The sequence below is a fragment of the Gorilla gorilla genome, chromosome X (genome assembly GCF_029281585.2).
Source record: "Gorilla gorilla gorilla isolate KB3781 chromosome X, NHGRI_mGorGor1-v2.1_pri, whole genome shotgun sequence".
In the NCBI taxonomy this organism is placed as follows: Eukaryota; Metazoa; Chordata; class Mammalia; order Primates; family Hominidae; genus Gorilla; species Gorilla gorilla.
In genome coordinates, this window is record NC_073247.2 from 41,329,987 (window position 1) to 41,474,165 (window position 144,179).

The window sequence follows — 144,179 nt, forward strand, 5'->3', positions numbered from 1 at the left end:
AAATAATCTGATAAATATTTCAGAAATTTTCCTTCAAACGTATTCATTATTCATTTAATTCAACATTCTTTCAGTAGATATTTATTGAATGCTTAGAATATGCCAAGCACTGTTTTAAACTCTTGGGACTCATCAGTGCAGGGTGGACATCCTGATTGTAAAAGGCTCTCAGCCTCCCCTCACACACCGCAGCAACTGTCTTTTAATTACTCTAGATTTTATTGTTCCTTTTGCCTCTGCATAAAGATCCATGTGACACTGAAATGGTAAACATCTACTGTCCCTAATGAGACTCCAATATCCAAGACTAAATCCTCCTTTTTAAAAAAGCAGAGCGTTTTCCTTTAGCTGCTGTGAGAAGGATTTTATAGCTCACCGTGGCGTTTTTGGTAGGAAGAGAGCACTTGTAGAATGATTATGACTTGGAACGCATCTTCCTTGTACTCTATGATTTTTTTTTCCTGAATCCCACCATCAAATATTCTCTGAGCTACGGCAATCTTAGTTAAAACTTTTCCTCTTCACCAAAAAACACAAACTGTATATCAAGTTAAAAGTGAGCAAAACTGATTGGTGATAAAGCAATGGTTACAGAACCAACTCAGATGGGTAACAAAAGAGCCTTCTGAGATGCCTGAAATATCCCATATCTTGATCTGGTTGAGTATATGGGTGTCTATATATGTAAAAATTTTCACGCTGTACATTGAAGATGTGTGTACTTTTATATATCAGTAACTTAAATAAGAAAATAGATTTTTTAAAATTTATTTATTTTTATTGATCATTCTTCGGTGTTTCTCACAGAGGGGGATTTGGCAGGGTCATAGGACAATAGTGGAGGGAAGGTCAGCAGATAAACAAGTGAACAAAGGTCTCTGGTTTTCCTAGGCGGAGGACCCTGCGGCCTTCCGCAGTGTTTGTGTCCCTGGGTACTTGAGATGAGGGAGTGGTGATGACTCTTAACGAGCCTGCTGCCTTCAAGCATCTGTTTAACAAAGCACATCTTGCACCGCCCTTAATCCATTTAACCCTGAGTGGACACAGCACATGTTTCAGAGAGCACAGGGTTGGGGGTAAGGTCACAGATCAACAGGATCCCAAGGCAGAAGAATTTTTCTTAGTACAGAACAAAATGAAGTCTCCCATGTCTACCTCTTTCCACACAGACACAGCAACAATTTGATTTCTCAATCTTTTCCCCACCTTTCCCCCCACTCTATTCCACAAAACCGCCATCTTCATCATGGCCCGTTCTCAATGAGCTGTTGGTTACACCTCCCAGACGGGGTGGTGGCCGGGCAGAGGGGCTCCTCACTTCCCAGAAGGGGCGGCTGGGCGGAGGCGCCCCCCACCTCCCTCCCGAACGGGGCGGCTGGCCGGGCGGGGACTGACTCCCCCACCTCCCTCCCGGACGGGGCGGCTGGCCGGGCAGGGGGCTGACCCCCCCACCTCCCTCCCGGACGGGGCGGCTGGCCGGGCAGGGGGCTGACCCCCCACCTCCCTCCCGGACGGGGTGGCTGCCGGACGGGGTGGCTGCCGGGCGGAGACGCTCCTCACTTCCCAGACAGGGTGGCTGGTGGGCGGAGGGGATCCTCACTTCTCAGACAGGGCGGCTGCCGGGCGGAGGGGCTCCTCACTTCTCAGACGGGGCAGCTGTCGGGCGGAGGGGCTCCTCACTTCTCAGACGGGGCGGCTGCCGGGCGGAGGGGCTCCTCACTTCTCAGACGGGGCGGCTGCCGGGTGGAGGGGCTCCTCACTTCTCAGACGGGGTGGCCGGGCAGAGACGCTCCTCACCTCCCAGACGGGGTGGCGGTCGGGCAGAGACACTCCTCAGTTCCCAGACGGGGTCGCAGCCGGGCAGAGGTGCTCCTCACATCCCAGACGGGGCGGCGGGGCAGAGGCACTCCCCACATCTCAGACGATGGGTGGCCGGGCACAGACGCTCCTCACTTCCTAGATGGGATGGCGGCCGGGAAGAGGCGCTCCTCACTTCCCGGACTGGGCAGCCGGGCAGAGGGGCTCCTCACATCCCGGACGATGGGCGGCCAGGCAGAGACGCTTCTCACTTCCCAGACGGGGTGGCGGCCGGGCAGAGACTGCAATCTCGGCACTTTGGGAGGCCAAGGCAGGCGGCTGGGAGGTGGAGGTTGTAGCGAGATGAGTTCACACCACTGCACTCCAGCCTGGGCAGCACTGAGCACTGAGTGACCGAGACTCCGCCTGCAATCCCGGCACCTCGGGAGGCCGAGGCTGGTGGATCACTCGCGGTTAGGAGCTGGAGACCAGCCCGGCCAACATAGCAAAACCCCATCTCCACCAAAAAAACACGAAAACCAGTCAGGCGTGGTGGCGCACGCCCGCAATCGCAGGCACTCGGCAGGCTGAGGCAGGAGAATCAGGCAGGGAGGTTGCAGTGAGCAGAGATGGCGGCAGTACAGTCCAGCTTCGGCTTGGCATCGGAGGGAGACCGTGGAAATAGAGGGAGAGGGAGACCGTGGGGAGAGGGAGGAGAGGGAGAGGGAGAGGGCAAGAAAATAGATTCTTATCCTCTCTCATTAAAATAACTCATCTGTTGCACTCTCTCCAGTTTTTCCATTTAATTTTTTCATTTTAATTTACATGTTTATTTTCAAATATCTCTTGAATATTAAACTCTTTAGTTTTGCAGCATAAATTATTAGTAATTAAAGTCCCTGGCATGAGAAAATGGTAGGGATTCTGGTCTAAGTTGTAATTATGTGGAGAATAAAATAACAGAAACTCACATATAGATCACAAACAGAAGCCATACTCTTATGTTCCGTAAACTAGAACTCAGAGGTTTCTAGTACTAAAACGAAGATATGGAAAATGAATCCTGAAGGACAATTAAGGGCTATACTAGACCAAGTATTTCTGGGAATTCTCAAGATCCTTTACCTGGGTCCACAGTTCTGGTGGATAAAGGGCTACCATGGCCAGATAAGCTGGGATCCCACTGCCGAACCTCTCTGTCCCCCAAGCTGAAGTTCGCAGCTGTGCCTTCATGTCCATCTGCGATGATTTCAAAGTTTCTTCACCATTTACACACACACCTTTAAAAATAAGAGAGCACTAGGCACTCCCTCCGTCTTTCTCAGTAGTATTAATAGAGTGATCCTAGAATGGGGTACTTGGGCCTGGGAAGACTGCAGAATGGGGTTCCTGCATGCAGGCTTCGCCCTAAGGGCGTAGCACACTTCCTTAGTGGCCCGGGCCAGGGCTGCTCTGGCACTGTTGGACAACCTGTGTTGTCCTCATACTGGGGTCAGAACCATCACTGCGTCTCAATCCTCCACTGAGACTGGCTGGCTGTATTAAGCTTCTCTTTCCTTTGTGACAAAATATCTCAGTGGTACTACCATTCATTCATGAAATAGGACTATTGTCAGCTCCCCATCCCCACCCCCAACAATCTTCTTGACTTATTGACCCAAGTATACCAGACATTCTTTCAATCGAGTCTTTTTTTTTTTTTTTTCTTTTGAGACAAGGTCTGGCTCTGTCACCCAGGCTGGAATGCAGTGGCACAATCTCGGTTCACTGCAACGTCTGCCTCCTGGGCTCAAGCCATCCTCTCATCTCAGCCTCCCACGTAGCTGAGACCACAGGTGTATACCACCATGCCCGGCTAAATTTTGTAGACATAGGGTTTCGCTTTGCTACCCAGGCTGGTCTCAAATTTGTGAGCTCAAGTTATCTACCTGCCTCGTCCTCCCAAACTGCTGGGATTACAGGTGTGAGCCACTGCACCCAGCCTCAATCAAGTCTTTATGAAGCTCCCATTATTTGCCAGGCAGTATGTATGACTGTATATGTGTATAGAAAAAAACCTCATTTGGAGACATGAGTTTTTCTTTTGTCTTAAATTGCTCCTCAGCACTGTGTAAAACAAGGGCTAGCATTAGGTAGAAAGATGTGGCTTAAATCTACTTGCCAGAATATTCAAGTCCCAGCTCCATGTCAGCAAAAAAAATGCTCAACCACTTTTTTTTTTTTTGAGATGGAGTCTCGCTCTTGTTGCCCAGGCTAGAGTGCAGTGGCGCAATCTCGGCTCACTGCAACCTCAGCCTCCTGGGTTCAAGCTCAGCCACTTAATTTTTATGAGAGATAAACGTAGAATGTGCCAAGTGGAAAGCCTATCCGTTGACCAAAGGTAATATGTTTATACTAGTCCAAATAACTGGTTATGAAAAAGCCAGAGTTCTAAAGTTAAGATGGAAAAGTGAGCCTGTGTATGTGAATTTTTTTATTTTTTTATTTTTTGAGACGGAGTCTCGCTGTCGCCCAGGCTGGAGTGCAGTGGCGCGATCTCAGCTCACTGCAGGCTCCACCCCCTGGGGTTCACGCCATTCTCCTGCCTCAGCCTCCCGAGTAGCTGGGACTACATGCGCCCGCCACCACGCCCGTCTAATTTTTTGTATTTTTAGTAGAGACGGGGTTTCACTGTGTTAGCCAGGATGGTCTCGATCTCCTGACCTTGTGATCCGCCTGCCTCGGCCTCCCAGAGTGCTGGGATTACAGGCGTGAGCCACCGCGCCCGGCCATGAATTTTTTTTCATTTGATCTCTTGTGTCAAAAGCACAAACAGCACAAAAGCTATCAAAATTTAAAGGGTTAATGATGTAAGAGTACTTTAAGCCAAGTATATTTTGATGACCATGTGACTCAACCAAATCTACGACTCACTTTCAATGCAGATACACTTAAAAATCTCAGAAAGAGCCCCACTTTAGCGAAGTCAAATTTTCATGACAAGTGCTTCACATCCATAGGCTCTCAGGTATTTCACCAAAGTAGATGGTGTATGGCTGGTCATGGTGGCTCATGCCTGTAATCCCAGCACTTTGGAAGGCCGAGGCAGAGGGATCTTTTGAGCCCAGGAGTTTGAGACCAGCCTGGGCAACATGGCGAAACCCTGTCTCTACCAAAAATACAAAAAATTAGTTAGGTCTGGTGGTGCGTGCCTGTGGTCCCAGCTACTCGGGAGGCTGAGATGGGAGGATCCCTTGAGCCCGGGAGGCGGAGGTTTCAGTAAGCCGAGATTGCACCACTGCACTCCAGCCTGGGCGACAGAGTGAGACCCCCCCTATCATAAATAAATAAATAAATAATAAAGTAGGTGGTGTTATCAGGAGGTCAAAATCCTAGTCCTCAGACATTTTAAAGTAAAAACTTTTGCTCCTCTAGTCCAGTGGTTCTAATTCCTGGCTGGAGATCAGAATTATTAGGGAGTTTTTAAAACATTGATTCCTGGGTCCCAACAGCTATTAACTTCTGAGTTAGGTGGCCTAGGGTGAGGTCTGAACAAGATCTAGTCATGTAAAGCGTGACTGTACCTTAGATTGGGGAATAAAAATCTGCAGCTCACATTGGCTTAAAGATAATACAGGACATAAAACAACAATCCATCCATCAACTGAAATTGTATAACTCTAGCAATTTTAGGGGGCCCAATCATCAGGCAAACATCCTTCAAGATCAAACTAAAGACAAAGGGCACCTGCTCAAAATGGGTATAAAATCTCAAGTTTCTGTGGCAGAGATAGGCATCTTCCATTCCATTGCTGGAGATATGTGGGGCTCCCTCAGAGAAGACTTAGAGACCAGAAATGAAATCAGTATGTCCTTTTGTCAGAATACCCATTTGTAAGAGTTGCGTAGAGCTCAGGAGCATAAAAAAGCACTACAGGGTGGGCCCAGTGGCTCACACCTGTAATTTCAGCCCCTTGGGAGGCCGAGGCAGGCAGATCACTTGAGCTCAGGAGTTCAGAACCAGCCTGGGCAACATAGTGAGACCTTGTCCTTACAAAAAATTTAAAAATTAGCTGAATGTGGTAGCATGTGCCTGTAGTCTCAGCTACTCAGGAGGCTGAGGTGCCTGACTTCATAGAGTTATGAAACTCACCTGCTGCCAAAACCTGCCTCATCCTTCTTTTGTAAACAATCATAATCATTTTTAGTGTGGTTTTAAAACCATGGACTTCTTCCATAGTTTAAAATTCTAAACCTATGTTTTTGGTGAAACAGCTCAAAAGACCCTAAAAAGCTGACACATTTTAATTAGTATTTCATTACTTCCTTCTGAATCATAAGAGTTTTTCAAAACTGTGGCATTAAAACCAGGGTATGGTGGCTTCTGCCTATAATCCCAGCTACTCAGGAGGCTGGGGTAGGAAGATTGCTTGAGCCCAGGAAGTTGAAGTTGCAGTGAGCTGAGATGGCAGCACTGCACTCCAGCCTGAAGGACAGAGTGAGACCCCATCTCTTAAAAGAAAAAACTAAAAACAAAGTGATGGAGTTCAAGTTTATGGTTAAACTTCACCAGCATGGCCAACATGGTGAAACCCCGTCTATACTAAAAATACAAAAATGAGCTGGGCATGGTAGCAGGCGCCTGTAATCCCAGCTACTTGTGAGGCTGAGGAACAAGAATCTCTTGAACCTGGGAGGCAGAGGTTGTAATGAGCCGAGACCACACCACTGTACTACAGCCTGTACAACAGAGTAAGATTCCATCTCAAAAAAAAAAAAAAAAATCTGCCCTGTTAACAAATGTTAAGTATATAATACAGCATTGTTAGCACTATGCTCTATAGACCTCCAAAACTTAGTTTGCATAACTGAAACTTTGTACCCTTTAACCATCACTTCCCCATTTCCTTGTTCCCCTAGCCCCTGGCAACTGCTATTCTACTCTGTGCTCTATGAGTTGACTCTTAGATTCTGCATGTAAATGAAATCATGTAGTATTTGTCTTTCTGTGCCTGGCTTATTTCTCTTAACCTAATACCCTCCAGGTTCATCTATATTGTTGCAAACGGCAGGATTTCCTTTGTTGTTAAAGTAGAATAATATTCTGTTGCATGTACATGCCATAATTTCTTTGTAACATTAGAAAGCTACATTTCTTAATAGCATTTGCTATATGTGTGTCTATACACACAGTTTTACATCTTCAATATACATTGCTTCATTCATTTGAGCTCCCTGGGAGAGGGTATGTAGAAGAATTAATTTCCAATTGGGGAAGTGAGGCATTGTCTATAAGAATTTTTATCAGGGCACACGTAATTCTGGGAAAAGTGGAAGTCTTAGCAGACAGGGTCCATCTGCCTTGTGCTCTATGTTTCTCTAAGAATGAGCAAAGATTCATATTCCTAACAGCACAAATACATGCAAACTTGAACTCCATCGTTTTATTTTTAGTTTTTTTTTTTTTTAGAGATGGGGTCTCACTCTGTTGCTCAGGCTGGAGTGCAGTGGTGCAATCTCAGCTCACTGCAGGTTCAACCTCCTGGGCTCAAGCAATCCTCCCACCTCAGCCTCCCGCGTAGCTGGGATTCTAGGCAGAAGCCACCACACCCAGGTTTTAATGCCATAGTTTTTAAAAACTCCTATGATTTAGAAAGGAGTAATGAAAGAGTTACTTTTGATATGATGTTGAGGAAATCTCTATAATTGGGTTTCGAAATCAAAGTGGAAATTAGATTATGATTCCATTGTATTAACATAAGTTTCACTTAGGTCTAATTTAGATTGTTGAGAGTCAGCATTACAGAGCGTGTATATATATATATATATATATATATAAAGGTTTGTAGCAGCAACATTGTGAAAACTAGAAGGCCTAGTCTGGATGCAACATTCAACATACCACTTTTGAGAACAGGGTTAATGGTTTGGGCTAAGATAACTTGATGTCCTTACAAACTTTTGATATTTAAACTTTCCTTTTAAAATAATTGTAGATTCACAGAATGTAGCAAACATAGTACATAGAGTCTCATGAACCCTTCTCCCAGTGGTAACATCTTTTATGACTTTAGCATAACACCATGATACTTGATATTAAAAATGGTTTCAGTTCATTCGAGGTTTGTAGCAAAGGAAACAAACAGGCCAAGTAATTTCATCTGAGATGTAATTTTATCTAGCTTCCACTGTGGAAGATTGCATAGAAAAAGAATAGTGGTATGCTCTTTTGAGATAAATAACCCTTAGTCATGTAAAAGGTGGTAATTCGTTTATGCAAGAGAACTATTCATTAGTTAGAATATGGTTTAAGGCTCATCTGCCTGACATTTAACAAAGCGCATAATGGTTAGCTGATCAATCTGGAGTCCCCACAACTTCATATATCCTCAATTTTAATTGAAAGTCTTCTATATTCAGTTGCCTGTAATTAATGTGACAATGCTTAAGTCACATAATATATTCAATTCTATAGAATAAATTGCACTATTCTAAGAGATTATGTGGCAGTTTAAAATCTAATGAGACTCTCACGCATTAATATTTCAATATAAATAATCATTAGATTCACTATTTGATATCTGCGTAATTGAAATGCATATGAATATTTTGACAAAGCAGCTTATCCGTATGGATGGATTTAAAAGAGCTAAGATTTCCAGCATCTTTTTTTTTGACCACTTTATTAAGGTATGATTGACATCTAAAAAGCTACACATATTTAATCTTGATGAGTTTGGGGATAAATATATACCTGTGAAAGCATCACTGTCAGGTCATCAATATATCCAAAAGTTTCTTCCTGTGTATGTGTGTGTGTGTGTGTGTGTGTGTGTATGTTTTATGAGATGCCGCGTAGGCCGGAGTGCAGTGGCGGAAACCATAGTTCACTGCAACCTCAAACTCCCTAGGCTCAAGCAATTCTCCCGCCTCACCCTTCCGAGTCCCTGGGACTACAGGCACACACTACCACACCTAGCTAGTTTAAATTTTTTTTTGTAGAGACAGGATCTTATTATGTTGCCCAGGCTGGTCTTGAACTTCTAGCCTCAAGCTATTCTCCTGCCTCAGCCTCCCAAAGTGCTGGGATTACAGGTGTGAGCCACCATTTCTGGTTGTTTGTTTTGTGGTAAGAACAAAACATAAGATCTGTCTTACAGATCACTTGAAGTCAGGAGTTTGAGACCAGCCTGGCCAAGATGGTGAAACCCCCTCTCTACTAAAAATACAAAAATTAGCTGGGCATGGTGGCAGGCGCCTGTAATCGCAGCTACTTGGGAGGCTGAGGCATGAGCATCTCCTGAACGTGGGAGGCAGAGGTTGTAATGAGCTGAGATCGTGCCACTGTACTCCAGCCTGCGGGACACAGTGAGACTCCATCTCAAAAAGAAAAAAAATACAAAACTGCCGTTAACAAATGTTAAATATGCAATACAGTAGCACTATGCTCTATAGACTTCCGAAACTTGGTTTTGTATAAGTGAAACTTTGTACCCTTTAACCATCACTTCCCTATTTCCTTGTTCCCCTAGCCCCTGGCAACTACTGATCTACTCTCTGTTTCTATGAGCTTGACTCTTTTAGATTCCACATATAAATGAAATCATATAGTATTTGTCTTTCTGTATCTGGCTTATTTCTCTTAACGTAATACCCTCCAGGTCCATCTACATTGTTGCAAAGAGCAGGGTTTTTGTTTTTGTTTTTTCTTTTTTTCTTGAGACAGAGTTTCACTCTTGTCACCCAGGCTAGAGCAATATGGCAGGATCTCAGCTGGCTGCAACCTCCGCCTCCCAGGTTCAAGTTATCCTCCTGCCTCAGCCTCCTGAGTAGCTGGGATTACAAGCGCCCACCACCATGCCTATTTTTTGTATTTTTAGTAGAGACAGGGTTTCACCATGTTGGCCAGGCAGGTCTCAAAGTCCTGACCTCAGGTGATCCTCCCACCTTGGCCTCCCAAAGTGCTGGGATTACAGGCATGAGCCACTGCGCCTGGCCCCAGATGTGGATATGCTGGTTTCCAATAGTAAACATGAATTGCTTTCAGGATTCACATTTAGGTACAAAGAAAAAATATTTACCTTCTGAATGAGCACAATGAATGAAACATTATATTAACTCCTCCATATGTGTTAAGCTCATTTTTTAAAAACACCCATATTTCTGCAAGGATAAGCATACACATATGCTACATCTTTTTATGCCATATGAATTCCTATGATGGTGTTTTATTTTTGTTTTAGGGTATAGCCTGGACTATTAATGTTAAGGATTCTATCTATGAAATCCTTGTTCCACCTACCACCTACTTGCTTTGTCGTCTTCTACAAATTGCTTTATTTCTCTCAAATTCAGGCACCTCATTTTAAAAATGTAAATGATAATAGCACTCTGCCTCATTGAGTTGTTGTGAAAATTAAATGAGTTATTACAGTCAAGGCACAAAGAATAGTGCCTAGCATGTTCTAACTGCTAAAAAGCTGTTAGCTATTATTATCATTATGCTATAATTACTATTTTAAAACTATCATTATTACAAAACATATGATGCAAACTGACAGAATTGATGGGCGAAATAGACAGTTACGCAATAATAGTTGGAAGCTTCAGTACAGCACTTTAAATCTTGGATAAAACATCTAGACAAAAGACCAATAAAGAAATAGAGGCTTGAAACATTAAACCATCTAAGCCTAACAGACATATATAGAACATTCCATTCAACAACAGCAGAAGGCACATTCTTATCCATTGCACGTGGAACATTCTTCAGGCTAGAACATATATCAGGCTTTACAAGTCTCAGTAGATTTAAAAAGAGTGAAATCATACAAAGTATCTTCTCTGACCATAATAGAATAAAATTAGAAATCAATAAAAGAAGGAAAACTGGAAAATTCCCAAATATGTGGAAATCAAACAACAAGAACCACCAAAGGGTCAAAAAAAGAAATCAAAAGAAAAATTAGAAAATACTTAGAGATGAATGAAAAGTAAATCACAACATATCAAAACTTATGGGATGCAGTGAAGGCACCCTCAGAGGGAAATTTATAGCTGTAAATGCCACTACTTGGCCTGGTGTAGTTGCTCATGCCTGTAATCCCAGCACTTTGGGAGGCCAAGGTGGGTGGATCACTTGAGGTCAGGAGTTCAAGACCAGCCTGGCCAACATGATGAAACCCCGTCTCTACTAAAAATACAAAACTTAGCCAGATGTGGTGGTGCATGTCTGTAATCCCAGCTGCTCAAGAGGCAGAGGCATGAGAATCGCTTGAACCCAGGAGGCAGAGGTTGCAGTGAGAGCCAACATGGTGCCACTGCACTCTAGCCCGGGAGACAGTGAGATTCTGTCTCAAGAAACAATAACAAAAACAAAAACAACAACAACAACAACAACAAAAAACAAAAAAAAAACCACATAAGAAAATCTTAATAGCCTAACTTTACACCTTGAGGAACTAGAAAAAATAGTGAATTAAACCAAAAGCTGGCAGAAGGAAGGAAATAATAATGGTTAGAGCAGAGATAACTAAAATAGAGTTTAGAAAAACAAGAGAGAGACAATGAAAACAAAAGTTGGTTCTTTGATAAGGAAAAGAAAATGGACAAACCTTAAGCTAGACTGACAATGAAAAGAGATAATATCTAAAATCAGAAATGGAGACATTATTACTAATATTACAGAAATAAAAAAGATTGTGAGAGAATACTATGGACAATTGCACACCAAGAAATTAGATAACCTAAATGAAATGGACAAATTCCTAGAAACACACAGGTTACCTAAGGGACTCAAGAAGAAATGTAATTTCTTAGACTTACAACAGATTGAATGAGTAATCAAAAACCTTCCAAAAAGGAAACATCCAGGACTACATGGCTTTAGTGGTCAGTTCTACCAAACATTTAAAGACGAATTAACACCAACTCTTCTCAAATTCTTCCAAAAAATAGAAGTGAAGGGAACACTTCCTGTCTTATTCTGTTAGGCTAGCATTACCTTGATACCAAGCCAGACAAAGACATCACGAGGAAATTACCAGTATCCTTACGAATATAGATGCAAGAATCCTCAACAAAATACTAGCAAATTGAGTCCAAGAGTATATTTAAAATATTGTACACCATGACCAAGTGGGATTTATCCCAGGAATGTAAGGGTGGTTCGACATAAGAAAAGTCAACAATGTAATACATCACATTAACAGAACAAAAGAAAAAAATCATCTCAATTGATGCAGAAATAACATTTGAGAAAATCTAATACCCTTTCGTGATTTAAAAAAAAAAAACACTCAAAACTATGCATAGAAGGAAACTTCCTCAACATGGTAAAGGGCATTTATAAAAATTTCACAGCTAACATCATATCCAAATCTCATGCTTAGTTGTAATCCCCAATGTTGTGGGTGGGTTGGGGGGGTGGTGGGAGATAATTTGATCATGGGGGCAGATTTCCCCCTTGGTACTTTGGTCCTGTTGTCATTATAGTGAGTGAGTGTGTTATCGTGAGATGTGGTTGTTTACAAGTTATGTAGCACTACCTCCCCCTCTCTCTAACTCCTGTTCCAGCCATGTGAAGTGCTGGCTTTCCCCTTTGCCTTCCACCATGAGTAAAAGCTTCCTGAGGCATCCCCAGAAACGGATGTTGCCATGCCTGTACAGCCTACCGAACTGTGAGCCAATTAAACATCTTTTCTTTATGAATTACCCAGTCTCAGGTATTTCTCTTTTTTTTTTCTTTTCCTAAGTTGGGGGACTTATTCACTAGAATCTCTCTCTGTGTGTGTGTGTGTGTGTGTGTGTGTATGTTTTAAATTTTTATTTCAATAGGTTTTAGGGGAACAGGTAGTATTTAGTTACATAGATAAGTTCTTTAGTGGTGATTTCTGAGATTTTGGTGCACCCATCACGTGAGCAGTGTACACTGTACCCAGTGTGTAGTCACCCCTCACAGCCTTTCCCCTGAGTCCCCAAAGTCCATTGTTTCATTCTTATGCCTTTGCATCCTCATAGCTTAGCTCCCACTTATGAGTGAGAACATACGGAGTTTGGTTTTCCATTCCTGAGTTACTTCATTTAGGATAATGGTCTCCAATTCCATCCAGGTTGCTGTGAATACCATTATTTTGTTCCTTTTTTTGGCTGAGTAGTATTCCATGGTGTGTGTGTGTGTGTGTGTGTGTGTGTGTGTGTGTGTGTCCCACAGTTTCTTTATCCACTCATTCATTGATGGGCATTTGGGCTGGTTCCATATTTTTGCAATTGCAAATTGTGCTGCTATAAACATGCGTGTGCAAGTATCTTTTTCATATAATGACTTCTTTTCCTCTGGGTAGATACCCGCTAGTTGGGTTGCTGAGTCAAATGGTAGATCTATTTTTAGTTCTTTAAGGAATCTACACATTGTTTTCCATCGTGGTTATACTAGTTGACACTCCCACCGGCAGTGTAAAAGTGTTCCCTTTTCACCACATCCACGCTTGCATCTATTATTTGATTTTTAAAATTATGGTCATTCTTGCAGGAGTAGAGTGGTATTGCATTGTGGTTTTGATTTGCATTTCCCTGTTAGTGATGTTGAGCATTTTTTCATGTTTGTTGGCCATTTGCTTGTCTTCTTTTGAGAACTATCTATTCATGTCCTTATCCCACTTTTTGATGTGATTGTTTTTTTCTTGCTGTTTTGTTTCAGTTCCTTGTAGGTTCTGGATATTAGTCCTTTGTTGGGTGCATAGTTTGTGAAGATTTTCTCCCACTATGTGGGTTGTCTGTTTACTCTGCTGATTATTTCTTCTGCTGTGCAGAAGCTTTTTAGTTTAAGTCCCATGTATTTTTCTTTGTTATGTTGCATTTGCTTTTGGGTTCTTGGTCATGAAATCTTTGCCTAGGCCAATGTATAGAAGGGTTTTTCTGATGTTATCTTCTAGAATTTTTATGGTTTCAGGTCTTAGATTTAAGTATTTGATCCATCTTGGGTTGATTTTTGTATAAGGTGAGAGATGAGGATCCAGTTTCATTCTCCTACATGTGACTTGCCAATTATCCCAGCACCATTTGTTGAATAGCATGTCCTTTCTCAGGTATTTCTTTTTAGCAATGTGAGAACGGGCTAACACTAGGCCAGTTGAACAAAGAGCCCAGAAATAAATCCTCATATTTACAGTCAGTTGCTTTTTGACAAAGGTGCCAAGGACATATGGGGAAAGGGCAGTTTCTTCAATAAATGGTGGCGGGAAAACTGAATATCCACATACAGAAGAATGAAATTAGCTCATTATCTCACTCTATATAAAAATCAACTCAATGAATTAAAGATTTAAACATAAAATCTGAAAATGTGAAACTACCAGAAGAAAATATAGGGAAAAAGCTCCATGACATTGGTCTGGGCAATGATTTGTTTTGAATATCTTCCCCCAAACACAGGCAACAAAAGTGAAAATAGACCAAGGGATTATATCTAATTAAAAACCTTCTGCATAGCCCAGGAGACAATCAGAATGAAGAGATAACCTATGGATGGGAGAAAATATTTTCAAACCATACATCTGATCAGGGGTTAATATTCAAAATACATAAGGAATTCAGGCAACTCAATAGCAAGAAAACAACCCAATTAAAAATGGGCAAAGGAACTGAATAGACCTTTCTTTCTCTTTTTTTTTTCTTTTGAGACAGAGTCTCACTGTGTTGCCCAGGCTGGAGTTGGAGTGCAGTGGCGTGATCTCAGCTCACTGCAACCTCTACCTCCCAGGTTCAAGCGATTCTCCTGCCTCAGCCTCCCAAGTATTTGGGATTACATGCATGTGCCACCACACCCGGCTGATTTTTGTATAGAGACAGGGTTTTGCCATGTTGTCCAGGCTGGTCTCGAGCTCCTGGGCTCAAGTGATCCACCTGCCTCGGCCTCCCAAAGTGCTGGGATTACAGGCGTGAGCCACCGCACTCGTCCTCAAAAAGATGAACGATAAATGTTGGTAAAGATGTGGAGGAAAGGAAACACTTGTACACCATTTGTGGAAATGTAAATTGGTACAGCCACTATGGAAAACAGCATGAAGGTTCCTTAAAGAATCAAATATAGAACTACCTTGTGATCCAGCAATACTACTATTGGTTATATCTGAAAATATGAAATCAGTATGTCAAAGAGATATCTGCACTCCCATGTTAATTGCAGCACTATTTACAGTAGCCAAGATATGGAATCAACCTAAGTCTCCATCAATGGATAAATGAATAAAGAAAATGTGCTATATATACACAATGGAATACTATTTAACCTTAAAAAATAAGGAAATCCTGTCATTTGTGACGTGGATGAACCTGGAGGATATTATGTTACGTGAAATAAGCCAGGCACAGAAAGACAAATACCACATAATCTCCCTCATATGTAGAAGCTAAAAAGGCAAATTCACAGAAGCAAAGAGAAGAACGTTGGTTACCAGAAGCTGGGGAGTGGGAAGATTGGGGAGATGTTGGTCAAAGGATGCAAAATTTCAGTTAGGAGAAATAAGTTCAAGAGATGTATTGCACCACCTGGTGACCATAGGTAACAATATATTGTATTCTTGGCCAGGCCCAGTGGCTCATGGCTGTAATCCCAGCACTTTGGGAGGCAGAGGTGGGAGGATCACTTGAGGCCAAGAGTTCAAGACCAGCCTGGTCAGCATAGTGAGACCCCCCCCCCCAATCTCAAAACAAAACAAAGCAATATATTGTGTTCTTGAAAAATGCTGGGAGAGTGGATGTAAAGTGTTCTCACCATAAAAATGATAACTATGTGAGGGTAATGCATATGTTAATTAGCTCAATTTAGCCGTTCCACAATGTATACATATTTCCAGGCATCATGTACATAAGACAATTTTTATCAATTTAATAATAAATTAAGGGAAATAGGATGTGGTATGAGGTGCTTTTACTTCAGTGAATGAAATTTTTACAAGAGATATTTATGTCTACTAACAGATATTTTAGTCATTTCATACTCCCCATAAAGTCAGTATAAGTTGTTGTAAAAAAAAAAAAAATCATCTCTAGTTCCCAGCTAGTCACAAGAAGGATCTATTGTAAAAGCCTGATTATTGATAACAGGTCCTTAGTCCCAAGAGGGAGAGTCAGTGTTAAAGCCATTTCAGAAACTTTCAGATCCATAGTTTCTGATCAGGACTTTTCTGTATGGAATCTTATTCACTCCAAGCATGATATGATCCTCTGTACTGAAGTCTATAGAGTTTTGTCTGTTCCAGAATGAACTTTTGTTTTGTTTTTTACATTTTTTAATATCTTTGTAAGAATTTTTGCATCATCAATGGTCTGTCTTATTGATGGGATTCAAAGTGTTTGACTTCTGAAGAAACAGAAGTTTTCCCACAAATGCTTTGTATAGTTTTTCACCTGTTTGTTTCAAGTATGCTTGAAAAGAGGATTAGGGGCAGTAAATACCATCTTCTGGGTGTGACACATGTAAGGCTTCCTTTAATATGCATGCAAATCTGACAGGTCAGTTTGCTGCTGGATTAGGCAAATCTCTGTCCACTCCTCTTTCTTAGACATACGGCTTCTCTCCAATAGGTGTCTGTATTAGTCTGTTTTCACACTGCTATGAAGAACTACCTCAGACTGGGCAATTTATGAAGGAAAGGGGTTTAATTGACTCACAGTTCCACAGGCTTAACAGGAAGCATGGCTGGGAGGCCTCAGGAAACTTACAATCATGGCGGAAGGCAAAGGGAAAGCAAGCACCTTCTTGGTGGCAGGAGAGAGAAGAGAGTAAATGGGGAAGTGCTACACACTTTTGAAACTCACATCAGATCTCTAAGAACTCACTATCATGAGAACAGCAAGGGGGAAATCCGCCCTCATGATCTAATCACCTCCCACCAGGCCCCTCCTTCAACACATGGGGATTACAGTTTGACATGAGATTTGGATGTGGATATAGAGCCAAACCATATCAGTGTGCTCGCGTGAGTATTGAGACTGCTAGAAGTTGCAAATTGTGAATCACATATATCACATTTACAGGTTTTTTTTCCTTACCGTGATACATGTGACTATGGGTGATTACCCGGCATGTTTGAGCTAAGCCTTTATCACATAATTCACATTTGTAAGGCTCCTCACCCATATGAGTTCTTACGTGAGTTTTCAGCTGGTTACAATGGGTACATACTTTTCCATAGACGTGGCCGATACAGAGTTTGACTCCTTTATGTATACTCACATGCATTTTTAAGCTGCTGGCTTCTAAGAACACTTTCTAACACATGTTACACATCAGCTTGGCCTTGGAATACTTCTGATCCAACTCTTTCCCCAGAGCTCTCCAGCTCATAAGGATTCTTGACACTGGCCATATTAGACAGAGTATTCTCTCAGACTATAGCTGGGCTACAAATTTTGACATTTCCATTTCACTGTTAGAGTTTGCATAGAGACATCTTGTGTTGGAAACGTATTTCCCACAAGTGACGTCGACTACAGTTCTGAATTCTTTCTTTGTGCAACATCTTCTATTATGAGTGTGGACAATTCATTTACATCTAGAAATAATTCAACATTTGCACAGTATAAAACATTACTGGGATATGGCACTATTTTCTCCTGTTCTTTGGGAGCTGAAAATCTTTTTAGTTTGAGATAATGTCTTTGCCACAGGCTCTTGTTGAGGAGTCACCTGAACTAAATCTGACATTGTTTTTTATTCCATTTTTTAATTATTTAGAAGAGCTTTTTCTTTTAATTTTCAGGTGGCTTGATTTTAGTTATTTTTAGATTTGATGCCTTACAGTCAGAAAAGTGTGGCCTGTTTAATTCTGTTTTAGAAATTGAGGTTTTCTCGATTTTTTGGGGGGTAAATGTTTGGACATTTGAAAGAACAGTTGGTTATTGGGAGGTATAAAGTTTTATTATAGTAGATTTAACCAAACTGATAATATTCACTATTTGTCTATTTTGCATGTGAAAATCAGACAGTTGTGTTCCTTTATTTGACCTTCATAGGTAAGATTTTTTCAGTCGTCCTGTCCCATGTTTCTTAGATCTTCGTTGCTTCTCTCCTATCTGCTGTGTTTGTTTTTTCTGGTATTCCTTATTGCATCTCCTGAGTCTAGATTCACATTTATTTCTTCTATATGTCAGCTCTTCATCTCAATATCCCTTTCCTCTGAATTCTACAATCTCTGTTGACTCAGTTCTCTGAACTTCACTACCTGTATTTGTATTTTAGAGTTTTAGTAAAAATTAGTTTTCCTTTGAAGGAAACCTTTTTTGATCTGATTGTTCCTTTTTGAGAGATACAACATTGTTATAAATTTTGTTTGGAATTCAATTTAGAAATTAAGGTTTTCTCTTTCCCTTCTGTAGAATGAGATTCTTTTTTCAGAATGCTACATCTTCATGTACATTTGATTTTTAAACAATTTTAAATACCATGTGGGTCACATTGTTTAAATCTTTTAATAACTTAAGCAAAAATTGTTCTACTTCTGTAGTCTTATTTTTCTTGGTTGGAAATTACTAAAAATATTAGGAAGATCGGGAAGTTCAGTGCTTTGCTAAGCATTTCTTTTCAGCCAGTCAGTAACAGGCATCAATGGGTGCTGTTTTAAATATTTATGGTGGGGTTGAAAACTGCTCCCTGGAATTCTCAGCTGGGCCAAGCAAGCTTTTCCTCTAGGTTCACTGTGGCAGCTTGAAGTTACTTGGTGCCTTATGCTGCTTAACTAGGTGGCCAAACCACTCCCATTAAATGCTTTCTGTGGTGAACTGTGGTGTCAAGTGAGCCAGAAGGCAAGTGCTGTCATCTACATGCTTCCTGTCCAGCACATATATCCCTTCCCATTTGCCCACGGCTCAGAGTTTGGAGGTCTTCATGGGTTCTTTTGAGGAGTCCCATAGACTTGGTTTTCAGGTTGACTTTCACTGATGGCTGGAATTGTGTGCTGGCTGACACTGGTTGCTACTGCCCTCCATACATCCCCATCTGCTTCCTGTAATTTCTGACCCTGAGAGCCTATTCTCCAGTCCTTAAAAATGCTTTTGTTAGTTACACCAGTGGAATCTGGGAAGAGAAACTCAAATCGTAATCTTAAAATCAGAGTCTTCCTGCCACATGTGACCATTTGATTCACTGTCAAAGTGTATAGAGAATGCAAGCTATTTCCATATGCTAACCCAATTTTCTCCTCCCCCAACCCCAAATACCTTCCATAAACCTTTTTTTGAATCTTGCACACCCAAATCAGACCAAATGATTTGAAACAAAACAGAATTGGGGGATAGCATTTAGAAATCGCTGTAAATGTTAGCAGTTCTTGATCAAGGGAATGGAATTGCCTGAAAACTACCTCAGTCCCCAGGAATAAATGCACAAATAAGTCAAAAGAAAACAAATTAATATAGAATGTAGTAACTGGCATTTTCTTCCCACCACAGTGCAAAACTCTAGAAAGCTAGGCGGCACCCCTTTTCTTGCACGATATATTATCACTGTGATGTCATGAAAGGGTGGTCAAAAGCACACCCGCCAATATGTTCAAGAGGCAGGACAAGTGAGATGATTTGACTGCTCTAAGAATAAGGAACTTGCAAAACAAAATCTCACTCACATATTCTATTAATATCTTTGAAATCTCCATGATAAAACATTACCTGGTCAACATTCTAGAAAAAAGGTCAAGAGGACAAAGTCAAGTCAGGAAGTCTTTGGAGGAATGCAGATGGGAGACACACTGTGCGTCTCCTACACAACAGTCCTCCAGTCTTCTGTGTGGAAAACTGAGCTGGGTAATACCTGAAATCAATATACTGATAGTGGGATTAAAGACTAATTATGGGCCAGGTGCAGTGACCTATAATCCCAGCACTTTGGGAGGCTGAGGCGAGCAGATGGCTTGAGCTCATGAGTTCGAGACCAGCCTGGGCAATATGGCAAACCCCTCTGTCTACTAAAAATACAAAAGTTAACCGGGCATGGTGCCGCACATGTGTAATCCCAGCTACATGGGAGGATCATTTGAGCTTTGGAGTTTGAGGCTGCAGTGAGCCAAGATCGTGCCACTCACTGCACTCTAGCCTAGGTGACAGAGTAAAACCCTGTATCAAAAAAAAAAAAAAAAAAATTCAGGTATGTCTCTGAAAATGAGCACCACAGTGAACCATTGTTGTGGTAACCAAACAGATTTTAAAAGGGACAACCCAGGATGTGGGAAACAAGGGGAAGGGAAAAAATACTGCACATACTATTTAAAAAGTTGTCTTAAAAATTATCTTTGACATTCTATGCATAATTGAACTATAAGATATGGTGGAGGATAACTCAATAGTAGATGAGGGAATTCCCCTATAAAAATATTCCAAGACTGGGCAACATAGCAAGGCCCCATCTCTACAAAAAAAAATAAGCTGGGCATGGTGGTGTGTGCCTGTGGTCCCAGCCACTGAGGAGGCTGAGGCAGGAGGATCACTTGAGCCCAGGAGTTGGAGGCTGCAGTGAGCTGTGATCATGCCACTGCACTCCAGCCTGGGTGACACAGTGAGATCTTGTCTCAAAAAATCAGTTAATACATGACTGGGTTTCTGACAGAGACTATGAGAATGCATATAAAGACTTAAGAGACATAATCAATTTCATGTACTCTATTTAGACCCTAATTTGGATAAGCTTGTTAAAAAATCCATGAAACTATTAGAGAAACTTGCCACTGGATATTCAATGTTTAAATTATTAATTTTGATAAGTCTACTTTGCTTATGTTGAAAGTTTATTTACCAGTGAATTGATATGTCTGGGATTTGTTTCAACATAATCTAGGGGGAGGTGGGATGAAAATACAGATGAAATAAGAATGCTTATACATAGATAATTTTGGAAGCTGGGTAATAAATGGGGGATCATTATATCTCTACTTGCGTATGCTTGCAATTTTTCATGTATTAAAACAATGTAGTGGAAACGACTTTTTTTTTTTTTTTGAGACAGTTTCGCTCTGTTGCCCAGGCTGAAGTGCAGTGGCACAACCATGGCTTACTGTGACCTTGACCTCTTGGGCTCAAGGAATCCTCCCACCTCAGCCTCCCGAGTAGCTGGGACTACAGGCCTACGCCACCATGACCAGCTAATTTGTGTATTTTTGAACAGACGAGAGTCTCACTATGTTGCCCAGACTGGTCTTGAACCCTGGGCTTAAGCCTTCCTCCCACCTCGACCTCCCAAAGTGTTGGGATTACAAGCATAAGCCACCGTGCCCAGCCTGGAAATGATTTTGAATTTAAATATGCTTAATCACTGAAAATGTTACCTACTATAATTCATTTGTGGTAATTTCTGTGTAAAAGCTGTAAAGGTTTACTACAGACCCTAACAAAGTATCAGAACATTATTTGCCTCTGAAATGACAAAGATTTTTTAAAAAAGAAAACTATGTATTCTTTTGTAAATAACATTCTAAAGTGGAATGAAAAGAAGTTCCTAACATATTCCAACTTTTATGTAAAACCTGCTTATGTATAATTTTACTAAATTTTCCAATTGGAGTAATGTGCACTTAATACCCCAAATCTAACATTACATGTTCTAATAAAGGAAGACAAATGTGATGATTACGTTTGAGACAGCATATTTCAGTCCAGAAATATGAGTGCTGACACTAGAACTACTTTGATACTGTAAATTTCTACGCAGAAAAGATGCAGAATGTAGTGTTTGCTTTTAGTTTATTTATTTTGCAGGAATCTTTGACTTTCCGAATATGTACTGTTTGGAGGTACGATGCATGCAGAGCCTTTTAAAATGCCTTTGTACAATTTCATCTCAAAATGATTTCATTCACAGCATACACAGAAATCTAAAAGAGACATGGTATTTACAAGATTTAATAAGTTTTTGCTGCTTTAATGAAGAAACTGATCAATTCTTTTACAGTAGGGAAAGAAACATGGACATTGGGTATCATAAATAATTCAGAATTGTTCAGTCTCAAAGTAACTTTTCATGGCTTTAGAATTAAAATTGAGTCATCATTCTATTAATCTCTGAATGCCCAAGCCATGCAGAATCTACTTGTATTAAATATTTGGGGATGCAAATAATACAGGAAAAAAAGTCTGGTGAATGTGAAAATGTCATCAGAATTAACTTTTACAATAGGCAAATACTGTTAATTCTTTCGAAAAGATAGAGTAGTGGTGCAACACAGACAGTGCCCAATTTATTCTGATTTTTAAAAGTAACATTTCAGTTGTCATTTTTCTTTCTCTACAGATAGATATACAGACACACACGGTAACATGGACTCATTCAAGGTCTAACAATGGTACAATATTAAAATAATTCAATTTTTAACTATAAAGGGACATCTTCACATTTCAGGATACATCATTGATATTTTTAGAGAACAATTCTATGCCTTATATTCTTTTTGTTTATACTGTCAGAAATACATTACAATTACCTCTTAAAAGACTATATAAAATTGAATTGCCACAGAAGGTTGGATATGAACCCTAGACAACTGTGACAAAGCAATGACAAAATTTAAGGAAACATTGATTTATTTGCATAATTAAAAAGTACTAAAATTGAGACCAGCTCCTTAAAAATTAAACTGCTTATCACACTTCCCATTTCTTCCAGGGAAATAAACAAATTAGCAACACTTTCCCCACCATCATTATTAATTTGCTCTAAAACTACATTTTTACAATGCATTTCTTTGTTTCTTTAAAGCCCCCTGCCTCTACTCTCTTCCAAACAAAGTCAATATCAATTCAAAACATTTTACAATGCTTAAAAAGTTTCTGGCTCCTCTATTACCATTTTAAACTTTTAAAAACTACTCCAAAATTTAAGGGGCAATGTACTTTAACAAAATGGCAAACGTGCTTTCTAAAATCCCAGTTTACAAAATAGCGAAATAATGTAAAATGTATAGTCAGGCCTATATGTTACCAGATACATCAAACTAGTCATTTTAAAGAAACCTCTTACAAGAAACAAGAAGTGCACCAGCTGATCCAGCTGGCACCTCAGCAGCCAGGCGTCATCCGATTTATATCCTGCCACTTCCATGCCAATTGTCTGTACATACCAACTGACTACAAGATCCTTTTGAAAAGGCACCTTGAAAGTTGGGTGAATTCTTGTTCAAACTGGTCATAGGCAAAAAGCAGTCTACATATGGGACACAGTTAAACATACCAGATTTATCAGTATCAAGTCATTTTGCCTATTTTAAAACTGAATACAGCCTATGTTGGCATATGAAACTTGTGCACAATTAAAAATTAACATGTACAAAACTTCCTTAAAATCAATCTGATACCGCATACCCCACCCTTTACACCTATCCAATAGACTGTTTTCTCTCTTTTCCTGGCAGGTGAAAACAATGATTGACTAGATATATCACCAAAGGATTGAAACCATGCATCTACTGTATAACAGCTTATTAACCTTGATGTATTTTCATGCAATAGTTTTAAAGTCATCTACATGGTTTTATAAAGCATCAGACTGTTTTCAGACATGCTACTTTCATTCTCAACTGACAACTGCCAAGTTAATTGCCTCCACTTCAGCATATCACTATGAATACTGGTAAATCTTTTAGCTAGGACACCAAGCAGTATATATATATATTTTCCCCTAAATTGTAACTTAAAACCAAGTGGGGTTGACCATCACTAAAGAGATATGAAACCATACAAAGGCAAAGGCATATTACAGAACAGTAGGACGGCTAGACTGTTATTGGAGACAGAGACCAGTGTTACAAAAACCTTTGAAGAACGTTGTTTTGGGGACCATGCTTTTAAGCCCATCTGCTTTCTCACCGTTATTTTCACAGTTTTGCCACAGTTGTTGTGTGAGAGATGTTTTTATCAGTGTTAATTACCATGCTTCCTTTGGGAGACTAGTGGATATATTTTGGGGAATTTTTCACATATGAAAAAATGTTTTCAAAGCTGTAGGCAGAGTGTGAAATGATTCTGATGGAAAACTATGATGAGTTATTACGCCTTTGGTTTCATTATGCTATTAAGAGCAGCTTGTTTTTCCAGGTCTGCCAGAGATTACTGCTAAATTAGAAGTCGGGGGTGGGGGGGTGTATGGGGGTTGGGGGAGAAACCTGATGGGAGCGTCTACGGATATTCCTAAGACGATATCCTCAGGTAAAATCCTTTAGGATGGGAGAACCTACTAACTTTATTGCTGTTTATACTCACCAAAATGAGGGGAAGATTCCAAAACTCCAATTCTGAGCTAAGAAGGAACTCCAACAATGGCAGAGACCTTAATGAAATGTGCTATTAAGTTTCCAGCGATGCACCCTAGTGAGTCACATGACTTTATATCTCTTATCCGCACCCTGAAGTTCTATTTCATAAATAAGGAGTGCTTTAAAATGACCTGAACTGCCTGTAGAAACTCAATTGACCTCTAGATACAGTTATGTTAAATTTTAAAAGTTGTTTCAAAGTCCTCTATATTCACCTTTCTCTTAATAATTTTTGACAATCCCTCCTTTCCTAAATAATGCAGTGTGCAACTTTGTCGTTGGCCAACTGTAATTCCCCTCACACTGGTTTATTAACATATGCAAGTAAGTTTTTATTGAACAGTTAATATTGATTTCAGCTAAATTAGGATTATGGCACAAAGTTTTATCTGTGCTGTAAACATCATGAATTTATCACAAAATTGGAAGGAGAAAAAAAAAGGCCCTATGGACTGCAAAAGTTTAAGAATCACAGCTGAGCTCAAGATTTCCAAATGGATTTTGGAATGGACTTGCATTTGGCATACATTCACTGTGCTACTGGCAAAGCGCAGTTTTACGAGAATATCATTTATAAAATCATAATTTGTAAGGACTTGTTATTTTGAAAACCAATGGCCTTAATAAAAACATGCAGTAACTTAAAAAATGCATCTCTTATGTGGCATAAGTAGGTCTTAGTTACCAGTGTTGATAGAGCTTGATGAATCACACTGTACAAGCCAAAGGCATCTTACCACCTCTGATTGTACTTTTAAACAAAGGCATGATATGCCTAGTTCCTGACTGCTACAAATCACATTTTAAAACATTTTGTTTCTGTGCATGTATGTGTGTTGGAAATTACCCCTGAAAAAAGCAGCAATTACAAATACCCTTAATTAATTTGCCCCACCCCCCAAAATATTCTAGGTGCTTTTTCCTGTTGTCCTCTTTAGTAGGAAGCAACGGGAAGAAGCACGGGGAGCCTTGGTTTTCCAGAGAGCGGTGACCAGGTAAGTCTGCTCTGGGAATTCACAGTTTGCATAAACTGTAACATTTCATACTATGATTCAAAGTACTACTTTAAAAAATAAGGGCCACTCAGCAGTAACTTTAACAATTGGGATTCCACCACAGAAGAGCTCTTGACTTCTGTGTGTACATTCTTTCACAGAGTGAATCCTTTCCCAGTTTCAAGTATCCCTTTCTATCTCTCACTCCGTAGTGAGTTAAGAAAGGAGAAAAAAAGACCTCCCCATTTTTCCTTTCGTGAGCACAACGACGACCACAAAGCCATTCCTCCTCCCCGCTGTGCAATCGAAAATGAAAAGGCTGGGTGGATGAATAGAGTCCCGAGGTTTCCTTTTCTTCTGGTAGTGCTCAAAGTTTCACTTTCAACCTGGCGCAGACTTTTCTGAATTCAGGTGTACCGTGGCATCTCGCACTGCTCACAGCGATTTAGTGCTGGGTGGTTAAGAAAGGTGCAGCTATCACAATTCCATGGAGCCCCTTCGTAGTCTTCATCTTGAGGTTGTGTCCGAGGACTTTGTGTGGAGCCAGTTTGATGCTCTGAGGGAGGTTAGGATTAAGGGGGAGGGGGAAGGTAAATAGATTAACCTTTTTCCAAGTATAATCCAAACTGAAAAGAAAAATACCACAAAAATCAAGGGAGGTAATTGCCTACTTTAATATGTAAGCCAATTAGTAAATATATCTACTGGAAATGCATAGTTGAACAGAAAATTGATCTTTTACTTTGTTCTAATTACTTTTTTTCTGCTATAAGAAGATGGATATATGTCCAGAATAGATTGCCTTCCTAGGTCATTAGCTGTAAATAGCGGAGAGTTATGCTTTATTCCAGCCAAATGAAAAAAAAGAGAAATGTTTTATAGCATGTTAAATTCTGTCGCCTCTAAGTTTTCCCTGACTTCAGCCCACCTTGACTTTTCCTCTCTATAGTATAATACTATCCACACTATATTAAACATCTGACTAAATGTGTGCCTTCTTCCATGACAACTTAAGCTTTACAATATGCATATGTTTTATATTAATGGTTCATAAATAGCAGTGGCAGTTCATACCAAAGTTTTCCTCAGAATAGTGAAAAGAGAAAGATTCTACAGTTCATTTTTCATAAAGCTAAATTCATTCAGTATAAAAGACTTTTATTCTCATATTCTTTCCTACATTTTTGGCATTAAAAATCCTTCATATATCAGTTTTTAAAAATGCCCATACCTGGCAACTTTATGTTGGTCCCCAGGATTTGAAAAAGATATCCAAACTTACATTCCTCTTAGGTCCTCATTCCCTCTGGCTTTGTGCTCAAAAAAGCTCTTTGCATCTAGAGTTAACCTGTAATTTCTGTCTTTTAGGTCCCTATTGAGACTGAGGTCAATAAATAGGAGACTAAAGATCTCCAGATGGAATTCACCCTGGAATCTGGGGTAACTGGAAATGAGATTAAGATCTGAGGTAAGCAACACCTTTTTAAATAGGTAACAAAAGAAACAGATCTAGGGAAGCTTTGTCAGTTACTATTTTGGGCTAGGCATATCTTCCACTGGAAATTAACAAGCTGACTTCTAGTTTATCAATTTGCCTTATATGACAAATGTTATAACATTCCCCAAGAGGTAAAGAGAACTGAATTTTAGACCCTGAACCTTACCCTCAAGGTATGATAATGCTCAGCCTCAAACAGGAAGGTGATCTTAGCCTTAGGATATAACAGAAAATTACTGGGTTCTTCAGCTGCTTCCTATGACTATAAATAGGAGATGGGCTTGTTTCTCTTGCTTCAACTATTGCTTTTTAACTGCCATTATCACCCACCTTGTGTCTTTTGGCTCATGACTCCAAAACATGTAGATTTAATACAGTTTTCTTTTTTGTCTCATATGGAGGAATAAAGCCTTCGGTTGGAGGAAACATGTTTACTATGCCATTTTCTTTATTTCTTTTTTTTTTTTTTTGAGACGGAGTCTCGCTCTGTTGCCCAGGCTGGAGTGCAGTGGCGTGATCTCAGCTCACTGCAAGCTCCGCCTCCTGGGTTCACGCCATTCTCCTGCCTCAGCCTCCTGTGTAGCTGGGACTACAGGCGCCCGCCACCGCACCCGGCTAATTTTTTGTGGTTTTAGTAGAGACGGGGTTTCACTGTGTTAGCCAGGATGGTCTCGATCTCCTGACCTCGTGATCCGCCCGCCTCGGCCTCCCAAAGTGCTGGGATTACAGGTGTGAGCCACCGCGCCTGGCCTACTATGCCATTTTCAGAAAAGGACCTCTTTTGTCTTTACCTTTTAAAAGAACAATATGCCCAAAAACGTAACACTTAAAAAAAAATTCGTATCTTACTGTTACTGGTTTTTAATAGACATGCTCTAAAAACTCAATGTTGCTGTAAGTGTAAAATATACACCACATTTCAAAGACTTAGTATAAAAAGGATGTAAAACATCTCACTGATAATTTTATATTGATTTCATATTGAAATAATATTTTGTATATACTGAATTATATAAAAATATATTAAAATTTGGCCGGGCACGGTGGCTCACGCCTGTAATCCCAGCACTTTGGGAGGCCGAGGCGGGTGGATCACGAGGTCAGGAGATCGAGACCATCCTGGCTAACACAGTGAAACCCCGTCTCTACTAAAAACACAAAAAATTAGCCAGGCGTGGTGGTAGGCGCCTGTAGTCCCAGCTACTTGGGAGGCTGAGGCAGGAAAATGGTGTGAACCCAGGAGGCGGAGCTTGCAGTGAGCCAGGATAGCGCCACTGCACTCCAGCCTGGCCTAAAGAGCAAGACTCCGTCTCAAAAAAAAAAAAAAAAAAAATATTTAATTTCATCTTTGCTACTAGAAAATTTTAAATTGTATATGTGGCTTGCATTATATTTCTACTGGACAGCACAGCCTTAGAAACTCGGTAATGTTTTTAAAGCAAAAAATAAAGGTATGGTTTTACTTATAACTCTACATGGATTAACATGTGTCTTTGGACATTCTGCACAAACTCTGGACACACAAGTACAAACCATCTGCAGCTGCTGCCTGGGTGTCATGGATGTCTGCCTGTACTTTGGAGGTCACGCTAATTCTTCGGGCTTTTCTCTCAATTGTGCAGGGGTCTGAGGAGTCTGCATAAAAATAAACAATGCCAGAAAGAAGTGATCCAGTCTTTCAACTGCAAGAGTGAACAGGCTCACAAGATCTTTCAAGCAACCCACACAGCTGAGTGCATTTACCCTACCTATTCCTTCATGTTACCTTTAGCAAGGGCAGGCACCATATTTAATACTGCTTTTACAACCTATACAGAGCAGTGGTTCTCACAACTTTTTCCATCTTCTCCAATTACATCTTCTCCCATTACTTAGAACAAATGCCCTATTTCACTGTTTTCTACTTTTTAATGGATTAGGGGTACAAACTCAGTGATAGCAAATAAATGTCAATGTGAAAGCAAAATTTGGGAAATTTTACTTTAGCAATTATCTGATTAAGCAATAATTATTTAAAAATTATTTTAAAATTATGGGCACTATCCATACAGTAAGGCTATTATAATGATGAAATGTGATGAAAATGACAGGATTTTTTTTGTTTTGTTTTTGTTTTTTTGAGACAGGGTCTTGTTCTGCTGTCCAGGCTGGAGTACAGTGGCACAATAATGGCTCACTGCAGCCTTGATCTCCTGGGCTCAAGTGATCCTCCTGCCTCAGCCTCCCAAGTATCCAAGACTACAGGTGCATGCCACTACCACGCCCAGCTAATTTTTTTAATTTTATTTTTTGTAGAGACAGGGTCTCTCGCTATGTTGCCCAGGCTGGTCTCAAACTCCTGGCCTCAAGTGATCCTCCCACCTCAGCCTCCCAAAGTGTTGGTATTACAGGCAGGAGCCACTGTGTCTGGTGGATTTTTTAAAAATAGCAGTACTTGAAAAATCAGAACCAACTCGATATAATAGTATATACTGACAACCACGTGCTCCCAAATCATTTCCTGAATTCCAATTACCTATGTGTGCAGAAGCCCAGCAGACACTTTGCAACACAGACAAGAACTGTAGGCATCCTGATATCTTGCTAGAAAATTGTTTCTATAAATTTATAGTTTATTAGTAAGCAACCCTTTGGATTAAAAATGAAAAATGGCAGGCTTTATATTATTTGCCCTTAGGAACCAAAGAAAGATCTTGCATTTTCTAATGAATTCTGAGCCCACAGTACAACTCATCTTTGGAAATCACTGCTCCAGAATCCAAAGCATGGTGCTCAGGTACTTAAATACTCCATTGTCTGAGTAAACAAAAGCAGAGTGAATGTCTCCTTAAGGCTCCAAAGAATAAGGTAAAGTTCTGTTTCTTAGATTTGCAAAGTACTTCTATCGAGTCACATACCTTATCTCACTAACTCTTACAACCTTTGGAGTATTTGGCTGGATTGTCCCTCTATGGTGCTCAGATTGAGTTTGAACAAGGTCAGGTGGCCAAGATGACCAGGACCAGTGCTCAGATCGTGGGACACCAAGGTCAGTGTGCTTGCTTGCTTACTGATGAAGGTTGGGGAAGCTTTCTAAGCCCACTGAAGAGCACACATACACACTGTATTGTTTAACTACAAAGTCCAATCTACCACTGTTATGAGTTACTAATAAGGGTTGGGAGACATTCTAAGCCTGCTGAAGAGCACGTACACACTGTATTGCTTAACTACAAAGTCCAATCCAAAAAGGCTTGTTTCTCTGTCTCTTTCTCTCTCTTTCCTTCTGTCTCCCTCACATTCTTTAATTATCACACTTACAATTCAGATAAACTATATTAATTACACTTGGATTTCTGGTATATATCTGTAATAACTCCAAGACATTTATTTATTCGAACCAGTAAACCTATTCTACCAGTAATTTGTGTTTTACTGGTTTATCTTTTTTCTTTTTGTATTTGAGTGGTATTGCAGGCCAATCTGTGCTAAACTATATGTACTTTTAGAAAACGCCGATTTAGTTTCAAATACAAAATGAGAATCTGCAAGTGCTTAATGGAAAACAAACTTGATTTTATGGAGAAAACTGAATAGCTTTTATAAATTTGTGATGAAAGGCTTACCAAAAAATTATAGAATTTAATCAAGTTCTACTGTTTCTAAGTTTTAACAGAAGAAGATAAAAAATGGGTTAAAGACAATTTGGCATATAATAGAACCATTTATACTTTCACCAATAATATATATTATTATAGAATTACAACTACTAAATTTCTAAAATAGAAATTCATTTATAGTGAAGATGACTGAGATGGCTTCCTAGTCTATTTTTTATTAGAAGTGTACATATGTAGAATATTAAACTGCTTGGGGTAGGAGTCATGTTTTCCCTGTGTAACATCAAGCATCTATCTACATAATTGAGCTACGCATTGAGCATTCAATACATATTTAAGAAATTTTAACCGAAATCCCATTATAACTAACTCTAAGGGACTATCAGTTTTTGCAAATTGTGTTTGAGTTAAATGAGTCATAGAAGAGAGTCTTTCAGACCAGGAACAGTGACTTATGCCTGTAATCGCAGCACTTTGGGAGGCCGAGGCAGCAGGATCGCTTCAGCCCAGGAGTTTGAGACCAGCCTGGGCAACATGGCGAAACCCTGTCTCCACAAAAAATACAAAAATTAGCCGGGTGTGGTGGTGTGCGTCTGTAGTCCCAGCTACTCGGGTGGCTGAGGCAGGAGGATGGCTTGAGCCTGGGAGGTCGAGGCTGCAATGAGCTATGATCATGCCACTGCACTCCAGCCTGGGCGACAGAGCGGGACCCTGTCTCAAAACAAAAACAAACAAACAAAGTCTTTTTAGTGTAAAGGTACTTGTAGAGTGCTAGATGAAGCTTGATATTAATGGGACCACATAATGGAATATTAATGCAAGCCTTATTCAATGCCCAGCCAAGGAGGATACCAAACAGGAACCTCCCACCTCGAATACATGGTGTTGGTCCCAAAGACAGAAGGCAAAATGACATTTTTTTTTTTTTTTTTTTTGCAGATTTTTTTTTGGAGACAGCATCTTTCTCTGTCACCCACGTTGGAGTGCAGTGGTGCGATCTCGGCTCACTGCAACCTCCACCTCCCAGGTTCAAGTGATTCTTCTGCCGCAGCCTCCCAAGTAGCTAGGATTACAGGTGCACGCCACCATGCCCAGCTAATTTTGGTATCTTTAGTAGACACGGAGTTTCACCCTGTTGGACAGGCTGGTCTCAAACTCCAGACCTCAAGTGATCCTCCCTCCCTCCCAGGCCTCCCAAAGTGCTGAGATTATAAGCATGAGCCACAACGCTGGCCTCAGAATGACATATTAACACGAACATCACCACTGCTAGAAAACCACAATCTGACTATACAGGATCCTGGCAGCAGATCCATCTCATTACCCCAGGAAAATTTCTTGATATTTCTTTTTTCATGGTCTTTCATATATATATTCCTTTGTCAAGTGTCTGTTCAAGTGTTTTACCCTTTTTTATTGAGTTGTCTTTTTATTACTGTGTTGTAGAAATTCTTTATATACTCTGGATACCATCCTTCATCAGATACATATTTTACAAATATTTTCTCCTGGTCTGTGGTTTGCCTTTTCATTTTCTTAATAGTGTCACTTGATGAGCAGAAGTGTAAAACTTTAATGAAGATTAATTTATCAATTGTTTTTCTTTTTATTGCTTCCTGTGACCTGTCCAAAAACTTTTATACCTAAATTGCAAAGATATTCTGTTCTGGAAGCTTTATAGTTTAACTTTTATACTTAGGTGTATGAGCTATCTCAAATTTTTGTGTATGATGTGAGGTAGAGATCAGACGGTGTGTTTCTTCCACATGGATATCCAGTTCGTCCAGCTCTGCCTGTTGAAAAAAATGTTCCTTTGTCTATTGGTTGCTTTGGTGCTTTTGCCAAATATCAAATGACAGTGTGACTGGGGGGTATAAACCTGGGCTCCCTATTCTGTTCCAGTGATCTATTTGTTTATTCCTATACCAATATCACACTGTGGTTATTGTAGCTTTATAGTAAGTCCTGAAGTTGGTTAGTCTAAGACTTTTTTTTTCTTTTTGGAGACAGCCTGTCACCCAGGCTGGAGTATAGTGCTGCAATCACGGCTCACTGCAGCCTCAACCTCCTGGGCTCCAGCAATCCTACTGCCTCAGCCACCAGAATAGCTGGGACTATAGGTGAGGCTGCAATGAGCTATTTTTAAATTAGCTCTACACTAACACACTTTTCATACACTTTTAATTACACCATGTCTGGCTAATTTTTAAATTTTTTTTTGTAGATGAGGTCTATGTTGCCCAGGCTAGTCTCAAACTCCTGAGCTCAAGTGATCCTCCTGCCTTGGTCTCCCAAAATGCTAGGTTTACAGGTGTGAGCCATTGCACCGAGCCAGTCTAAGACTTCTGGATGCTCTTTTTCAAGATTGTTTTGGATGTTCTAGGACTTTCTGTATTTCCATATGAATTTTATAATCAGTTTGTTAATTAAAAATGCACTACCACCTAATGGGGTTATAATTGGTATTACACTGTATCTATATATCAACCTTGTAAGAACAGGTATCTCAAAAATATTGATTCAGTCAGTTAATGAACATGGTATATCACTCCATTTACTTAGGTCTTCTTAAATATCTTTTGACAATGTTTTATAGTTTTCAATGTATACATCTCTGGATAAATTTATTCCTAATTGTTACATGGTTTTTGATGGTATTGTAAATGAAATTCTCTTGAATTTTATTTTCCAAGTGTTTACTGATACTGTAAAAACATGTTTATATATTGACTTTGCATCCTGAGGCCTTGTTAAATTCACTTATTAGTTCTAATAGTTGTTTTCCAGTATCCTTAGGATTTTAAAAATAATTATGTCATCTGTAGTATATATAGTTTTATTTCTTCTTTTCCAATATTTATGCTTTTTTTTTTTTCTCTTAGTGCATGGGCTAGGAACTCCAGGTACAACGTTGAATAAAGGTGGTGAGAATAGACATCCTTGCCTTGTTCCCAATGTTGGTAAGTTCAGAATTGCATTATTCAAGTAATAATGGTAGCTAAAGGTTTTTGAAAGATGCCCTTTATGAGACTGAAAGAGTTCTTTTCTATTCTTAATTTGTTAAAAGTTTTTGTCTGTCAGGAATGGCTGTTGAATTTTGTCAAATGTTTTTCCTGTATCTGGTGAAACGATCACATGCTTTTCCTCCCTTTGTTTAATATGGTAAATTACACTGGTTGGTTTTTTAATGCCTATACCAAGATTATATTCCTAAGCTAAACTCAACTTGGTCATAATGTATTATCTTTTTTTATATAGTGACTATAAGTCAATGAGATAGAAAACAGAATTATGGATTTTTTGTTTCTATGTTCATGAAGTTTATTGATCTGAAATTTTGTTTTCTTTTTGTGAGGGGCAGATACATAATGTCTTTACCAGGTTTTAGAATCAGAGTTCTGCTAGCGCCATAAAAAAAGATGGGGTACAACACCAACAGTGAACCCTAATGTAAACTATGGACTCTGAGTGATTATGAGGTCTCAATATAAGTTCATCAATTGTAACAAACGTACCACTCTGGTGTAGGATGCTGATAATGGGGCAGGAGGTATATGGAAAATCTCTGCAACTTCCTCTCAGTAACATGAAAAGGAAATGAAAAAACAAAAAAGAAATACGGGAAGCATTCCCTCCTGTATTTTCTCAAAGAGTTTAAGATTGGTATTTTTACTTTCTTACATATTTGGTGGAATTTACCCACCAGTGAATCTATCTGGATCTGGAGTTTTCTTTGTGGGGGAAAATTCTGATAGCGGATTCAGTTTCTTTATACATATATATATTTTATATGGAGTTTTCTTTGTGGGGGAAAATTCTGATAGCGGATTCAGTTTCTTTATACATATATATATTTTATATATATATATATATTAAAAAAACACACTAATATTTACTGTTTTGTCTTGTTTTCAGTTTGGGTAGATTATATTGTTTAGGAAATTTGTCCACTTTATCTAAGGTGTCAAGCTTACTGCATAAAGATGTCCATCACTTTCCCTTATTATCATTATCATTGTAATAGATAACCCATCTTTCACTTTTGATTGTGGTAATTTGTGTTCTCTTTTTTTACAGATCAGTCTACCTTGAAGTTTATTGATTTTGTTTATCTTTTCAAAGATCAAACTTGCTTTGTTAACTTTTTCTGTTTTCTATCTCATTGACTTATCTTTCCTTTCTTCTACTTTGTTTTTACTTTGTTCTTGTCTTGTTTCTTAAGGTAGAATTTTAGATATTCCTGTCTTACATGAGCATTTAAAGCTATAAATTTCCTTCTAAGCACTGCTTTAACTATTGCATGGGAAAGAATTTTGCCTTGCCCAAACAGAGGTCTGGCTTTGTCCCTGGCTCAAAACCTTGAAATTTCCTGAGTAACGGCAGTGTCTTTGTTATTTATGGTGGGTCCCTCAGACCGCATGATATGGTTTGGCTGTGTCCCCACCCAAATCTCATCTTGAATTCCCACATATTGTGGGAGGGGCCTGGTGGGAGGTAATTGAATCATGGGGGCAGGTCTTGTGATAGTAAGTCTCACGAGATCTGATGGTTATTATAAGAGAGAGTTGAGAGAGTTTTCCTGCACAAGCTCTCTTTAAGATGTGACCTGCTCCTCCTTGCCTTCTGTGATGATTGTGAGGCCCGCCCAGTCTTGGGTATGTCTTTATCAGCAGCGTGAAAACGGACTAATACACCACACCTATAGGGAGTTTATGCTGAGGGATGGCTCATGATGCACGTGTTTTCCACCATTTCTAATCAACTTGGTCCTGTTTCCAGGGTAAAAACTTTCCAATGCACTCCCTTAGACAGGGCAATTCCTCTAAGACAGCTCCTTGAATCAATGAACTAAAGTTTATCTGGCGATACTTCTTTAGGAATCAATCAATGAACTAAAGTTTGTCTGGCGATACTTCTTTAGTAGACATTCAGGCAAAATCGAGTTTAAAGACTGATTTTATGAACCCAAAAGACTAAATTGATCAATGCTAACTATACACCTCAGTGACTTTCGGCAAGAAACTGCATATAATGCTGCCAAAGTGCCAAATCTGGTACTCGGCAGTCATCCACTAAGATGATTCTTTGTGCCATTTTTAGACATCAATAGACTATTTTTTGTCCAGGTGCGGTAGCTCATGCCTGTAATCCCAGCACTTTGGGAGGCTGAGTCACTTGAGGTCAAGAGTTCAAGACCAGCCTCGCTACCATGGTGAAACGCCGTCTCTACTAAAAATACAAAAATTAGCCGGGCATGGTGGTGGGTAATCCCAGCTACTTGGGAGGCTGAGACAGGAGAATCACTTGAACCCGGGAGGTGGAGGTTGCAGTGAGCTGAGATAGTGCCACTGCATTCCAGCCTGGGTGACAGAGAGAGTCTCCATCTCAAAAAAAAAAAAAAAAAAAAGAAATCAATAGGCTGTTTTTAAATGTAGATCAGATGAAACATCCATGGTAATATTAAACAATAAAAAGAAGAACAGATACTATGTTGCAACTTATAAATAAAAAAAACACTCTGTAATGAGCTTAATATACATAGAAAACTATTCAACCAAAATTTAAGTAATTAGGTCAGGTAGTATTATTTAGATATAATTTATACATTCTTTTAATTAAGTCTGATGAGATGTTAAATGTTATACTCTCTGGTAATTTTTTTCAAAAATAAGGCATTCTCCACTATTCTATGTGTCTTCATGATCAATCTACCTTGAGTTGCTTAAGGCAAAAAGGATTAAAATATTAAGAATGAGGCAGAAAGTTAATCTACATTCAATGACTACTTATTTATGAATGAATGAGTTAATCTACATTCAATGACTACTTATTTATGAATGAATGAATAAATGACAGGGTCTCTGTCGCCTAGGCTGGAGTACAGTGGTGCGATCTCGGCTCACTGCAACCTCCACCTCCTGGGTTCAAGTGATTCTCATGCCTTAGCCACCTGAGTAGCTGGGATTACAGGCGCGCGCCATCAGGCCTGGCTAATTTTTGTATTTTTAGTAGAGACGGGGTTTTGCCATGTTGGCCAGGCTAGTCTTGAACTCCTGGCCTCATGTGATCCATCCGTCTCGGCCTCCCAAAGTGCTGGGATTGCAGGCATGAGCCACTGCGTCTGGCTTAAATGACTGAACGTGTAAATTCAATTAAAATTAATTTTTTAAGATACAGAAATGCCAATTAAACATTTGGTACATAAAAATAAGAACATGTTTGATATCTTTAATTTTAAATCATTTTTATGTAACAACTATCCAAAAACGATTCCTTCAAACCTTGGTTATATAGGATTTCTTTTGTTCTTGATGGGAAAATACCTAGTCGCTACTAATTGCTATGCTCCCCTTTTGAGTACACAAGTATTCTTTTGTTGTCTGAAAAATAATCTTAAGTCTATTGCAAATCTAACTTTCTATTCTCACATTAGACCTTTAAAATCCTCATTATTTTATGAGAATTATCTTTTAGGGTTATAGTTTTTACAATGCTAAGTAAATTTATAATGTTAACTATGTAATATAGTGTTTCAGCTTCTGTTTGTAAAAATTATATAGTCCATCAAATTACCTCTGACAGTAATTCTAAGAGTTACTAATTTCAGTACTTTTTAAAAACTAAAGTTTGGGGACATTTCATTATTGCCACATTATAACACCAATATGGTAAATTTGTTGAGACCAGTGAGCAACATGGTGAGATCCCATCTCTACAAAAAAGAAAAAAAAATTAGCCGGGCATGGTGGTGTGTGCCTACCATGCCACACACCAGCTACTTGGGAGGCTGAGGCAGAAAGATCGCTGGAGCCCAGAAGGTCGAGGCTGCAATGAGCCATGATCACACCACTGCACTCTAGCTGGGGCAGCAGAATGAGACCCTGTCTCAAAAAAATAAAAATAATAAAAATATGGTAACTTTATGCTGAACAACTTAACCTCTAGTGGAAATTTCTTCAGATAAATGTGAAATCCCAAATTATTTTGATATTTATTTCTATCGTATTTGTGACATTTTTCATACTCACCTTTTTTAGATGGCTTGGGTGGTACAACTGGGCCAGGTTCTATGTTGTCATAAAAATTATTCATGGCTTTTGGATCAAAGTTTCCTATAAAGAAAGTAAATTCATCAGGCATTTAAGAACTCTTTTTTCCTGTTATTTGATTTTTTTTAAAGAAAATATGTAAATAAAACACATAAGAAGGGAAAAAATGTTTTCCAGGATTTCAAAATTCATTACATAATTCTATCCTCCCAATGAAATTGTGTTTTCATTGCTATGAGAAAAGACCCAAGAAAACCACTACACAGATGTATGTCTACAATGTATTACACTTAAAGGAATATTTTTCTAATTGTAAGGCTAGTCTCCTTAGGCAGGATTAGGCATGTGGGGCATTTGGGGAGATAAATGAAGAAGAGAAATGAAAGGATGGTTGAACTGTTTTCTCTTTCTGCTTGTTTTGATTTTTAATGAACAAACTGTGAGAAAGAATACTTAAATAATGAAAGCTTACTTTCATATTTTTCATAATTTACCTTAAAAATTCATTATAAATTGAACTACAGAAAAAGCCAAATATAAACATTTACAAGGATTAATCAAGTTATATTTTGAGACTACTAAGCAACCTCAATAAATGTGAAATAACATCAGCAGTTTATGTATTCTTATTTTCAAGAAAAGGAGAATCTTATACTAAGTGTTAAATGTTTCCTACAGATTTATCAATGATAAAAGGTGCCAATTTCAGAATAGATAGAACAATACCTGAGAATTTTGTCTTGCCACAAAATTTTCACCTGTCTTCAAATGTTCATTCCCTGGTCTAGTGTCTGTATTTCAGCCACATCTCCTGCTGTGTCTCCTCCAAGGTTGGTTTTGGGTCCTGCCTTCACTTCTGTGAACCTATCACTGTGCTCTGCTTGTTCTAAACGATTACGGTTAACTGTAGCCATACTTATTTATAGAAGATGCTCTATGGTACTAATACTGATAGTTTAAATATATTAAATCTCTTCATTTCCAGATCTACTTTTTTTTTCCCAACAAGTTTTCCTTACCAAAAATCACAAAAAAAGCTGGTTTTCATCAAATCATGCACTGATTTGCATCTATTCTAAATGCTTATTCCCCTGCCTCCCCCCGTCACCACCGAAAAAGGTTTAGATTCCTTCCCTAGCTTAAAAGTTTAGACTGGAAACTCAGTATAAAAAGTTTTCTGCAGTGTGGAAGAGTAGAATTTAGTATAAAATGGATACATTTAGATTCGTTATGAAAAGAGATTTAGAAATGCCTAAGTATCCCAAAGAGCTCATTGTCCAATGCAGACAAAAAACACAGCTCTTTGCTTATAAAACCTTAATAGTGGTTTCCCTTGCAGGCCCTTTCACAAATGTTTTATCCACTTGAATATGCTGTTTTAAGATAATTTTCTGAAAATAATTGCTGTGATAGCTCATAAAAGCCACAGTGCTATTTGATGTATTAATTGAATCTTTTTATGCTTTAAGAAGCTGCATATGTATTTCTTCAATTACTTGTTACAGCTCATGTTCTAATTTCTAGATCACAAAAGGCTTACTATAAGTATCCTAACCAAATGTTTTACTGTTTGTTTTGCTCCAAAGACCACACAAGTAAAAAAAATTGATGCAATCTTCTAAAATATAGTAGCAATAGTTTATGTAACCCCTACATCATGCATAGTAATTCTTTGATTGCTTCAAGTTAGTGGGCTATAAGAGTGACTAGGCTTCTGAAAATAACTTTAAGGGTACCTGACTAGATTGCTCAATTCTCACATTCAAATTTGCTTCTGTCTGTTGTTCAGATAATGCCGTGTCTTTTGGGTTCACCTGCCACTAATCTTTAATCTCTCGCTCTTTGTTTTTTAGACCAAGTCTCTTTCTGTTGCCTAGGCTAGAGTGCAGTGGTGCGATCACGGCTCACTGCAGCCTTGACCTCCTGGGCTCAGGTGATCCTCCTGCCTTAGCCTCCCACGTAGCTGGGATCACAGGCACACACCACCACACCTAGCTAATTTTTAAAAAATTATTTGTAGGGATGGGGTCTCCCTATGTTGCCCAGGCTGGTCTCTAACTCTTAGGCTCAAGTGATCCTCTCACCTTGGCCTCCCAAACTGCTGGGAATACAGGCATGAGCCATTGTGCCCAGCCTACTGTTTGTTTAATCTTGCCTAAAAATGGCAGTGAGATATTTTATTATATACTCTTAAAACACTGTAGAAAGTCTTAGCTGCCATAATCAAGAAGAGTTAAGTGTGGGGGACGGGGGGCAGGAAAGCTGATTAATACACAGAATTAAGAAAAATTACACGTCAACTTTAACGTAACAAAACACTTGTATATAGCTATATTTTAAAGTTAGTTAGATAAAGACCTAATTTTTACGTGTCTGTTGGCTGGGGTTCCATATTGTATTTCTTACATAAACCACACCCATGATGACCTACAGCAGAGGTTGGCAAACCTTTTCTGTCAAGGGCCAGATAATATTTTAGACTTCGTGGACCTGTGATAGAGTCTCTGTTGCAAGTAGTCAACTGTGCTGTTGAAGCACAAAGGCAACCATAGGCAGTATGTAAACAAATGGGCATGGCTATCGCTCCACTAAAACTTTTATTCACAGAAACAGGCAACAGGCCCTAGTTTGCTGAACCCTCATCTATAATTTTGATTGCTTTAGAATGGAGCAAGAAAGATATTAAGAACACTTATAATGCAATTTGAGTACAGAATCCTTTTAGACTTTTTTCAGTTGTTTTCACCCATATCTAATTCACAATCCCTATTTTTTGAGTGATTTGCCTTTGGCTTTCATAGAAAGAGCAGCTTTCTCCTTCATGTCAGTTTATGAAACATTAAATTGCAGAAATACAATAATTGGCATAAACAGGTTTGGGGACAGAATCAACTCTTGGTAAGCAGACAATTCAACCGATGGGAGCAATATTCATGGGCCTACCAGAATGCAGCCTACTAGTCAAAAGTATGCAGCAGCTGTGGACATCAGTCAGTATATTTTCCACAGAAAATGAAGACCATCTCTAATCTGGTGAGTTGGGTAAATGAAAGTTTAAGAGAGCTTCTGCTGTAGTATACTTCTGTAAAAAAATCCAAAAAACTAAAACTATGATTATAGTTGAATGTTTTCACATAACATAACATGAAAAATAACATATATAGAGTTTATTTTAAAACTGAGAAATCTGATACTCTGATTTGGGATCCCTTTTTACAGATATTTTAGATGTCTATCACATAATATGAACTCTACTAAGTTTTAGAATTAAAACCCATCAATTTATAAAATATTCACAGTAAATGACAAAAAGAGGATAAATGCAAAGTAACAACATAGAACAGTCTAAATGATAAGAACTTGATGAAACTGCCGAAGTAAAACTATTTTTTCATCCCCAAATCTGATCCATGACCATGGGACAGGGGGATCTCTTTACCAGGATTGTAATCTTACGGATAAAAACTGTCTCTTAAATCTACAAAACCAAAGTTATTGCTATTTAAGCAGCTTAAAATACCACACTGTTACTTATGGTTTACCAAATAATCAAGTCTATACCTCTAGATTGAAGGAGGTCAACTTCTTTCAGTGTACAGTCAACATTTATCTGGAGTTGTCTGTTCATGCTTCTCAATCTTGTCATTTCCTCAGGCTAGTAAGAAAGGACCCAAAATAGCAATTGTGGGAAAGTCATTATCAAGCCCAACATTTAAGAACTGCGTTTCATGTTAATTGTAATGATTGGGTATTACCAAGAATACGGCCTTAGTCCATAAGAGGGCATGTTTAAGAAGTCCTATGTATATGTTTTTAAAGGAATAGTCGGGTAAAATGGGGACATCAAAATGGCCACATATAAACAAAATCTGCATATAAAGTGGCGAGCTTGCAGTAGTGGACTGTGTTCTACCATACAAGATACCATTTTAATCATAGAGCACTGAGAATATTTTGTGTCTATGTTTTCATGGTAAGGGAAACTGTAAGAATCAACCTTTTAAATGAGTCATGTCCATGATCTTAGTCTTGTCCAGCCTGGTAAAAATTACAACAGTACGGTGTTTACCAGAATTCTCTCATTCCTTCTTCTTAACAATCCTTTAAGGTAGGTACTAATATTGGGCCCAGTTTATAGATGAGGAAACTGAGGCACAGAGAGGTTATATAATTTCTTAAAGTTATAAAGCTAGTAATTGGTAGAGCCAGGATTTATATAAAAGACTCCTATATAAATTCATATATAAATATTTTTGTCATATTTTTTCTAGATTGAAGGAGGCAGTTACTCTAGCACATGAAAACTTCAGAAACAAATGAATTCCATTTGCTCCCCAACTTTGTTTTCTTCTGCCTCTACCTCTTCAGGCCAGCCCACTCCTTAGGCTTTCAGGGGCACATATGAGGCACTGAAATGTGAAGAGAGTCCTAATCTTCCATTCAGTAAAGCTTTTTGGAAGACTTTACTTCCCATGTCATCCTTAATTTCTTTATTTTTATATATATGTATATATATAAATATACATATATATGTATAGTAAAAAAGTCAAAGTTTAGAATCTAGAGGCTGAAATACTGAAGCTTTCAGCACAGCCCAGGTATTTAATACTAGGGTGATTTTAACCATAACATATAAAGTGAAAAATTAAATATCTGCTACTATAGGAAGACAGAACAAAATCCTATTCTGTTAAAAACATGTACTTTGCTAAACGCTAAATATGTTAATATGCCAGTGAAAGAAAAATGAGCAGAAAGGATATCTTAATTCATATGGTGTTAGGAGGTATTATCAGAGTAAATGAGAATGCCCATTAAATAAGCAGGTATCAAAGTTTAAAATAAGTGATAAAAGGCAGAATAGCTACAATTCCACAGAATGCTAGAGGAACAAAAAAAGTCATTTAGAAATATTTATTATGGACTGCCTTTTCTAATTCTTATGGGCTAAAACTATGTGACATTAATGTGTAAAATGCTTTGCGCTTTGCCTATCAAGCAATATTCAAATAGTTGAAAATATATACTTGAACATTTAAATTAAAGATAATGTAAGGGCTCCAAACAGTGATGCTATCTTCCTAGGAACACATAGAAGAACCTGTCGGGAAAGTCAAGCACCTGAAAAGGATTATCTACTCCATAGGTTTTAGGGAGTTGGGGGCAAGAGAGATGTTTCAGCCACAGTGGCCCAAAACAGTGAAGCAGCCACCACACAGTTGCTCGTAACGAAAACATACTTTCATCAGGCCGGGTGCAGTGGCTCACTCCTGTAATCCCGGCACTTTGGGAGGCCAAGGCAAGTGGATCACTTGAGGTCAGGAGTTTGAGATCAGCCTGGCCAACATGGCAAAACCGTCTCTATCAAAATACAAAAATTAGCTGGGCGTGGTGGTGCATGCCTGTAGTCCCAGCTACTCGAGAGGCTGAGGCACGAGAATTGCTTGAACTGGGGAGGTGGAGGTTGCAGTGAGCCCAGATTGCACCACTGCACTCCAGCCTGAGCAACAGAGTGAGACTCTGTCTCAGAAATAACAAACATACTCTCATCAACAGGCTCATTTCCAAAGATAGTAGAACCACTCGATCTTACTAAGGGTTTATCAGTAAGATTCCTATGTCCTTTTTCATATGGCTTCTGATTAAACTGAGGGGGAAAAAAAGTAGTTTCTGAGAAATTACTGCCATTTGTCAAAAGTAGTTTTCGTGCAGGAGGAATTTCAAAATTGGGTATGTATAATTCAAAGTTGTCTGTAAGATAACAGGATGTTTGTAGCCAACATTTCAAAATAAAAAATGGTAAGCTTTTTTTCCAAAGCTGGCATAGACCAGCGTCAAAGACCACTGATGTTCTTTGGTGGCTGGGACTCAGTTATGCCTCTGGGACTCAAAGCTGTGGGATAGTCCAAAAATGTAATTAGAACAGGAAGAATGGGGGGGAATAACTTGAGGGAGGGGATAATTGGCAGCTTTCTGCATATTAAAATCTTATCCTTCAAGGTAAAACTTAAATTTCCCCCTCCTCCTTGAAACTGTTTCATCTATAAACTCTATAGGTAAAAAGCTAACATTTCTATCTCAAAACTCTGAAAGTACTTATATTGTTACCATTTAGCTGGTCAACACTTCTGAGTTACTGCCTTATATTTTCTCTCACACACAAATACATATAGACTCACAGATATACCTATCTCATTTCACATACAGATCTAAGAGATGACATCTTCATCAGCATTTAATATAATGCTTTGCAAATAACAGATTAAGGGAAATGACACCATCATGCATCTTATATCTTGCACTTCTGCTCTCCTTAGAAAAAGATTATTTCACTGCTATTCTAAGTTTCTACAACCTCCCTCCCCCACATAGCTGGTCACAAATGTGCACTGCAGTATCATTAGGCAAGCAGCTTTCTAATCAATTTTGTATATACTGCCTGATAAGCAGTTTGTTTGAAAACTTGAAGGTAGCAATGTGTGCTTTTACTGCAAAAATGTCAATTCTCCACTGGGTATTCCTATACACAAGTGGGACAATGATAAGGCTAGCCATCTACTGTTCACATACTTCATGCCAGGCTTATTACATACACTGTCTCTTTATCTTGACAATTATTATAATGTACTTGCTATAATTCTCTTTTACAGCTAGGGAAAATCAGATGCAGAGAAATCAGATATAGCCAGTGAGCGCCTGAGCAATTCTGACTCCCAAGCCTATGTGGGCTCTCTTTCCACTATATCATGGTTCCTCAAATGAGCCTTGATGAGCAAAATGGGAAATCTGACTAAATGATTTATTTCTTGATTAATTCCTACATAAGTATAATCTTATATATGTTCAAGTTCAAAGGAAGTCAAAGTATAAAATGCTTCAGATTTATGTGTCTAAACCTCAAGCAAAGTTTTCTAGTATTTTGCAACCAACACATATTTTATAAGAACACTTACTATTTGTTGGGCATTGTGTAAACTGCTTCACATATATTACCTCATATAATCCTAAGAAAAATCCCATAAGATGAGTACTATACCACACATTTTATAGATAAGAAAACAAGCATAGAGAAAGTTACTTATCCAAGGATACATGAGTGACAAATAGAAGTAGGATTCAAACTGGCACCTGACTTGAGAGCCTACTCACGGTCTCAACCACCACGTACTGTCCCTCTGCTGTGTACTACAATTGTCCTCCATTTTACACTAGGCTTGGCAATGGAAACACATGGGAAACACTTAAATGTCTTCTCTCTCAGATGTTAGCACCCACATGAACTACCAATTTCTCAATCTGGGGGATGGCTACATGGGGGTTCATTATACTATTTTATGTATCTTTGAAATTATAATAAAAGTTAAAACTAAATTACAGCCCAGGGCAGCAGTTTCACCAACTTCTCTTTTTCCTTTCTCAAGAAGATAGATCGGGGGCCAGGTGCGGTGGCTCATGCCTGGAATCCCAGCACTTTGGGAGGCCGAGGCGGGCAGATCACAAGGTCAGGAGTTCGAGACTAGCCTGGCCAACATGGTGAAACCCCGTCTCTACTAAAGATACAAAAAATTAGCCAGGCGTGGTGGCACACTCCTGTAATCGCAGCTACTCGGGAGGCTGAGGCAGGAGACTCGCTTGAACCTGGGAGGCGGAGGTTGCCGTGAGCCGAGATCGCGCCATTGCACTACAGCCTGGGTGACAGGGTGAGACTCTCCGTCTCAAAAAAAAAAAAAAAAAAAAAAAAAAAAAAAAGAAAAAAGATACATCAATAAGAGCTCTGATATAAAATCTGGGGCTTTTTTCTTTTTTTTTTTTAGTACTAACCTATGCTACATTAGACAGTTCTCCACTTCCAATGAAAAACAAAAAAACCAATATTTTATTTAGCAGGGATTATCACACAGCAAGTAGTTGCTAAATAAAATGTATATGATTAAAGAAAATTACTATGCTAAGAAAATTTGTTTATGCTCTACAGGTACCTAAAGGTTTCCAAAGTACCCAACTACCACGGGTGGATTCCCATATGGGTTATGTCCTTCAATATCTTCCGCAATCAGAGGATTCAATTAAGATTTCAAATGGGGAAAATGAGGCAGAAATTTGATTGATATTAACATCACCTTTCCATTAAAGATAACTTTGTTATTTTCCAGTGCTTTAAGTAGTTAAAATCTTCCTCCTCACTTCTAATATTGACTACACACGATATTACAAAAAAGTCACTAAATTAGTGAATATGCCTATTTCTCAAGACTCTGTCTCTCAAAAACTCCCACTTGTTCCCTGTTACCAGCAGAATAAAGTTCAAGCACCTTGACCTAGCATTCAAGGTCAAAGCCCCAGTTAACCTCTGTTAACTCTTCAGAAATCTCATGCTTATGCCAGGGAATTGTAGTTACTGTCTCCTAAAAGTCACTCTCCACCTTGACTTCAAGCCTTCATTACCTTACTGTTCTTTTCTCTTCTAAAATGCCTTCCCCTTTTCTCTCTGCCTATTGTTTAAGGCAATGGTTCCTCACTCCTTTTTTCCTCCAATGTAATAATCTTATGAAAATCTGATGAAAGCTATAGACCCACTTCCCATATTAAACACACTTATGAAACTCTGCATATAATTTCAGAGAATTCACAGATCCCCTTTGAAGCCAAGAACCTCAAGTAGAAACTTCTCTATGAGGGAGTGGCTGCAGACATGTTGACTGCAAGAGGCCTGACATATGCCCACTTCTCTAAACCTGTAAACTCAGAGATTGCCCTAAGCTTAGAGAGGGTAGGAAAATGAGGAAAGGCTTCATGGAAAAAGTAGAGGTTAAGTTGAGCCTTGAAGAACAGAACAGACAAGATTTACACGTGCAGAGCTTTTTAGAAGGGCATTCCAGCAGGAGGATAATGTAAGAGCAGAGAAGTGCAATGAATCTGCACAGAAACGAGTTGATGTATAAATTCTCTCATTACCCGTGAACATATACAGCACTTACCACACTGTATTATAATTATCTGTTGATGTATCTATTTTTCCCACCGGTAGGTATGTACTAAGCATCTAGCATAGTACCACATTGCATAAACTATATGCACAAAACTGCTAAATGTTGAAAGGTGAAATGATAGGTTGGATCATCGCTTGTGAAGTCACAAGATTTTAAACATGCTTCAAAATTCTCAGTTGTTTGGGATCGTTAGAACTCATATATATTAACCAACATGTTAAAACTATATTATCCGAATCTTTTCATTAGAGCAGTTCCCTTTAAGACTGCTATCAATCAATACTGTTATCTCAGTTTCTATAATTATTTATACTTAACAAAACTGCTCTGCCTTAAAATATTCTACAGTTAACACTTCTCCAAAATTCATATTGATCTAACTCATCTGAATTAATGTACTTACAAAAATAATTAATTTTAAATGTTTAAAAAATATATATATCATATGCTTAGAAGAATAAATGAATACACAAAGAATAATTCATCAAATTTTTGGGCAGGGTGCACTTTTCATTTCTATTTTGACAGCAATTTACAAATAAATGAGATGCTATACCTTGATTATAATCGTCAGTGTTTGAAAATACTGATGAGCCTATGGAATCTGCATACATGAATTATTTTGATGAGAACTACTAAAGGCAAAAGTCCTTCATCTGTTGTTTTAAAAAAAAAAGCAACAATAACAACAACAACAAAAAACCAGAACTCTGCCAGGAATAAAACCTAAAGAAAAATAAATGACCTGACAGCCAATATCCCGACCCTCCTATTAACACATCCTAACGGATCACTTACCGTAGGGATCGCAGTGGTGCAGCTGACTCTTCTGAGCCGTCTCTGCATCAGGTCATGCTCCATACCGTTAACTTCAGACTTCAACCGCTCTAGCTCCTCTTTCTCAAGTTTCAGTTGCTTTGCTAACCTCTCCATCCTTGCTCGTTGATGTAACAGCAAGGCTACAGTATTATAGATAATGTCATTGCAGAGAACAACATTGAACAAGCGACTGGAAAATTTCGATATGCACTGCTAATGTATAAAAGACTCATTCAACTTGGGGGTTGGCATTTACTCTCATGTCTTTCTAATGCTATGCTGCCTCCATATCTGCTTCAATTTAGCCCTCTGAATGCAACCAAAGTGACATCACCTGAACATCCCTCTTGTTCTATTGTCCTAAGATTCTCTTTATACTTATGTGTGTTTTGAACAGGCTGACTACCAGGCATACTGAATAATTACTTCCCTTCTTATATACTGAAAGAAAACTAAATTCTCCGGTTATCTTGAAACAATCTGAATAGACTTTTTAAAAACTCTGTATCTAATTTAGGTCTACTATTAGCTAATCCAGTAATTCCACTTTTATATATTATTACTTTTTAGCTAATCCAATAATTCCACTTCTTATATATTATTTATATGTAAATATCATTATGCCCTCTGGGCCATCCTCTTTAGAAAAGATTCAAATTCTTTCATTTGATGAACTTTAGTCCATTCTCCATGAATCTCTTTTTCCTACTCTGTAGTTTGTACTTTTGACAATTTCCATGTCACTTGTATTTTTCGCTCTATGAATATTCTTTCTAAACTAAGCCTTATTAGGCCTACATTTTCATGTTTTAAAGTCTATAGATGACTCTGAAGCACTAACTTTATTCTTTTTGTTTGTTTGTTTTGGACACAGTCTCCCTCTGTTGCCCAGGCTGGAGTGCAGTGGCGTGATCTCAGCTCACTGCAACCTCTGCCTCCTGGATTCAAGCGATTATCTTGCCTTAGCCTCCCGAGTAGCTGGGATTACAGACATGCACCACCACACCCAGCTAGTTTTTGTATTTTTAGCAGAGCTGGGGTTTCTCCATGTTGGCCAGCCTGGTCTCAAACTCCTGACCTCAGGTGATCCACCCGCCTCAGCCTCCCAAAGTGCTGGGATTACAGGCGTGAGCCACCGCACCCGGCCACTAACTTTATTCTTAATAGCAATGCTACTGCCCAACATTTAATACTAAACATTTAATTAAAACTAAACAGCTAATATATTTGAATGGGAGACTGCTGCCTCACCACAGAAATTAAATTTCATAAAAGGGTTAAAATTTACCTTGTGTGTAGGCATAGTCATCTGATCCAGAACTAGAACTTCTCTGATATTTATGGCTTCCCTTTTCTCCCCCAGAGCCTGGTATCACTGAAATGGGCTGAATAGGTTCTGGTGCTGCAGAGCGCTCTTCTTGGTCCACTAAATTTAAAAGATTTTCAGTCGTTGCTCGGCCTACGGTAATTTTAAAAACTGTAGTTGGGTTTGGTATCACTCGAGGAGATGGTGATGGAGTACAAGAAGGTCCAGTTGGCTGTGTATATGTAATATACACAGGATTAACACTAAATGGAGGTTTTGGTTGACTAGATATCCCTCTTGAAGGAGAACTTGAAGGTGGCGTAGTGGCTGTGTACAGTGAGTGTTGATTCCGTGGAGATGGTTGATTACTGATGGGTGAAGGACTCCTATTAATTGCTGTCCCAGGTCTTTGAGAAGGTTCAACTGTAATTTCTATCTTCTTCATGGAACCTTTGGATAAACTAGATGCTGTGTATGGAAGATAGGCTACTGAATGGCTTCCCTGTTTCTGATAGCTAGGAGGTCCTTGTTGATATGGATGGGGTGGAGTAGTTGAAGGACTAGGTGGCATAAAGATGTGGCCCAACTGGGAAGGTTGCACTTGATGCTGTGGAGAGCTAAAGGGTGAAGGACATTGAGAAGGAGGTGGTGAATGGTAAGCAGACTGAGGGATCTGCTGCTGTTTGGGAGAATACTGAGAAGGTTGATAGTTCTGTTGGTGTGGATAAACAGGTAAAGGACGCTGGCTATAGTGAGGCACTGGGCCCTGTGGTGAGGACTGCCACGGCGTACTCTGAGGAGTTTGTCTTCCTGATGAACTCTGAGATGTCTGTCTAATATAAATAGAACCAGGAGACCCATAGAGATTGCTTGGAATTTGTGGAAGAATTTGTAAAGCTCTTGGTACAGTCTGTCCAGAAGGGAGGTTCTGGGATACTGTAACAGTAATTGGATTTGTACTATACCGAGGTATGTGCATGTATGAAGGAGGTGGCGGTGGTGGTGAAGGCCCTTGCATAGCAGACGGATTCATTCCTGTTTGCATGGAAGATGGCTGTTGAGGTGGTTGGGAAGGAGGAGTAGCTGCACTTCTGTTCTGTTCATTCATAAAAAATGGATTGTAGTTGGGAGTAGCAGCAACAACAGCTGGAGCTGAGTGTGGTTCTTGAACTAAACATATCAGCTGTTTACCTGCTGCATGCTGAGGATCAATATGTCCATCACTTGAGCTATGTACCAGTGTTCGACCACCATTAAGTTGGGCTCCATCTCCTGGGTGATAGCTACTAGGAGAATGGATACCCAGGTTAATATGTAAAAGGCGATTTCTATTCATCCTATTGTCATCTGGACTATGGTATTCCATATATAAGTATTTGCTACTCTCCTGGGAAAGGGCTCGGCAACAGGCTTCAAGATTGTTGTTATTCTAGGGGAGAAAAATGGTAAAAGTAACATTGGCAACATTAACAAATTCTAATAGTGGAAGTCAGGCTTTGCCAGAGAGTTATGCAAATACTACTGTCACAGAATAAATAGAGAGCAGTATTTTAACCACAAAAAACTTCATGGTCATCTATCCTGAAAAGGAGACCCAAACGATTCATATTATTTTACAAACATTTAGCTCACATTACTAGTACTACCACTACTGCTACTGCTACAGAAATGTAAAGTACCTACTAATGAACACTGTGACTCAACCCCAAGTTTTCTGACTCCAAATCCAGGACTCATTTTATACTTGTTGCATCTCAACAAATTAAAATGTTGGGCTTATCTCGGATTCACCACAATTGCTGCAATATAAGTATAAGTAATATCCATTATTAATATTTAAATTGATAAACATAAAAATAACCATGCTTTAGTTTTTAAAAGGCACTAAAACCACAAAAGGAGAAAAAGAATTACAATAAAATTCCTCAAGAGTTAAAACAATAAAAATTCTAAAGCAGCCCTCATTTTTCTTTTACCTAAATTTATCCTTGAATAACTTCAACTGTCTGAACCATTATGTAAGATTTAAGCAAAACGAATCAGTATAAAAAAAGTCCATAACTTGAACTATGGCTCCATGACTTTGCCCGAGTTAGGGTAATTTAATTAAAAACCTGGTGTCGACTGCCTTAATTAAATTCATTCATACTCTCACAGTCTCAAAAGTTTTTACCCGCTGAAAGGTGTCTTGGTATACTTTCAAAATCACTGTAAGATTTGAATTGTTTAATTCTACACTCACAAAGAAGGTAATAGCAAACTGACACTTTTGAAGTTCCAACTGACAGTAATCAGACTAATAAAAGGTTCCCTCTTTGTAAAATGTTAATTTATCATAAAGCAGTTTTCTATGGAAATACAGAATTCCAAACTATTTTACTAGTGTAAAGCACATATTATCCACTACTTTTGAAGTAATCCATAAAAGTTTCCCAATTATTGTGACCTTCTCTGTAGTTCATAAATATACACACAGATATGTACATGCATAGATATTACTCTATATTTATTTTAGGAAAAGTACATTTTATATAAAAATGAAAGGAAATAATTCATTTCTGCTGAGAACCAAATGAAGTTAAACCTAAAACAGGACCCATAATGTTGTAATTTTAGAGTTGGGAGAACTCCTATTAGAGTTCATCTGCTCCAATTCAACGCACATTTACAGATGAGGAAAAAGATGCCTGGGAAGTTACATGGCTTGACAATAGGCACTTAACTAGTTAACAGAAAAGCCAATTCTAGATTCTTATTCTCCTGAGTCCCAGTGCTCTTTCCACATGGTAATTTCAAGGGAAAGGATGTCTGGCCAAAAGGACATTATTAAACTGGAGCTTTAGGAAGTTTAAAAAAAAGTCAAGCAAATATTTGCAAAATGAATTCTTAGAAATTTAATGAATTGGCTGTATTAAAACTCTATAGATCATTTTAACCTTTTCTTTATATAAAGTTTTTGATACTAAAATTCAAATACTTTAAAAAATGAGATCATGCGTGTAAAACATTAACATTCTACCCAGATGATAGTAACAAATGATAATTATAATCAATATAGAAAATTTAAAATTCAAATACTTCAAAAAATACTTTGAGTGACAGAAAGATGTATTAATTGAAGAAAATCATTACAACTCAAAGATTTGAATTACTTTTACCTTGCTTGAAAATCGTATTGAGCAAGGAAGGGAAGATATTAAAAGCAAATTTGGAGCCAAAGGATTCAAACTGATTGCCAACTAGAATGTGTCACTGACAGACATCTGAAGGAAAAAAATATGGAAGGTGAAATAAAGTATTCTTTTTTTTTTTTTTATAGACCTATGGATTAGGGGAAAACAAAAACTAGAGAGTTTCGTTTGAAACATAAGGTAGTCATGGATACTTTACCATCTGATATTTTTATTAATAACCCTGAAATTCCATGTTCTCTACACTGAGTTAGCCTACTTAGTATTGTCACAAAAAGGACCCAAATTCAAAATGATATAAAGTTGGAATTGTCAGCATGTCTATAGTAACAAGTTGAGTAAATTTTCCTATGAAGAAAAATTAAAAACCACAAAACCAAGATATTAAAGTATTATTTTTACAGAAGTACTGTACAAAGAAAACTACCAGAATAGATTCTAATGTCACATTTGACTGTTAAATGTCTTTAAAGAAAAATAAGGATAAAAAATGTATCAAACAGTAAACATGAAGAAGAAATCAAAATCATTTCAGAGGTAAGAATTTTTAAGACATGTAATGAACACTTTTGAAAGGAATGAGGCAAAAAAGCATCATATTCCTAAAAAGTGATCCTAAATTGAGGATGATACACCCCAGAGTGAGGCTCTAAGGCTTGCACATTAAATGCAAACTGCTGAGCTTCATACATTTTAATGTGAATAAAGCAGTTTTCCAGAGCCAGTAGGTGGTAAATCTCCATACCAATATATTTTATTAATCCCAAAGGAAGAAAAAAGTGAAAGACTTAGGACAGTGTAATTATCAACAAATGTTCACTGAGCTGAATTTGAAGTTCTATTTCTTCAGTTTAGTTAAATGGTAATGAAAAATGCAGGTAATAAAGGGCTAAGTGAAATAAAACAAGGTCAGGGCTAGGTTGGGCCCTAAGATAGGTGAGGAAGGTGATTGCTAGGAAGTGGTTTAAACTAAAAGCTTCATCCTTATTTGGTTTCACTCCGGTGGGAAGTGTCTTTGCTCTACCAGAAACCAAAATGGGGCTAAAGTAAAGAGCTGAGATTCAGGCTGGGAATGTGTGTGAGAAAAAGCAAAGGCAAGCCATAACACAAAAACCATAAGCCCAAAGCTCTAGACTAGTAAAGGGCTTGCAAACAAAGGAAGCACCTCTGTTACCATCATTGTTCTCTGAGTCTCTATTTATAATTAACCACACCTGTGTATATAGGTTTAGGTTATATCCTGAGCTGCTCACACTGCCATAAGGTAGAGTTTGAACATGAGTACCGACTGTGTGTGAGGAAGACCGGTGAGCATGGTAGAAGTACTGCTGCCCAAAGTTAAGCAAATAGGTAAGTGCCATAACCCAAAACACTAAGATCCTGTGAAGGATTATATAAAACACAACAAGGGGATAGTGGGACAGGGAGATGGGGTACAGGGAAAGTGGTAGGCCAACTTCTCTGTTTGTTGTCCCCTGAGTGGGAAAGACACATTCTATCTTCGAGATGAGATTTAATTCAATGTAAGACACACAGCAAGACAAAGGTAAGGTGAGTGAAAATGGGCTTACATTTAAAATTAGATATTGGTAAGGATTTAGCATTAGAAAAACAGGGAGTGGATTATCTAAAGACTTTTAAAAAAAGACTCAAAAGTGTGTAGTCTAAGAAGTTAAAATGATAAATTTGAGATTCAAAATTCAACTCTAAGGACTTAGGGACTGACAGTACAACCCAAAAACTTCAAAAAGTGAAACATAAGGAGAATCTGTTTTTCTTGTTGCTACATGCTTTTATTTTCTTCTCCAATCTGTGGTTCTCAATGGTGGGAGATTTTGCCTCCCATGAGACATCTGGCAATGTCTAAAGACATTTTCAGTTGTCACAACTGCGGGGATGCTATTGTTATTTACTGGGTAGAGTCCTCGGATGCCTAGAACGTTTAGTAATTCTACAATGCACAAGGCTGACTCCCACAACAGAGAATTATCCAGGCTAGACTGTCAACAGTGCCAAGGTTGAGGGAAATCCTGCTCTAAATGTTCCCCCCAACCACACACACACACACACACACACACACACACACACACACACACACACACACAAAGAAAACATACCTGGGTTCTAATTACATCACACATCACCAGCTCTAATAGGAAAAACTAGAACTTAATATCACTATCACTGGTAGGTAACTTACCTGTAACATGCACTGAGACACCACGCCCTCTGGAATTTCAGGGAAACGTTGTCGAAGATCATGGAGAACCTGCATATCAAGCTGTGGGCTGCTTTGCGCCATGCCAGAGCAAATGGTGGCCAAGTTTCTCTTAGGAAATGGATGTTAACCAGCTTTCCAAAAGTAATGATCTTCTAGCACCACAGTCATTTTCTATTTAAAAAAAAAAAAAGTATGGTTAAGTCTAGTTACATATTTTACTTTATTCCTATTGATCCTATACATCTCAGTAGTGGTGGCATCTCCTCTAAGGAGGCTTCCACTGACACTCCTTCTTAGTCCTGCTGCCTTGCCTCTCCCCTCCACAATGCTGCCAAAGCAGGCTGTGCTTACCCTCACAGAAACACTAAACACGCTATACTGAAACCATCTATGCACCTAAAGGTCTCACCTATTTAAAAAAAAAAACAAAAAAGAAAAACCTGAAGCCTTCCTGGAATATAGCTCATTATTAAAGACAGTGAGGAAGTACTCAAGAAGTGATGGGAACATATAAGGACCTGGAAGTCAACTTGAAGAGGTGCACTCACTGGCCACATTTGCAACAATTTGGATACCAAAATAATAAAAGACAGTAATGAGTTATAAACCTGTAGAAAAGAGGGAGCCGTGTGTCCGTATCAATGAAGATAGCTAAATACATACCTACAAAAATTGGGGAGAAGGGAAGTCCCTGCTTACAGTAAAATCCAATTGGTAAACATGCAGGAGTGCTGGCGCTGGAAAAATCATCATTTTGCAGCCATCATAGTATAGACTACTTCAAGCAAGTATCATCAATGGATGCTAAATCTAGGGGAAAATCTGGATGAAGAGTAGGAAATACACACAGTTTTAAAAGTGTGTACCCAAAGCTTATTAGTTGCAAAGGGGAAAAATTTAATTATACAGTGGACAAATTGAACAACATCTTGACTGGGTGATCAAAATGATGAACATCACCAATGAGGGCCAGATGGACTGCACAGGCCTCCAGATGTGACACCATGAGAAAAACACATCATTTTATAGTATTACAGTCAGAAATGCATAACCTGAAACTAATCATGAGGAAATAGAACATTTCTCATTTTGGGCTTTTCTATTAAAAAGCGAAGGGGAAAGGAAATGTCATTTTAAGACAAAGGTTTGAAAAATGTCCCAGGTTAAAAAAGAGAGAGCCATGACAACTAAATCTTTTACCTGATCCTGATCCTATACTAAAAGGGAAAACTGTTATAAAATAAATGAGTGGATCCACTGACCAAAGTGAAATGTTGATCGTAGATTAGAAGTATTCTATCAATGTTAAATGTATTGAATTTCCTGTTTTCTGAATTGATAACTGTGCTGTGGTTACATAAGAGAATATTCCTATTTTTCAGTATTAGACAATGAAGCATTCAGTGGTAAAGGGCATGCAACTTACTCTCAAATAGTTCAGAAAAAAATATATGTACGTGTGTACATACAAACATGTGTACATGCACACATGTATGTGTGCACAGACAACTATAAAGCAAACAGGAAAATGTTAATAGGTAAATTTAAGTAAAGGGTATGCGGTAAAGGGTTAAGTAAAGGGTTCTTTCTCCTATTTTTAGTCAGTTTAAAATTATTTCCAAATAAAAAGTAAAAATGACAACAAAAACCAGCTAACCAAACAAAAGCCTGTAGCTCTACTGAAGGTCTGTGCCTTGTTCACCGCTGTATTTACAGAGCCCAACTACTCAAGTATCTGTTAAATGATGAATCAATTTCACTATACTAAACCAGTCTACCTAATAAGATAGATTTGGATAAAACACTATTCATATTCAAAGAAAAATATATAGACAAGCCTTTTAGATGACTCTTGTCCCCCCATCTCCTGCCATCCCCCCACCCAGCAAATGTCAGGGGAGTGGAGTCACCTATATAGGGCAATTTGTGAACACTTAGGAAAAAAAATTGGTTTACGCTTCTAAATCAATGGGTATATTTTTCCAGTTTGTCCCTTTTGAAAACTCCAAATCTGAAATACTAAGAGATGCTACCAGATTAACAATCCAGGATTTAATTTAAAATGTAAATTATTTCAAAGTCCTTAGTGTTAATTTAACTTTTTTCTGAATGGGGTTTGAATTATCTATCTTCCATTTTCACAGTAAAGCAATTTATAATTTCCACTGGCCAAAGGAGTCCTAGCTAGATGTATAATCCTACCAAGTCACTGAAGCTCTAAGGCAGCATTGTCCAGTAAAAATATGTGAGTCATATGTATAATTTTAAATGTTCTAGTGGCCAACTTAAAAAGAAACAGGTGAAATTAATTGTAACATTTAACCCATGTCAAAAGTATTGTTTTAAATGTAATCTACATAAAATCAGTTATTTTATATATATTTTTCAAATGATATCTTTGAAATCCAGTGTATATTTTATACTTACAGCACATCTTAATTCACACTCGTCCCATTTCCAGTGCTCAGTAGCCACCTGTAGTTAGTGGCTACTTTACTGGACAGTACAGCTCTAAGTCTTTAGGATCTTCATTTAAATAATAGGCGACAATCTACAACTCTTAGATTCCTTAATTCAACATCTCCTTTGAGGGTATACAATCGAGTAGGCACATGGCCTAGCACAGGCTAGCTGTTCAATAAGTATTTATTAGGAGAAATGGGGAGAAAAAAGGAATTCACTGAATTTAATGGTAGGGATGACCTTAACTAATCAAATCGGCTTGTATTTACAGAAATAACAGTTTTCCTAACAGGAAGTGATCCCAGTATTTTAGGTGCTAAACCACATTCAGAACACTTCATGGCTATTTAATCAAACCTTCAATAAAGAGCTTCTGAAGCAGCCAAAGGCCTAACTCCAGCTTTCCCAATGGCTCCCAAAAACGGTTTTATTCATTTTCCAACCTTAATTACAAGCCTTTAAAATACAAGGGCAATACCATTGTCTTTTTTATGAGCTAGAAGAAAAGGCAAGAAGAATCAAAACAAGGACAGACAGGCTTCAGGTGTCAAAAGCATAGGCTCCATATACTTCAGAGATCTTGAGAGCGGCCAGTTCTCACCTAGCTTTGTCAGAGCCTTCAGAAACCTCAGATGCTACTGAATCCAAGGTTACCATTATTTTTATCACTATAATTAGCTACCATTTACTGGTAGCTAATAATATGCCCTCAAAGGTAGTTATGATTTTTTTTTTTTTTTGAGAGATAAAGCTTTTTTATTATGGAGATTTTTGAAAATACACAAACTAGATTATTATAATATATTACACATCCACTCAAGCTAAGCCTAACCAATCCACACCCCATCTTCTTCCTCCCTCACATTGCTTTTTTCCCCATAAGTTATTGGGGGTACAGGTGGTATTTGCTTACATAAGTTCTTTAGCGGTGATTTGTGAGATTTTGGTGTACCCATCACCAAAGTATACACTGCACTATATTTGTAGTCTTTTATCCCTCGACTCCCTCCCACTCTTCCCAAGTCCCCAAAGTCCACTGTATCATTTTTATGCCTATGTGTCCTCATAGCTTAGCTCCCACATATCAGTGAGAACATACAATGTTTGGCTTTCCATTCCTGAGTTACTTCACTTAGAATGATAGTCTCTAATCTCATCCAGGTCATTGAAAATGCTGTTAATTCATTCCTTTATATGGCTGAGTAGTATTCCATCATATGTATTTTTCATAGTTTCTTTATCCACTCACTGATTGATGGGCATTTGGGTTGGTTCCACAATTTTGCAATTGTGAATTGCCTCTCATTGCTTTTTCTTTTTATTTTTTTGAAATAGGGTCTCACTCTGTCACCCAGGCTGGAGTGCAGTGGCACAATCGCAGCTCACTGCAGCCTCTAAAAGGTAGTTATGATTATCTCCATTTTACAAATAAGAAAATGAACTCAAAGAATGAACGTATGGCAGAATCATGACTCAAATCCACGCCTGCCTGCTCCAAAGTCTGTGTTCTTTCCACTGTGTCACTAGTAGGTATCAGAGACATTTCTAATGATGAGTGCCTTTCTTTGACTGGCTAAGGAGCAAACCCTCATTAAGTTTATCATTCACATAGGGAGCTAAAGGTGTGTGGTGAGGTGGAAGACTGAGAGGGAAGGAAAAAATAATTCTTGTACAAATAAGTTAGCTGTTTAAACACACAAGAAGAAAATGCCTTTTTAAAAAATGGTTATAAATACTTTCCTTTGAAGAAACATGTTAAAGCATCTTTCAAATGGAAGCCAACAGCTTACAAAAATGGCTACCATCTGAAAAGATGATTAATAGTAGACTGACTTTTCACAACAAATAGGAATCTAAACTGGTAAACACATATCCTTCTTAAGGGATTATGTATGTAATCTTAATAGTGGTTAGCACTCTGCCCTGTACAAACATTCACTCACATCAGCGCTAACTGACATGAATAATCATTTAGTATTTCACAGTAATATATAACACTCTCAAACTTAATTTTTTGATAACTATATCATGTTAAAATACTTTAAAAAAGCAATTTCCATTTTGTTCACTGGGAGGCTTTCTGTTTACAAACAGAAAATATTCCAGCCAATAAATTAAGTCAATGATACAGTTTGGATGTTTGTCCCCTCCAAATCTCATGTTGAAATGTGATTCCCAATGTTGGAGTTGGGGCCTGATGGGAGGTGACTGGATGATAGGGGCAGATCCCTTGTGAATGGTTAAGCACCATCCTAGGTGAGTCCTTGTTCCATTCACTCAAGATCTGATTGTTTAAAACTCTAGGACCTCTCCCTCACCCGCCTTGCTCCCGCTTTTGCCATATTACATGCCTGCTCTTGCTTCACCATCTGCCATGATTGTAAGCTTCCTGAGGCTCTCACCAGAAGCTGGGCAGATATTGGTGCCATGCTTATGCAGCCTGTAGAATCCTGAGCCAATTAAACCTCTTTTCTTTATAAATTACCCTGCCTCAGGTGTTTCTTTACAGTGACATAAGAATGGCCTAATATAGTCATTTCCTTTAAAAACACAAAGTTTTACAGTAAAGTATTATGCTGTACTTTTGTATTTAATCCAATAGAAACAAAATGAAAACACTGTCATATAGTGTCATATTATAGATGTGGCTACCGTGCAGATCAAAGCATATAATCTATTCTTGTCCAAATATATCAATGTAGGCAACAACTACTAAGCAAAATACACATTGAGTTTGTTTCTTAACATTATAATGGGCTATTTTTTATACAATAAGTGCTGAATGATGATTTGTCACTTTAAAACCAGACAGAGGACTCAAGCAGTATCTAAGCTGTACAGGCTAGGCTCAGGCATGACCAAACTCCTGGGACACCCTTGAAACACCCCCACTAAAGTCCAGATGGCCACAGCTGTGGATTGTGGAGCTGTGTAGGCGGTAACCCTAGATCAAGAAAGAAGAAATACTAAAGACATAAACCCTATGATCATCACACAGTTCAGGGGCCACATGAACCAAGAGATTCTGCAGAGTTTTAAGCCTTTATTGCATGTCAGCTTTGTGAGGATTCTTTTCTTAAAGGCGAGACAGACTATGCGGCCCAGATGCTATGCTTAGCAGTGGAATCAGAGGCTTCCTTCAGTGGTGCAGCTACCTCCCTAATTCAAGACTGCTGGTAACACAAGGCACAGTGGTTTCTGTTCCTGAAAAAGCAATTGCTATGATGTCTCCCAACAGAATTGCTCCTCCCAATCAGAGAGGAAGCTCCCCCAGAGTTCTGCTCTAATGCCACAATTCCCCACACTCTAGAAAATGATGTCGACATCTAGTGCTTTGTTTCCACAGTTTTTCCTGAGCTCAGCAAATAAACAGGGTGGTGCCATTATGGCCCAGAGTGTTTTACCTCTGTCAGAATTTTAGGTCACTTCCTGAAACAGTTGTATCAGAGGTTGCAAACCAATAGGGTCTGTGGAATGAATTCAGCCCACAGATCTGCCTGGTTTGGCCGCCACAGTGTGTGTGTGTTTTTTTTTTTTTTTAAGTTGAGCTACATTTAAAACTGGAAGACATCACATAAAAATGTACATATCTAGCTTTTCTCTGAAAAATCACGTGATCTAGCAACTGCAGGCAACAACTGGCTGAAACTAAGGTACCACTCCCCTTTTAGAAAGGACAGTTTGCCTAGTTCCTATACTCCGTAGCTGATTCCAAACACTGCAGCCTGGCCTTGCTTCACTCATCTAGATACCTGCTGGGTTTGTGACACCTGAAATGTGTTCTGCAGAAAGGTTTAAAGATACAATGGTAAGTATCAGTGTACTCTAGTGTGTCTCAACGGCATACTATTGATGCAATAATTTGGGGCACAAGAATTCCTCGTCATGCAAGACTATCCCAGGCAATGAAAGGTATTTAGCATTCTGGCCCCGCCCATAAAATCTCAGTAGCACCCCCAAGTGGCCTCTAGAGAGGCAATACTTTCTTGGGCTGACAGCCACTGCTAGCATATTAAGGTAATGAGGTGATTGAGCATTTCCCAGGTTTGAAGAAAAGTTAGCCTTGTCTTGAGAGAACTTTTAGGATTGCAAAATAAAAGAATCATTAATTTTTCTGGTTGGTCTGGTCCAGTAATAATTGTTGAACAAAACACAGTATGTATATGAGTATAAAGCTTTCAAGCTTTCATCTATTTTTTTGCTGCTTTGGAGGTTTTGATTTTAGATCATATTTACTGAGCCGTATCTGTGTATCAAGTACTGTGCTAAGTGCTTTACCTCATTTAATCCCTAAAATACTTCCATGAGAGAGGTAATATTATCATCCACGTTTTACAAAAAGGAAACTTGAAGTTCAGAGAGGGCAAATAAATTGCCTGTGGTTACACAGTCAACCAGTAGCAAAGCTAGGATACAAATTTAAGGTTATGCTCTTAACCATTATTCTTCTGTACTACTGGCTACCTGGTAAGACGCTGATGATGTCATAACTCTTAACAACAGTTTAAAGCAAACCTTGCTTTTAAAACAGAAGAGGTTTTGTACTAGAGTGTGAATTCTTCAAGTTAAACAGTAACAAAAAGTGGCTGATATTGAGGCACAACAAATGGTCTTTTACTGGCAGAGATAAGAGTTCCATTTTCAGGATTTTTCATGCATATATGTAAAGGTGCTACCAAATAACAAGGGAGAGAGGAATACGATAGTTATTATTTCCCCTAAATAAGCCTTCTAAATAATTTATGAAACAGTCATCCTATAGGATTTTTATTACAGTAGAGACCATTTTGAAATAGTCACATATTCACTGCATCTATCTCATATTCTGTAAGTCTCAAGAGATATACTATGAGACTGAAATAATATTAAAATAATCCTCAAAAACATTTTCAATTTAAATATGGCCTCCAGATAGATTCATATTTAATTTAAACTTAACACCCCCACAAAGAATATGTTAGCTGCCACATTAAAATTATACATAAAAATATTTATAAATATGCATAAATATATAGACTATATACACGGAAATTTCAGCTGAGAGGACATAGAGGCAACAATACCCCAGTAGCAATGAGCACACCCAGCACCCAGTTCTTGATTTCTAATTGCATTCTCTCTTTAATAAAGGGAACCAAGGCACTGTGGAGAAATGGATGATTCTAAAATTGGGGCAGGGAATATATAGGATGAGCCTGGAGCATCTTGTAGTACCAGAAAGTAAGGAAGTACTAAAAAATCAAAATCCCATGATGATGAGGGCATGTCGAAATGACACAGGAGCCAACTGAAGGAGCTCCCAATGGTCAAAGCTGGAAAAATTTGAACACCAAAATAAATAAAGTAGTATTATATTATGATCCAACGTATAAAATAAATAGCCATGAGCCCATACTGAGATAAAGAAATGACTGAATAAATGAATGAATGATAAATGAGGGGTGGGGGGAGCCTCCCATGCAGAAAATCCCAAACAATTTACATAGATGATTCACCTCAAGGAGGTGGAGCATAACCTCCCACCTCTTAAGTGTGGAATGCACATGGTGACTGCTTTCCAAAGAGCACAATACAGGAAAGGGGTGTTTAAAAAAAAAAAAAAAAAAGATTACAGTGAAGAAACCTGACAAACACGTTCTCAGCCAGGTGATCAAGGTCAACATCAACAGTGATAAGTCACGTTGATAGTATGGACTGTTTGTATGATGTGATGAGAATGTGAGAATGGCACTTTACCTTTGTGGTCTTCCTCCTTAAAACCCATAACCCCATTCTACCCATGAGAAAACCATCTGACACATCCCAATTGAGTGATAGTCTACAAAATACCTGATCAGTACTCCTCAAAAACAAAAGTCTGAGAAACTGTCACAGCCAAGAGGAGTCTAAGGAGACATAACAACCAACTGTGATGGGGTTTCCTGGATGGAATCCTGAAAGAGGAAAAAAAACATGTTCAGTAAAAGTTAAGGAAATCTGAATATAGACTTCAGTTAATAATAATGTTTCAATATTGGTTCACTAATTGTAACAAACGTACCATGCTAATGTAAGCTGTTAATAATAGGGAAAACTGAGTGCAGGGTATATGGGGACTCCCTGTACCATCTTCTCAATTTTTCTGTAAAACTAAAACTGTTTTAAAAAATAGAGTTATTTAAAATTAGAAAAAAAAATACCTCAAGATGGTTTATCAACCCTGGCACAGAAATTTTATTCACATCTCCAGCTCTGAAAGCAACTTCTTTTCAGTAGTCTAGAAATCTGAGAAAACGAAAAGATGGTTATCTTTTTGCTAACTTCCCAACTCAATATGGAAAATAACAAAAAACTAGTAGACTTGTGCCTCTACTCTGGTGCCTCAAAGTAACAGCAGACAGGATGCTAGACCACACTTTCAGGGCAGGTTGGCTCTTTCCCAAGTATCCTTACAAGCTGAATCTTCTTTTCTTTTAGGTCAGAAATATCTTCTACAGCAACTAAATTCTACATTATCCCACAGAAGAGAGCAGAAGTTCAAAAAGAAAAACAAGTCCACTGCTTATTTTCTTAAGTCAACACCTGGTTCTGACTTAGCATCCTGAGCCTCTATTCTATTTAGAAAAGAGAGGATTAAGCCCAGGCCTATGAAGCATGCATATAATTTTTTTTTTTTTTTTTTTTTGAGACAGGCTAGAGTATAGTGGCAAACTCATGGCTCACTGCAGCCTCAACCTCCCAGGCTCAAGTGATCCTCCCATCTCAGCTGCCCAAGTAGCTGGGACTATAGGTGTGCACCACCATACCTGGCTAATTTTTTTATTTTTCATAGAGACGGGGTTTCACCATATTGCCCAAGCTGGTCTCAAACTCCTGGGCTCAAGTGATCCACCCACCTGGGCCTCCCAAAGTGTTGGGATTACAGGTGTGAGCCTGTAATCTTGCCTATATGATTTTCAATTGCATAGCACAAAGTGTGTATAACTTTTTGAAAAATGCTACCTCTATTATAAACCCTGTTTTCTGTTTAGTTCTGTTTAGTGAAAAGCTATATATATATATAGCTTTTATATATAGCTTATATATATATATATATATAGCTTTTATATATATATATATAGAGAGAGAGAGAGAGAAAGCGTGGGGGGGGAGAGACAGAGAGAGAGAGAATAGTAACCTTATTCACTTATTTTGACAGATGAGCACTCTCTCTCCCCATTTAGAGATTATCCGCATTCTCAGTAAACCTAGTAATTCAATGTTAATATTATCATTTTAGGGCATATATTGGCTTTTATCAGAGCTATCATACATACAAGTTTCTAATTGATCTCCTGAGTCAACTTCATTTTACAACCACAGTAGAGCTAAAATAACATACCCTGTGTTTATATCATACATTTAATTTTGCAGTTTACCAAACTTTCTTATTTTTTAATTTCTCAGTTACTTTGATTATCCAAAAAAAAAACTAACTTCAAGTATGAGCAAGAAGCACTGTGCACTGACATAAATGCTATTTCTACCATGTGTAATACTTTTTTCTACTTTCTGATACAACAATGCGAAATCCACCCCACATTTTTTTTTTTTTTTTTTGAGATGGAGTTTTGCTCTGTCACCCAGGCTGGAGTGCAATGGCACGATCTCAGCTTACTGCAACCTCCGCCTCCTGGGTTCAAGCAATTCTCCTGCCTCAGCCTCCCGAGTGGCTGGGATTACAGGCACCCTCCATCATGCCTGGCTAATTTTTGTATTTTTGTAGAGATGGGGTTTCACCATTTTGGCCAGGCTGGTCTTAAACTCCTGACCTCAGGAGATCTGCCCACCTTGGCCTCCCAAAGTGCTGGGATTACAGGTGTGAGCCACTGCGCCCAGCCTTTTGTTTGTTTTTTGCCATCCCACATTTATGTTAACCCCCTCCTAAATGCCTACAAAGTTTTCTCCCTTTCCTAAATGCCTATAAAAGTCACTGTGTGTTGATTATCACTTTCAGCACTTAGTATATTAACTTTTTATTCTCCTCTAGGATTTTTCACTATAAATCTTGAGAACAAGAACCAAACATGCTCTTTTGGCTACAGTGCCTTGTACACACTAAATATCCAATATAAATGACAAAACATAGGCCTTGAAAATAACTGGAAATCTAATTTGCTCTGGTCAAGGTGTTTTAAGGTCTTGGTTGCATCAATTCCTAAATGACGTTATTTTAAAAGAAAGATAGAACAACCTATTGGTGACATATGCCAGAGGCAGATCATCTGCACATTTTGTTACTTAAAGAGATTACTTAGAACAGTGTTTTTCAAATGGTGGGTTTTGACTTATTAATGTATTGTATAACAAATGTACTAGGTGATGACTATAAGGGGAAAAGAAAAAGAAATAACAGAAAATATCGAAGTGTTTCACACACAGTAATGGCAAATACTAATTCAAAAAACTTGTTTCAGGTATGTGCGTATGTACTAGATTACGATTAAAATGTATTTCTTACTGTGGGTTTGAGAAATAGTGACTTCAAATATGGTGATATATTTTAAGTTATACAAGGAAAACTATTACTACTTTCCTTGTTACCTTCTTCTAAATAGATGGAAGCTTGCTGATTAAGAAGCAAAATGGAAGTACTGGAGAAACCCTCTGGATATGACAGTTGAAATGACTTAACTCTTCACGTTATGAATTTCTGTGTGATTTCTCTCAAGTGCAGCCTAGATGTGTTCATGTAGCATCCTCACATACCTATAGGAGGCTCCTGCCTTCTAATATATTTAAAAGATTTTTTTTTAAAATGAATAATCAGTCTCATTAACCCTGAAATCCAAGATCACAACTATGGGAATTTCCTAGTGGAAGAGTTTGAAAGATTAACAGAAATGCTATTTATAATCATTAACTAAACAATTTCTAATCCATTGCCCATTCATTTAATAAAATCTAAGCTTCGCGATACAGAAGACCCATGTCCTCGTAGTGAGAGAAACACACTGGCAGTTATAATAGAGTGGGGTTGAGTTCTATAATAAGTAGTCAGAAAAAGAAACAATGAAGGTAGAACAAAGAGAAGGAGAGCTGAGGAAAGCTTCAGGGAAGAGATGACATTTAAGCTGGATTACAAAAAATAGGTTTTTTGTTTAAAATAAAAACAACAGAATTATAAAGCTGGAAGAAACTCCACATCATCTAACCCAGTAGTTCCCAACCAGGGGTGACTTTTCCCTGCAAGGGACATTTGGCAACATCTGAAGATATTTTTGGTTGTCATACTGAGGAAAGGTGCCACTGACATCTGACAGGCAGAGTCCAGAGATGCTGCTAAACATCCTACACTGCACAGGACAGCCCCTGACAACAGAAAATTATCCAGCCCAAGATGCCAATAGTGCCAAATCTGAGAAACCCTGAACTCAACCCAAATACAAACATTTCACACAAGAAGATAACTAAAGGCTGGAGGGATTTTAAAACTTGTTAAAAGCCAAGATTATTAAACGGGTGTCACAACATCTTGCCTAAGTATTTAATTCACAGCACATACCCATGCTGGATACTAGGAAACAGATGTTATAAAAAGTGGGAACATTTTCATAAGGTAGAAAGATGAACTATGTAGAAATCACGGCTGATATTGTTATGTAGTCTTTCCTGATACAGATCTACCAATGGTTCAAAGCAAGAATTATGGTTACAATACCACTAACAAAATTATACCCTTATTTGTTCATAATACTGTATTTACCATCTGCTTCAGTTATTTAACATGGATTTGAGAATAAGAAAAATTACAAAAACTAGGAAGTTGGAAGATTCGTATATCCCACACACATCTAGTTATTTCCTGGGGGCAGATCTTTCAATCTCCACCAGCTCCAATGCTGGGGATCTGGCACCTGAGTAGGATTAGCCCCTTTTATTCAAAATAAACTGCTAAATTACCCTTCTATTTTCTGGTGAGGTTTCTAATAGCAAATGAATTGTCCAAAGAACTTGTAACTCCCACTAGCAGTAGTGGTAGTACTAGTACTAGTAGTAGCAGTAGCAGCTGCTGCTCTTAGGGCCTAAATCTAAACACATGAAATCACTTGGACATCTTTTATTTTGTCATCCTTGCTCTTAAATGCACAAAGGACACGGAATATAAATGGAGGGGAGGGTGTAAACATGTTAACAGTAATATAGATTCATTTTCAAAAAAGAAATATACTCCTTACCTCCAATTTTTCAACTGGTGAAAATTCAACTAAGATAATTTGTCCAGTTTGACACAACACAATCCACGGTCAAAAACTTGAAGAAAAGGCTGAAGACAGTGTCCTGAAAAATAAAAGGCTAATGAGGTAAGATTCAAACTGTGAAAGCTTTAAATACAACAGTATGAGCAAGTGATATAGTGTATGAATAAAAGGTCATGAAAAAGCAGGCAGCCATTTTACTACATGAAATTTCAGTGAATGAAATTTATGTTTAATTGATACTAAGAGAAAGTTTTCTGACTGCCTGAGCCAGCCTGCTCCTCTCTCATCACCTCGAGTGCCTAAGATAGAGCTTTACAACAGCAGAGGGGACAAATGAAGCTTTCCTGAGATTTTAGCTTCAGAGAAAGCTAGCAAGAGGAGCTTTAGCTGCATCCCTGGAAAACCATCAGGAGTCCCTGCAGCTTCCCAAGATGTACTAGTCATTAAAATTTAATGAATTTGATTGCAAAACTGTGCTGAGGCCCTTTTAGGACCATAGGTCTTTAAAATTTAAAGGACTCCGTGGTGAGTCTGATTTAGTCTCTGGTAAAGTAGAGGAACTTCTTAAAATTCCCATACCCCAAGTAAGCACCACACCCGCACTGCAAGCCCACAATAATGAAGAGAGTATACAATCTTTTCTTCTGTTTTTTTTGTTTGTTTTTCCCTGCTACCCTACCTTTTCTCAATAGGATTAGAACTGTTCGCTCAGGATTGGAAGACCTTCCCCATGACCCAACCCACAAAAATTACTAATCTAACATTCAGGAATAGCTTTAACTTCTTCAAGAATCACTTTATCATAAGCCTTAGTAAAATAATAGAGTTATACATTTAACAATTCAATAAATGACTACATATTTCAGGTTAACCAAATAGCTCTTGTGAATGAGAAAGCAGTTTGTCCATATATAAATATTTCAGCTAATAATAGCAGAAGTGACCAAATTGAACAATCACAATTTTGCAACCTTTAATTACATAACTAATTCATGCACCAGTAATCAATGGATGCTAAAAGCATTAAGTAAAAGGTTGGGCTTCACAAAGGGATCAAGCTGTCACCACTTGAACCCTCTGATGAATCTTCACAACACTTAAGGTGAAATGACCAGATGATATGTGCCTCCAGATGTGATGTAATATGAAGTGACCACAAGCACTCTTGCCCACCCCTCCAAGAAAATATATTCTGAACCTAATTAAGCATATAGATCTAATTTCTGGTCCATACGAAGTAAGAGGATAAAGAAACAAGTTAAACAATACCTCACCAGAATGGCATAGTCTGAAGATGAAAAAAAGCAGACAGGATTGTTATACATTATAAGAGAATTAAGAGACTTAAGGGGTATAACCAAATACAATGAGTAGATCCTGTTGCAAACAAATCAACTATCAAAAAACGAATTTTTTTTAGACAATTAGGGAAATTTAAGGATGGACTAAGTACAGGTGACCCTTGAACAGCACAGGTTTGAATTATGTGGGTCTACTTATATGTGGATTTTTTTCAATAAAATAAAAAGTTACATCAAGTGTGCCTGCCTCTCCTTCCACCTCCTCCCCTTTTTCTGCCTCTGCCATGCCTGAGACAGCAAGACCAACCCCACCTCTTCCTCCACCTCCTCAGCCTCTTCAACATGAAGATGACAACGATGAAGACCTTTATGATGATCTACTTCCACTTAATGAGTAGTAAATATATTTTTCTATGATTTTAACATTTTCTTTTCTCTAGCTTACTTTATTGTAAGAATATAGTAATATATGTAACATACAAAATATGTGTTAATTGTTTATATTACTGATAAGGCTTCTGTTCAACAGTAGGCTATTAGTAGTTAAGTTCTGGGGGAATCAAAAGTGGCACATTGGCTGGGCACAGTAGCTCACGCCTGTAATCCTAGTACTTTGGGAAGGCAAGGCGGGAGGATCCCTTGATCCCAGGAGTTCAAGACTGGCCTGGGCAACATGAGGAGACCCTATCTCCACAAAACAATATAAAAAAGTAGGTGTGGTGGTGCATGCTCATGGTCCCAGCTACTCAGGAAGCTGAGGTGGAAGGATCACTTGAGCCCAGGGGATTGAGGCTGCAGTGAACCATGATCATGCCACTGCACTCTAGCCTGGGGGACAGAGTGAGAGACCCTGTCTCAAAACAACAACAACAACAACAACAACAACAAAAGTTCAGGTGCATTTTTGACTCTGCAGGCAGTCAGCACTCCTAACTTCGGCTTTGTTCATGGGTCAACTGTATTATATGTGCTATTAAGAACTGTATTGTATGTGCTGTATAAGATAATAACATTGTAGCTATGTAAGAAAATGTGTTGTTTTAGAAATGTTAAATTATTGGGGAGTGAAATTATGTCTTGGCTATGCCTTAATTCTTGGAAAAAAGAGGAGTAAGGAGATGAAACTAGTATGGTAAAACGTATGTAACTGTAGCATCAGAGGTTCATTGGACCTTTCATTTGTGTACATTTAGAAATGTTCAAATAAAACGTTCAAATGTCAAGTACCTACAAATAAACAAGGGTATTTGACATTCACAGGCCTAACGTAAAATAATTGTTCAAGGCTATCATTACAAGTGAGTAGCAAGGATGTTGCTGGATGCTGAAAACAATGATTTGAAAATGAGATATGAGGGCGGTTCAGAAGCAGAATCACTAGAAGTATAGGAGCATTGACTCTATTGCTGGGAAAGAAGTACAAGGCAGATAAGCTTTTTGCCCTTCTTAAGATTCAGAAGTATAAGGCAAACAAGACTGGCTAGGATTTCATCAAGAGTGACTGGAGAAGCAACACCAAGAAAGACGGTAAATGAACTGGAAAGCAAAGACGCATCTCTTTTAGAACTGGAAAAATTGAGACATGTCTAAAAAGAGAGAAAGGGACTGTATGTGTAGGGATGAGAAAGGACTAGTGACACAGCAAGCTTTCTAACAGGGCAGAGAGGTTGGCAAATTCCAGAGCTGGTGGTACCATGTTCTAGAAATGGGGTGGGAGGCGGTGAGGATGAGATATGAAGGAGTAATCTCCCAATTGTCTCAATCTTCAGGACATGAGTCATGGGGTCAGGATATTATATGACTTACAGAAAGAAGAAAGCATAATATGATAAAACTGGGAAGTCAGTGAGCATCTGCAGGCAAGAGTTACCTGGCCATTATAGCTGAAACACAATGTTGTAATACTAACAGACAAAGAACATATGCCATTCACCAGGTGTGGGACGACAGACGAGTTACTTAACCTCTTAGGCCCGGTTTCCTAATCCTTTGCTTAATATCACACCTATCATATACTTACCTCACAAGGCTGCTGTGGGTTATTAATTTACATAGAAGGAAAAAAGTTTGTAAAGCACAATGTTCATTGATTAGGTTGTTTGAGGGTTCTCATATGGCAGAAATCTAGGAATCTCAGCAGAACTGCCTTTTTTTTTCCTATTTCACAAGGGCAGATATATATTATACCTACATATAAGTATGCTAAGACAGAAGCTGTGATTGCAAAAGTGTAACTAGGAAAGTATTCTCTTCCATGAGAGGAAAAAATTTTAGTTGATATTATGCATCCTAATTTCAATAGCAATTAAGAGGGATTTCATCTTTTGAGTCATTCCAGACGTAGCTGAAATTTAAATAAACCTGTCCATTGTCAAGGTCTAGCAATTGACCAAGGTTGAAGAGACTTAAAATATTGCTGAGTGTTCAGGAAACAATTTACTTATATTTATGCACATACAATGTAACCTTTCAATTAAAAATGTATATAATTATACAAGTGAGTACAGCTATATAAAACAAAGCTTAAACAGAACTAGGGCTGAGTCTGAAGTCTTAGAGAAAATGACAGTCTTTGCCACTTCTAAGAAAATCCTGCCCATAAAGAGCCAACAAAGCACCTCCCTATCTGAAGGCAAGGAATAGGGTCGGTCAAAACATAAGAAATGCCTTTCTTAAAAGTGTCAAAGAGCCAAAACAGAAGGACAAAAGGGAAAATCCTCTTCACCCACTTTCGGGTTGGGACTCTGAAGGGCTGCACCTTAGAAATAAGGGTGAACCGCAATGAATCAGTTCACACACTGAATGTGATGTGGCCTTGAGTCATCTGGTTGGCCCAGGAAGGTCTCTAAAGCTGAGATTTGATTAAGCAACTCTGGATTTTCTGGATTCCCTTAAGCAGATGTACACACACACACATACACTCCTTTCTGAAAAACTATCATCCTTGGTTTCAAATGATTTTTCAAATAATTTTTCAAATACAATGCCCAGCATGCAATTAAAGACAATCAGGCACACGAGGAAACATGATAAGATGACCAGAACAGACTCAGAAGGACTCCAAGTATTGGAATTATCAGACATGGATTTTAAATTATGCTTGCTATGTTCAAGGAGATGAAAGCCAAACTTAAAAATCTCAGCAATGACCTAGAAATCATAAAATGTGACACAGCAGAATTTGGGTGTTTTTGAGACCGGGTCTCACTCTGTCACCCAGGCTGGAATGCGGTGGCGTGATCACGGCTCACTGCAGCCTTGACCTCTGGGGCTCAGGTGATCTTCCCACCTCAGTCTCCTGAGTAGCTGAGACTATAGGCATGCACCAGCATGCCCAGCTAATTTCTGTATTTTTTTTTGTAGAGATGGGGTTTTGCCATGTTGTCCAGGCTACACAGCAGATTTTTAAAAGAAGCAAAGAATAATTTTATTACTGAGAAATGCAAAAACCGAAATTAAGAATTCAATAAACAGGTCTAACAGCCAATAGACACCGTTGAGACAGTGAACCAAAAGATAGGTCGGGGGAAAATAAAACGCTCAGAATGAAGAGAGGGTAAGAAACATGGAAGATACAGTGAGAAAGGTCTAATATCCAAGAGTTAATCAGAATCCCAGAAGGAAAAGAGACAGAATGGGGCAGAGGCAATATTTGAATAAATGTTCCAAAAATGATGAAACCTGTCAAACCACATGTGTAACAATCTTAATGAATTCCCACCAGACAAAGGAAAGTTTTAAAGCATCCTGATGGAGGGGCAGCAGGGGCAGAGGTGGGGAGATTACTTTCAAAGAAGCAACAGTTAGATTGATAGCTTAATTCTCAACAACAAAAATGGCAGCTAAAAGACTGTGTATCTCCAAGGAGCATGAAGAAAACAACTGCCAACCTAGTATTCCATTGAGGAGAAAATATCCTTCAAGAAAAAAATTAAAATACAGGCTCAGACAAATAAAAACAGAGTTCATCTCCAGCAAACCCTCAGTAAGAATGAAGCAAAAGAAAACTGTCTCAAGATGGAAGGTCACAGATAGAGAAAGGAATGAAGACCCATGAAGTTCAAATAAGCACGTGAAATCTAAAGGAATACTGACTGTATAAAATAATGTCTTGTAAGGTTTAAAATACATACAGAAAATTAAATTACAGGACAACAATATGTATGTCACAAGATAGGTAAATGGAACTAAGGTGCTTTAATATTCTTGCTTCAACTAGGAGGAAGGTAGAAGTATCAGTTAACACTAGACTTTGATAAGTGAAGAATACATGCTATAAATGCTAGGGTAATCACAAAAAGAATAAAAATGAATAAGTGATGTCTGAAGTAATAAAGGAAAAACGATATAAAAATAGTGAAATACAAGAAAAAGACAAGGGGAAAAAGAAACACAGAGCTAGTAGAATAAAAATGCAATGCTGTACTTAACCCCAAAATGTCAATAATTATATTAAGTATAAATGAATCAAATGTTTCAAAAAAGAACGATTATCAGATTGGGTTAAAAAAAATCTACAAATATATGTTGCTTTCAAGAGCCCCATCTAAAACATAAGAATACAGAAAGGTTAAAAGTAAAAGGATAAACATATATCATGCAAACATTAGCTAAAATAAAGATGGTATTGCTCTATTAAAGATGGTATTGCTGTATTAATTTCAGACAAAATAGAATCAAAGAAAAAGGATCACTAGAGTTAAAAAGAGTCCCTTCATAGTCATAAAATGCTTAATTCACCAGAACAATATAACGAACTAAATTTGTATGCAGTTGATAACATGGACTCAAATTATATATAAAGCAAAGGTTGACAAAACTTCTCGGAGAATTAGACATGCATTAGTATCTCAGGGGCAAATATTAAGACATCTCTTGGCTGGGTGTGGTGGCTCATGCCTGTAATCCCAGCACTTTGGGAGGCCGAGGCAGGTGAATCACCTGAGGTCAGGAGTTCAAGACCAGTCTGGTCAACATGGTGAAACCTCGTCTCTACTAAAAATACAAAAATTACAAAAATTAGCCAGGTGTGGTGGCACGTGCCTGTAGCCCCAGCTACATGGGAGGCTGAGGCAGGAGAATTGCTTGAATCTGGGAGGCGGGGGTTGCAGTGAGCTGAGATCGCACCACTGCACACTCCAGCCTGTGCAACAGGGCAAGACTCCATCTCAAAAAAAAAAGAAAAAGAAAGAAAGAAAGAAAGATATCTCTCTCAGTAGTTAAAAGAATAAGCAGACCAAAAAAGTTGGTAGGGACAGAGATATGATACAATTACCAAACTTGATCAATGGACATATATAGAATGCTGTATCCAGTAACTGCAGAATATATGCTTTTCAAGTGCTTACATATTTGCAAAAACTGACCACATGCTAAGCCATAAAGTAAGTCTCAGGGCATTTTAAAAGACTGAAATCACTCAAAGTTCTCTAAGGAAAATGTGTTAAAGCCAGAAACAAAATACAAAAAATACACAGTGAGAAAATTCTCATATTACTGGAAATTAAGAAATATACTTTTAAAAAACCCATGGATCAAAAAAGAAATTACAGTGGGAATTTTAAAATATTGTGAAATAATGAAAATATTACATCTCAAAAATGATGGGATGCAGGTAAAGCAATACTTGAAAATGAAATGTATAGCTTTAAATATGTATGTCAGGAAGGAAACAAGGGTATAAACACCTACCTACCCATCTCAAGAAGTTAGAAAGAAAAAGAGCAAAATAATTCCTAAAAAGGTATATAAAATATATTGAATATAAAAGCAGATATTAACAAAATAGAAACACTTGAAGAATACTATTAGTATTTTTAAAACTGCATCTGTAATTAAAAGCTTTCCCACAAAGAAAATTCTAGGCCTAAATGGCTTCACTGCTAAAATCTATCGTGCATTTAAAGAAAAAATAAAACCAAACTTAACCTAAACTCTTTCAGAGAATCAAAAAGCAGGTATCTTCCTTAGCTCATTTTACAAGGCTACTAAAGCCTGACAAGGACAGTACAAGAAAAACAAAATTTCAGGCCAATCCCACTCACAAACAAAGATCTAAAATTCCAAAGTAAAATTAGAGGAAAATGTGATGTTGACCATGCTAGGTTTATTTCTGGAATGCAGTTTATTTAGCATTAGGAAATCAATCAATATAATTTGACTTGAGGAATATCCTATGGTTATATTAACAATAGGAAAAACATTTGATAAAATCCAGTATCTATTCATGATGTAAGCTCCTAACAAACTAAGAACAGAATGAAACGTCCTTAATCTGATGATAGCTAGAAAAAAATTAAAGTAAACATCATATTTAATGGAGAAATGTTCAGTTTTCCTTTCAAGAAAGGAAACAAGACAATAGCGCCACTATTACTACTTCTATTCCGCATAATAATCGAAATACTAGCCAGTACAGTAAGATAAGAAACAAAAGTATAACATTTCGACAGGAAGAAACAAGACTTTATTTGCAGATAAGAAGACTGAATACATAGTAAAAGATCAAATACATACTCTAAAGATATATGACTAAAAGTTTAGCAAAATTGTTAGATACAAGGTCAATATAAAGATATAAACAAACAAAATAATGGCTATAAACATTTACAATATCAAAAAATATCAAATATCTACAAATAAAACTCTCAAAAATTGTGAACAATCTTCCGGAGAAAATCACAACCATTACTGAAAGAAATTAAAGACCTAAATAAATGGAGTAGTGTATCATGTTCATGAATTAGAAAATGATAAAGATGTCAATTCTTCCCAAATTGCTCTCTAGATGCCATGCAGTTCCAATCAGAGTAGCAACAGGTTTTGTGGGTGTTTGTGGAAAATGACAAGATGATATTAAAATCAAAGAAATGTGCAAAGGGCCAAGAATAGCGAAGATGCTTTCGAAGGACAATGTGGAAGAACTTGTTCTACTAGATATCAAGTTTTATGATAAAACTATAATAAACAAGACAATGTGGCATCAGTACAAGTAGAGACAAACAGACCAAAGGAACAGAACAGAAAGCACAGAAACAGAACCACAGATATATGGACACTTGATTCCTGACAATAGCAGGGAAATGGTGTGCTGGGAAAATTAGCTATCCATATAGGAAAAGACGGTATTATCCCCTACCTCACACAAAATACAAAAATCAATTTCAGGTATATGCTAGATCTATATGTGAAAGCCAAAACAATAAAGCTTCTAGAAGATGAGAGAATACCTTGGAGGTAATCTTATGAGAATACCATGAAATAGAAAAAGCATGCCACACAGTGGGAGAAGATATTTACAACCAGCAAGGGCTCATTTCCAGCATATAGTAAAAAACTCCTACAAATCGGCAAGTCAAAAAGACAAGGAAGTACATGACACATTTTTGAAGGAATTCCTCCCAAAATAGTCATGAAAGCACAAACCTGTTACCTGGAAGATTTAGTTAAAAATATTAACATTCTCCCTGAGATTTAGAGAATATTAAGTTTTAACTACATATTAACATTAAAAAAAATTTAACTGCTCATATTTCAATAAACCAGTTCTCCCATTCCTTATCCAATCTAAACTGTAAAAGAAATAATTACTCTTGAAAAGTCCTGTTGAAGAAATCTTTGCCTACTCCAAGGTCACAAAGACATTCTCCACAAACTGAGATCTACCTACATATCCCTCAACAATAATATATAATGATCTATTCATACAGTGGAATAGTATACAGTAATGAGAATGAACAGTCTACAACTACATATGATATAAATACATCTCAAATTCACAATGTTGCATAAAAGAAGTCAGAGACAAAAGAGTCCATTTAGATAAAGTACAAAAGTAGGCAAAACTAATCTGTGGTGTTAGAAGTTAGGAAAATATGCAGGGATGGGGGTGGAGGGGGGTAAGGTAGTGAGAATTTCTTGATCTGGGTGCTAGTACACAAGTGTGCTCAGTTGGTGAAAATTCACTGAGTTGTTCACTACCGTACTTTCTGTGTACTTTCTGCATATTAAACTTCAGTAAGAGGTTTTTTGTTTTTTTTTTTTTAAGTGTAAAGGAGTACATTTTTCAAAATTGTTTAGGGAATATGAGAAAAAAGTTTGAAGGTCATTGCTTCAGGGTAAAGCACAAAAATCAGATAACAAAATTTTAAAAAGCAATATACTAATTACCAAAAATATACAAGAGGTATCAAACCAACTAGTGACTCTCAAACTTACAGTAATATTGGTTTGAAACTATTTGAACCCAATTGATAAACTGACTTATATCTAGACTTAGTGACTAGTGTTGATTCATAAAGATTTCAGATAAGCAACTTGATCTTGTAGGTTTTTGTTAAACAAGAGGGTTTTTACATCGTAGAAGTTAACTAACAACTAGATTTACACATCTAGTCAAACTCCCTAATTTTACAAATGAAGAAACCGAGGTCTTTTGAAGTTGGGTGATTTCTTCAAGGTCATAAGAAGCTCTGAATATGTCTAAACAATTCAAGTTATTTAATTAAGTTCACCTCCTCCCAATTTTCTGTAACTTCTAGGGGATTTCCACCTACCAAGAGAGTTTGTTTACTGGCAGTGTCTCTCAATACACACTACAGTCAACTGAAACATTTTTATCCAAACAACTCAAAATTAATTTCTTTGCCATCCATGACTAATAGCCAAATGCTATTTCTGTGGCATAAAAGATAAGACTTTCTAAAAGTAAAGTTCATGATGTGCAGCCTAACAGATAACTTGCTGTTTACACTAAATGATGACTTTGACATCAAACTGAAGGCATGTGTGAAAAGTTAGAGTAACAATGGCACCTGTTACATATGGTATCCCTGAAAAAAACAAAAAGACTCGATTGTTGCCACAAATCGAAACCAAGGATTTTCTAGAAGTGCATATAAACAAATGTTCTAAATTACTGAAATTATACTAACTTAATTTATTAAATCAATCATAACTATGATGAGTACTAAAAAATTAAATTCTCCAATTCATTTCAATTAGCTTCTATATCCAAGAAGTATGCTTAACACTTTTTTAATAGGAAGAATGACTTGTCATTTTGAAATCAAATCCATCAAAAGTGAATAGTGCATAAAATAACTCATTTAGTCCCATGAAAACACAGTTTTAAATTTATAAAAATGCTTTAGCCTACACTCCATCACCATAGTGTTCTTTCCACAGTAATAGGACTCTCTCCTTTTATTTCAACCTATAAAGTTCAGTGCCAAGATAAATCCCTGGACTTACCATCCCTAGAGGAAACACCTAGCCTTCGAGTATGTGCAGAAAACTTAAAACTAAAACAGAAAATGGCTTTACAACCACAGAAATCTATTCACTAAAGAACTGGAGGGCTCCATGATATAAAAACAAATAATTAAAAATGACTTAACAACTCAGTGCAACATGGTATCCTGGAACAGCAAAAGGACATTAGTGAGATTCTGGTAAAATCGAGTAAAATCTACAGTCTCACTAACAATAATGTACCAATGTTAATGTCTTAGTTTAGACAAATGTACCAGGGTTATATATACTTGGATGAAGAGTATATAGGAATTCTGTACAATCTTTGCAACTTCATTGTAAGTCTAAAATTATTCCAAAATAAAAAGCTTATTCAAAAAGAAATGACTTAGCAAAAACTACTAAAAGTTGAGAAATTTGTACCTCAATTCTGACTCAATTAAATGCCCATAGTCAATATCTTTCTTCAAATGATGATCTCCATCAACACAAGGCCTAAATGGGGAAATGGAGTGGGTTCACAGAAGAATGCTATTTCTCCAACATTAAACAATAAAATAAACCCCCCTAAACCCCTTAAAAAATACTTCAGGCAGGAATGAAGAGTCTGAAACCATTCCTCAGTAGAAAGGAAAGAGAAGAATCCTATTTAGTGCAAAAGATGTGGGCAGTGGACAGCCAAGCAGACAAAAGTATTCTAGAGATCCTAGACCAGTCAAGCTGAATAATTAAAAAAAACGTAACACTTCTTATGCACTCACTTATGGGTCAGATGCTATTTTAAGCACTACACACGTATTAACACATTAATCCTCTCAAGAACCCCATAAGGGAGGCACTACTTTTACCTACATTTTACAGATGGGAAGTTCTGTAAGTAACAGAACAGAGATTTGAAGATAAGCACTCTGAGTGGACAGTCCATGCGCTTAACCACTATACTATACAGCCTTTTAAGGAGCCAAGCCAGAAAAAAGCTACTGCCTTCTAGAGACCAGTCTCCACTACTTACCCTCGGCCTCTACCAGAGGAGAGAGTTCTCTTCCCAAGGCTTGACGGTCCTTGCTAGGACTGCAAAGGAAGATAGCCCTACTGCCGTATCTGCAAGATTGTGTTCATAATCTTTCAGTACTTGATGTACTCAGTGCATGTTCCTGCTGAGACACTGTTACACATAAAAGTTAGTTTTTATAATACTATCAGTATTCAAATTCAGATATGTTGGGCTGGCTTGGGAATCTGAACACTATTATGTGACATTTTTCTGTGGGAAAATGGTGCTGCTTAAAAAAAAGTCTTACCAATGGATCATTTAGAAATTGAGGCTCCCCCTGCACAGACTCTAGCCTTTAGATACCAAGATAACTATATTTTAATAAAGACATTGCAATTACTCAAATAATCTAGTTTTGCTCAAACATCAAAAAGGCATAGTTCTTTATACCTAACAAAAGGAATGGTGTTACTGAAAAAAATAAGCTTCATATTCTATGAATTTCCTGCACTATGGCCAATTGTGGATATATCCAGCAGTTAACATACTGCTGTCTCCCTGAACCTCTCAAATAAACTCTGCATTAAAAAATTGCTACCGGGTAAACAAATATATCTTTCATGCCCACACCCCAGAACAGAAGGCGTATCATCTTCGAAAGCAGCTACAGTAATAACAATAATAGTAGTAATGATGACGACAACGTAATAATAAGAACTAACTCTTTTTGAGTATTCACCATTGCTAGGCATGTTTTAAATATGATACATCCTCTGGCTCATTTAATCCTTATATGAGGTAGGTACCACATTATCCCTTCAAAAATGAGGGAGCAGGTCAGAGATTAAGTAATTTGCCCACGAACACAGAGCTAGTTAGTGTCAGATCTGAACATCTGGGCATTTTACCCCGAGATCATATTTTTAACCTCTGCACTCGCTGTGTAATTAAATAACTTGGTAAACTCTTAAAATGAACACAGCGTGCTTACTGAAAGTCATTTTTCAAACGAAAGAGTGGTTTGGAAACCAAAAAAAAAAAAAAAACCATCTTGCCTTTTATTAGGAGTATTTCCTTCAACCAATATAAGACTGAACACATTTATGGAAAACAAATTTAAAATGTACTTAGCTTTGTTTTTATTACCTTCATATCCCTCACTTAATTGTCTGAACATCACAAACAGTGGTAACAGTATGTAACCTCAACACGCTAACACTTTATTTTAAAATCTTGAAGTAAAACAAACACACTGTCCCATGTTTACACTAAATAAACAAGGGTAAAATAACTGCAAGAGGTCCAATACCTTTGAAAAGTTTCAAATCATCAGTAATTCATGGTGGGAACAAGATATTCCTTTTATGAAAAACCAAAACTATGCTCTTTCAACAAAACTGCAAGATCTGTCCGCTTTAATGACAATATTAGGCTGAGATGGACTAACTTAAATTTTATTTCAAAACATGTGACTAAATTTAGAAATTCTTCATTGACAATCTAAAAAGCCTATCAGTTTATTTCCCACAAGAGCCATCTGATCCACATAAATCTAATTCTGGACAGCTAAAGGTGTACTATTAATACCTACCATTACAGTGAATAATTAACAAAAAGCAGGCAACCCTCAACAATTTCTGGAGCACAAGCTGATTTTTAAAATCATCTATTTGAAACTCAGACTTTGCCTTTCCAGGAGACAATGATCAATATGCTAGGTTTCCAAGCCCGCTCACAAAAGCCTAAATGTCCAAAAGGTTACAGAAGTATAACAAAACACAGAACCTTTGTGGGCAATGTTTCTACAGGAAAATCAATTTAGCATTCCAACTTAGGATAACAGCAACTACTCCTGACCCATTTAGCCCTGGAGGTAGAAAAAGGAAATCTTCCCTCCCATAACTGGAAGTCTGAGCTTCCCTAGGACCACAGACCTCGGCTTCCACTATGAAGGAGGGCAAAAAGGCAGAGCTGGGGTGGGAGGAGATCCAGGGATGAGGAAAGCAAGACCAACTGGGAAAGAAGGATGGAGCGGGGGATGGCAGCTGAAAGGAGTGAGGAAACAGTGCGAAGATGGCGGCCTGCTGAAGAGGATGAGTGTACAGTGCCTGTTCCTGCAGCACGTGGGCTTGTACCAACTTTCCTCCTTGGTGTTTAAGGAGAGGGAAGAAGAGGAGAAACCATTGGAGGGTCTTGACAGTGCCTCCCTCACTCTGGCTATTCTCATCCTCCTTTTCAAGAAAGAACAGGGTGGGTTAAGAGATCTTATCCGCATCCCTCTTGACCTCCTAGAGCACGGGATGGTGGAGAAGGGACTTGGAGGAGTTTTGGTGCCTTCCTTGTTAGCATCCACCCTATCAAAGACTTCAGTGTCAATGGAAAACTAAGGGTGCCAGGTAAATGGTAGGAACAGCATCAGAAGGAGAGGATGGAAAGTAGAGAAATTTGAAGCAGGGAGGGAAGTAGGATGTTAGAGTTGGACAAATAGAACTGTCCATGAATTAAACTATAATAAATGTTCTTATTTAGGATTAATTCAGTTTGATAGTTCCAAATATTTCATCAAGTCCATTTCACTTTTGGAGAAATAAATATTTGTGGCCATGGTAATAATTTGAGGTTTACTATATAGAAGGTATGAAAATAAACTTATAAGTAGATATGAGGCAATTTCCTGGTGTTTTATCTTTATACGGTGGCAATATAAATCATTTCAGAAAGGCTTTATTTACTTGGTAAGCATTCAGTTACATTATCATTTGTTGATTTTTTTTTTGCCCTAATAAATAGCCCAAATACCATGAGTAATTACTTTCACAAGTAAGGAAGTATATTTTATTTAACGCTTTCTTGGGAGTATAACTATATTTAAAAACTTATTCAGACCACAGATTGCCCATCAAGATGCCAAGGATTACTTAAAACAGTCTCTAAAGCTACATAATACACACACATGCTGATGTGTACTGAGGAACACAAGACTTCTTTTTCTGTTTCCATGAAGACAGGACTACCTAAGTGAAGGCCCCCAAACAATGTACTTCTTAAAAGATGAAGCAGCAAACCCCAAATTTCAAAACTTTTCTAGAACTTTCAGCCAGAGATAATTAACTAGGCAGCTAAACCTGACCAAATGACTTGGTGGAGGATGACTACCAGACATTTAGTATCTTTTTCTCTTTTTTTCTGATTTCTGTGGCTGTTCCACTTCAACTCTACTCAGATGTGGAGCCCTTCTCTTGAGCAGGCTCTGCAGCACATAAGAAATGCAACAGCAAAGACCAGTGGGAGATAAAAGTGACCACTGGCAAGATGTTCCTGCTGTTTCATCAACACCTCAGATACTGCCTGGGAACCTGTTAAGGTCTTTCATTCCCTTGCCCCATAGCAGATTATGGTGGATCCCAGAAGAGCTGCCGTCTTTTCTGCAAATCATGAATAGGGTCCAAAACCTTTGTATCAAATTATTAAAGAGAAGAAAAACAGGGTCAGCTGTCAAGTACTCCACTTGCTGGAGAAGGCAGGGATGTGTATGTGTACCTCCAAGCTGATAAAGCAAATTCAAACCCCTATAGATAGTTGCCATTTAATAATGTAATTTGAAATACTATTCAGGACTAGAATAAACAAAATATTTGTTCTTTGAAGTATCTCGGGCATGCTGACACAAGAGGCAAAGTAACTGAAAATATCTGAATTTCAGATAGGTCACTACCAGCTATCAGGAATCTCTTTACAGATCAGCAGACTTCTAGCTCAAATGTTACCTCTGGCTAGAAAATGGACGCATCTGAAAAGAAAAAAAAACCTTGAGATTATCTGGAGCCAAGGACACTGAAAGCTTTCAAGATTACCAACAGAACTGAAAGGTTTCTTTGTAACACAAATTTCCATTTTCATAAAATTTGTATCAGTCAGCACAAAAACTTGCGCGGAGTATGGTGAAAGAACACACACTCTAGAATCAGACCTACATGAGTTTGAGTTCTAGCTCTGCAATTTACCAGCTATATAATCTCCTCAGGGAAGTCGCCAAAGAATATTGGAGGTTAGTATTGTTCTGTGCAATCGGGATAACATTATCTTTAGCATAGGGTAGCTGTGAGGATCTCCAGTGCCTGAATATAATCGACGATAGCTCTGTTTGCTCCAACAAACTGTACACAATGTGGTATCTATAACTGAGGGGAAGACTCCATCAAATAAACATATGGAAGAAAATTCAGGGTGATTGAATGCAGATTATGTTCTTTCAGATGTGAAGATGAAAATCACATATTTAATATTTACCTTCACTGAAGTCTTTCCCTTGATTAAGCCAGTTGTAAGCAAGTAGGGGCGGGGGCTGTCCCTACGGTTGTAAAGATTCATATCACACACTGACTAAGAAGCATGTATATGTATGTGCCTGTATTCTTCCGGTGTTCATAAAACACACCATCACAAAACTTACCATGGGTGATGAGGCCCTTTATAATTTAACACTGTGCAAAATTAAACTCTCATCTCAAAAAACCCTTTCTTCTTCCACGTGTTCTTGTATACTACTGCAAATCATTGCTAAAGCAAAGAAAAAAGTAAATTCTCTTATCCTTTCAAAATGAAAAAGTGCACAAAGAAAGCTCAGTTTGCCAAACTGTTCCCTTTTCTCATTCATTCTTGTTCTTTTAGAAACCAGAAGTAAATATACTGTATGCCAAAATGACTGCCTGATTGACAAACGTCACTGAAGAAACACATCGAACTGACAAGCCCGGTCTGGACCAAAGGTGGCAAGTTTTCTTAAATAATTTAAATAAGTTACATTTCAGTAGAAACAGAAGGATTTACACTTTAACACATTAACAGTGTTAATTTTAACACATTAACAAACTTTGGATCTTTTTATGCAGCTTACTTTATGCCTCACCTGTCCCTCACCCTTCAAATCCTGCTTTTACGCACTTTATGAGCTGGCACACGGTAGTAAACTACAGAACTCCAACTGGGAATAACTCTAATCTGTTGTTGGACCTCAGAGGACTGCTTGTGTGATCTTTAAAGAAAGCAATGTTTTCTCCTTACTCAACACCTACCAACAGTCATCTGTAAACCTCCTCTCCGACAATTCTTACTATACTGCTACTAACCTTCACATCTCTCAACACCCTCAACGGCCCCCACGCTGGTGCTGCTAGTCCTCATCCTCAAACACCTTCCTGGGGGCTTAAAGCCGTTCCACAGAGGCTCACTCTCCGCAATGCCTAGGGTCCGGCGAGGAAGGGCATCGTCCCCTCCGTTTGGGGGACCAAGGCCAATCAAGTCGACACCCCACCCCAGCCACTCCCTCTCCCCTCGGCCTCTCGGGGCGTCTGGGGCGGGCGCGGACGCGCCAGGCCCTGCGCAAACCTCCGGCAGCCCCGCAGTTCCCGCTGTCAGCCGCAGTCCCGGGCCGGGGTGAGTCCCCGGGACGCCGCAGTTGCGCACACGCCCACCGTCTCAGGCACAGGGTCACTGGGACGATCCCGGGGGCGCACCCGACGTCCCTGCTCGGGCAGGTGCCGGGCCTCCCCGCGGACACTCACCAGGCGGCTGCTGCTCTCTGGCCGCCGCCGCCGCCGCCGCCTCGCCCTCACGCCCGTCGCCTACTCCCGCGGGGGGTCCGGGCCGGCGCCGCTTCCCCGCCCGAACCCCCAGGGTACGCGCCGTGCGGGGCCGGGATCCGGTGTGAGCCGCCGCCGCCGCCGCCCCCTTTCCTCCCTCCTCCCTCAGTGCGTCCCTCCCACCGAGGCCCGCCTCGTATTTCCTAGATCCGGTCTGAGCGAGAGCTTGGCAAGCAAGCTCTGGCTTCAGGGCTTCCGTCGGGCGCCGTCGCTCGCCAGGCACAAAGATGGCGCCCCCGGGTACTGCCCAGGGCGATCTCGCGAGGCTTCCCCCACAAGAACAGGAGGGCGGGGGCCCAAAGGAAAGGTGATAAGTTAGGGAAGCCTGAGCAAACGCTTCCTATATCGGAAATGGGCAGTACCAGTTACCGAAGAAGTTACTGCGCCTGCGTGCGCGGGTAATGACGCATGCCCGGAACGGCCCCTAAAGTAGGACCCAGTTCTCCAGGTTTTACCTGTTTCCGCTAGTGGCGCGGGGCGGGGTAGTGAAACCCAGTCAAGAAACCCAGTAAAGGGCTTCGCAGGACCAGGCACCAAGTGAGAGGCGTCCCTTAAGGCTTGGTCATCCCTCAGGAGCCCGAATGGCCAACACGCTTTTTGCGTCCCCGGGAGTCTTCTAACCCTTTGCTTGTCCTTATGGGTTTTGTCACCGAGTATTCTGTGCAAAGCCTCAGCTGCACCTTCTTCATCCTGTTATGGGTTCACATTATTAATCAAGAGCTTCTTGCTGTGTGCTTGCAGACGGCCTCACAGCTGGCAGCCACAGTCCTCCTGTTTCCCACATCACCATCTAACTTTCTCTTTCATTTTTAGTGCTACAGGAGCCATCTGATACTAATAATTCTTTTTCCTATTTTATTTTTTCTTGCTCATTCATTCAAACGTGTGTTGTTCAGTTTCCTATGTGCCAGCTACTGAGGAAATGCTGTGATCTCAGGGAGCTATTGGTCTGGGATGGAGATGAATGAGAAAAAACAATGATGACACTTTAGCATAGTAAGTTCTATGATAGAAATGAGTACAGAGAGGAGTGACAGATATGGGGGGAGGATATAAAATACATCAAAGAGGAAATTCCTTTTTTTTTTTTTTTTGAGACCGAGTCTCACTCTGTTGCCTAGGCTGGAGTGCAGTGGTGTGATCTCAGCTCATTCCAACCTCAGCCTCCCAAGTTCAAGTGATTCTCATGCCTCAGCCTCCCGAGTAGCTGGGACTACAGGTGTGTGCCACCATGCCCAGCTGATTAGTTTTGGTAGAGACAGGGTTTCTCCTGTTGACCAGGCTGGACTTGAACTCCTGACCTCAGGTGATCTGCCCGCCTCGGCCTCCCAAAGTGCTGGGATTACAGGTGGTGAACCACCGCGCCCAGCCAAAGAGAAAATTCTTGAGTGGTGTCTGACAGGCATAGGATTTAGTCCAGTGAATCACTCAGGGCGATAGCAGGAAACAAACCACCCCAATTATTTCAACCAAGAGAATTTAATATCAAGAATTGATTATTAGGCAACTGATAAGGTCAGAGAGAACTCTTAATGTATCACAGAGGTAGCAACTGCAGGAAGCAGCTACTATGCCTAGAGCTAGGAGGAGGAAGGGAAGAGGTTGGGATTATTACAATTTAGACGTTTAGAGGAATTGGCTTGTGGAGGTAAAACTCAGACCTCTGAGAAAGGAGCAGCATCTGCTGGTGCTCGTGTCTCTGAGTGGGGCTCAAGACGTTGTCTCTGCAAGTGTGGGGAAACTGCAAAGGATCCAACTGCTGCTATGGGAAGGAAGTTCTCCTGTCCCTCTGGGAGCTTCCAATCTCCCTCTAGCCTGGGGATGAGAATGTGACACCTGGACTGGAGCTGAACTTGACCCACATCCTGAAGTAGAGCAGCTCCAGTGTCAAGAGCCACTCATTTTGGAAGCTGGATGTGGTCAGAAAGGGGGTCATTCACTCCTATCACACACCCCACATACTGGGGCCCATCGTGCTGAAACATTTGTAGAAAATCTGCTTCAAGTTCAGGTTTCGGACCAAGCACAGCAGCCCCAGCCAACTCACAAACCCATGAGTGAGAAATAAATGCTTATTGTAGCATGGCACTGAGACTTTTGCTTATTATGTGGCAAAAGTGGACTAATACGGCAGCTCTGTTCCACAAAGTGAGCCACGGTTTAGTCTCCCTATGTCTTCTTGCTCCACCATTCCTAGACTGTCATCCTAGTCTACATGGTCCAGAATGGCTCAGCACGACATCACATTTCAGTCATCAAGGGTGTGAAAGCCTACCCATTTCCTTTAAGGGCATGACCCAGAAGTTGTTACCATCAACTTATGTTCACAACCCATTGGCCAGAACTTAATCACGTTATTGCATCTACCTGCAAGGGAGACTGTGAAATGTGGTCTTATTCTAAGCAGTCCTGTAACTAGCTAAACATTCCATGACTTTGGAAAAAACATTGAGGGGACAACCAGAAGCCCCATAAAATTATCAAAACCCAGACCTTATTTGAAGTTATATCTTGTCCTCTCTCCCAGTTGGATCCTACCACCGATGAGGAGCTTGGAGTCAAGGAAGCAGGTGTAACCCTTCTCTTTCCGTCCCTTAGGCTTCTACTTCTCCTACCCTGTCTTGCTAACCATAGCTGTATCTCCTCCAGGGATGAAGAGGATAGAAATGGAGGTGGCAAGGTGTTGCTTTACTGATCCTTTCATAAGATGGCTTTGTCCTCTCTGGACATGGCAAATGCCGAAAATTGGCTCTTTGTTGATTTCTTCTGTGAGTTCTTCTTAGGGTCCCACTGGGAAGATTCAGGAGTACCTCTCAGGACACAAATGAAGCTCTTTCTTCCATCTAGCCTCTCTCTCCTCAGCCCTTTGTCTCTCTTACTTTTCAATGCTGCTGTAAGTCCTCTATTGGTTGTCAATGCCTTCTATGTGACTGGCATCCGAATGCTGGCTTTCATAGGGTGAGTATGATTGTTCAGGACCCCCTTCACTGCACATTTCTTAAATATGGACTCAATCCTTTTAAACTTCTCCTCAGCCCCTGTCTCTTGTGGAATACCTATAGTTTCTTACTGCCAGTATCGCTTCACCAACTGGCAAGCCCTTTGGCAGGCACAAGCAAATGGCTCAAGCTATTTGGCCTTCTGAGACACTCACCTGATCCATGAGAAGTTCACAAGTCCTTGCCATGCTGAACAACAGACATGCTGCCTTGTCATTGCTGCTCCAGCAAGTTTTCTGCCTTCAGAATTCTGACAAGAGGCAGTCTCAGTGTCTATACTGACATGGGCCTCCAAACTCCAGGGATACATAGCAGGCTCTCTCTAAAACTTTCTCTCCAGGTTGGACCTACAGATAGCTTCAGTTCAGTAACCAAGCATCTGGAGGGTGATATATCTCGAAGACATTCTTAATCAGCTCTCATAGGCCACCTCACTCTCATTTTTCTCATTGGCTTCCCCTTTTTCAATGGGAGAGAAAATGTACAACACCCCCTTGAAGGTAATAACTAATAAACCTCTCCCTTGTAGTCTTCTCTTATTTAGGCTGGAGGAAGTGTTTGAGTGAGGCCATAGAACCGGTTTTGTCACCTCTTGGTGAGTCCTGTAGAGAAGTGCCTAGGAGCTCTCTTTGGAATGTGATAGTACTTAGTATGCATTCTTTTCACCTGTATCATCAGACACATCTTATGTACCATTTCAGATATTTTTAGCCTCACCTGTTGTATCAATATTCCATTGTCCTGTAACAAACCACTTGAAAACATAGTCTAAAATAATAATCGTGTTATTTGCTCATTATGCTGTGGGTCAGCAAATTGGGGTGGGCTCAGCCAGGCAGTTTTTCTTCTGGTCTCACATGGGGTCACTTGTGGTAGAAAGAATAGAGGCTATTCATGGGACCAACGACATTCTGTGTCACCCCCAACTCCACAAGGTATGGTCTAAAAGCTAAAAAGTGAGCTGGGCCTTTCATGGACCATTTCATGAGGCTGTCTGCTTCTACAGGATAAGGTATATGATACCAGCAGTTCTTACTGTCATGTGCAACTCCTTTGCAGTAAAATGGGTCCATTGGTTTAAGGCAATACTTTGTGGGATACCATGTTACTAGATGACCATTTGTAAACTCCTGAATGGTGGTGCTTGTGCGGAAACTGCGGATGGGTAAGCCAAACTCATATTCGGAGTATGAATCAGTTCTGGCAAGAATGAACTGCATGCCCCACACCCCGTGTGGAAGGGATCCAAAGTAATAAATCTGCCAAAGTGGCTGGTCTCCTTGAGAAATGGTGCTGTACCGTGGGCTCAGTGTTGATCTCTGCTGCTGGTAGGTCGGGCCAGTAATAGCTAATTGAGCCTTGGTAAGAGGGAGCCCTTGCTGGGCCTGAAGGGTAACACTGGGTTCTGTTGAGAGGATCCCTTGCCCCTTTGCTTTCCCTTCTTATAGTGCAAGTCTAAGAGAAGCCTTGTCAGTGATGGACTACTCAGGCTGCTTCATGCCAGGCAATCTGAAGTTGTGGTGCCAACTGTTTATAGGCATTGTCTGGGACCTTGGGGTTAATTAGATATTACAATTCTTCTATGAGGGGGAGAAGTCCTATGGGAAGCTGAAATTGGATGCAGCTTTTCCCTTTGGTAAAAGGGCAGATCCCTGGTTCCAGTTAGCTTTTTGCCTGTAACCCAACATGAGTTCTCAGGATCACATTTAGACAAATCTGCTCTTTGTACTAAAATACCCTGTTTAAATTATGTTAATGTTCTGTGTAGACCCCTTGATTTTTACTTTGTGATTTGGTGATTCTCAATGAAAAAGGGGTTTCTCATAATCTAAATTTTTTCTGTATATTCTACCCCCTACTCTGCTTCCCACCTAACCTTCATTTAGTACTTGCCCCTGTACTGGCCAGCACCTTAAATAACAAGTGTCAGAATGCCTTCTGAGCTTGCTAGAAGAATTAAGAGCAACCTACTCTAATTTTCCCTATCATAAGCACAAGAAACAACTGAATTGAGCCCTCTTATACCAAGACACTGAAAGAGGGAATATAAAATTATTAACTAGTTCTATATCATAACTATAGTGGGGACTCTGTCTAAAGAACAGCACCAACCCAAAGGTAGTGAACTGAGGGTTAAAGGGAGAGACAGAAGAACTAGGTTTGGGGGATATCATTTGTACTCCTGCATCATGCAGTGCTTAAAACCAGCCCTATCTTCTAGACTATTTAGTTACATGATCTCTTTTCCTTTTGCATAACCCTGTTTGAGATACGTTTTCTGTCACTTGCAAAGAAAAGATTCTAAATGAATATATCATGAATGAATGAGCATAAGAAATGAATGGTTTGAATACTCGAGATCATGACTGAGTATAGGGAAGGTGATATGGTTTGGCTCTGTGTCCCCACCCAAATCTCATCTTGAATTGTACTCCTATAATCCCCAAGTGTTGTGGGAGGGACCCCGTAGGAGATCACTGAATCATGGGGGTGGTTTCCCCCATACTGTATTCCTGATAGTGAGTAAGTCTTACGAGATCTGATGGTGTGATAAGGGGAAACCATTTCGCTTGGCTCTCATTCTCTCTCTTGCCGCCACCATGTGAGACGTGCCTTTTACCTTCCACCATGATTGTGAGGCCTCCCCAGCCATGTGGACCGGTAAGTCCAATAAACCTCTTTCTTTTGTAAATTGCTCAGTCTTGGGTATCTCTTTATTAGCAGCATGGAAATTGACTAATACAGAAGGCAAAGTGACCAAAAATATTTATATTGTTTCACTAAAATGAATCCAATTTTTGCCTAGTGCTTAGGGCTCAACATGTAATAAATACTCAAGATGTAAGTGCTCAATAAGCATGTGTTAAATTAATTGTAATTCTACAAAAGGAAACACACCTGGAGAACCTAAGGTGACACAGTGAGTGGACAGGGGCAGGATTTAAACCCCTCTCCACCAAAAGTAAGTGATTTATGAATCAACACTGCTTACAAAATATTGTAGCTGAGAGTGTTCTTTGCTTTTGGGAAGACTATAGACTACCCTTCAATAAACATAAAAAATGGCTTGTTTTAGTAGCTTTTTTTCCTGATGGTCTTGAGGTTTTCCCGAACCACAGAGTTTACTTTCCATAGTAAACATGTAATAGTACAAAGAGACATTTGACAGATGAAAATTGAGGTTAAGAGAATTGCCCAAGGTAATAGGTAACTGGTTCAGCCAAGATGGGAATTCAGCCCTTCCCTTCCCAAATGCAATGAGCTCTCTGCCAGGAACACCAGAAACAGTAAGTGTCATTTATTCATAGCCTTAGGGATTAATTCATCGTTCAACATACACTTATTGAGCCACATTCTGAGGATACCGAGATGAATAAGACAAAGTCCATGGCTTCAAGGTATTTGCAGCCTATTAGAAAGAATGTCACATAAACAAATAAGCATAATGGAATGTAGCAAATGAAGCCATAGCTCATGCCTTTGGTGTTCTAGAAGCTATGTGTCTGGAGGAAGTGTTTGGGAGAGTGGGGATTGGGAAAAGTTATGGGTGGGAGAGAGCTAGTTGTCTTCAGTTGTCCTGAAAGAGGTCATGTGTAAACTCATAATAAAAATGAGTAAATATATGTCCAGTTATTATAAATAAAATAATTAAATTCAAAATTAAGGTTTATTGTTATTTCCATCTTGCCTAGGATAAATTATATAAAGAATTTTTTAACATCTTTTTTTTTTTTTTTTGAGACGGAGTCTTGCTCTGTCTCCCAGGCTGGAGTGTAATGGCTCGATCTTAGCTCATTGCAACCTCTGCCTCCCGGGTTCAAGCGATTCTCCTGCTTCTGCCTCCTGAGTAGCTGGGATTACAGGCCTTAGCCACCACACCTGGCTAATTTTTGTGTTTTTACTTGAGACGGGGTTTCACCATGTTGGTCAGGCTGGTCTCGAACTCCTGACCTCAGTTGATCCACCCTCCTCGGCCTCCCAAAGTTCTGAGATTACAGGCGTGAGCCACCACGCCCAGCTAATGTCTCCTTTTGCTACTTAAAAAGATGATTTGCTTACTCCCACATCTCATGCTCTCAATCAGAGAGTGATGACACCATAAGAACTCTTTCTAACTTCTTTTTCTACAATCTTCTGACTCAGTGTTGTCAGCTCAGAGATGTGAGAGGGAACAGTTGGGAGATGCTAAATCATGGCGCATGAGAGTGAGTCCTCTTGATATTCCTCAGACAAGGAATAGTCTTGGAGTAGCCGATAAAGTGCATGCATAGATCTTTCAAACCCAGATGGGTTAAAAACCAGTTTCAGGCTGGGCATGGTGGCTCACACCTATAATTCCAACCCTTTGGGAGGCTGAGATGGGAGGATCACTTGGGTCCAGGAGTTCAAGACCAGCCTGGGCAACACAGCAAGACCTTGTCTCTACAAAAAATTAAAAACTTAGCCAGGCATGGTAGCACTTACCTGTGGTCCCAGCTATTTGGGTGGCTGAGATGGAAGGATTGAGGCCATAGTGAGTCATGGTCATGCCACTATACTCCAGCCTGGGTGACAGAGCAAGACCCTGTCTCAAAATGAAATTCCAAAAAATGAAAAAAACCCGCTAGTTTCAAACCCATATTATGGTTCATGTGTGTAATGTCCAAAAGACATGCTGAAGAATAGTAGTTGACAATACTTAATTTGGCATACTTGGTTAGAAAATTGTAAATAAAGCATATTGACATAGTCAAAAGTCAGTGGATAATTATTTAAAATATTACACTTGCCTGTAATTCTATTATTATAAAACAGTGACTTTCCTTTTTACTCATTCATTCATTCAACAAATATATAAGGAGGCTCTGTGATGTTATGTCTTATGCAAGAAGCCAGGGTCATAGCAGTGAACAAAGATCTGTGGTTATAGTTTTCCATTTAAAGGGATGGATACACAAACAAGTACAATAAAGTGTAGTAAGGGTAGGTATGAGGAGCACCTAGTAGAGATACCTAATTTGGACTGAGGGACTCATGAAAGGCTTCATGGAGAAAAATGACACCTAAATTGAAGGAAGTGACAGTATCATTTACTTTTACAAATGCAGTAATACTTGTATCAGTTAGTAGGCTAATAGAACCCCAAAGAAATCCTCAAAATTTAGTGACTTAAAGAACACAATTATTTCTCCCTAACATAACAGTCTAGGTCAGGTGTTCTCCACATGGTGATCTAGGGACCCAGGGTCCTCTTGCTTTGTGCCTCTATAACTTCTATAGCCTTGTTACCTACGAGATTGAGGTTGGATTGCCACAAACGGACATCAGCTAGTAGATGACCAAAAATGTGTAAAGGAGGCACCTGGCCGGGGAGTATCACACATCCCTTCTACTCATATCTCATTGACTAGAATTTAATCATATGACTACATCTAACTTTATATACCTAGGAAGCAGGTTAGAATGGATTTTGGTGAACAGTTACCAGAATTCACCATGATGGTATATGTAAAATCTTTTTGTAGATTCTTACTTTACTTTTCTTCATATCAAACATTTTCCATGTTTCTTCATAGTCTTCATTAATGTAGTAGGTTTTATTATACTTCAATAAATTTGCCCCCTTCTCCTCTGGGTCCATCTCTATAGAACCTCTTCTGGGGGAGGGGCCTCCCTGAAGGAATAGTATCTGTCCCGTTGATAGCAGGCTTGGTCATATGACTTTCTTTGGCCAGTGGAATTTGTCCAGAAATGAAATATTCCACTTCTGAACATAAGCTTGAAGAGCTGTTATTCTGTTCTACTTTTTATCCACTGCCATGAGACCAACATGGGGACTGGTCTTTCCAACTGGGTCCTAGGATGAAGCAGAGCTATAGCTAACCTGCAAAGGGTAGGTATTGTGAGTGAGAAATAAATCTGTGATAAATCACTGAGATTTGGGAATCATCTGTTACCGCAGCATAATCTAGCAAAAGCTTACTGAATTAATAATTATAATGTCTACATTGTTCCATTGCGGTATGCACACCAATTTTTTAAGCCATTTAAAAAATATTGGATATTTAAGTAGTTTCCAATTTTCTGCTATATGTCATGCTAAAATTGACATCTTTATGCAAATATTATATTTCTTTTATATTATCTTCCAAAGACACATTTTTCAGATTAAAAAATTGAGTCAACATATATGACTATCATTATTGCTTTTGTTTCTAAGAGGGTTATATTGTCTGTGTATTAAGACAGGGTACAGCAATAAACACAGAAACTACTCTAATACTTTCAAAAAAGGAAAAATTAAACAGGAAATTGATTTCACAAATAATGAAGAAGCTGAGAAGTCAGTGATGAAACTACCCTGAGATTGGCAACAGCGGAAAGATGCTGCCATCCCTAGGGATAGGAAACATTTATTTGGAGGAGGTGGTTTTACCAGATCCCAGAATCCAGGGCAATTTAAAGGGAACCTGAACCATGGCTATGTCTGCCTGGTCAGAATTGTCCAGTTACTGCTGGGACCATCAAGGGAGGTTTGGTTTGGCAAAAGCTAAATCCATGGAAGAGATGCTTCAAGAATCAGAAAAAGAGGGAGAAAAATACTGCAAACTCTTCCCTCTTGTTCTCCAATCTCTCCAATCTTGTGCCTGTACCACTGCTATAATTTGAATATTTGTGTCCCCTTCAAAATTCATGTTGGGACTTAAACCCCAATATGGTAGTATTAAGAAGTGGGGTTTTTAGGAGGTGATTAAGTCATGAAGACAGACCCCTCATGAATGGGATTATCAACTTTATGAAAGGGCTGTAGTGAACTACCTAGCTTTTGCTTATCTATCTCTTCTGCCATGTGAGTGGGGAACGTTTGTCCTTTTTGCCCTTCTGCTCTTCTGCCATGTGAGGACGTAGCAAAAAGGCCCTCACCAGGCACCAAATAGCAGCTCTTTGATCTTGCACTTTCCAGCCACACATAGAACAAACTCATCCGTCACCAACGAAGAAAACTCCAAAATACAAGCCTGTTACTACATACATCTCAAGGTCCAGGATCTCTGAATGATGTGCTGATGTGCAATCCTCTATATCAGGCTCAGATGTGTCTCCTTGTGATCCTGTGATTTATAAAAAGTAAGACAAGTTATGTGCCCCATCCACAACATAATGGTGGACTAGGAACAAGGTAATAAGAACAGAAACACTGATGTTGGAAAGGGAAAAGGGGAACCACTCAGCAGTCATTATTAGTTCATGGTAATTATTAAGTCCTACTGGCTTGGAAATGCAAAAGCTCCCTGTCCTAACATTAGATTGAATTTCTTAGTTAGCCCATCTGACAGCTCTTAGCTCTGCTCTCTTAAGAAAACTCCTTGTCCATTGTCCTTTATGGACCTTGTCTCTGCTCTCTGGAAGGTTCATTTTCATTGATTATTATGGCCACATTTGCAGTGGGCGGTTCTTGGGGATTGCTCAGCTTTCACAGCCTGTTTCCTACTGAGAAGTTTGGGGGGTCCTAACACTACATGAGGGCTCTAATCATGATAGGCATTTGCAAACCAGCCTTTTGGTTTCTGTGGCTTTTGGATTCCCTCTACTACTTAATAGGATTCTGGTCTATTTGCTACTTGCCAGTTACATATAGAAGTAACCATAGTCTAAGATCTCTTCCAAGTACATTCTTTTGCTGTTACTGTTCTCTGTGCTGATTCATCTTCCTCTCATTGAACTTAATAGTTGCTTCCTTAGGTTCTTCTTAATAGGTTTGTAAGAGAAGTTGACATACTTAACATGATCTCTACCTCTGCTCTGGTTCTCATTTACTGGTCAAAAGGAAGATGTGTGAGGAGCCACAATATTATTTCCTGCCAAGTCTTCCTTTTCTGCAGCCTCTTTAAGCTGCTTTACTGTGAAGTTGCAGAAAGCAGATGGCTTTTTCAATTGCGTAGGACTCTGAAATTGCAGGCCACGGGCAAAGAGCATACTCTTGACAGAGCTATGTTCCCTCCATTTTTTGTTGCTTTCTGTCTGACTCTCACCAGGGTCCATCACTCTATAGGATGTTGTTAAAAGTACTAAGATGCAGCATACATTCCCCCAACATTTGGAATCTTTCTTATCATTTACCCCAATGCCATTGCTTGCTATGCTCATGAGTTGTCTTCCAAGATCTTGCTGACCTTTGTTAATACTGTGCCTAGCTAAAATTTCTGTTTCCATGGAAGAAAGAGAAAATGGATATTGGGGAAGAACTAGCATGCTCACACAAATGCCTATTGATTTGGACAGGTTCTTAATTCCATTCCATAAAGTGAGTCAGCAACTTGCAGAAGGCATGGGGCCAATGAAATAGAAAGCTGGCACCCTCAGATTGCCATACAGTACAGTATGAAAGGACTCACTGTAAAAAGGAAACCCAGACAGCCTCCTCCTCACCAAAACAAAAAATTGTGGCTAAATTTTTGCTAGTTTTGATATGACTGGTATAGATGCCTAAAGATTATCTCATAACTAGCAAAAACCTGACTTTCTGGTTCATGTCAAAAACTAAATAAAAAAGAAATTAATTTTGAAAGTCTAACAAAACAGGTACCTGCCGATTTTAAAAGCTATAAAGGTGAGAAAAGCCATGCACCATTATAATTTTTTCAATATGGTTGTCAGATTGCTGAAGTTACTTCTGAAATTCTTTTGTTTCCTTTTAGAAATATTCAATGTTGATTTGGAGCTTGTAACATATTCTAAATACCTCATGATATTTCTTTCTTTCTTACATTATAAAATAAGGCAGCCGTCCCATTACTGGGTATATACCCAAAGGACTATAAATCATGCTGCTATAAAGACACATGCACACGTATGTTTATTGCGGCATTATTCACAATAGCAAAGACTTGGAACCAACCCAAATGTCCAACAATGATAGACTGGATTAAGAAAATGTGGCACATATACAGCATGGAATACTATGCAGCCATAAAAAATGATGAGTTCATGTCCTTTGTAGGGACATGGATGAAATTGGAAATCATCATTCTCAGTAAACTATCGCAAGAACAAAAAACCAAACACCACATATTCTCACTCATAGGTGGGAATTGAACAATGAGATCACATGGACACAGGAAGGGGAATATCACACTCTGGGGACTGTGGTGGGGTGGGGGGAGAGGGGAGGGATAGCATGGGGAGATATACCTAATGCTAGATGACGATTTAGTGGGTGCAGCGCACCAGCATGGCACATGTATACATATGTAACTAACCTGCACAATGTGCACATGTACCCTAAAACCTAAAGTATAATAAAAAAATTAAAAAATAAAAAATTAAAAAAGAGAATAAAAAATTATCGATTGTCACAGAGATTTTTCCGTCTCTTCTCAGCATGTTCATATTATTTATTATGTACTTTTCTTGACGTTCATTTCATCTGATAAATGCACTCCAGATTCCTTCATTTCTAGCACTAAAAATACCTTCATTAGTTTGCACTGTCAAAATACAAATTAAATATCAATTTTATTTAAAAATGGGAGTAATGGCTATTCTAAGAAGTTCTGGGACAAGGCCAATAGACTTTGAGAAATGCATATTGCTATAGTTTTTTATACCAATAGAAATATAAGAAATTTTGCCTATTTGTTCACTGCTACATACCTGGTGCCCAGAATAGTACTTGGTGCACACTCAATAAGTATTTATTGAATTAATAAATTGAAATCAATGAATTTCCTTTTAATAATTCTAAAATACACTGGAAATATTTAACTAAAGTAGTCAAAAGAGAATTAGGTCTTTTGAAGTCTAAAGAGGAGACAGCATGATGTGATTATATCGTGATGGCCCTCCAAAACTCCAAGTGGACATCTCGGCCCAGGAAACATAGACTGGATCGCTAATGGCATTGAGCACTGTTTCTGCCTAGACTGGAAACTAGCCTAAGGGGCCTTTCCTGTGTGTCCTTTCTCCTGAGCCCAAACTTAATTTCTGCTCAAGTGTCTAAGGGGTACAAGTAGGAGTAGAGGTCTTTTTCTTAGCTGAATAAGGAGTGAGGAAAAGAAGAAATATGGCCCATTTGTCATCGCCAGTCACAGAAAGAGGTCATGAGTAAGATTCTGAGCAGGCTGGGCATGGTGGCTCACACCTCTAATCCCAGCACTTTGGGAGGCCAAGGCAGGCGGATTACTTGAGGTCAGGAGTTCGAGACCAGCCTGGCCAACATGGTAAAACCCCGTCTCTACTAAATACAAAAATTAGCGGGGTGAGGCTGAGGCACGAGGATTGCTTGAACCTGGGAGGCAGAGGTATCAGTGAGCCGAGATCACGCCACTGCACTCCAGCCTGGTTGACAGAGCAAGACCCTGTCTCTAAATAAATAAGTAAATAAATAAAGATTCTGAGCAAAAAAACCTCCAAAAAGGGAATTCAGAGGGAGAGGAATCCCAATGGCCTATATACAGAACCACTTAACTTCCTAGTTTATCATGCAAGCTGAGATAATTGATTTGAGATCTTTGCTTTTTTCTCAAAGAGGTGTTCAGTGCCGTAACTTTTCTTCCAGGCACTGCTTTAGGTACATCGCACAAATTTTAATTTGTCATATTTTTGTTTTTATATAATTAAAAATTCTAATTTCTCCTTTGATCCATAAGTTATTTAAAGTTGTGTTATTCGAGGATTTTCCAGAGATCTTTCTGTTACTGTTTTCTAATTTAATTTCACTGTGGTTACAGAACACATCGCAAAATTTGGATCCTTTTAAATTCATTGAGACTTGCTTTGTGGCCCAGAATATGGTCTATCTTGCTAAATATTCCATGTGTATTTGAAAAGAATGTGTATTCTGCTCTTGGTACACAGAATGTTTTATAAATGTTAATTAGGTCACTTTAGTTCATAGTATTATTCAAGTTTCCTACATACTTGCTGATTTTCTGTTTACTTGTTTTTTCTGTTTACTCTGGATTGATTATTGAGAGGGTTGTTTCAATCTCCAACTGTAAATATGGAATTATCTATTCCACCTTTCAGTTCTATCAGTTTTTGTTTCATGTATTTTGAAGCTCTGTTATTAAGTTTATAAATACTTAGTATTACTATGTACTCCTCATGAATTGACCCCTTTATCATTATGGAATGACCATCTTTATCCCTTATATTCTTTGCTCTGAAATCTACTTTCATGTTAATATAGCCACTCCAGCTTTATTTTTACTAGTGTTAGTGTGGTATATATTTTTCCATGCTTTTATTTTTAACCTTATTTACATCTTTAAATTCAAAGTGGATTTCTTGTAAGCAGCATATTTGGGTCTTGCTTTTTCATCCAATCTGATGATCTCAAAAATTGTTAGAAGTTCTTTTCATATTTAGTTTGTATTACAAACTTTTAAAAGTTTTTTAATATATGTGTATGTATATATTGTATCTGTGTATGTATATGCAGATGTATATATTTTATAAATAAAGGTATGAATATATGTTGGAAAGTGTCATCAAAAATCTTTTTATTCACAGGGTAAACAGTAAACAAAGCATGGAGACCACAGCTTTAGGGGGAATGTGAACAAGTGACCAGTACTTATTTCAGGTGAAGAAAAATAAGGACTGAGGGGTGAGACAGAGTCTGGACATCACACACCTCTAGTTGAGTAGCATCCCTCTATCATATATGTGAATGGTATTCACTGGAATTGTGTTAAGCTATGGCTTTTGCTAGAGGATCCATTTGGAGGAAAGAATAACAGAGCCATGTGTGAAAGAGGCTTTGAAGGGTCTGTTCCCAAGTGGACTCAAGGCCAAGCAAGCTGTCCCAACATACATCATTGGTCATGAGTCCAGAAGGATTGTCCAGTGGAGGGAGATATGTATATTGGGGAAAGGACTGGAGGGAAGAGGGCAAGACAGAAAAGTTCCAGAAAGCTGCATAGGGGGTCCTTCTAGTCTATAGCTAAATCTAAGTTATGCATGTTCATTGTTTAAATACATAGTGTGACCAAAAGTTGGAAAGGCAAATGGTTAAATTACCATCTCTGAAAAGGAGATATTTTACAAAAGCTAATGCTTACAAAACATACTGTTAAAATAGTTCACTTAGATAACAAGTATATTCTGCTGAAGAATATTGGTAATAATAGTTCTAAGGACTAAATGTGTATGTGAACTGTCTAAAGATTATCTCACTCAACATCAGATTTCTTGAATTCATTTTTTGAACTTCCAAAAGCAATCTAAAGCCTGCTATTTTCCAAGTGGTGGACTGAAGGTGTGAATTTCCGTCAGCCCTTGTAGGGAAGCACTTTGGAATTCATTTCCCTGACATGAGATTGCTTTCCCCAAAGCAATTTTGGAGGGAACATTAAGTGCTATAGAACTAGAATTGGAGAAATGGGCCCCACAAAATGTTTTTAATCAGAGTAGGAGCACATTTAGTCACTGTGTAATAGAAGACTTTAAAGTAACAACACTTTGTTTAAGAGACTTATTGGCTGGGGAGTTAATTTAAATTGGTCGTCTTCTTCTCCTCTTTGGCTTTCCATTTTGGAACTGTTTGGCCAAAGTTGAGCTCAATATTTTATTTCTATTTGGCAGTTATTCTACAGCCCACCATTGCCACTCCCTTTAGCATCTTCATCCTTTGAACTATAAATGGAAATTCTCATGTTTTGGTTTTTGTTTTTGCAAGTTATACTTGTCTCTGACAATTCCCTTTTCGTTTGAGAAAAGCCAGAGTGGCACTGTGTATTTTCAGTCATATTCCCCCTGGTATCAAATGTCACAGCTGGGTTGCAAGATGGTTTATTTGTATTAACATAGCATTTCCTTTAGCTCTCAAGAGGCCTCTATCTCTAAAATCACTTGTCTACAGGAACTTCAGGGAGAATTATTTGACCTTTTAGAAAGTAAACTTTCCAACTGAGTATCTCCCTCTGGATCTAGGTTCAGACGGTTGTGCATGCACATGTGTGCGTGTGTGGCTTGAGCTTTTAGGTTAATATAGATTCTGACTTTTCAAAGTGATATAGTGTGTCTTTGATTTCCCAAACAGAAAGAGCTTTTGTTGATTGTGATAATGAGTAAACTATAAATATTGTGGCAGGATAATATATTGAGATCATAATGTATGTTCTTTCTTCTTGTTTTTTCCTCCTTCATTCCAGAAAGTTAGTAATTCTTTTTGTGCACCTTCCCAGAGGAGGGTTTGTATTTTATTTGTAGGCAGAAATAGGGTAACTAGCTATCCCAGTTTGCTCAGGACTTGTAAGGGGGGGTTGAGAGGGGAACAGTTCCTAGCACGTGAGACTTTCAGTACTGAAGCCAGGAAAATCCCAGGCAAGCCAGGACAAGTTGGTCGCCCTAAGCAGAAGTCATGTACGAGATCCTTCCCATCTGGATTTTTTTCTAAACCCTGAGCTCATTGAAGAGAGGTGCCCTTAAAGGTAACTGGGGAGAGGAATACCATGTTTATGTAAATTTCTTATTGAAATATAACATACAAATTAAAAATGCACACATCATAAGTGTGCAGTTCTACAAATTTTCACCAAGTAAACACACATGTAAGTAATATCCACATCAAGAAAGAGAATATTTTCAGGATCTCTGAAGCCCCCTTGTGTATTCTTTTAGTCACCACCCCCTTGAATAACCATTATCCTTACTTAAAACATTTTAGATTAGTTTTGCCTGGTTTTAAAATTTATTTCAATGGAAACATACAGTTTACAATCTCATTTCCAGTTTCTTTCATTCAACATTATGTTTGTGAGATTCATCCATGTTGTTTGTATGTTATCTAGTTTGGTCAATTCTTATTGTTATATATATCCCATTATATGACCATATCACTCTCTTAATCCTTTTCTGCTACTATAATAGATTACCACAGACTGGATAATTTATAAAGAAAACAAGTCTATTTGGCTCACAGTTCTGGAGGCTGGAAGTCCAAGATTAAGGGGCTGTTTCTGGTGAGGGCCTTCTTGCTGTGTCATATCATGGCAGAAGGGCAAACGAGCATGTGAGACAGAGAAAGGAAATCAGACCAAACTTGCTTTTGTAACAAATGCAGTCTCATGATAACTAGCACACTCCCATGATAACAGCAGTAATCCATTCATGGAAGTATAAACCCAAAATAAAATTCTAAGCTCTACAATTGACCACCCCCCACCTCCTTGGCCAAGAGCATTCCAAAGTAAACCTGAAAATCTAATTCAGGCCATGATGGGAAGTGAGGGTCAGGCATATTATACCCTCCTCCCTTTGGAATTGAGGCACAACTGACCAGCACTAACATTAAAACAGAGATCTTAAGACTGACCAAACAGACTGTAGCAATAAGATACATCCCATGACAGATAGCAGGATCTGAAAGAAATCAAAGTATTTTACCCTGAAATATATTTCTTTGACATATTTAAAAATGGTTCTGCAAAGCTGTCTGTTGTGGGGGAAATCTGCATTCTGTAGAGAGTCCCCTTCCCTTTCCAGGTCTTTCCTGACCCAGGAGAGATTAAGTGAGAGTCTGGCACCTCTTTAAGTCCGATAAGAAACATTTACCATCTACTCTCTCTGAAGCCTGCTACCTGGAGGTTTCATCTGCATAATAAGAACCTTGGTCTCCACAACCCCTTACCACAACCCTGACATTCCTTTTTATTGATTCCAGGCCTTTAGGTGAACTCAACCAATTGCCAATCAGAAAATCTTGGAATCTGCTTATGACCTAGAACCCCCTCACCCCCACCCACCCCACCTCCCCTTCAAGTTATCTCACCTTTCTAGACAAAACCAATGTACGCTATACGTGCATTGATTAACTCCTATCTCCCTAAAATGTATAAAATCAAGCTGTAACCCCACCATCTTGGTCACATGTTCTCAGACCTCCCGAGGCTGTGTCATGGGCGTGCCCTTAACCTTCTAAATTGATTGAAACTTGTCTCAGATACTTTATGGTTTACAAAGGCAGAGCCCTCATGGCCTAATCACCTCTTAAAAGTCCCACCTGTGTTATAATAGCAATTACATTTCAATCTGTGTTTTGGAGGGGACATTCAAACCATAGCAACCACAATTTACTTATCTATTCTATTTTTGATGAACATTGTTTCCACTTTGGGACCATTATAAATAGTACTACTGTGGATATATTAAAATCAGGAAAAGATGCACAGGGCAGAGTGTGGAAGGATTCCCAAGGATTCCAAACATGAAGCTCCCATTGTTCTCAGGATGCATTACTCTCATGACAGCAATGTGTAACGATACCCACAAAGGATTGCCCACAATATTCTGTGCAAACTGTCAACCCAGGAAGCTCACTTCAGCTTTTATATCCAGAGTTTTTACCGGGGCTTCATTGTGTAGGCTGATTGAGTTGTGGTTGAATTCAATCTCCAGCTCCCACCCCCATCACATAATTAACCTTTCTGGTATGTCTAGCCTCCACCAAAAGACTATCCAGTGTGGCTTGCCCCACCTTGAGTCATCTCCTTAGCATGAGCTATTGGGTGTGGTCCAAGTGGCTGACCATGGATAACAACAGTCCCATTACTCCAAAAATTCCAAGGCTTTAGAGGTTACCTTCAAGAGCCAGGACAAAGGCCAGACCACTCTTTGAGCAAGGCCAAATTCCTTACTACACAGGACCCTTTCCCCTTTTTCTATAAGACTCTTGGATTCTGATATAACAATGAGAGAGGAGCTAGTCTGATAATGATTGGGATCATCTGCCCAGTGGGAACGGAGACCCAAAACAGAATTTAAGGTGATTTATAGAAAATAAAGCAATACCATATTTCCTATACATGTGATATAGCAGAATAGTATTTTGCAGTATAAACCAATGTGTTTTTCATTATTGGTAATTACTTTTTACCCCCAAAGCCCTCCCCTTATTAAAATGAACAGAAAGAAAAGAGAATCATTTACTTTTGCGCTACAAAATAGGTTTTTGAAGCTCTTTGTGGAACTTAGATTTATGAAAGAAAAGATTTTGGGGCTGCAGGAGCCTGAGTAGTGTGAGTATCAAAACCCAAGGTCCTGAAGGCCTCAGGGTAGACACAGAAAGATCTGGAAAACGACCAGATCAATAATAGCTGCTTAAAGCTATATAAAGTTTTCCCAGGACTAGCAGAGAGGAGACTCAGAGGGAAAAAAGAACCCTATACATGTGTTCCTAAGAAGGGGATCAATTACCTGCATGCACTCTCTCTACCCCCACCTAGGTTCTCTAAATAAACGTGGGCACTAGGAAGGGGTTTTTCTATCCTTTGTCAAAGAGTAGAAGTAGAATACACACAAGTAGTGTACCCACCCTGGGCCATTGGCAAAAATAGAGCTACCTGCAAGAAATTGGACCCCTGAATATGATCTCTGCCTGGGAGTGGGTACAAATTTGTAATACCTTGGACATGTATATATACGTGTGTGTATATATATACGTATATATATATATACACACACATATATATACATACATATATACATATATATACACATATGTATATGTGTGTGTGTGTGTGTGTATATATATATATATATATAGTGTGTGTGTGTGTGTGTGTAGAGAGAGAGAGATGGAGTTTTATCATGTTACCCAGGCTGTTCTCAAATTCCTGGACTCAAGCAGTCCTCCCACCTCAGCCTTATCTAGCCTTTCAGTGAGGTAGGAGTAAAAGGGACTTTAACATCTTGCCAGGCAACAATAATTACTGTGAGTTAAAGCAGTGTAAACTCTCAGCATGTCACCCTGCCCACAATGAAAACAATTTTTCACATTATGCACAGTCCATTCAGGCCTCCCAAAGCAAAAGAGCCCTCAAAGAAGAATTTTAGCCTCTGTTTCAAGCACTTAGGCTTTGTTTCAAGATTTCAACAATCTCTGGAATAATTTTTTAGGCAGATTTCATGGTCAATCTGCCTGAGCTGTTCCTTTCACCAGAAGTCTTTGCAAGAGGAAAACTCTTCCCCAAAACATGGTCCAAGATGGAGGCATAGCCTTAACATAAGGAGAGATACAGCATAAGATTTCTCTCCCAATTCCAGAGAAAATTAATCTCAGGGAGCACGGCTCTTTTCCTATTCCCTTATATATTGGCATGCTCATCTTGAAAGGTAATCTACTATAGGAAAAGACCAAGGACTTTGAAGTCAAACATTATAGCGCCAAAGAGTGATTTTCAAAAGTTAAAAACATGACTCTCATACAAATTTAAAATGGAAATATGTCAGAGATTTTATTCATGAATGAGGGAATCAATAAGATGGTAAGTTAACCAGAATGCTCTTCTGTGGAAATTAACTTCCATGAGAGTCCTCTGTGTGTCCTGGGTTGAGGAGGTGTTATAATTGGATGGCTTAACATTTGTCTTTGCTCTGGCCTTGCAAATTTCATAAATTCAAGAACAGTTTTAAGTAAATTTCTCAGCAAAGGATACTCACAGTCCAAGGTATTAGAAATTTGTACCCACTCCCAGGGGTGGTTCAAAGAGCATTTGGACTACTGGCATATTTATAGTCACAGGGAAAGCCACTTTGAAATAAATGTACTAAGTTAGAGACAAAACTTGTTAATATCCAAACAGCAATGAAACCGTTCCTTTGGGGTTATATTTTCTACTGGACATAAAAATTAACATATAAATACAGAGTCTGAGCCCTTAATTAATAGTAAATGGCAAAGTTGCCCACAGATACATCTCCCTTGATAATTAAATAATGCTTGGGTAATCTTGTCAATACCCCAGGGTGACATTAAAACATCATATAATCCAATTTCCTCCCTTATTTCACAAGTTTTAAGTATGTATCTTAAATATCTAACTACGCAATATACTAGCTTTTGAACAATTACCTAATTTCTCTGAGACTCAGTTTCTTCATCGGTAAAATCGAGATAATAATATCTGCCTTGCCTGATTATCTTTTCTTACTCTCCAACTAATGGGAGACTAAGTAGAGATAACCCCTGGGTAGACATAAGATGGAGATGGGTAACTTTTACACTCATGACTAGGAGTAGAAACCTTTGGGTCCTAGGGTCAGGCACCAGAGCCTAGGTCACCATATCTGGGGGTGGGAAACCTTGAAAGAAAACAAAGTAAAAAGGAGCAGCAAATCTAAATAGGAGTCAAAAGGGGAAGAAATCCAGAGATAAAGCCAAGAACATGTGTCAGCCAAAGTCACACACAAGTTTGGAGTTCAAAAAATAAAATGCTAAGAGAAAGGAGACAAAAATGAAATGTGAACCTGAGTCACAGAATGTGGCAGCTTTTGTACTATTCAGTGTTGCCTATGGTGTGGGCTGGCCTATCCTTGAAGATTAAGGTTATCCTTGGACAATGAATAGTGTAAAGGTTAAAGATAATTTATGCTAGCCTCCTTGTTTCATCTCTAAAAATAGCAGATGTTTAATAAATGGTAGTGATTATACTTTTTATCTGCTTTTCTCTCAGTGGAGCTTGTAAGTGAAGCAGTTATCTTTAAAAAGAAACTATGAGAATAAAAGTCTCTGTGACTTGTTTAGTGTAGAAGAGATTCATATTACTGATGAAAATGAGGTGGACATCTGTTGTTTTTGCCTGCTGTGGCAAACAAGGTGTGCCATTTGCATCTTCTTTAAAGAAAAAAACTTGTTAATCAGCTGCAGAGTGCAGTTAGCTGATAGCCCCCAACTGCAGTGTCTTCAGGATCTGCCTCAGCACATAATTGTGAGGCCCTGCTCTTCCTGGGCAAGCATAATGTGGCCACAATGACGTGGCCATTTCTGCCGAACATAAGTCTTCATCAACAGGCAATCTTTTTTCAGAGCTCCCCACTGGGTTGGCTGAGCCTTTGTCAGATCTGCATTGCCGTCTGAGGCTTTCTCTGCCTATTTCTACTTCCTCTCTCATTTTTTTTTTGATAGATGTCAGATTTGCATCACCATCTTAAGGCTTTGTATGTTTATCCTGCTTTCTACTTCTTTTTTTCTGCTAAACCCCTCAATAAACTTTTTGCACTCCTCATTCCATCTTACCATTTACTTCCCAGAGGACCTGAACGGATGCAGTCGGTACTGGAAGTGGTCTGAGAAATCAGGAGAAACGATGGGGAATGGTGACTGAGTCACTCGCCACCTGATTGGCAATGAGGAACCCATGCTGGGAGGTATGATGGACCCTGGCCTAATCTTGCAGTCTAATTGCTATAACTTCCACTGGTAGTGATTTGAGAAAAAAATTCTGATGGAGGGAAATGCTCTGGCTGGTGCAAGGATGTGAAAATTCCATGGTAGGGGGAGGTAGGGGTGGAGGTGTGTAGTCATAATACATATAAGAATAGTGGAATTGCCTGGTTGCTATTAAGATTCAATGACACCCTACAGAGAGATAATGAAATACTGAGGGAACTTAGTAAACAATTGAAAAACAGGTGTGAAGGCCAGAAGTTCTCTTTGGTAGTTTACAAAGAGGCCCTTACCTCCAGAAGTGGGATAGCAGAAAAAGCTGAGGACAAAACTCAATAATTAATAGTTATATTCATTGACCTTCAGAAATGATTGAGTGTTCAGCTGAGGGAGTTTATTATACAAAAGTTGGAGCCCTGTTTGGGGCAAACTTGGACTCTGGTACATGGGATGAGGACATGTGGGTGGATGCTCTTGATGATTTTGACTCCCCAGTCTCTTTAAACCCTGAGAACCTTCACAGGGGCCCACCTCTCCCTATTACAAGCTAGCATGCTCCCTCTTACCCTCCAGCGTAGAAAGATACACCAGCACTATCTTCTTCCTGGCAAGGCTATAGAGGCTGCTCTCAGGATCTGTCTCCACTGTATCTCCTGATTGCCATGGCAATAACTAGGATTATGTTATGTCTCCGTTGGAAAAGTGCTGGGTCTGATAAGGGAGGAAAGGGAATTTACCCCAAAGGAGCTGCAAGACCTGTCAAGCATGCGCTGACAAGAGCTGTGGAAATACTTACCAATCAGCTGGATTTTGAGGGTAATTGATCAATGGGGCTGAAAACTATGACTGGATAAGGGAGGGTTTATTGACCTGATGGTACTTTCTTGGGACACGCAGGCAAGGACCTTGGGCGTGGGGTAAAGTCACTGCTGGGTGGCTCCAGAGAAAGTGGCAGCCTAAACTGAGCAAAATTGAAGTATCTAAATTGCTATAACAAACTGTAGAGCAAGGAATAAAGAGTCTGAGATAAGTGGGCAGACAGGAATGCATATATTATGCAAGGCCAAAAGGTCCACCAGTGGATTATGCCCAGAGGACACAGTACTTGCCAAGGCCATCAGAAATGTGCTGGTGAGATGGTCATCCATCAGCACCATTAAGACATTTAGTGGTGGCTTCTGCTGCATGCAGGCCTGGGTTAAATCAGCGAGTCTGTCACAAAACTTGGTTTGTTGATAGCAGTAGGGATGATGGGACTCAAAAGCAATAGAGGCCAGGTGGTGGTGGCGTTAATCACCAGAAGCCACGGGGGTGCAATTATCATTATGACCAGAAAGATCGAAATGACTGCCAAAGGGCCTTAACTAGCAGAGAATTGTGAAGAGGGTTAAAAACTACAGCTCCCTAAGGGCAAAACCAATGGGCATACAACCAGGATGCTGGTTAATCAAAAGGATGCAAAAATGTACGCATAGAAGGCTAGAAGGCTTAGAGTGTCCATTCAATAGAAAGTCCTGACACATTGCCCATTTCCTGGGTCTGAGCCAGATTTTAGGACCAAAACCCATGACTAAAGAGATGATCAGGGAACCAGGTCTCCAGGTCCCCAGGAGGAAGGACGCTGAAACACTATGACAGTGTAGAGTGTGACAATTCCACCAGTCCTTTCCCAAAGGGACTGTTATTAACTTAGATGACTGCTACATTGGGGAAAGGGAAATATGCAGACAATTTGAGGACTATTGGACAGAGGATCTTAGTTGACATTGAGGTCTAGACACACTAAGCATCATCATGGCCCCCTGTTAGAGTGGAGGCATATGGGAGCCAAAGGCTAGCTTACTGATTTTGTGGACTCACCTGGTGGTTATTTTCCTAGTCTCTGTATAATTGGGATGGATATACGTGGCAATTGATTTAACCCCCACATTGGGTACTTGGCCTGTGTAGGGCCAACAGCTTTCATAGTAGAGAAGGCCAAGTGGATGAAACATACCTCTTTCTCTATCACTTACCCCAACCCCCAAGCAGCCAAGGTAGTAACTCAAAAATAATATCACATCCTTGGGGGTTGCAAGAATTAGTGCTGCCCTTAAGAATCTAAAAACATCTCATGAATTATTTTATTTGCTAGTGTGGCCTCTGCAGAAACTGAATGGATCCTGGGGCATGATCACAGATTGTTCCAAGCAATAAGCCCATCCACAGCTGCCAGACTGAACATGGTATCCATGTTAGAACAGATTAATGTGGCTTCAGGTAAATGATAGGCAGCCATTGATTTGGCATGTGTTTTCTTTTCTATCCCAGTCAGGAAAGAGGATCAGAAACAGTTCTCATTTATCTGGAATGGACAAACTATGCAGTCACAGTTTTGCCACAAGGCTTTCTTAACTCGTCTGTCCTTTGTCATAACATAGACCAAAGAGATCTGGGCAGTCCCACAGAATATCACATTGACCCATTATATTGATGACATTATGCTGGTTGAGAAAAGTGAGGAAGAGGTGGCCAGCTGGAATCTTATACTTCAGTAAAATTTTTAAGGGTCCAGTGCTTGGGCACACTGAGACATCCTCTGTAAAATAAACTAATTGTTGCATCTTATATCCCTCCCACAAAGAAGGAATCATAACACCTGGTGATCTCTTTGGGTTCTGGAGACAATACCTTCCATCCCTAGGAATAGCATTTTAGGCATGTACTGGGTGACACAAAACACTACCAACTCTGAGTGAATCTAGAGCCTGAAAGGGCTATGTAGCAAGTCCAGGCTATAGTGCAATCAGCCCTACAGATCCAGTAGACCCGATGGCATTGGAGGTGTTGGTGGTGGAAAAAGATATAGTATGGAATTTATACCAAGACAGATATGATCCCCAAGACTATGAGGTGGATGCAATAACTGGATAGGACTTTGGATTTATCTTTCTTAGAGAGGGTGTGTGTGTGTGTGTGTGTGTGTGTGTGTGTGTGTGTGTGTGTATTTGAAGATTATACAGTCATGTGTCACTTAACAATGTGGACATATTCTGATAAATGTGTTGTAAGGTAATTAGTGTACTTACACAAACCCAGATGGTACAGCCTACTACACACCTAGGTTATATGGTATAGCCTATTGCTCACAGGCTACACACCTCCATGGCATGTGACTGTACTGAATACCGTAGTCAGTTATAACACAATGGTAAGTGTTTGTGTATCTAAACATATCTAAACACAGAAAAGGTATAGTAGAAATACAGTATAAAAGATAAAAAATAGTACACCTGTATAGGACACTTACCATGAATGGAGCTAGCAGGACTGGAGTTGCTCTGAGTGAGACAGTGAGTGAGTGGTGAGGAAATGTGAAGGTTTAGAACATCACTGTACACAACTACAGACTTTATAAACACTGCACACTTACGCTACACTAAATTTATAAAACATTTTTTACTTTATAAACTTAATTTTTAAAAGCTTTTTGACTCTTTTGTAAAACACTTAGCTTAAAATACACATTGTATAGTTCTGCAAAAATATTTTCTTCCTTTATACCCTTATTCTACAAGCTATTTCTGTTTTAAATTTTTTTATTTTTTACTTCTTAAACTTTTTTGTTAAAGACCAAGACACAGCACATACGTTAGCCTAGGCCTACACAGGGTCAGGATAATTAATATCACTCTCTTCCACCTTCACATCTTGTCCCACCGGAAATTCTTCAGAGGCAATTAACATGCAGGGAGCTGTCATCCCCTATATTTACAATGCCTTCTTCTGTACTACCTCCTGAAGGACTTGCCTGAGGCTGTTTTACAGTTAACTATTTTTGTCACAAGCAGAAAGAGTACACTGCAAAATAACAATAAAAAGTATAGTATAGTAAACACACAGCCCAGTTACATAGTCATTTATTATCAAGTGTTACGTATTGTACGTCATTGTATGTGCTATGCTTTTATAAGACTGGTACGCAGTAGGTTTGCTTACAGCAGCGTCACCACAAACACGTGAGCAATGTGTTATGAAAGCTAAGAAGTCACCAGGTGATAGGAATTTCTCAGCTCCATTATAATCTGATGGGACTACTGTAGTATATATGGCTCATCATTGACGAAAATGTCACATGACTGCACATTGATATCTACTCTCTACTTCCTGTTTACTAATAGAACCTACAACAAATTTTAGGGAGGCACATGGATGTCTGAAATAAAGACTAAATTTCTCAGCCTCATTTGCAGTTAGGTGAACTTTTGACTAAGTTCTGGTCAACAGACTACAAGTTTAAGTGCCATTGTAAAGGGGAGAGTAAATGCCTTCAATTCTTCTGCTGCCTGGAAAGTGGATGTGAAGACTGAAGCCGAAACAACTGTCTTGAACCATAAATGTGGTAGCGTGTTTTAAGGATGGTCAAACAGCAAATTACACAGAGCACAGGTCCCTGATAATGGTCTCCCTGCCAGCTCAAGATTGCTTAGGACTCCACTTACGTGAAAGAGAAATAAACTTCAATTGGTTTTAAGCTAATGTTACTTTGGGGTTTTGTCACTCGCAGCCAATCCTAATCATGATATAGGATTATTTGCCCAAAATAATTGTGGTGTTTTAGAGTAATTGATCTTAAGAAGTATTTACTGTATTTCTGATAATTAGATAATAGAACTGCCTATTGATATTGCTGCCAGTTCATGTCAATAAAAAAACATACTGATCTTTCTATTCTACAATGGGAGTTAAAGTGAGACGGTATGATTCTAAATTATCTAAAAGGTTTGCAAATAGTCAAGACACAAAGCAAGGGAAGGGAGGTAGAATGCAGTCTTATATTACATCACTCTTAATCATTGATTGTCTGACCTCCAGACCTTTAAGAGAATATATTTGTGTTGTTTTAAGCCAAAAAAAAAAAAAAATCCCATCACTGATTGGCCGGGGGCAGTGGCTCATGCCTGTAGTCTCACCTACTTGGGAGGCTGAGATAGGAGGATCCTTTGAACTCAGGAGTTCAGGGCCAGGCTGGACAACAAAGCCGGAGCCTGTATCTAAAATAAAAAAGATTTTTTTTGATTTATCTGTTAGGGGGCCATTAGGACAGACCTCAAGTCTCACAATAGTGCTGAGGCTATGGGTCTAGTAAGTATGAATAATCAGTGGTCCATATTGAGATCACAGAATTGTTATTCTTATCTGTCAGTGAATGGTTAAGGAGCAGTCAATTCAATTAGACCTGCAACTGACTCATATTTCTTAATAGATTATTGGCAAAAATTATAAATGAGTGTATCAGTGGCCGCTCATGCCCATGTGAAATATTGTCTGCACAATCTGACACATACAGTTTTTCAAGTAGGAGCAAACACTGAATTTAAATTCAGTGATCAGCAGACCAATAGGTCTGTAATTTGGGCTACAGACCAATAGGTCTGCAATTTGGAAATTAGAGAAATGTCCATAAAAATAATGATACTACGTGAAAGCCTGATCAGGAATGCAATTTAAGAGGCTTAATAAAATTATAAGCAGTTGCTTTGGATTATGAAAGGTGAGTAAAGGAAACTTTCCGGGTGTCAGCTGAAATCTGAGCACGTTGCTTCAATCTCATTCACCAGATTCAAAATATGGATTCACAGTGTCCTCTAAACTATGTTCATTAGTGCCTACAGAGGCCTAACTTGGGTCAATTGTGCAATGTAACAAGGACAGGTTTTACATATGCATTTTTTTAACTTAAAGTATTTTAAAACTTATTACTTTAGTTAAGCATTTCTTATGCAATAAGTTTGTAATAAGAGTTACCTTTAATAACCTCCTCCAAGGTGACCTCTTCTGTATGTCTTTTCACATGACACCACATTATCCTAGTTAAGGTTATGTTTTGTTTTGTTTTGTTTTGTTGCATCCCAACAATGCTTGTCAAACCAGAAACTGGAAGGGCAAGGCCCACATTTACCAACACCTGAAACACGATTTTAATGGTCTGTTGTTAGAAATGAAAGGGGAAGCTCCTCTCTTCGGGTATTCAGGGCAATTTCAGGAAAGAGCAGGAAATTGCCAATGAAATTTCAAAAAGAAAACCCTTGCTCTCGATTATTTTTCCCAGCCTTTTAATATCCCCATCCAATTAGGGTAAATAGACTTTACGACAAGTTAACAGTTGAAGTGAAGTAAAACTGTACACTTTCTACAGAGTACAAAATGCCTATAATGTCACGTATAGCACTGACCTCAAGGGTATAAATAGTATTCTCCCAACATTTGTCACATTTCCTAACACTCATCAATATGCAAATTATAATTGTATATTGTTTGTTGAGAAAATTTACATTTAAGCAAATACAGCTCTCTTAGTACAACTGCTTATGGAGAACCAGCCTTGGCTGCCCTCTGTCAATTGTGATGTTTAGGTTTTCAAAGATCCACAAATAAAGATGATTAAAACTGGTAAAGACTAAAATATAAAAAAAAAACCCCACAATCTTGGACACACTTAAAACTAAAATTGAATACATTTTTTAAAAGGCCAACTTGTCAATATGTATCAAAACTTTAAAAAGCATATGGTTTTTATCCAAGCATCTTCACTTTCAGGAATTTTTTTAGAAGAATATAATCATATAATTGAAAGGCATCCGTAAAATAATATTTATTGTAGTTTTGATTATGACAATATACTACTTGAAACAATGAAATATATGACAATACATAAGTGGTTAAAAATTATAGCATGAATGTATAATGAAATATTATGTCATTAAAATATTTTAAATATATAGTTATTAATGAAGAAGATATACTATTGAGTGAAAATATCATGTAACAAAGTACTATGAATCCTATGAGCTCAATATTGTTTAAAGCATGAACTTATACATTTGCATATATATGCATAGAACATGTCTGGAAATTTATAGTAGGAAATATTAACTGATTGCTAGGTGCTAGAAATAGTTTATAAAATATTGCAAACACACAAAGATATGAAAAATAAAATGAGAAATACTTGTGTACCTAATACTTGTCTTTATCAAATGTTAACATTTTGCCATATTTGCTAGTTATGTTTTAAGTAATAAAACATTTCAGAGATAGACAAAGCCTTCTGTATTGACCCCTCTCCAACTGATTCCTCTCTCTCCCTCCTAAAGTTCACCGCTTTCCTGAACTTGCCAAAATGTTAGATTTGCCAAAATCATATATTCAATATGTATATAATAATACCACTCCCCACATGTATGTACATAAATGTATTATGCATATTATATGTATATAATATTTGATAGTTTTTGCATTTTAAAAGCTTTATCGAAATATCATTATAAAATACATGTCCTGCAACTTCCTTTTTTCTATTGTGTGTTTAAGATTTATATGTGCACACATATATATGAATAGCTTTGGGTAATTTAAGTATTTAAACCATATTCTACTTTTTTGACGTACCATAAATCATTTATTTATTCAACTATTGATGCCAGTGTAACGTAAATGGCAGTAATGTGTTACTTCTGATATAAAGCAGTTGAGAGCTGTTGTGTTTTTGTTTTCCCATTTTATTTGTACAAATTTATGGGGTACATATGCAATTTTGTTACATGCATAGATTGTGTAGTGGTCAAGTCAGGGTTTTAGCATATCCATCATCCAGATAATGTACATTGTACCCATTAACCAATCTCTCATCATCCTACCGCCTCCCACTCTTCTGAGTCTCTTTTCGTCTTTCTTTCCACTCTCTACATCTATGTGAACACATTTTTTGCATCCTCTAAACAATCTTATGAGTGAGAACATATAATATTTGTGTTTCTATGCCTGGCTTGTTTTACTTAGGATAGTGACTTCTAGTTCTATCTATGTTGCTGCAAAAGACATAATTTCATTCTTTTTACAGCTGACTAGTATTCCATTGTGTGCATATTCCTGGTGTGTGTGTCTTACCCACACACTCTCTTCCTTTGTTTTCTGGCTGGATGTAGTGATTCCAGTGGAAGACCGCAAGGATCACAAGGACTGAAAAATAGAAAGAGGCTGGGTCTTTGAAAGGTCATATGGAAGTCTTTTCTTAAGTACTCAACAGCTCTGTGAAATGAACAAGAAATATACCTTTTATTTTGTGAAGCCATTGAGATGTGAGTGTTGTCTGCTACAGCATCTAGCTTTACTTGAGTAGGAGAGTAAGAACCAAGATTTTCTTTTAGTTTTTGATGTTTTGCAGTTTTAAGCACAATATATCTGTGGATTTATATTTATTGAGCTTGGTGCTTAAGATGTACTTTAAAAAATGAAGAGAATTCTTTAATACAGGACAATTATTAATTATTAATTCTTTAATACAGGAAAAACATTGTTTCTTCGAATATTACTTTTTGTTATTTCCCCTTTTTCTTCTTCTGTAACCCTATCGGACATATTGTATAATATCTCAATGTATTTCCCATGTCTCTCATTTTCTCTCTGATACTTTTTTTTTTATTGTGGCAAAATATACATAACATAAAATTTACCCATTTAACTACTTTTAAGTCTACTATTCAGTGGCATTGAGTACATTCACAATGTTGTGCAACCATCGCCACTATCCATTTCCAGAACTTTTTTATTGTCTCAATCAAAAACTCTGGACCCATCACACAATAACTTCCCATTCTCCTAGCTTTTTAAGGGTGTGTTTAGATTAGCCTTTACTCTAGGGCTAGTTTAGCTTCTCTCATAAAGAGTGATCCTCTGAGCTCTTCACTGAAGGCCTGGATGTTCAGCATGAAATTTCTTCTCTGATTAGTCAGAACTCAACCAATGCACAGTCCTGTGTGGTCTCTGGGAATTGTTCAGATTACAGCTCCAATTTATCTTTTGCCCAACATCAAGCATGTTCACTCTATGCACGTGCAGCTTAGTATTCAGCAACAGACTCAAGGGAATCTCTATGTTTATTTTTGGATTGATTTCTCTGCACATCTCCCTCCTCCCTGGTACTTTACCCTATAAATTCCAGCCATCTAAGTCTTCCTGAGCACTGATAGCCATCTCTTCAATTCATCAACATCTCCTTGGCTCTGCTTGGGATTCAAGGTTTGGAAATTGCCTCTAAGCAGAAAACTGGGGTGATTGTATAACTCACCTCATTTGTTTGTTTTCCTTACATCCTTATGGTCCTGTACTGCCTGTTGTCCAATGTCTAAAAATTGTCTCATATACTTTGAGCAGTTTTGTAGTTATTTATGGTGGGAGAATATGTTAAGCCCCACTTACTCCAACATGGCTGGAAATAGAAATTTAAGTTTTCAAGGCATAAACTCAAATTTCCTCCAGAAGACCTTAAATGTAAAGAAATATACTTTTCTACTAATTCAGGTGTGGTGTCTACCTGGAGAAAATCGTGGGGGTGGGGGGTAACGGTGGCCTTCCTGAGTTATTGAGAAAGATAAGTAAATGCGGAGAAATTAAATTTGGAAGTGATGAAAGAGCTTTCCTTGGTGACACTGAAACAGTTCCAGGAGCCATTAGGGAAGAGAGGGTATCTAAAATAATAGATACCATTCATATTCTGTTCCAGATCTTTTTGGCTTGCCTGGGTCACTTGAAGCTATGGACACTCCCAGCAAGCTAGCAACTTCCCACTGCAAAGTATCTGGGTATCTCTACTCTTATGCCAAGGGCTTTCTCTGGCACTGCAAAAGCTTGCTCAGCTTCCTGTAGGCGCAACTTCTGCAGAGTAGTTTATGGCCCTGGAGACAACTCTCAAGCAAGGGAAGAGAGGAGTTGCTGGATAAATTCCTCAGCATCCTCAACCTCCACTGGGGCAATTTTGAGGGTCATTCCATACATATCTCAGATAATTCTCAGCAGGACTGAGCCCTAATTGCCTACAGTGACAACCTTATTATGAACACATATTTTGTAGGCTTTTTTCTCTTTCTTTTCTCACTTTTCCCAATTCCTCACATGTGCTTCCTGGGACCACCTTCCACATAAACAACTAATATCAAAATCCTTGTCATAGGGTCTGCTTTTAGGAAAACCCAAGCTCAGACATCTATTTTGCCCAGTTTTGGTTTATGCAAATAGGTTTTTACAATGATGTATCCTCTACAAAGACTAAGTTTCTTGCCTATAATTACCAAGTTAATACCAAAAGTAAACTTAGGGGTTTAAAGATATATTTGTTTCTTACCCATTTAATGAGTTTCTTCTATTTCAATCCTAAACGAGTGACCCATTTTTTTTCCTTTTTCTGAGGTGGAGTCTCACTCTGTTGCCCAGACTGGAGTACAGTGGCACAATTTCGGCTTACTGCAACCTCCGCCTCCCGGGTTCAAGTGATTCCCCTGCCTCAGCTTCCTGAGTAGCTAGGATTACAGGCGTGCGCCACCACACCCAGCTAGTTTTTGTATTTTTAGTAGAGACAGGGTTTCACCATGTTGGCCAGGCTGGTCTCAAACTCCTGACCTCAAGTGATCTGCCCGCCTCGGCCTCCCAAAGTGCTGGGATTACAGGCATGAGCCATGGCGTCGGGCCTGAGCGAGCCATTTCTATGGTCTTTGGAATTGAGCTTACACTCAGGTAGGAAAGCAGGAAGGGGAAGGCACAGTTTGGATTTGGTTGCGAACTTCAGACACCTACTCAAAGTATAGCTCAATCAGAAAGGAGCATTTGTTGGCTCACATAGTTCCAGGATGTACCTGGGTCTCAGGAATATTTGGAACCAGAGGTGTGATTGCCAATATTTCTTCTTCTCTCCCTGAATTTTATCTTCACGTTTCTCTGTGCATTGACTGGACTTTCTCTCATTGCAGATCAGCTCTCTTCTCTTTTTCTTTCTCATCCTGATGGCTAATATTTATTAAGCTTCTACAATATTCTAATATTTTATTTCATGGTCCACCAACCTTATGAGTTATGTGCTTTCATTATCCCAATATTCAATCTGTGTGATGATCATGAGCAAGTCACTTAAATCCTCTGGGTCTTAGTTTTCTTATTTATAAAATGGAGCTCACGAGAGTGTCTACCTCATGGAGTTTTGGTGATGATTAAATCAGATAGTGTAAGTGCAAGGTCTAGCACAGTGCCTAGCCTACAATAAGTGATCAATAATATTACTATTATTACAGGGTACCATCGTCAAAGTAAAATAGGTAGATGCAACAAGCTCCTCTCCCTTCCATATACTCTCTTCAAGGTAACATATTTTTTTTCCTTTAAGGCTGCATCTAATTTTTAAAAATCAGATTATATCAGGCTAAAATTGTTTAAAGTACAAGAAGGAAGCACAAAATATCAAGCATTGTGGTTCAACTGCCCTAAGAATGGCCTGACACATGATCAAGAATCAGAAAAGATTATGAAAATGTCCCTTGATGTGTAGAATTCTCTGATACTTCTTGGACACCATATTTCTGATTTCAAGTTAAATGTCACACATTTTCTTCACCATTTTAATTCTATACCGTTGACTGGGCTAACCTGAATATATGAATAGTGTGGTCAATGTGTTTTGAGGGAGTCATCTTAAAATTAATTGCATATGACACAATGAGCAAGAAAAATAAAGCCTAAAACTAGTTTTGATGCCTAGAAGAAAAATCAACTGCTATCATGGCTAATGCAAATTTCTGCAAAAGGGAATCATGCCCTAGAGAGATAGCATATTTTGTTAAAGAATAGCATGTCCAAACAACTTTGTAAATTTAGATTTTAAGATAATCAACTGTGGACTGCTTTATTTTTCCCTACCCCCTCTCCCAAGTTTAAAGAAATATTAAGTTCAAACTAAGCAGGCATTATCCATTATGAGGACATTAGTTGAAATGCCACCTTATATTTTTAAAGAAGTTTAGAATTTTCAAAGAGCATTTTTTTTATGTTTCACACCCTTTACAAATTCTTAAGTGAAGTAGAACATGAGATTTAGCCATAAACAACAAAGTGAGTATGAATGCACAGTGATGTAAAAGTAATTCCTGTCCCATACCAGGTGATGACTCCATTAAGGAGAGGAAGAGTTCAGATTTGGAGAGGAAAATGAGAACATTTGAGATCAGTGAGTGTCCCTCAGAGTACGGGGACTCAGCCCCCATTCTCTGGAATGGGTCTGGAGTGAGAGGCGGTGATGCGAGACTCAGATGGGTTTTAGGGGATCTGAGAGTGGAAGGAATTGCACCATACATCTCCACTGTAGCCAGGAGACTGAAAGCCTCTAAGAGAAGCCTCTCATTTAGCAAGGCACCAGAACAGAGGACACCGAGACCGAGAGGTCACCAAGCAGATCTACCTGATGTCAGCCTCACAGGGCCTCATGCACATTAGCCTGGTGTGGGGAAAGTAGCCGAGTGATCCTAAACCTCTGAGAGTCTAAGATAGCACCAGTGGACCTGACGGTGCCTGGTGTCAGGATGAAGAAGAATCAGAGTTGTGTCCTGGTGGCCACAGGCCACAGTAGGATTATGGACTTCAGAAACAAAGTAGACTTTGTTTCTATCAAAACATCACAATCTACCCCATGAAAATCTACAATTAGTATTAAAAATAAAATAAAACAACAACAAAAGAACCACCATATGATCCAGCAATCCCACTACTGAGTATATAACCAAAGGAAATAAATGCCAGAACTCAATGACAAAGACCAGATAAGCGAGTTAAATTTCAATAAACTCTGGTAAAAGACGAGGCTTGCATGTAAGCTTTTCCATACTGAAGTCTGATCTGTAGTAAGCCACCCAGAAGGAAACTAGCTCATTCCTGGGGAGAAGAAGAGGTTAGGAATATTAAGTTACTCAAAAGACTCTAAGTTTCAAGTTAGAAATGGCTGAGTTACCTTGAATTGGCAAAATTAAGTTTTATACTGCTGACTACCTTGTGAGCTTAATAGCTAAATTAAGTACAGTTAAAGAGAAAGGAGGAAAGTTACACTTTTTAAGGTTCTTTGAAAGTTTAATGATTTTAAGTAACATATATAAAGCACGTTATTTTAAGGATTTCTATGGTGATTAAATGATTAAAGTTGTCTCATAATTAATTTATGAGTTTTCTAACTTCCAATGAAATATTTAAACATCAGATTTGAAAGTTAAATGTTTATGCATTCAGGTTTTTGGGTTGTGAATTTAATACCTACTATCTTTGCGCAGATAAGTCACACATTTCCCTATCTCACAAACAAAGGTCTTTTGCTATTGGAGGGATTGCAGGTAAAAGATAAACTATGAGGCCGGGCGTGGTGGCTCACACCTGTAATCCCAGCACTTTGGGAGGCTGAGGCAGGTGCATCACTTTGAGGCCAGGAGTTTGAGACCAGCCTGGCCAACATGGCAAAACCTCATCTCTACTAAAAATACAAAAATTAGCCAGGTGTGGTGGCACGTGCCTGTAATCCCAGCTACTTGGGTGGCTGAGGCAGGAGAATCGCTTGAACCCGGGAGGCAGAGGTTGCAGTGAGCTGAGATGGTGCCACTGCACTCCAGCCTGGAGGACAGAGTAAGACTCTGTCTCAAAAAATAAAATAAAATAAAAATAAACTATGAGATCATAAGTAAGGGCAGGGTGGGGAAGTGGGAGAGAGAGAGAAAGAGAGAGAGAGAGAAGAAAGGATTTTTTTGGGGTTTCTAAATTAGCTGCATCTCTAGTATTCTCAATATCTGAGCCAATATATCTTATTTTTTTCTTCTAGCTCATTTGTTATGGTTTGTGTCACCTGCAATTGAGATTCTTGACTAATAATATAAACCTAACAAAAACATGCAAGTCTTGTATGGAAAAAACCACAACACTTTACATCACGTTCTGGAAGAAGACCTGAATAAATGGAGAGATATAACAAGTGAACATCCAATAAAACATTCTATTTGGGAGGGATCTATTTTGAGTAACATTGGTGCAACCACTATGAAAAAGAAAGGAGGGTGACTATAGTTAACAATATTACATTGTATATTTCAACATAGCTAGAAAAGATGATTTTGAATGTCCTCACCACAGAGAAAATTATAAGCGTCTGAGGTGATGGATATGCTAAATACTCTGATTTGATCTTTACACAATGTATACATGTATCAAAACATCACGCTAAACCCCATGAAAATCTACAATCAGTATTAAAAATAAAATAAAACAACAAGAAAAGAACTACCATATGATCCAGCAATCCCACTCCTGGGTATATAACCAAAGGAAATGAAATCAGTATGTCCAAGAGATGTCTGCACACCCATGTCCGTTGCAGCACTAGTCACACTAGCCAAGATATGGAATCAACCTAAGTGTCCATTAACAGATGAATGGATAAAGAAAATGCGGTACATATACACAACTATTTAGTCTTAAAAAGGAATGAAACCTTGTCATTTGTGGCAACATGGATGAACCTGGAAGACATTATGTTAAGTGAAATAAGCCTGGCACAGAAAGACAAATACCACATGATCTCACTCTTATGTGGATTCTGAAAAGTTGTTCTCATAGAAGTAGAGAGTTGAACAGTTGTTATCAGAGGATGGGGAGTGTAGGGGGAAGAGGAAAATGGTGAGAGGTTTGTCAATGGGTACAAAGCTACAGTTGTTGGAATAAGTTCCGATGGTCTCTTGCATAGGAGGATAACAAGAGTAAACAATATTGTATTGTATATGTCAAAAATAGCTAGAAGACAGGTTTTTGAATGTTCTCATCACAAAGAAATAATAAATGTTTAAGGTGATAAATATGCTAATTACCCTGATTTGGTCATTACACAATGCATACCTGTATCAAAGCATCATGTTGTGCTCTATAAATATGTACAACAATTGTATATCAATTATAAATAAAAAATAAATTTATAAAAAGGAAAATAAAAGAGGGAAATTCTCCCTTTCTTTGCTATCTAGGAAGGGAATGAGCGAGCACATGACAAGAGTTCAGCCAATGCATGCTACACTCCTTGAATCTTGAAGGAGTGAGGGGTCAAGATACAGGGAAATTTAGAAATTATTCATACCTATGGCAGTCATAAGAGTCCAGAACCAGTGTTGTGTGGTGCTGATATCAGCATCTATCTGCTAACTATGGTGGACACACCCTTAAGGAATCCCTTTCTTTTGAGTGTGGGTGGAAGCTGTGACTTGCTCCTAGCTGATAGAATATGGTGAATGTGATGGGATAGTCATTCCCTTGATTATGTGACATTATATAAAACTCTGTCTCAGTGGACTGAGAAAGAGATCCTCCTGCTGCCTTGAAGAAGTGAGCTGCTATATCTTGAGAGGGCCACATGGCAAGAAACTGTGGGCAACTTCTAGGAGGTAATAATAGCCCCTGGCCAACAGCCAGAAGGAAAGTATGGCTCTCAGTCCTACAATCACAAGGCACTTAATTCTGCCAGCAAGCATGTGAGTTTGGTCAAGGATCTGGAGACCCAATGAGACAGCAGCCCTGGCTGGCATCTTGATCAGAGTCCTGATCAAGACTTCGAGCAGAAAACCCAGTTGTGCTCTACCTCTACCCTGAGCAGAGGACCCAGTTAGGCCATGCCCAGTCTCCTGAGTCACGGAAACTATGAGATAACAAATGTAGGTTGTTGTAAGCTGCTACATTTGTGATAATTTGTTACATAGCAGTGGAAAACTAACATGCCAAACATACTCTTTCTGTGCCAAATGATGCCTGGTGTCTCTCACCTCTGTACTCAAATCTTGGTCTCACTTATGAATTGCTGGTGCTAAAACCCTGCAAACTACGTCCCCCAAACTCCCTTAGTAGCTGGCTTTCTGCTAGATTCTGCCAATAGAAAGTAATGAAGAAAGACTTTAAGGCAAAGGATAAATCTTTCCCCCCAGTTTTGGAGGAAGTCTCTGGCAACAGCACCATCAGAGAAATTAATTGAAGGTAACTAGAATGCTCTGGGCTCTAGCATCATTTGTGAGATATGGGATCCTGGTTTCCTGCTCAGCAGAAATGGTTCAGTTTCAACAGTAGTGGTAGCAATAGTGGTGTCTTCAGAAGCTCAATGGTGAGTGCAGTCTCATGGTCTCCAGCTCAGGAGCGGTAGTATCATACTCATCCCTGAGTAACTCCTATCCATAGTTGTTCCTTCTGCTCACTTTTTCTTTGGCCCCCGTTTGCATTTTGCTCTTTCAGCACTTCCAACATCCATTTAATCAATTCGTTATGTTAAATTCCCTTTGCTTGAATATCTAAAGTGGTTTCTGATTTTTCAATTGAACACTGACTGATGTCAAAACTCTGGTTATGCATCTTGCCGTCTGGCCTCCCTTGGTTCTTGCTTCACTTCCAGATCCTAATTTCCAAAGATTTTGATATTTATATAATCTCTAATATGATCACAATAAATTTCTCTTGTATTTAAGCTAGCCATGGTCTATTTCTGCTGCTTGCAACTAAATATCCCAACTGTTACAGAAACTTCAATATTGTAGAGTGTATTAGTTTTCTATTGCTGCTGTAAAAAATGTAAATTAGTTCAACCACTGTGGAAGACAGCGTGGTGATTCCTCAAAGACCTAGAACCAGAAATGCCATTTGACCCAGCAATCCCATTACTGCGTATATACTCAAAGGAATAGAAATCATTATATTATAAAGATACATGCCCATGTATGTTCATTGCAGCACTATTCACAATAGCAAAGACATGAAATTAACCCAAATGCCCCTCAATGATAGACTGGATAAAGAAAATGTGATACGTATAAACCAGGGAATATTATACAGCCATAAAGAGGAGTGAGATCATGTCCTTTGCAGAAACATGGATGGAGCTGGAAGTCATTACCTTCAGCAAACTAATGCAGGAACAGAAAACTAAATACCACATGTTCTCACTTAGAAGTGGAAGCTGAACAATGAGAACGCATGGACACAGTGAGGGGAACAACACGCACTGGGGCCTGTCAGGGTGTGGGGGAGGGAAAGCATCAGGATGAATAGCTAATGCATGCTGGGCTGAATACCTAGGTGATGGGTTGATAGGTGCAGCAAACCACCATGGCACATGTTTACCTATGTAACAAACCTGCACATGTACCCCAGCACTTAAGTAAAATAAAATAATAAAATAAAATCACAAATTTATTATCTTACATCTCTGCCAGCTAGTAGTTCTCTGGGCTGAAATCAAAGTGTCAGCAGGGCTGCATTCCCTCCTGGAGGCTCTAGGAGAGAATTGATTTCCTTGCTTTCTCCAGCTTTTATAAGCCACTGCATTCCTTGGTTCACGGTCTTCTTCCTCCAACTTCAAGGTCAGCAACATTGCATCTCTCGACCCTTTTCCCATAGTCGTTATCTCCCTGACTCTATTCTTCCACTTCCCTCTTCCATTTTTAAGGACCCTTATGATTACATTGGGCCCACCCAGACAATTCAGAATAATCTATTTTAAAGTCAGCTGATTAGCAACCTTAATTTCATACGCAACTTTATTTTCCCTTTGCCATGCAACATAAAATATTCACCGGTTTCAGGACATGGATTCTTTAGGGAGGGGAGCATTAATCTGCCTGTCACATAAAGCTATCATTTCCCCCCAGAGTTAATCTCTAAATTTAATGCAATGCCAATTAGAATCTTGATAAAGTGATTCCAAATTTAATAAAATTTAGATATAGATAATATACAAGAATAACAAAGACATTTTTGAAAAATAGAAATAGTGATGGGGACTTGCTCTACCAGACAAAAAACATGCTATAAAGCTGATATGGTTTGACTGTGTCCCCACCCAAATCTCATCTTGAATTGTAACCCCCATAATCCTCACATGTGGTGGGAGGGACCCGGGAGGAGGTAATTTAATCATGGCGGTAGTTTCCACCATGCTGTTGTCGTGATAGTGAATGAGTTCTCAAGAGATCTGATGGTTTTATAAGCATCTGGCATTTCCCCTGCTGGCATTCATTATCTCTTCTGCCACCCTGTGAACAGGTGCCGTCCTCCATGATTGTAAGTTTCCTGAGGCCTCCCCAGCCATGTGGAACTGTGAGTCAATTAAATCTCTTTTCTTTATAAATTACCCAGCCTTGGTATTTCCTTATAGCTATGTGAGAATGGACTAAAGCTAAAATAATAAAAATACTTTGGCATTCAGGTAGGGTGTGTGGTTGAGGAGGAAGATGAAGAGAGGTTGGTCAATGGGTTCAAACATACAGTTAGATAGAAGATATAAGTTCTAGTGTTCTGTAGTAGAGTAGGGTGCCTATAGTCAGCAACAATGTGTTGTATATTTCAAGGTGGCTAGAAAAGAGGACTCAAAATGTTCCCAACACATAGATATAATAAATACTCAAGGTGATGAATACCTCAGATATCCTGACTTGGTCATTACACATTCTATGCATGTAACAAGTACTTACATGTACCCTCTCCCTAAATATGTAAAATATTATGTATCAATTAAAAAATACATTGGCATAGAACATGGTGGGTGATAGAAGATGGTGTTGTGGAAACTGGCGATCCATTGGGTTAAAAGTCAGCCCCATTCTGTACATCAAATACAAAAATAAATTCCAGTTGAATTAGGTACCTAAATGTTAAAAAAAAACCTTAGGAAGTACTAGAAGTACACACACTCACACACACACACACACACACACACACACACACACACACACACACACAGAATCACAGAGTGGGGGATGTCGTTTTTAAAAGCATAGAAGCCATAAAAAATAGACATCTGAATACATGCAAATTTAACATTTTTGCACATACCATAAAGATAAGTGACAAACTGGGAGAATATTTTATATATATATCAAAGTATCAATATCTATATTATATATAATTATATGTCCATTTTATATATATATATATAAAATATCTGGTTTCCAAAGCAAAAGAAAAACAATTAAAATTGAACACAGGAAATACATTAATAATTTATTGAAGAAGAAACTCAAATGTCCAATAAACATACAAACTAATGCTTGTTTGAAAATCAGGAAAATGTAAATTATGCAATAACGGTCTGTTTTCCTCTAATCAAGTTAGGACTAATTTTTTAAATATATAATATCTGGTATTCACTAGTGTGGTGGAAATGGGCATTTATATCCTGTTTGGAATTGGTCTCCTAGAGGGTAAATGTGGCAGTATTTTTGAAAATTAAATCTATGTTTTCATCTATAAATAGAAATTCTTTCATGTTTACAATGCTATATGTATAATTACATTTGTTGCAGTATTTTTAAAAGAAAGGATATTCAAAATTACGTTGTTGTAGCAACATATTGGAAACAACCTAAATGCACATGGATAAGAGAAGGGTTAAATAAAATATGGTACATGCACCTTTTGCATATTTAAAAAAATGTGGCAGATCTACATGTCCTAATGTAGAAAGATCTCCAAGGCATATTGCTAAGTGAAAGAAATTTGCAACAAATGTAGCTAGACTTATCCCATTTACGTAAAACAAAAAAGTCTGCATGTAAGTAAGATACAATACAGTACAATCTTTTTTGTAATATGTTTGCAAGGGTACACACCAAACTGATACTTTAAAAAAAAGTCTTACAAATTTTTTTGCTTGCTTAAATTTTTTTTTTTTTTCTGAGATAGGATCTCGCTCTGTCACCCAGGCTGGAGTGCAGCCTTGAACTCTTCAGCTCAAACTATCCTCCTGCCTCAGCCTTCCCAGTTGCTGGGACTACAGGTGCCTGCCACCATACCCTGCTAATTTGTTTTTACTTTTTGTAGAGACAGGATCTCTGGATGTTAACTGGGCTGGTCTTGAACTAGATTGCTTAATTTTTTATAATAAACACTTGTTCATATATTATTGGCATGATTTTAAAAATAATAATTAAAATGCTTTTTTACTTAAGAAAACCCAGTATAGAGAAAGTAAATGGGAAAATATGTCCCAATATTTAACAGTAGTAGTTTTGAGACAATAGGATCTTGCATGCATGGATAATACTTTAATGCCAGTGTTTCCCATAGGCATATCTTTCTGTCGTAAGACAAAAATATGAGAAATAAAAAGAAAAATGTTTAATGATAACTAATTTCAGTTGACTCTGCTGGGTGGCATGTCAACAACTAAGGTAGTGATAGGAAAGAAATATCTTAGGCTTTAAAGTCCAAAGGCCTGTGTGCATACCCTGGTTATTATATCTCATTTTGTTTGAACTTAGGCAAATTATTTACCATCTGCAAGCCTTATTTACCTTCCTTGTAAGAGGGATTGATAATAACTACTTTTCAGGATCGTTTTGAGGGTGAAATGAGCTAATGCATAGTACATAAATAACTGGGAACGTTGCCTGTGCTCAGTAACTATTAGTTCTTTCTTCGCCATTTCTCAGCCTGCCTAGGAGATGGAGCATCCCTCCGCAGTCTTGCCCTGGTCTTCATTTATTTTCCTTAGACTAACTTTGTATTCCCAATTTGTGTGTAATTACAATTACAGCTTAACTTTGTATAATGCTTTAATGTTTACAAGCATTTTTATGTATTACACTATACACCTTGAATCCTTGCATATAATCATGTGGATCCCATTTTAGCTTCCTACAACTTGAGTGCTCAGGAGTAAACAGGGTGGTACACTGTATTAGTCTATTTTCACACTGCTATAAAGAACTGCCTGAGACTAGGTAATTTATAAGGAAAGAAGTTGAATTGACTCACAGTTTTACATGTCTGGGGAGGCCTCGGGAAACTTACAGTCATGGCAGAAGGCAAAGGGGAAGCAAGCACCTTCTTCACAAGGTGGCAGGAGAGAGAAGAGCAGAGGAGGAATGTCCAAACACTTATAAAAGCCATCAGATCTCACAAGAACTCACTATCATGAGAACAGAATGGGGAAGACCATCTCCATTATCCAATCACCTCCCTCCCTTGACATGTAGGGATTACAAGCCCCTTCCTCAACATGTGGGAATTACAATTCAAAATGAGATTTGGGTGGAGACACAAAGCCAAACCATATCACACATATATTATTGAGAATGTTTTTACAATGAGAGAATTGTAGTGCTACTTCAATTCCCTCATTTTACAGAACCCAGAGAGCTTATGTGCTACCATGTCAGTTACCTTTTGCTGCGTAACACCCCAAAACTTAGTGTCTTAAAATAGCAACTATTGATTTAGCTCATAATTCTGATGGCCGTCCTTATAGTCGGAACCGGGTTCAGCTGATCCTGACTGGGCTCACTTCTATGTTTGGGGCCTTGGCTGGGATGATTGGGACAGCTAGATCATCTTGGCACATGGCTTCATAAACTCCAGCAGGCAAGCTCAGGTCTGTTCACACAGTGGTGTTGGGTCCCAAGAGCAATGAGTGTGGAAGCTGCAAGGCCTAGACTTAGAACTCACACAACATCACAGCAGCATTATAGTGGCCAAAGCAAATCACAAGAATGGCTACTATTCTAAGAATGGGGAAATAAACTCCATCTTTTGATGAAGGAAGCTACAACAGAGAAAGGGGAAGGACTGGGGACATTTTTTGCAATCTATCCCAGAGGCGTAGCTAATTAGTGGGTATGCTGTGATTAGAAGTCTGCCCTGGTGACTTATGAATCCAGGTCAACTGTAATATAGTTTCGTAATAAAACAAAATACACTGAAATCTGAATACATTCTTAATTTGCTCTTGTTCTCTTAATGTCCTTAGAAATGTATCATATTCAGTCAAAAGACTAAACTGGAGAATTTTTCATAAGATCTACCCAGCATGGAGTTAGCTATCTCAGAAAAGTAGAGTGACTTCTTAGTGACATTCTTAAAGAGTGACAGTAAAACCTGTCTTCCATAGGTTGAATCTAGGACAAAATTGTTGAAAAAGATGAGGAGGTGATGACAATATACATAAGGACTTTAATGTGCCTGAATCAGTCACGAATGGAAAGTTAAAAAAAATACCCACAACACTTTAAAAAGTCTGCCTCAGGCAATCTCAAAGTGTTTGACAATTCATTTATTGGAAAAATGTAGCTTTTTGTAATTAAAAAAGTTCTGACAAGTGAAAGTGACTTTAGCACCTGTTAAAATCAGGTCAGCGAAGCTGCTTATCATCTCAAAGTTTTTAATCTTAACACGGCGAGATTGGAGGCTGTGCCTTTTTAGCTATACATGTAATAGGTAACTGCAGAGGGAAAATTTATCTCAATGTAACATTTTTAAATTGCAACAATGCATAGGCTTGCAGAAGCTTAGGAAATCCAAAATAAGTTTTATTCATGTCTTACTTTTATATGTACGTGTAAGGTAAATAAGCCCCATTAAGGTCATATTCTGTTGGAAGTAATCTTTGATTTGTCAATTCTGTCAACAGCATCTTGGCTACGATGGTCAATAACAGTATCCAATGGATTGAGATAGCTACCTACAGCAGTGCATGAAGACAATAAAAGCATTCATTATGCCAGCAAAATCCTCACTTCACTGCTTGCATTATCTAGGTTCAATGCATCCCTTACTGTTTGTTGTCATACTAGTGGATGCTGGGATGGTTGAATCATTGCTCATAGTTTACTCTAGATACATAGTCTATGCAACAGTAATTACTAAGGAAAAATCGTCTACTTTCCAAACTGCTCCTGATTATTGAACTGCAGCTTCATTTTATTTGCATGGCCCTGCAGTCTTCAACCTCCTTCACTATGAGCTCTGTCTATTATCTAATCAGTTTCCTGCGTTCTGCCTCTTCTAGGCCTATAAAATGAATGCTCCAGCCTCTTTTCATGTGGTGGGAAAGGCAACATCCAGTTTGGGTTCTCAGCAAATAAGACTCTTGAATGCCAACTTTATGTTTTGTGTGTGTGTGTGAAGAAAGTAACATACTTGTATACATTTATATGAAAAAGGGCTTTATTGGAAGGATATGAAATTGCCCACGAAGTCAGAGAAAAAGCTGAACAAGTAGGCGTTAGAAAATACAGGAACCGGGGACCCTCCAGGGATCGGGTAGCAGGAATTAAGGAGAATCCAAGATTCAATTTCTAGATGTGGTGGGTGGGAATTGCCTTGGTCTGGTTTGTATTGCATTGGCCAGGTGAAGGGTGGGACATCTTGATTGACAGTCCCATGGAGACTGTATGCAATGTGGAAAAGGGTTGCCCAAGGGAAACTTAAGGTGCTACTGTCAATGTGAGGTGGCAAGCATGTTGTGTGGCAAAAACAGCAGATATCCTTGCACTTGGAAACACAGATGCCACAGTACTTATGGTCAAGTATCTTCTTTGGGTGTAGAAGTCCAGGGCTTTGCTTTTTAAACATTCCATACGTGAACTTCATAGATCTCCTCTGGGTAGCATGTATTTGGATTGTAGAGCCAGATTGCCTGGATTTGAAGCATAGCACTGCCGTTTCTTAGCCATGTGTAAGCTCGAAATTATTCCCTCGTCAGCAACGGGAGGATAATGAAGGTATTTTAATCATATCGTTGTGATAATTAAATGAATTATCACATTTAAAACCCTTAGTGTCTGACACCTAAAAGCTATATACATTTAAGCTATTATTAGGGTGAAATGGTGCATCATTGTATTGTATGAGGTCTCTATGGTTTAAAATACCAATTATGGTTATAAAAATTAAGAAATGGCTTCCCTTTCCTGGCTTCACAAAACACAGTAATCCTGTTGGATTTTCCCCATGGTGGTGCTGTGCTCGTAGACAGCCATTGTACTAGTTTTCTATTGCTGCTATAACAAAGTACCATGTATTTAATGGCTTAAATATACAAATTTAGTATCTTACAGTTCTGGTGGTCAGAGTCTCATTGGGCTAAACTTAAGGTTTCATCAGGGCTGAATTCTATTCCTGGAGGCTCCAGGAGAGACTGTTCCTTGTCTTTTCCAGTTTCTCAAGGCCACCTGCATTCCTTGGCTCATGGCCCCTTCCTCCAGCTTCAAAGCCAGCAATCGCATCACTCTAGCTTCTGTGTCTGTCATCACATCTTCTCTGACTGTCCTGCCTCCCTCTTTCCCTTATGAGGGCTCTTGTGCTTACATTGAGCCCACCTAGATAATCCATGCTAATCTCACAATCTATTTAATTTAATTACATCTGTAAAGTCCTTTTTGCCTTACAGGTTCTGGAGATTAGAATACAAACATCTTAGCCGGTGGGGAGGGGCAGTATTCTGCCTACCACAGACACTTTATAATGAATTACTGCATTTAAAATTTCTAATGATTTCTTTTCAAGAATGGCTAAGCTTGTTCACTGAGGTCAACATATCTCTTTTGTCATCTTGGGTCGTATTTGTTAGAAGCCAAAATCGAAGGGTCAGTTTTTGTTTTTTTTTTTTGGTGAAAGACTATATTAATTATTGAAATATAGACTTCCTCTGTTAGGTGTCTCTTGGCTAGATTTTGAACTGTTATTATATAATAAAAAGGATTTGCTCCCAAATACAGTTTTTAACAAATTCGACACTTTCAAATTAGAAAGTCAAATCCTTGGGGTTTACATTAGGGGAAAGGTTTGTGCATTCTGTCTCACGTTCTAATTTACAGACTCCATCTTATCTGTGAATGGCTTTGTGTCTCATTCTAGTGCAGTGGTTCTCAACTCCCTCATCCAGGGGATATTTACATTGTTGATGACTGGAGGTGGGTGAGCGCTGCTGGCATCTAGTGGGTAGAGGTCAGATTCTGCTAAACATCCCACAATGCATGGAACAGCCCTCTCTCCCTACCTCTACGAGATAGAATAATCCTACCCAAAATATCAATAGTGTTGAAGCTAGGAAATCCTGTTCTAGTGATTATCCCATTCTTTTCTCCTGATTATTATTTGACTCATTTTGAAAGAGTACTTTACAGGTTATAGGAAAGGTTTTTCTAGCCAATTGAATTTAGATTTTACCAAACTGTGTTTTTCTATTATTAAGCAAGAATAACTTGCTGTGTTAAAAAAATAACCAAAACTTTATGATGATTCTTTTAGAAACATAATGATATAAAACTGAAGAAAATTCAGGAAATAGGCAAATTCATTTTAGATTGTTTCAGGTGTCTTTTTATTCTAAGATTGCTCTAAATGAAACATTTATTTTCCTTTCTGTGGGAGGGAAACATAACTATAACTGCAAATGTTTTCTTAAGGGAAGGTTTGTGAATCTTTTAAGACATGGACTTTCCAATTCTCTACATTAATCTCTCAAAAAAACTCCCTGGTTCTGCAATGGCAATTTATATTTTAGGAGTTTTCTTATGAGGCTATACATTCAGAAATTATTTGCTGTACATGAGTACACAGTAGAAAATGGTCTTCTGGTCTCTACCTGACAGGAAGACGTGGGGTTTGCAATACCTCTCTCAGAGACCTGGAAGAGAAGGGGTTAGAATGAGTTATCATTCATGAAGGTGGTTTTATTTCAGAGCTGTGACTTTCTCCCAGCAGCTGGAGGCCAGCAGCTGGGTGAAAATCAACCAGTCCCCTGGAGATGGCAGTAGAAGGCAGAGATGAAGATCATTTGCTGACCAGCCACAGCCAGAATTGCAGGCTCTGGGCTCCGGATCATGATCTGTCCAGAGAGGCAGCCATGATGGATCCCTGTGGCTGCAGGGGACTGCTTTTGCTGCTGGCTTGTTACAGTGAAATTCCACCTTCCCCTTCTCTGAAGTTTAGTTATCAAGTGCTGCCTTAAGTCCTTTCAGTACAAGGTCTTGTGTAAGTGATTTAAATAATATTCCTAGTGCTGGTTAAGCCCTACTACATCCGCTTTAAGGTTAAGCCCTACCACATTCAAGAACCTATTGAGTTGCAGGTGCAATATTGACAGGTACTAAGCTATTAAACGTGGTAAGAGCAGGTTCTTGGGCTGGAGAGGCTTAAAAACACACAGATCAATGATTCTAGTATTAATAAAATGTCATATGACTAAATAGCCCAGTGCTATGAAAGCCAATGGGTAAACTTAACCCAGCCAGAGAGGTCAGAGACACTGTCCTGATGTGATAGCACCTGAGCTGAATTGAAAAGAATCAAGAGGAGTTAGCCAGGTGAAGAAAGATCAAAAGAGTGGCACAGCATGAATAAAGATCTAGGGGTGGGAAACATCATAATATTTACTGGATTACTGGGTTGCAAAGTGTAAAGGGGGCCTTATCCTTGGTTCCACTCCCATTCCACTTCCCCTCTGGTACCCTATTTATGTATCTTTATTAAAATAGTGTTTAAAAATATGAATTTTCAATTTGGATAAATGGTATATTGCTCTAAATCACGTTTCTTGCCATTTTTGTCCAACTCTTTAAGATCTTGTTGCATAGCTCTATGATACATCTAGCTTTGTACTTCTAACTGCCATATGCCTCCACACCTTTTGCTTATCCAATGCATCATAGTTGATATTTGTTTTTCTTTATATATCCTTGTTGTGACAAACAGCTCTTTGACGGGCATTCTTATTCACATCCCCTAACCAGATGAAAATTTTTCTACTCCCAAATGCTCTGATTCAATAGGTCTCAATTGGAGCCCAGATGATATAGATACAACCAGGCTGCTATAGCAGTGAGGTGATTTACTGAGAAGAAAGGTGACAAGAGTTCTCAAATTCTAGCAGGCATCCGAATCCCCAGGAGGGACTGTCAAACAGATTTCTGTCTCAGGGCTGACACACTCTCACACACTGCACTTGCACTACCCTGAGTGGGTGCCTCCTTACATTTTGTGCCCTAGGCAACTTCCTTTCCTAACATTAGTTACGGCTCTGGCTGGACACACCCAGGGTTTGATTCAGTAAGTAAGTAGGTCTGCGGTGGGGTCTGAGAATTTATATCTCTAACAAGTTCCCAGGTGATGCTGTTGCTTCTGGTCTGGGGACCACACTTTGAGAATCATTGCAACCACTGCTTTAGGACCTTGCTACTTAAAAAGTTTGGCCTGCAGACCAGCAACAGCCACATCACCTAGGAGCTTGTTAGAGATGCAGAATGTGGGGCACCACTCCAGATCTAATGAACCAGAATCTGCATTTGAGCAAGATCTCCAGGTGATTGGCAAGCATGCTAAAGTTTGAGAAGCACTGCTTTGGGATGGATATAGGGAGGGTACATCTTTCTTTTTTGTTTTCTTTTTTTTTTTTGGAGACTGAGTCTCACTCTATTACCCGGGCTGGAGTGCAGTAGCGCAATCTTGGCTCACTGCAACCTCTGCCTCCTGGGTTCAAGTGATTCTCCTGCCTCAGCTTCCCGAGTAGCTGGGATTACAGGCTCCCGCCACCATGCCCAGTTAATATTTGTATTCTTAGTAAAGACAGGTTTTCACCACGTTGGCAAGGCTGTTCTCGAACTCCTGACCTCAAGTGGTCCACCCTCCTTGGCCTCCCCACGTGCTGGGATTACAGGGGAGAGCCACCGCGCCCGGCCTGGGAGGGTACATCTTTCTACCAAGGGAACTAACTACAAGTAGGCCCCACATTTCCCGAAAGCAATCAGTGGATGTTTTTAAGGTTAAGTTTGTCACTTTAGAGCAATGCAGTGAGGTTACATCCTATCCAGGTATCTCATCTGGAGGCACAGTGTATCTGCTTGCCCTTTATTGCCGGTGTTAGTTTTGATCACTTAGCTAGACAATGGTTGGATTTTTTTCTACTATAAAAAGATGTGTTCAGAACTTATGTTCACTTCCTGTTTGATGCAGTCACTACAGAGAGACTAGCACTTGATCAGCCATGAAGGTCAGTTTGGCTGTCCCTCTAGCTCTTCATTTTTGCCCCAGGACAAGTCATAAAATGATCAGAACATCTCTGTCCTTCAAAGAATGTACCAGGCGGACCTACAGGGCTTGGCCGTGGAATGTGGTCAATCCATTCTTGAGACCAGATGAGCTAAAGCAGCTCCTGACCCAGAACAGCTCAGAGGTGAGAAGGTAAAGTTAATTTTCAGCAGAAGGGCGGAAACTGCAGCTAAAGAGATAATACACTATCGATGTCACTTACAATTATCTTGGACAGCGAAGAAAAAGTTAATATCAAAATCACACTCACAGATAAACACACCTGATTCCTGATGTTCAGAAACTTGTCTTGATTTTTTTTTTTTTTTTTTGAGACAGGGTTTTGCTCTGCTGCCCAGGCTGGAGTGCAGTGGCATGGTCATAGCTCACTGCAGCCTCAACCTCCTGGGCTCAAGCAATCCTCCATCTCAGCTTCCCGAGTATCTGGGACTCAGGCATGCACCACCATGGCTGGCAAATTTTTTATTTTTAGTAGAGACGGGGTCTCACTATGTTGTTCAGGCTGGTCTCAAACTCCGGGGCTCAATGGATCCTCCCACCTTGGCCTCCCAAACTGCTGGGATTGCAGGCATGAGCCACTGCACCCGGGCTTGTCTTGTTGATTTTTAAAGGATCAAAATGATAGGAGTGTAAATTAGTTCAACCATTGTGGAAGACAGTGAGGCAATTCTTCAAGGATCTAGAACTAGAAATACCATTTGACTCAGCAATCCCATTACTGGGTATATACCCAAAGCATTATAAATCATTCTACTATAAAGACACATGCACACATATGTTTATGTTTACTGCAGCACTGTTCACAATAGCAAAGACTTGGAACCAACCCAAATGCTCATCAATGATACAATAAAGAAAATGTGGCACATATACACCATGGAATACTATGCAGTCATAAAAAAGGATGAGTTCCTGTCCTTTGCAGGGACATGGATGAAGCTGGAAACCATCATTCTCAGCAAACTAACACATGAACAGAAAATCAAACACCGCATGTTCTCACTCATAAGTGGGAGCTGAACAATGAGAATACGTGGACACAGGGAGGGGAACATCACACACCGGGGCTTGTCAGGGGGTGGGGGACTAGCGAAGGGATAGCATTAGGAGAAATACCCAAAGTAGATAGCGAGTTGATGGGTGTAGCAAACCACCATGGCATGTGGATACCTATGTAACAAACCTGCACGTTCTGCACATGAACCCCAGAACTTAAAGTATAATAAAAAATTATTTTAAAAAACGATGCCTAGTCTAGGGAAAAGGAGTCATGTCTAGCTTTTGTAGTAATCTAAAACACCACCCTGTCTCATTCCTCCTTTGAGGCAGCATGTACAAACTCATCTATCTGTTAGAACAAGGAGAAACAAAGGAGACAGCAATAGGGAGAAAAAAATACTAATTAACATTTCAGAAATATTATCTGTCCATGCATCTAACAATATATAAAAAGATTTGGTGGATGAAATTCTCCAGAACACAATGATGCTCCCTTGAAAAAGGTAATAGATGTTTGTTGCATAGTTACATAAACTCCTCTTGTGTGAACAAAGTAGAAACACTCATGTGCAGTGACTGAGGGTCACTGTTGCTCCTGTTAAGCCAGGCAGGAGTATTCTGTGCCCCAGGTGCTGGGAAGTGTTGAGCAACTAGCAATCACCCAACGTAGTTCCAAAGGAATACCATCAGTAACCCTAGTGACGGAAAGCAGGAGATGTGTTGAGTAAACTAGGCTAATCACCATTTCTTAGATATGCCACATACTTTTATGACTCTGCCTTTGTTCACACTTCCGCATCCTGAAATACACCTTTCCTCTGTCCTCTTCCTCTCCAAATCCAGCTTGAAATTCTCCAATGCCCAGCTGAAGTAATTCTGTCTTCTATGAAGCCTTACTAGATTCCTCCCATCCCCATACACCAACTGAAATCTTTGTCTGGCTCTTAACAGACTATTTGTTTCTCTATTAGAGAGTCCATGTCCCTCATTTTTTCTGAAAATTTTTTTATTGTGGCAAAATATATACAACATAAAAAGTTATAATTTTAACCATTTTTAAGTGTACAGTGTCATTAAGTACATTCACAATGTTATCTAATCCTCACCACTACTTCTAGAACTTTCTCACCATCCCAGACAGAAACTCTGTACCCATTAAACAATAATTCCTAATTACTGTTTCCACACAGCTCTTGGTAATCTCTATTCTACTTTCCGCCTCTATGAATTTGTCTGTCGTGGATACCTCACATAACTGAAATCACACAATATTTGTCCTTTTGTGTCTGACTTATTTCACCTAGAGATGTTTTTAAGGTTCATCTATGTTGAAGCATTATCATAATTTTATTCCATTTTAAGGTCAAATACTATTTCATTGTATGTATATGCTACATTTTGTTTATCCATTAATTTGTCGATGGACATTTGGGCTATTTCCATTTTCAGCTATCATGAAAAACGCTAAGAACGTTGGTGCGCAAGTGTCTATTTGAGTCTCTGCTTTCTTTTTTTTTGAGACAGGCTCTCATTCTGTCACACAGCCTGGAGTGCAGTGGTGCAATCATGGCTCACTGTAGCCTAGACTTCCTGGGCTCAGGTGTTCTTCCTGTCTCAGCCTCCTAAGTAGCTGGGATTACAGGTGCACCCCACCACACCCGGCTGATTTTTAAATTTTTGTAGAGATGAGGCCTTTTTATGCTGCTCAGGCTGGTCTCAACCTCCTGAGCTGATGCAATCTTCCTACCTTGGCCTCCCAAAATGCTGGGGTTACAGGTATGAGCCACCACATCTAACTCATACACCAACTCCAGCCTTCGGGTCATCAAAGCATAGCAGCCATTTTATCAGGTTTTTGACAGAGTTATTCTGATCTCAGACCTCTGCTGTTTTTTTTTTTTTCCTTCTTCTTTGGCTTTTGGATAACCTAACATTTACCACACAGGGTTGTTCTTTTGGTCTCAACTGTTGAAGATTTGCTTGCCTACTCCCAATAAGGAACACAGCATTAAAAAAAATTTTTTTTTGTAAAGACAGAGTCTCACTATGTTGCCCAGGCTGGTCTGGAACTCCAAAACACTGACCTTAAGCGATCCTCCCACCTCAGCCTCCCAAAGTGCTAGGATTACAGGCATGAATCACCACCATGCCCTGCCTGCACAGCAGCTTCTGCTCAAAAAGTAGAATGCTACTCCCCGTCCCCTGCTTTATGGAATCTCTTTCAGCTACTTTTGAGTAATTGAACACTGCATATTTATAGTTCTCAAATTGCTGTGGTCAAGACTGTTGGCATTCACCAATCTGGTTCTCCTCTTTGCTGGGCACGCAGCTAAACTAAATTTCTCAGCCACCTTTGTATCTAAGTGGGATCGTGTAACAGACTTCTGGTCTTTGGAATGTGGACTGAACTGATGTATGTCACTTCCAGGTGTAACCCATAAAAAATTCCACCTAATCTCCTATGTGTGTGTTTCTCCATCTCCGTTTGGTGCTAGATGGCACCAAAGCTACTCTGAAGTCACAAAATGGAGGAATCTGGATCCCAGTCACCACTTGGAGGCCCAGGAGAGCTGCTCAAACAAGACTGTCTACACAGCACTTTGAGGGAGGAAGAAATAAACTTTTATTGTGTAAAACTGTTGAGATGACTTACTCTAATATACCTACCCTTCCAGTTTTGCAACTTTCTTTAATGTAGACCTAGCCAAAGACCATGTGAAGCTGTTCTAGATAGCCCTGGTCTTGACAATTCTAATAACTATCTTCTGTCATTCCCATCCCTGTGTCTCAAAGTAGGTGCTCACCCCTTGACTCAATGTCATCTTAAGCTTGTCCCCTATATTCCTTGGCCATCCTTTCCAGGGGAAGGAAGACAACCCTGTCCTAAGTTTCTGGTGGAAGAGTATTAATTCCAGTGCTTACTAATCCATTCTTGGGCTGCAAAGTCCCCCTTGAAATTCTTTCCAGAAGGCCTAGAAACCATGTATAAATAAGATATCCAACAGCTTGTTGTGACGTTCCTGAGTATTAAGTATGCATTAAGCATGACCCTATGCTCCCCGCTTATTCTTTATTTTACAATTATTAGTTGAGTGCATGACCATTGTCTTTTAAATCGCCATTAGGCCAAAAATAATTAGCAACTGGAGAGTGGGAATTCTGAATTATTCATCTTTATATTTCCAATAAAGCCTAACATATTATGCTACAGATTGAAGCACTCAGTGACTATCTCTTGAATTTAATGAGGCAGATAGCAGGAGTTTTACCAACAGACTCGTGACCTTACTGATTCAACCCACCTCCTCCAGCCTACCGAATATGTGAATTTACAGAGAGGCTGATGCAAGATTTATCCTTGTAATCTGGGAAATAAATATTTTCTAAACTCTTTCTTGGACATCAGTATGAATTTTTCCATCAACTTTATTGAGGAATAATTTACACATAATAAAATGCATAGTTATTAAATGTATAGTCTAATGAGTTTTGACAATTACAGACAGGCTTGGAACCACAATATAAATCATTTCTACTGTACCCAGAAAGTTCCTTCATTCTCCTTTTATATCCCTTCACCATTACCATTCCTGTTGCCCCAGGGAACCACTTATTTTATTTCTATCACCATAAAATTGTTTTATTTGTTCCAAAACTTTATATAAATAAAAAACATACAGTATGTGCTGTATGTTTTGTGCCTACCTTCTTTCACTCAACTTGATGAGATTCATCCAGGTTAGTGCACGTATCTGGAGTTTATTTCTTTTTATTGCTGAGTAATAATCCATTGCATGAACATACCACCATTTGTGTATCAATTCACTTGTTAACAAACATCTGGGTTGTTTCTAGTTTTGAGATATTCTGAATAAAACTGCTATGACATCTTGTATAAGTATTTTGTGGACATATGTTTACATATGCTTTGAATAAATACCTAAGAGCAGAACTGCTGGGTCATAGGGTAGATACATGTTTTAACTCTGTTAGAAACTGTCAAACATTTACCCAAAGTGGTTGTTCCATTTTACACTTCCACCAGCAATGTATGTCTAGTTCTTCCACATCCTTGCCAACACTTGGTATTGTCAACCCTAGTATAAGTGTATTTATAGCGAATATTTATTTATTTATTTATTTTTATTTATTTTTTTGAGATGGAGTCTTGCTCTGTCACCAGGCTGGAGTGCAGTGGCGTGATCTCGGCTCACTGCAACCTCTGCCTCCTGGGTTCAAGTGATTCTCCTCCCTCAGCCTCCTGAGTACCTGGGACTACAGGCATGCACCACGACGCCCAGCTAATTTTTCAGTATTTTTAGTAGAGACAAGGTTTCACCACGTTGGCCAGGATAGTTTCAATCTCCTGACCTTGTGGTCCAACCGCCTCAGCCTCCCCAAGTGCTGGGATTACAGGTATGAGCCACTGCACCTGGCCGCGAATATTTAATTTTAGAAGGAGAGAGAGGGGGAGCGAAGACGAGAAAATGAGGAGAGGAGAGGATAGAAGGGAATGACAGGAAAGGGGAGGGTAGGAGAGAGGAGAGCAGTTGGGGAGAAGAAAGGAAAAAAAGGAGTGGGAGGAAGGGAAGAGGAGAGGAGGAGAGAAGAAAAAAACAGTCTCTAAGAAGTAGAGTCATAAATACAGCCAGGTTTTATGGTATCTGTTCTGATCTCTTATCAGCTAGAGTGCATTGCCTTTCAAGGGAGAAATATGAAGCAGTATTCTTCCTGTTATTGTGGGGGTGGTATGAGCTGGACATTGCATAGAGTTTATTCTAGGGAGCTGGTAGTTTTTCAAGTATAATTTGGACTGGAAAAAACTGCATTTCTGGAAGAATTATCTGCATGCCAGGAACTGGCAATAATTTTGAAGTTCCTGTTCATGTTGTGAAACCTGGCTGTTTTGTACTTGCAGAGGGAGATATCTTTTTTTTCTTTTGTTAAAACATAAAAATGAAGGCTTTATTCATAGTAGGCACATTCAAACTAATGATCAGCGAAGAGGCAAAAGCCAGTAGCCATGACAGATAACATGAGGAGAGGAAAAGAAGGGCAGGACATACATTTTTTTTTTTTCCCCGAGACAGTCTTGCTCTGTCGCCCAGGCTGGAGTGCAGTGGAGCTCAAAACTGATCTTGTTCATCAGGAAAATAGAATGAACATAATTATGGGGTATGATTCAAAGAACTAGTCTTTCTAGAGTAAAAGTATGGTCCTTCTGGGAATGATGAATTTGAATATAGAAAGCAAAAGAAGGGTTCTAAGTAGTGAGGCCAAACTGTGGATTAAGAAAAAAAAACATTAGAAATGAATATCATTGTGAATATTTGCTTAGTTTCCCAATTATCCTCCTTGTTGAGACATAATTTAATGCTATTGTTTTGTCACATACTCCTCCAATTCCTGATTCAGAGTTCTGGATTGTTGGAGAAGGGCCCATGAGCTTTAAACCTAGAAGAGAGTAAAGGAGAAGAGTGTTCCTAGGTCTCTCATTTTGGGTCCCTCATTGTGGATCCAGTGGGCAGTGTCTCTGGGGACAATTCATGGGAGTGATAGAGGCAGCTCCTCAAGTTTGCATTAAAAGGGACATATGGCTCACTTATCACTAATCAACTCTTACCCAGCACCCTCACAACCACTAGCAAGGCAAAGAGGGTGAGCTCCCACTATCCCCTTTAGCTATGCCTCTTGTGTTGCCCATTTGTGATCCCTTTTCCCTAAAATCCGTCCTTAACTAATTGAATTAAAGTTCCTGATGCATGGGATACATACAGCTTTTATTCAGTCCTTCATTTGATTAATACTGATTGAAGTTCTGCTGTGTGCCAGGTACTGTTCTAGGGCTGGAGATACAGTGGTGAATAAAACACACAAAAATCTCTGCCTTAGTACCAGGAGGAGGAGGAGGACAATAAAAATAATAAATATCTCAATTATAGAAAGTATTAGAAGATGATGTATATGCAGAAGGAAAAAAGTAGGATAAGGGAGAAGTGTTGGGGACAGGGAAGGAGGTGCCACTAGGATAATAATAAGCTATTGTTAGTATCAGTGTTATTGAAGCCAGATTTCACTGGGCCCACAAAGTGGGATTTATCTTACTCCTTCCTACGCCACCACTAACATGACAACCTAGAACTGTCAAATGATTCTAGATGATCCACTCCTCATTCTGGAGAAGGAGGCTACATTGGGATCTAATTACGTTCTGTGTAGGTAGTGACATCACTATCATGCATCTCAGTACCTACTGGATATCTGGTGATTGACCAAGACCAGGAAATAAGGCACGAGTGCCACTGTATACAGTTTAAATGATGGTGTGAATTCACCACCACCTTGGGGTATACAGCATACATGTTGGTTGATAGCCTTTTATTCTTTTCATGTAAATAGCATACCTTCCCCCAAGCCTAGAACTATTTTTATAACATGGTTTTATAGCAGGTGTAGTATTTTTCTTTATGGATGTCATGATTTCTGAACAATTCAATTATTTAAGAACATTTAGTTTCCAACTTTTCACTGTGATGAAATACTTATAAATGTTACTTTGGGCATATTTGTGGTTTTATCCTTAAGATAACTAAGAAAAGGTAGAATTGTGGATTCAGAAGATACGAGTAGTTTTAAGATTTTCTAACACAAATTAGCAATTGCCCCATCTCTCTAGCCAGCTATAAGAATGTTTATTTCTCTATACTCTCACCAATGCCTGTTTTGTCATTCTTTTTGTTAGCTTGAAAGACAACACTTAGTATCTCACTAATGTTTTCAATTGCATTAGCCTTGATTGTGAGGTTTTTATGTCTCCTTTTGGAAATTGTCCATTTTTAATTGGAGTGTTTATCTCTTTCTGATAAATTGATTGATAAGAGTTTCTTACATATTAAGGATCCCAACTTTTTAAACTGTCATATAGTTTGCAAGTATTTTCCCCAGTTTTAAAATTGTGCTTTGATTTTCTTTACAGAGTTGTAAAAAGAAATGTATTGGTGTTTTTGCACTTAAACTTTTTTGTAAGTTTATCATGACTTTTCTCCTACGCTTTTTTGGTAAGAAATGTTTACTGTACCCCCTAAGTTATGTAAATATTCATCCAAATTTTCTTAATTTTCTATATTTTAACATTTAATTACTAATTAATATCTGGAATTTATTTTTGTGTATGGGTTGATACAAGGCTCTTTAATCTGTCCCAAATACTTGTCTAATAGTTCCAGGAACAGGACCATCTATTAAGTAATCTCTACACATATAAAATACCAAATGTATCATATACTAATTATTTATAGGTACTGTTTGAGGTTGAACAATTTGGGATTGCAGTTTTAGGGTCAAAAATAGTAGAATATTGGCAATTCCATATGATTCATCCTAATACTAACTTGTGGCAAGAGTTAAATTCCCTTTTATTAAAGAATAATGTAGAATACTTTCATAATTGAAAAAATAAGCTCAGTTTAAAAAGAATTCAGATGTGGCCGGGCGTGGTGGCTCAAGCCTGTAATCCCAGCACTTTGGGAGGCCAAGGCAGGTGGATCACGAGGTCAGGAGATTGAGACCATCCTGGCTAACACGGTGAAACCCCATCTCTACTAAAAAAATACAAAAAAATTAGCCGGGCGTGGTGGCGGGCGCCTGTCGTCCCAGCTACTTGGGAGGCTGAGGCAGGAGAATGGCGTGAACCCGGGAGGCGGAGCTTGCAGTGAGCCCAGATTGTGCCACTGCACTCCAGCCTGGGTGACAGAGCGTGACTCCGTCACAAATAAATAAATAAATAAATAAATAAATAATTCAGATGTGTATAACCAAGAAATTTTAGCTAGCAAGAATAAATGAGTTGTAGATATGAGATCAAGTCAGTGCGTGGAGTTGACTCAAGCATTTTTCTGCTTAAAAGTAAATGCTGCACACTGCATTTTTAAAATATAATATTCTTTTCTCCCCTGTGGACTTTTGGGTCCACTTCACAACAGCTGAACTGGCTTACTGAGCAAAGCTCTTGCTATAAGGTCTTTCCAGATCTGTCTTTTCCCTGCTGGTCTCATTATTAAAAATGTGCTACTGTCGGATATAAATGATGTTTCTCACTAACTACGCTCAATAGCATTTTCCTTTCACTCTGTTTTTCCTCTGAATCTAACAATAAGCCATTTTCCCTTCGTGAAAAAAGATCCCAAGCCTCTCTGACTGTTTCCTGGCTTGCGACTTGGCATGACTGGCAGTCTGAGTGATTGATCCATAACCTTTGGGCACTCAGGCAATTGTAAGTTGCCCATAAGCTTTGCTGTGCCAGCAGAGCAAATAAAAATACTCGAGGATCTAACTCTGGGTCAGCAAATCTCTCTTTTCATGTTTTTATATGAAATAAGGATTTTTCCTATAAGATAGAATTCTTTAGAGAACAATAAATATATTTATATTTTTCTTTATCACCATAGAAACATTAATGATTATTTCTTTTTTTTTTCTTTATGCCTATTTTTTTTTTTTGAGGTCCAACCTTCAACATTTCCTTCTAATGTTGGATGGGAGTTTCTCCCACTAATCTAGGAATAGGGGTTAAGAACTCCAAGTTTCTGGGATTCAAAGAAAAATTAAAAATCAGAAATAGCCCTCGTAAAAGAAAGTTTCAGTATTTCCATTCCCATAATTCTGGGAGTTATCTATGATTTTTACTTTTGCTAATGAGGTGAAAATAACTCGAGGGCTGGTCCTCTTCTATCAGGAGACAAATATTATGAAACAGGACTGTCATTTGTTTCAGAGTTCTGCCTTATGCAGAGGCATATGTGTATGTGCTTGTAAGGAAAAAGGACATTTTCTCAGCCAAGACAGAATGAGCTGTAACAGACTGATTACTAAATGGTTTATAACAAAATCTCAGTAGTGGAAAAGAACATTAAAGTTCATATGGTTCAATCTCCTGTCTACGAATATGCTCATTCAAAACAGAAGGGCCAAGTTAACAAGTTTTGGAAGCTTCTAAACACTATCATTATCTCATTGTATGACCACTCTCTTCCCAAAATGTTCAATGACACATGTATTTTTCAAATTGATTGTCTTTAGAATTTCATAACATTGAGAAAAATTGCAGGCATCCTAGCCTAGGTTATAACACTCTAAGGAAAATGATGTTTTTCCAGGAGAGTAACTGGCTCACTTTTCTGTTTTGTTTTAGCTGTTGTTTACTGGCTGTAGGAAGAGAGAACTGCCCCTAATCTCCGTGTGGTTGTTAAATTAATGGCCCTCCACACATTGCAACTCTCTCTCCAAGCCCTGGTGTATTTCCCCCACCCCCACCCCACAGACACTCAACTTGGACATGTGACTTCCTTTGGCCAATGGGACATTAGCAAATGTGACACAAGCAGACGCTAGTCAAGTGCCTGTGCATTGGGGCTTGCCTTCTTTTATGCTGCTTTTTGAATCCAATTTTGATATGAACAAATCTAGGCTGATCAGCTAGAGACATGTGGCCCAGCCCATACCATCTGACAGACATGTGAATGAGACCGTCTTAGACCATTCAGTCCCAGCTGAGGTACTAGGTGACTGAGACTGCAGAAGGCAAGACCAGCAGAAGACACACAGAGCTGCACCCCTTGTACCTCTCCCTTAATCATGCTCCCCAGCAAGTTTCTAATCCTGGCCACAGCCAACTATCTTATTCTGCATCGGTACTGGAGAAGCTGAGCTTTGCTGTAGAAAATGACCACAACCC

The 144,179-nt window shown here is 38.9% G+C and overlaps 1 protein-coding gene across 6 annotated transcripts; it reads right to left on the bottom strand.

Moving 5' to 3' along the window:
* Nucleotides 1–21,490: 21,490 nt before the first annotated feature.
* On the bottom strand, nucleotides 21,491–83,773 carry TAB3 (TGF-beta activated kinase 1 (MAP3K7) binding protein 3). 6 transcript variants are annotated; one of them, XM_063703199.1, is made up of 12 exons: nucleotides 83,534–83,767; nucleotides 77,988–78,140; nucleotides 66,399–66,501; nucleotides 62,382–62,466; nucleotides 62,032–62,135; nucleotides 53,719–53,910; nucleotides 48,310–49,756; nucleotides 47,001–47,161; nucleotides 40,774–40,867; nucleotides 37,192–37,275; nucleotides 28,098–28,199; nucleotides 21,491–25,622 (listed from the first exon to the last, which is right to left on the bottom strand). In XM_063703199.1, the coding sequence occupies exons 6-12, from the start codon at nucleotides 53,818–53,820 to the stop codon at nucleotides 25,474–25,476; spliced, it is 2,139 nt and encodes a 712-aa protein (XP_063559269.1). In that variant the 5' UTR covers nucleotides 53,821–53,910; nucleotides 62,032–62,135; nucleotides 62,382–62,466; nucleotides 66,399–66,501; nucleotides 77,988–78,140; nucleotides 83,534–83,767; the 3' UTR covers nucleotides 21,491–25,473. The 6 variants fall into 6 exon arrangements, with proteins under 6 accessions (XP_063559269.1, XP_055231440.1, XP_055231442.1 ...); XM_055375465.2 differs by lacking the exon at nucleotides 77,988–78,140; XM_063703198.1 differs by lacking the exons at nucleotides 21,491–25,622; nucleotides 28,098–28,199 and adding an exon at nucleotides 28,292–30,874 and having other exon boundaries at nucleotides 83,534–83,773.
* Between the last annotated feature and the right edge of the window lie 60,406 nt (nucleotides 83,774–144,179).

What these genes read in the sequence shown, in the direction of transcription:
- TAB3 (XM_031005704.3), bottom strand. Translation starts at nt 53,820, where the DNA reads ATGGCGCAAAGCAGCCCACAGCTTGATATGCAGGTTCTCCATGATCTT. An exon ending in TGACCTCCTTCAATCTAGAG is followed by an intron (nt 37,276 to 40,773) that starts GTATAGACTTGA and finishes CTTTCTTTATAG; the next exon opens with GAAACTTTGATCCAAAAGCC. An exon ending in ACCCAAGCCATCTAAAAAAG is followed by an intron (nt 30,875 to 37,191) that starts GTGAGTATGAAA and finishes GTTTTGAGACAG; the next exon opens with GGTCCCGCTCTGTCGCCCAG.